The 144,179-nt window shown below is 41.4% G+C and overlaps 5 protein-coding genes across 9 annotated transcripts in view; 3 read left to right on the top strand and 2 right to left on the bottom strand.

Moving 5' to 3' along the window:
- Positions 1-5,323, bottom strand: part of frem2a (FRAS1 related extracellular matrix 2a) — a 45,153-nt gene extending 39,830 nt beyond the window's left edge. Inside the window, exon 1 of the mRNA XM_048237733.1 lies at positions 226-5,323. Coding sequence (XP_048093690.1) covers positions 226-5,206 — 4,981 coding nt within the window. The 5' untranslated portion in view covers positions 5,207-5,323. The remainder of the gene's footprint in view (positions 1-225) is intronic.
- Positions 5,324-22,836: 17,513 nt separating this feature from the next.
- Positions 22,837-73,766, top strand: LOC125288283. 3 transcript variants are annotated; one of them, XM_048234516.1, is made up of 6 exons: positions 22,837-23,091; positions 23,181-23,267; positions 23,382-23,635; positions 23,849-23,977; positions 42,072-42,116; positions 42,227-42,254. In XM_048234516.1, the coding sequence occupies exons 1-6, from the start codon at positions 22,965-22,967 to the stop codon at positions 42,236-42,238; spliced, it is 654 nt and encodes a 217-aa protein (XP_048090473.1). In that variant the 5' UTR covers positions 22,837-22,964; the 3' UTR covers positions 42,239-42,254. The 3 variants fall into 3 exon arrangements, with proteins under 3 accessions (XP_048090473.1, XP_048090466.1, XP_048090483.1); XM_048234526.1 differs by lacking the exons at positions 42,072-42,116; positions 42,227-42,254 and adding an exon at positions 73,696-73,766 and having other exon boundaries at positions 22,839-23,091; XM_048234509.1 differs by lacking the exons at positions 42,072-42,116; positions 42,227-42,254 and having other exon boundaries at positions 23,849-24,139.
- On the bottom strand, positions 28,790-35,930 carry ufm1 (ubiquitin-fold modifier 1). Its single transcript, XM_048234537.1, has 6 exons — positions 35,831-35,930; positions 35,689-35,745; positions 34,403-34,460; positions 31,272-31,311; positions 30,930-30,962; positions 28,790-29,639 (listed from the first exon to the last, which is right to left on the bottom strand). Coding segments are annotated over exons 1-6 (276 nt in total). The 5' UTR covers positions 35,833-35,930; the 3' UTR covers positions 28,790-29,553.
- Positions 73,767-79,259: 5,493 nt separating the features above from the next.
- Positions 79,260-95,504, top strand: trpc4a (transient receptor potential cation channel, subfamily C, member 4a). The gene is made up of 11 exons (XM_048234495.1): positions 79,260-79,977; positions 80,534-80,933; positions 85,034-85,552; positions 89,386-89,734; positions 90,159-90,298; positions 91,159-91,484; positions 91,898-92,093; positions 92,390-92,584; positions 93,318-93,359; positions 93,635-93,724; positions 94,111-95,504. The coding sequence occupies exons 2-11, from the start codon at positions 80,556-80,558 to the stop codon at positions 94,720-94,722; spliced, it is 2,847 nt and encodes a 948-aa protein (XP_048090452.1). The 5' UTR covers positions 79,260-79,977; positions 80,534-80,555; the 3' UTR covers positions 94,723-95,504.
- A 7,588-nt stretch (positions 95,505-103,092) lies between these two features.
- On the top strand, positions 103,093-128,165 carry postna (periostin, osteoblast specific factor a). Of its 3 annotated transcripts, XM_048237936.1 has the most exons (25): positions 103,093-103,238; positions 103,915-104,013; positions 111,695-111,759; positions 112,566-112,723; positions 113,029-113,193; positions 113,306-113,452; positions 113,584-113,725; positions 117,486-117,698; positions 118,086-118,214; positions 118,433-118,581; positions 119,069-119,205; positions 119,433-119,563; positions 119,987-120,117; positions 121,736-121,838; positions 122,185-122,252; positions 122,401-122,446; positions 122,990-123,037; positions 124,630-124,791; positions 124,831-125,064; positions 125,173-125,235; positions 125,505-125,585; positions 126,778-126,837; positions 126,945-127,031; positions 127,149-127,187; positions 127,328-128,165. In XM_048237936.1, the coding sequence occupies exons 1-25, from the start codon at positions 103,120-103,122 to the stop codon at positions 127,390-127,392; spliced, it is 2,841 nt and encodes a 946-aa protein (XP_048093893.1). In that variant the 5' UTR covers positions 103,093-103,119; the 3' UTR covers positions 127,393-128,165. The 3 variants fall into 3 exon arrangements, with proteins under 3 accessions (XP_048093893.1, XP_048093892.1, XP_048093894.1); XM_048237935.1 differs by having other exon boundaries at positions 124,630-125,064; XM_048237937.1 differs by lacking the exon at positions 125,505-125,585 and having other exon boundaries at positions 124,630-125,064.
- Positions 128,166-144,179: the final 16,014 nt, after the last annotated feature.

The raw sequence follows: 144,179 nt of genomic DNA, 5'->3' as shown, positions 1-144,179 counted from the left end.
TTAGGAAGCCTAAGATTAAAGACTTTCAGACAGAGTGGAGATTGCAGGCTTTAATAATTGAAATGGCGTCCAACCTTCTCGATGACGAAGCATTAAGCTGGAAAAGCAATTTCTCTAGGAAAAAAGCATTTGTTACACCCTCCCATGACAATAAAGCATCGATTTCACTTGGCAAAAAAAGCATCTTTAAAAAAACACATAAAATTTGAGGTAGTTTTGTATTACCTTGAGTGAAGGTGTCGATGGAGTCGTTCCCCTTGGCCAGGTTGATGAGGTGGCCGTGCTCGGGCTGGCCGGTCACACGAAACACCAGGGAGGGTGCAGGACTGTCTGTGTCCTCGGCCCTCAGGGCCTTGCTGGTGATCGGGAAGCCCAGGTGACCCATGGACAACATCTTCAAAGTTGTGGCACCTTTATTCAACACAATCTGAGGAACGCCGTTGTCCACTGACACAAGTGTGATCTTCATGGTCTGAGGCTTGCGCGTCTCAAACACTGTGTCTGGGAAGACGAAGAAGTCAGTGTGTGTGCCGTCTGTGATGGTGAAGGAGAAGCTGTCCTCATTGGTTTCTGTGCCATCATGCTTGTAGCTGATCATGTTCTCATTCAGGTCCTGTTTGGTGAAGGACGTGACGGGCTTGCTGTTGTTGAAGAGCAGCTTGCCATGAACAGGGAATTGGGTGATGGTGAATTTCAGGAGACGTTCAGATGTGTCCTGATCCTCCACAGTCAGCTCAAACGGTGTGATAAGCTTGCTCTGGCCTTCTGCTGCCAACAAATCATGGACAGTCAGCACAGGCTTCTTGTTGTCCACGTCCACAATTGCCACGCGGAAGGTGCGGAACACAGGATTGTAACCGTCTGTGACTTCAAACTCGAAGCTGTCCATCTTGACCTCGTCGTCAGCGGTGTGGATGTAGTAGACCTTGCTTCCGGCCATCTGAAGCTGAGTGAAGGAAGCGATGGGGATGCCCGGGGTGTCGGTGCACTCCAAGTGCCCCCTGACCGGAGCTCGGGTGATGGTGAAGACCAGGTTTTCATCCGGGCTGTTCAGGTCGCTGGTGCTGAGCAGGTCAGTGGTAAGCGTCACTCGGCCTCCCTCCTTCAAAGACACGCCTTTGCTGACCACGTCGGGGAAGACCATGTCAATGTTGCTGACTGTGATGTAGAAGTATCTGTCGATCAGTGCGTTGGAGCCATCTGTCACATCAAACTTGAGGAGGTCACGGACACCCTCTTGACCATTGTGTTCGTACAAGATTACTCCCTGATCTATTTCTGCCTGCGTGAAGTTCATGCCAACTGTGATGTTCTGCAGACCTCCCTGTGGAGTCGTCCGCTGCAGGAGTCCCTGGCTTGGTCCATATCGCACAATGAATGTAAGCATGCTGTCTTCTGAATCCAGATCGGTGGCCTTCAATACCTTGTTACTGATTTCCTTGGTCTCTCCCACCTCCACCTCCAGGCCATCGTTTATGAGCATTCTGGGTGTCTCATCATCCAGAGCGACGATCACAACCTTGATGGTTTCCTCCACTCTATGTTTCCCGTCGGTGAGGATAACATCAAAGCTGTCCTCGGTGCTCTCTGAGTCATCATGCTCATAAATGATGCTTGATGCTTCCTTGATCTGCTCCAGCGTAAAGTTTGTGACAGGGACGGAGCCAGTGGCCAACTGATTTAGAATGGCACCGTGTTTAGGAGGTTTCGAGATGATGAAGGTTAAGTCTTCAACTGGAATATCAGCATCTGCTCCATTCAGGATTGGAGTGTCGATAACAATGTTCATGCCCTCCATCACTAAAAACTCTCTGGCGAAGATTTCTGGCTTCTCATCATTGGTTGGGATGATCAGAATGGGGAAGAAATGCCTCTCTGAGAAGTTGACGCCATCTGAACATCTGAACGTGAACCTGTCTTCCACTGGCTCAACTGTTTTGTGAATACTCTGCACGTAATAGATGTTTCCATCCATAACGTCTTTCATAGAGAAGGCACTAATAGCTGTGCCTGATCTAGACTTCTCTGAACCCGGGGCAGGGGCTATGTTCTCAATGTAACCTGAAGTAGGCTGGACAACGATTGTACACATGATGTCCTCAACAGGGGTGTCTGGATCTTCAGCTCGTATGTTGTCACTAATGGAGGATTTCCCACCCTCTAAAACACTGAAGTCAGGATCGATATGAATCTCGGGGGCCTGGTTATCAACAGGGAGGATAGTGACAATGACACGCACTCCATTCACTTTGTTACCGCCCACTGTCCATTCATCAGACATATCTGAGAGGGTCAGGTTGAACGCATCCTGTTTTGTGCTGAGGCCAATCTCTCCCGTTGTATGAGCGTATACTACCAGCCCGTTAATGATGTCAGCCTGGGTGAATTTGCTTGCGGGAGCCCCGTTTACCAGGATCTCCCCCTGAACTGGGGCATCCTCAACGATAAAGGTCAACATGAGGTCATCAGTGTCATCATCTTCACCCTGGATAACACTGGATGTGATCTCTGTAGCGCCATTTTCCAAGACTTCCATGGTGGATCCAATTGTCCCAGCTTGCATGTTGATTTTGGGTGCCTCATCATCGATGAGCTTCACTGCAATTTTCACATTAACTGGGACCAGATGGAAACCATCCGTGACCTCCAACTGCAGCGAATCACTATTGATCTCATCGCCATTGTGTACATATAAGAGTGAGCCCTCCGCAATGTCCATCACTTTGAAAGTATCGCCTTTGCTGACATCGCTACCTTTGAGCTGGAGTTTGCCATGCTGAGGAAGAACATTGACAGTGAAAGTCAGGTCTGCATTGTCTGTGTCAAGGTCACTGGCATCAAGCTCAGCAGTTTTAATTATTTGGGTTCCATGTTCAAACACAGTGAAGCCAGTGTTTACAACTTGCGGGGGTTTGTTGTTCACTGGTTGCACATGTATGGTAAAGACTCCCTCCACACTGTTTCCAGCCGTGTCTTCGACTGTGTAACGGAATTGGACCACGTGTGAAATGATACCAAGTTCTATGTCTGGGGGGCTATATGAAATTTTGTGATGGTTGACTTGTGCCTGTGTGAAGTCCTGCACCTCTGTGTCTGGGCTGTCAGTTAAAACGATAGACCCAAATACGATTGGGTTGTTCTCATCTGTGTCTGTCGGTGGCTGGATGACTGTGTATTTCAGGTCGCGGTCTTCAGAGTCAAGGTCTGTGTAACGAAGGACATTCTTGCTGAAGTGAGTGAGCTGGTACTCGTGCACGGTCATCTGAAGACTGGTTCCTGGGAACAGCACGGGTGGGATGTCATCGATGGGCAGGATTCTGATGACAAAAGCATTTTCTCCAGACTGATTGGGCGGGTCATTGTCATCCTCAACTGTGAACACAAACTGGTCAGTGACTGTCTCGGTGCTGTGGGGACCTGTGTGACGATAGAAAAGCTTTCCGTCTGTGATATCTTTCTGCTGCCACTCAGACACGACCTTTTCATAGACCTCATCCTGTGAGTTAAACTTCCATGAAGAGGGGTCTTCTGGGGCCTCAGACTGCCTCAGCAGCACCTCCCCGATAGTAGAGAATAGAGGCTGAATAGTAAACTTAATGGTTGAGTCTTCAGAGTCAACATCTGCTGCACTTAGCATTAGAGGGGAGATTGGCATCATTTGGTGCTTAAACAACACTAGTCCTGTATTGGCATTGACTATGGGAGCCTCATCATCCATAGGGACAATAGTGATTGGGAACAGAAACTCAACTTCATTTTTGCCGTCGGTCATTCTGAAAATGATGTTATCGCTGTAGGTGTCACTCCCATCATGTTGATAGACTACCACACCTGCATCTAGCTCTTCAGGGGTGAAATGTTTTCTACGGGAACCAAGGACAGTGAGCTCACCATGTCGGAGACCATCAATGACACTTAATTTAACACTGTCCAAATTGTCCTCGTCACTGATTTCTAAGTTGTGCGACGTGACTAGTGATCTGGATTGACCCTCATACAATAGCTGGCCAGTGTTTTTGGTCACGACTGGGGCAAGGCTGTTCATGGGCTTCACCACAATCATGAAAGCAAAGGGGTCAGAAATGCCACCATCAGTGTCCAACACCTCAAACTCAATCTGGAAAATCCTCTCTGTGTCTGAGTCAAGAGAAGGTGGCTTGTAAGCTATTTTTAAATCAAAAAGGTCCCTCTGATAGAAAGCAGTAATTGGCAAATTCCTGTCATCTGTGCTCACAATATAACCTTCCTCAATAGAAAGAGGGGAGGTAATGTTGAAAATAAGTTCTTCAGGACTTGATTCGATATCGTCTGCTGAGAGCATGTCTGGAGTTAAAGCCGTCATAACAAACTGATCAACTTCCATCATCATCATTGACACAAAGCTGGGCTTCGGCGGTATGTTTTCTTTTCCCGGTTGTATGCGAACCATAACATGGAAAAATTCCTGTTTTAACAGATTTCCCTCGTTATTATAGAGTTCAACTACCATGGGGATATAGTCTCTGTTGGGCGACGTGTTACTAAACGTGTGCTGATAATGAATGTCTGATTTGAGGAATTCATCGCAATCCATCATTTTTCCCAGTTTATCTCCATCGTCCACAAGTTTGCCATATCTGGGTAATGCGCTGTTGCTGGCTAAAGAGGTGACCTCGCATTGCTCGGATTCTCTGTCATAGGTAAAGCCCAAAATTTTGCTGTCAATGGGACTACTGATAGCATTAAAACTGTCGACGTTGAGTGGCATGTTTTTGGTGATTACTTCCAACTGTGTGAAAACTACCTCCACCTCCATCATGAACGGTATGATGATCGTGTCGCTCTGCGTGTCATACCTGAGTTGCAGTCTCACCCTGTCTCTCACGGGACTCCTCGAGCCGTAATGAAAGTACCTGACATCATTGGGACCAAATTCACAAGGAAACTTCTTTGGAGAGAGATGTCCGGGTCTTTGGGAGAGGGGATCATTGTCCAGGACTGTTATGCTGCACTTGTCCCCCGGCTGAACGTCAACCACCAGATCATTGATGGGATCAACGTAGACGGATCTCCCAAAAGGCACGCGAATTCCGTTGTTGGCCACAAGAATAGCATCCTCCGACAGTTCAGATCTTAAAGCATACGATAATCCGAAGCTGTCTTGTCCCTCAACAGACAAGCTACAAGTGAGAGAAACTATAACGACGAAAAGTCTATAAAATGCCATTATAAATGTGTCTATCTCCAGCCCGCAACGTGGGAGAAGGCTTTTAAAACTCCACCGATTTTAAAATCCGAGAGACAGGGAGAAGCAAAGGATGAAGTTGGTGAGTCCCATACGTGCGTCAGGATGCTGAAACCGCATTCACTCGATGTGCCTGCGCGCACTGAGTTTTAACTTCGAGCACTTGAGAACCTGTAGTAAAAAGAACACGCCCACCGCACACCACTGGACAAAATTACAATGGAATGCACTCTTCTAATTTTGAATCCAGGTGGGCGATGACATTTATTACTGATGGGAGAGGGACAGAAGCATTTTTCTTGTAAAAATATAATTTTACTTTACACATGTCCGCCAAATTGTGAAGATTATAGCTTTCAGTGTATGCTTCACTCCCATTTGTTCCCCAAAAGTGTATTCCAAAACTATTTGATAGAAAAATCGTAGAAAATTAATTGATCTTCTAGGTTACAGAAACACTTGGAGAAAGAAAGCTGGTTTAGGTTTCGATATATGACACTCCTGGGTACGAGGAGCTACGAAAAGGTCGTTTGGCTCCCTCTTGTGCCACATTAAGAAAGATGTAGCATGTGAATAAAATCTAAATTATTGGAAAAATTCCCATTTAATTGGCTGTGCACACTTGTCAGAATTGGATGGAGTTGAGTTTATATGAACAGAACCCAAGTAGCACAAGTAGAATATAGTAGCCTAGAGTATTGTTTGTTGGGTGTTTGCAACTGTCTCTTTTTAAATAATAAGACATGAAACACTTTTGTTCAACATACAAGTATAAGATGGAGACCTAAAGTATAAGAAGATAAGGTTATGGTGGGGGTTTTGTTTGATCTTCCTACTCTGTTATTTCAGGAGCCCAGCTGTCTGCTCTTTCACCAGTCCAGGGTCTGTGGTTGACAGTCACAGGACCAGTCACATTTCCATCATCCCCGATCCCCACTGCAACATGCATGCACACATGCATGCGTTCTCTTGTGAAAGACAAGAGAATGTAAAAGAGGGGAAAGAGAGGAGAGGGGGGGACAACAAAGAGGTGCACCGAATTCTCTCCCTCAATACAGAGCGAATGGAATGGACTGTTCCTTTTCACCTGGCCAGCTGGACATACCTCCATTTCCCTCGCTACCTCAGATCTTCTGCTCAGGCCATGAAAGCTGCAGGTGCTACCTGATGTCTACATTCTGACACGATTTAAAAAAGATTACTAGGAAAACTAGACAGAACTACTGTAACTGTAAGCTTGTAAAGCATTTTTAAAGCACATTCATGATCGATGAAAATTACATATCATGAAAAATAGAATACTTTTTGGGTTACTAAACACATCATTGGTCTAATCATAAATAATTGTTTGTACATGTCTGCAAACAATGCACTGAATCATAATGCAGGATAGTGTAGTACCATAGCAAATACATAGTCTAAAACTTTTATCAGTATCAGTTGGATAGTAATGCATACATTATTTACTTGTGGGTCAACAACCCAAACATTATTATTTACTTAGCTGAATGTAACACTAAACAATGAAGTGAAAGGATCTCCATGCATAAACGAGGACGACAAAGAACACGCTTCTTCTCATCATAAAATAGCCGTATATTTATTCAGTACTGTCATTTAATCTCTTCTCATTTAAACTCGATCACCTTCTGGTAAATCCATTGTTCGAAATGGCACTGACTGACCAATCTAGTCCTACAGATAGTGTAACTGGGAGGGGTTGCAGGGACAGATGCGCCACTCAAAATAAGTACCATCTTCCAGGTACTAAGGGTGTGTGATGTGGTGCTTCAGAGACCAAATTCAAAGACTTGCCATGTTTAAACATTTAAAAACAGAAACAATACAAAGACTCACTCAGATTTATCAGAGGACTGGCTTTATCAGAGATGCACTAGTGATCAGGGGAAGAGGACGCACAAAGACGCAAAAATGCCCCCATGGTGCAGTTCTGGTGATCTTGAATGTGGTGTGATAAATGGTATGAAGAATGTAATAAAGAATGTCTTACTGAGAGTCTGTTAGATGGAATTAAACTGGTAAGATCTTCATGTTACCATAAGTCTATGGATAATACCACAAACTGTAGCTATAAATGTAAAAACCTCACCCTGGCCCACAGGACACTTCCGGGACCTGCACCTTGCTCTCTTAATGCCATGACCAGGGGCGAAGTGGGGCACTAAAATCCACCGGGAAAATTCTGACGGCACCTGTATCATCATCAGCTTCCCATGTCCTTGGCAGCCCAGTTTCAGCAAAAGTACTAGAATTAACACGCATCTCATTCTCTGTAATTATCAAGACAAAAGCATGGCCAGGCACTTTTTTTGTCAGGCAGAGCAGAGAAACTCCCTCTTTTAAGAGCAGTGTGCAACTGTTGCTGTGCTTCGCCAGCTGAATCACTCTGTATGTGACAGATACCAATTCCCACAGTGTTTTATTACCATAATTTCAGAGGGCCACTATTAGTAGATGGGGGTTTGGGAACGAAAGGCAAAATGCCACGCCACTGAAGCCACAGGTAACACTGACTGCTGACAAAAAGAAAGGATGGAGGGGCATGCTTACTTTATAATGAGCATCCCATCTGTGCGTAATGTCACATCTAAAAGCAGTAAGGAATGTACAAATACATAAAACTATTCAATTCAATTCAATTTATTGTGCTTATGGAGCGCCAAAACATTACACATGTATCATGGCGCTTTACAGAATGTAGGCAATCAGAGAAAAAAGGAAAGAAAGGAAGAAAAGAAAAGAAAGAGAGAGGCCCATGGGTAACAGGGGCGAGGAAAAACTCCTAGAATTGGAGATGCATATAGGAAGAAACCTCGAGCAGATCCACGACTCAAGGGCCTGACCCATCTGCCTAGGGTCAATACAGGACAGTAAGGTCTGTATACATGACAAATGCATATGATACTCAGGTGTAGAGAATAGGACATGGTGTTAAAAGCACTTGAGCTGAAAGTTACAAGAGGTGGGGTGATTACGTATCCGGTTTGATAATTCATTAATCCTGATTTAGTGACAGAAAGTTCAAATAGTCCAGCGTTGGAATTGTCCAGGGGAAGGGAGTTGTCAAGGGGCATGTGGTGGGTCGGCAGACGGGCCAGGAATCCGGGCAGAGTTGTCATAGGCAGGTGATGGGTCGCTAGGCTGTACGGGCCAGGAATCCAGATAGGGGGACAGTAATAGGGCAGTCGTGGATGGGACTTCAGGTGAGATGGGTGAGAGGAGGGCCAACACATGGATGGTTGATGACTGGTGATGATATACCTCACAAGTGAGGTACAGTAAGGGGGAAGAAAGACAGATGTAGAGTGGGTTAGTATTACTGAAAATCAAAATGGTTAATGTCAATAAGTAATTAGTGGTACTATATATTGTTACAGTATACCATAGTGAGAATAGGCAAGAGAAGAGAGAGAAGGGGAGGGGGGGGGGGTGTATGCAGTGACACATGAAAAGTCCATGACAGCACTATGCTATAGCAGCATAACTAAGGCATGGTGAGGGGTAAATGACACCAGCGCCAGGTATGGTCAGTGACCACCATCATGCGCGCCACTGGGGTGCCAGTCACACAAGGACTCAGCAGGGTGGTCCATTCCAAAAATCTCTGGGTGGGTGAAGTTCCACACCGCACCATACCCTAACTATGGGAGGCAGTAAAAGGTATGTTTTAGTCTAGGTCTAGACTTAAAATAGGGAGGGGTGTCTGCTAGTCGAATTGAGGAAGGGAGATTATTCCAGAGGAGGGGTCTTGATAGCTGAAAGCTCTGCCTCCTACTGTAGTTTTGAGATTCTTGGAATTACAAGAAGGCCAGTATTCTGTGATCAGAAGGGTCTGGGTGGGTTATATGGGACTAGGAGATCTTTAATATATTCTGGTGCCTGGCCATTAATGGCTTTGTATGTTAGAAGTAATATTTTGAAGTCAATGCGACTTTTAACAGGCAGCCAGTGTAGAGATGCCAGGATAGGGGAAATATGTTCATATTTTTTAGTTCTAGTGAGTGTGCGAGCAGCTGCATTTTGTATAAGCTGTAGGCTCTTTAGACAGGTGTTATTGCAGCCAGCGTATAGAGCATTGCAAAAATCAATCCTTGAGGTTACAAAAGCATGGATTAATTTCTCAGCATCTGGTAAGGATAAAGACTTCCTTATCTTTGAAATGTTTCTTAAATGATAGAATGAAGTTTTGGTAATCTGTTTTATGTGATTACTTAGTGATAGGTCTTGGTCAATTGTAACTCCTAGATTTTTAACACTTGTGGATGAGGATAGTCGAAGATCAGTAAATGTAGCCTGTGATGAGGATAGGATATCCCTCATCTTTTTAGGACCTAAAACCATGACTTCTGTTTTATCGGAGTTCAAAAGCAGGAAATTATTTGTCATCCATGTCTTTATGTCTCTTATACATGTGTCAAGTTTGGCTAACGGAGTTAATTCGTCAGGTTTTATGGAAAGTAAGTATAAGTATATATACTTTTTTGATCCCGTGAGGGAAATTTGGTCTCTGCATTTAACCCAATCGGTGAATTAGTGAAACACAAACAGCACACAGTGAACACACAGTGAGGTGAAGCACACACTAATCCCGGCGCAGTGAGCTGCCTGCTTCAACGGCGGCGCTCGGGGAGCAGTGAGGGGTTAGGTGCCTTGCTCAAGGGCACTTCAGCCGCAGCCCACTGGTCGGGGCTCGAACCGGCAACAAGTCCAGAGTGCTAACCAGTGAGCCACGGCTGCCCCAGGAAAGGTATAGTTGTGTATCGTCTGCATAAGAATGAAATTTAATGCCATGTTTCCTAATTTCTGAGCCTAGGTGGAAGCATATAGAGAGAAAATAACAGGGGCCCTAGTACTGAGGCACCCCATATTTTACCATAGTCTGGGTAGACGGTTTATTGTGAACCTGTACAAACTGTCTGGAATTGTTCTAAAACTAGCATCTTGTGTGTCATTCCTAGGCAAAGAACTTACAGTACTATCAGAAACAAAATCACCAACAAAGAAACAAAACATATGCGCGCAAAAAACATCAACAACAGAACAGCCTTTGGGAGCATTTCACCGGGGTTATCCAGTAGACACCTTCCTTTATCTTTTGTGTTTCATTGAATTAGGTCCACAGAAGGGTCAACAGTCAACATCTGGCCTCTCAGACCCTCCACAATCATGATGGGTTCTCTGCCAACAATTACCAACAAATTCTTTGGTCATTCCTCCACACCTCTGGAATAGGACTCAGTAAAACAAATTCCAGGAAACATTTTGAGTATAACATCATTTGATGTGGAAATCTGAATGTTTTAACTTTTCCACCTCTGTCTCCATCAACATAAAATATGACTGTAAACATAAACAAAGCAACAACCAGGGAAAGCAGAGGTCAAAAGGACGAGCCAGGCAACAGACACCGAACATACATGTTTGACGAGGGGAATTGGTTGGATGTCCACATTCTTGACCCTGAACTGTTTAGTCCTTCTTAAATGCAAATAACTCATGTAAGGCATAACTTGCCAGGTGCTACGATGTGGATAATCTCTCATGTGTGACATTCAGTCATCTGTTCAGTACAGGTAGCCTGCCATTCTTAATATTTTAAAATGTTTTATAAAACCTATATGCTACACTTGAACAAAGCTACTCTCATTTATTGTGATTTGGGTGTACAAGATGAAGAAAAGTTTGTTCAGAAATAAAACAGCATCCACATATGCAGGAATGAGGAAGTGGATTATTTCACTGCTGTCACAATTACCCTACGACTCTCCTGTTTAGCAGACTGAGTGTCTGTATAAAGGACTTGACATACCAACATATAAAACTGAATAAGTGTTCAACAGGTTAAAGTGACTCTGCTTGTGTGAGTGATTCCTGTGATTAATATAATGTTATGGCCATTAGTCAGGGCATGTAACTAACATTCACACTGAAGTGAAGTATGACAAATGAATTTTTAAATTATAAACAAAATATAAAACAGACCATAACCAAAATCCTTAATTTAGAATTTCTGACCGGAATGCAGATGCTTACTTTCCCACATGCTCCACATCAGTGTGAGAACATGCCATTGACCATGGGGCAACAAATGAGTTAATGACAGCAGGCCTGAGAGGCTCGACTGCAAACACACTATAATCAGCACAGGATCCAAGCAGCTGGTCAAGGCCCCGTCCAGATGAGTCAAACCATAGTTTACATGACCTCTGGACCTAACAAGACCTTGTCATTAACAGAGATTTTTAAGAGATTGTTACAACCACTTCATTTGATTTTGAAGGAGTTGTGTACATGTGGATGCCAATGTGGATGCCTATCTACAAGTAAATTAGTTGATATTTAACAATGCCTATATGAGAAACACTGCAACAGACAGGTTTTGTGTCAGTGGTGATGTCAAACTAAAACTAAAAAAACTGTCACTGAAACCAGGATGTGATTGCAAATGTCTTTTTAATGAAGCCAAATCTGAATTTAACTCTCTGGACAATATATTCCCTTCGGCCAACACCTTTCCACCGTTTTCAAATGCCCCCATGGACCCAATTAGTGGCTTGTTGGCATGTAGCTTGTTGCTGTACATTTCCGAAGTGCCAGTGGAATCTCTGGGCTCAAATTATCAATGCTCAGAGGAGGAAACTCAAATCCACTTTCTGTTTGTGAAGACAAAACTTTTATCCATGTGCCTAAAGCCTAGGACTGGTGACATTTTAATAATTGTGGCTTTTACAATTCTACAGCAGGGCAAATCTCTGGGAAATACATTTTTAAACAATTTTTTTGACATAAAAGCTAATACTTTTTTATAAATGCATAATATAAAGTTTGTCTCATCATTTCAAACACCATTGTTCTTTCTGTGTTTGCCCATTTAGCAATTGGTGACAATCTAAACAAACACACATTTTTGATAGTGATTACTTTAATCACACGCTGTGTAATTATAATGGAGGAGTGACAGGGGAAATACACAAAGCTAATGAGCTCCTCGTCTACGCTCATCTGGAGACTGTTTATCACCTGCAGCTTGTTATTCACCAACTGAAAAAGAATGGTTGGGTGTAATTACTCCATTCTTGATTAAATGCATTGGCTATCTCCAGTGGCTAAAACCCAATGTTGTGTTACAACAAACCCTGACAAGTTGTCTGTGAGATTCCTTACGGCACACCTAGGCAGCAGTTGCATGGACATGGAAAGCATCAGACTCTGTGGACATTTTCTTTGGGTTCACTCCATGGTCAGTGTCTTCCTAATTTCAGACCAGACTCTTGACTTTCAAAATGACCATCCAACAACTCTTCCTGAGTGGAAAACACCTTAAAATGATGGATTTTGTTTTCTGGGCCTATGTGTACAGAATCTGATGTGGTAGGCTTGTCCTCCTGAAGATGAAACGGTCAAAAGGTGCCAAGCATTAACCATGGACCCATAACAACGTATTCAATTCAAAGCCACTGTACGGAGTTTTGATTTCAAAAGGCATGCAAAAAATGTTCCAACCTCTACTAACAGCTCAGGTAGCACTGATAAAGTCTAGATAAGATAGGCTACTAACTGGTGTGCTTTAGTCATTTAGCTGGCAGTGCCGTGCTGTGAAGGTTTTCATTATGTTCCCCAGGTGTCTCGCCCCTGGACTACAGAACTCAGAGGCTTATCTTGCTTGTCTCTATTACCTTAACTGTCAGGTAAAATCTGCTCTAACTGTACTACTCATTCACTCCCAAAACTGCACATAATGCACATTCTTCTTGTCTCGCTCCTCCAATTCTCTCGTCTTCCATGATTTTAGTCAATATTTGAATATCTACTCTTTACGTCAGACCAAACCAGAAGGTATCTCCCGTTAGAGTAGGCTAATGTGTCAGCATTTTACCCTTTTATCAGCGACGGTCTCCAAGCTACTATTAGCATAAGCTTCTGCGTTGGGAATGCAGGGTCAGGATCTTAGTATCCCACTGACTGTACTGTGACAGCGGCTGTAATTGACTGTAACAGCTTTGTTCAAACTTTCACCCTAATGGTAGCCTATGTGGTTCTCTACCTTTTTTCAGTGATGTAGGCTACCCCGTGAAATATTTTTTTCAGCCAAGTAGGCCTAGGCCTATACCCCCTAACCAGCGCAAAGCATTTTTAGTTGAGAAAAAATACTTAAAACAGAGCACAGACTTTTGCCCGCTCTGGTTTGGCCTTCTTTGCCACTTGTCCCTCCGTGTTTTCACAAGAATTAGCCTACCATAGGCCTACGCTTCACCCACGAATTCATCGTTTGAGTTTTGACAGTGATTGACAGGTGATGGCGGGTGGCATGTGACAGGTTGGGTCAAACCATCCTGTTATAGGGGGGACTCTAGGTTTTTAGTAGCCTGGCCTCTGCCCGCCTACCTACGTACTACGTACCGCTCGATGTCTTTTCCCTACAGTACTCCGTCTGGAATAGGTTGATTCACCTTCGTTTACAGAGGCTGGGCAGCCAAACCAACCAGCGAACAGAGGGGTCCCTGAGGATTACTTTACTCAGGCATGGTGTGGCAAAACCTCTCACCCAATCAGCAAAACATTGTAGTTCTCTTGCAAAAGCTAACACACCTTGCTTAACTCTTCACACCTTCGTAAAAATGGTGTTTTCGTATCTAACAGTAAACACAAGCCATCACAATAGTAAGCACACAATGTGCCAACAACACACTGATGGTATGAATAAAAAACACATCTGGCTTTTGCTTTCTCTCAACTTCAAGTATTAGTGTTTATTTACACACATCAAAACAAACACAAGTGTGTTTTTCCAAGTCAAAACACAAAATAGCATTTCACTGAGACAAAACAAATCAGTCTACATCGGGTCGTCTCTCTCAAAATTCTGTCTACATCACATGCAATGTCCTAGTCCAAGGCACCGGGAGAAAAATATATTCTGGAATGACGTATCCAGGCCTGACATGACAATATCCCCACATGTAGACTGTTTTTTTGTCTGTTTTTTTCTCTTCTCACTCTTCCTGCTCACTCCATCGTACCCATTGTACATTACCTGTGGCTTATTTATAGTGCTTAGGCTGATTGCAAAGTGAACTAATTATCTAAAACAGTTTTCACATGAGAAAGTGTGCCAGAGAGTTAGCAAAATAGTGTAAATAATAGCCATTGTGCCTACAGTTGTGCAAAGTGTGTGTTACAAAATTGCAAACTGAGTGCAAAGCAGTGTTTGTGCTTTTAGTTTTGTGAACTCAGTGAGTGGTTTTGCCATTTGTGTGTAGAGTTTTGCAAAAAAAGCCATAGTTACAAAAAATGTGTTTAAGCATTCAGAAAAAACTGTAAAAAAAAGGCAGCATCGAACTCATATGCATATTAATTCAACACTTGTGATGTGTTTGCATCCTGTGCATTAGACATCATAAGATATTAACCCATATTAATAAGCATTGGTTAATGCATCATTAATCTACCTTAGCATATAACAACCTATTTCAATTTCATAGACCCCCTGGAAAGTGGTCTAATTTGCTATTTCATAAGCTGATAAAACATATAAAAGATAAAGATAAAACTTGCTAGGCAGTAATTCTCCACTGCATTCAGATGTGGTCAATTCATGTCTAACGTTTGGCACATCACAATGCTGCATCACAAGTTGTTACTGTAAGAAATGAGGAAATACATCACGCAGTACTCCAACTTCATTATTGTACTGGTCCAATCTGCAAATCCATTAGGATGATCCATAGGCCTCAGGATGCAGTTAAGGATGTGTGCTGTTTCATTCAAAATCAGGAGGTGCAATGGTGTTATCAGAATGTACTGTTTGCATATCCAGTAGTTGGCAAGTCATTGAATAAACTGTAACTGATTTAGGGTGTGTTCTGGAGATTGTGGATGATTGCTTTTCTATTTCAAGCAGGTAGTGGGCTATATAAAAAAAAGCAGAATGTCATACATCAATATGTATATGTCCAGAGGGTGGCAGCATTGTAACATTTCTATCAGAGCAATTGGCAGTAAAGATAAAAATCTGTTCGGGTATACTGAGAGAAAATTTGCATAACCATACAAGGAATCAGAGAATGACAGAAAAACACAAAACAAAAAGAATCACATAAAATAAGCTGGTTGGATTTATTCTGTCAGACTCTAATGTTATGCTGGAGCATGAGAATAACTGGAGAACTGGGCAAATGTCTCTAAAATCTTTAAGATTTTGATCATTTTTGTTTCTGTATAAAGGAAACTTTCAAAAAAGATCATAGCTTCAGTTTAAAGACTTGGTGTCTTTGCATAAGCTAACAAGCACTGTTAACATTGCCTACACATTTAAAACTATGAACAGTGTGCCTTCCACGGCACACCTAACCCACCTCCTTGTACACCATTTGAAAGCTTTGACTTTTGGGAATCCATATATGACAACCTTTTTCATGTACAATCTGTATAGTGCTTTACATTATCAGATTAATCTCACTATGTCTTAATTAAATTTGATCAAAAATGCCCCCCTCCCCCTATTCTGCTTTTGGTGCTTCCCTACTTTCTAGCTGTAGTGCAGCTGCAATGCAATGCAATGCAATAACAGGAAAATAGAAATTGAATATTCATGTTGTTTTATCCCAATATTAGTTGTGCAGATGTATAGTCCATCTTATACACATTTTGTAATTATTCCATATTTTGTGTAGTCATTCTATATCACAACCCCTGATATACAATCCAAATAGTCTAGAAGAAGCCTCAAAGTGTTGCCTTTCATTTGAGACCAGGATCATGCTTCTACACAAAGAGGTTGCCACACTGTAAGGCTTTTATTGCCAGTATACATTTTGGGAACCCAAAAGTCCTTTGGGGAGTTTCGATAGGGCACTTTACAAAACGCATGAGCATACCTTGGCAAATAATGGTCTAAAGTACTAATTTTTCATTTTATATTGATCTACTTTTGCGCACAGGTTTGCAAGACCTGGTGATAGGGCTCAGTTGTGTTTCTAAGGCATCTCAAGTTACCTAGAGGGCTGAAATGTGGTCAGTTCAGAGATGCTTGTTATCTGGCAGAAAAAAATAAATTCTAGCCTCTGTAACTCTGTGCCAATACTTCCCACAGCTATTCTGATTGTTCCCGACGAAAGTTCATGTGGGATGTGTTACACCAGTGGTGGTAGCAGTCACAGGGGAGAACCTTGGTCCAAGTGAAAAACTAGCAAACACACTAAAAGTCTTAGTCCTATACCTTTTATGAGGCAAATTAGTTTTTCTGATGTTTCTAGATATTTGAATGCTGGAAATAGAGGAAGAATATGATATTATTATTATATAATTTTTTTTAATGTTTTTGTTATAATAATTTGACAAAAATGAATAAATGGTCTGAAGAAAGATTTTTATGTGTGAACAGATCTGAACAGATCTCTCTAGGAGTCCCTATACATTGATTGGTTTGACTTACAGCTGTTCCTGGGTGCTATGACTTGGTGTGGGAAAACAATTATCTCTCTCTCTCTCTCTCTTTGTTCCTCTCTCATACCCATCCTCTTTCCCTGCAGTGACATCAGCCAATTAAGACAACCCCAGTCAGTCCCCAGCAAAAGTCATTCCTGAATCCAGGTCTGTGAGACATGGTGACCATCTACCTTGAATGAAAACATTAAATAAATTGTACCACACACACACACACACACACACACACACACACACGCAAACACACACACACACACCAACCCAGTCTCACAGCAGTTTGTGATGGCATCATGTAAATTAATCTATTAGATCGTGATACCATCACGATATTTCATAGATTTTCATAGATTTTCTTTATTGCGTCTCGCCGACTAATGTATCTCAATTGGTAGCCTCGCAACACAACCCACAAACACACACACAATTTATTTGATGGTTCTAAAGACGTTCTTTTAGTGAGCAATGCAACATTGTGAAAATTAGACAGTGACATAATTCAAAATAACATGTACAGCAGTGTCACTTTGGCAGCTTAGAAGATGACATGTACAGTAGTGTCACTTTGGCAGCTTTTTCCCTCATCCTTTGTGCAGCCTTTACGTTCATGCTGTTGTCATCAAAAAAAGATGAATCATCTTATTTTTTCTGAATGCTTAAACACAACTGTGATTCTTATAGCACAATTTCTAAAACTATTACAGTTTTTTCTGAATGCTTAAACACATTTTTTGTAACTATGGCTTTTTTTGCAAAACTCTACACACAAATGGCAAAACCACTCACTGAGTTCGCAAAACTAAAAGCACAAACACTGCTTTGCACTGAGTTTGCAATTTTGTAACACACACTTTGCACAACTGTAGGCACAATGGCTATTATTTACACTATTTTGCCAACTCTCTGGCACACTTCTCATGTGAAAACTGTTTTAGATAATTAGTTCACTTTGCAATCAGCCTAGGCACTATAAATAAGCCACAGGTAATGTACAATGGGTACAATGGAGGGAGCAGGAAGAGTGAGAAGAGAAAGAAATAGACCTTTTACAGACAAAAAAACAAAAAACAGTCTACATGTGGGGATATTGTCATGTCAGGCCTGGATACGTCATTCCAGAATATATTTTTCCCGGTGCCTTAGACTAGGACATTGCATGTGATGTAGACAGAATTTTGAGAGAGACGACCCGATGTAGACTGATTTGTTTTGTCTCAGTGAAATTGCTATTTTGTGTTTTGACTTGGAAAAACACACTTGTGTTTGTTTTGATGTGTGTAAATAAAGACTAATACTTGAAGTTGGGATCCCTGTATGTTTACAGAACTATGACAAAAGTATGACCTCAAACTGACATAGTCTACCTTGTGCACAGAGAAAGCAAAAGCCAGATGTGTTTTTTATATATACCATTAGTGTGTAGTTGGCACGATGTGTGCTTATTATTGTGATGGCTTGTGTTTACTGTTTGATACGAAAACACAATTTTTACGATGGTGTGAAGAGTTAAGCAAGGTGTGTTAGCTTTTTCAAGAGAATTACAATGTTTTGCTGATTGGGTGAGAGGTTTTGCCATTTGTGTGTAGAGTTTTGCAAAAAAAAAGCCATAGTTACAAAAAATGTGCTTAAACAATCAGAAAAAAACTGTAACCTTATTTTCTGCAGGAAATGCACCAGTAATGCATATAAATTAGAAAAGGCCTTAGATGGATGTCATTCAAAACTATCATTGGCTTCATTTGACCCTAATGATGGCCATTATTGCTGTCAGCTAAATAACCATGATCATTGGCAACAATAAATGTGGGTGTCCCATTACTTGAGAGTGGAGGAAATGATCTGGAAGTCGTGATATTCCCTTTGCAGCCGCGGTTTTCTGAAGAGCTCCGTCATGGCTTTGAAGTGGAAACTTCGATCTCAAGCCCCAGCACTCAAGGAGTTATTTTTTAAATCCTACTTTTCTTACTGTGGGCCCTGCAGTAAGAGTCAAGACAGCAATACAGCAAAATAATTGTAATGTCCTCTGGTAGGCACTGCAGGTTTCAGAGCCACTGTGTAAAAGCACTTAGGAGTTCTTCTGAAGTATAGGATGTCAAAGGTGTGGTACGTTCAGCAGGAGTGAGGGGTGACCATACCGCCTGATTTTGAGTGGACAGTCAAATTTTCCTCAACAGTGACCAATGTCAATATTAATGCATATTAATTCATTTCTGCAAGCTCTGTTGCATCGGCATCAACATCAGCTCAAAGGGAAAAGAGGGACTTTGGAGTGGTACGCAAACACTCTCTCAGCAGCACTCAACAACATGATATGTATACTGTGTCTTTTTTGTTCTGGCCTCCCTAAACCTGGGTAAGAGCCCAGCTCAAGAAGGAAGGCCTCATCTGCCCATGGGTGACAAGGAGAGAGGGAGAGGGAGGAAGGGGAAGTGATGGGGCCATGGAGGACATAATCGACAGGTCTGCATCATGGAAGTACTATAGTTCAGCTATACATCAATATATATATGGTGAGTGCAAGAGTAACATATGCACTTTGCAGTATACATAGTATGTACTTTTTATTGTGGTGATTGATAAAAAAAAAAAAAAAAGAACATATTTCCCCTATCCTGGCATCTCTACACTGGCTGCCTGTTAAAAGTCGCATTGACTTCAAAATATTACTTCTAACATACAAAGCCATTAATGGCCAGGCACCAGAATATATTAAAGATCTCCTAGTCCCATATAACCCACCCAGACCGCTACGATCACAGAATACTGGCATTCTTGTAATTCCAAGAATCTCAAAAACTACAGTAGGAGGCAGAGCTGGATGAATGCTGAATGGACCACCCTGCTAAGTCCTTGTGTGACTGGCACCCCAGTCGCGCGTGCGATGGTGGTCACTGACCATACCTGCGCTGGTGTCGACTACCCCTCACCATGCCTTAGTGATGCTGCTATAGCATAGTGCTGTCATGGACTTTTCATGTGTCACGCCGTACAACCCCCGCCCCCCCTCCCCTTCTCTCTCTCTTGCCTATTCTCACTATGGTATACTGTAACAATATATAGTACCACTGATAACTTATTGACATTAACCATTTTGATTTTCAGTAACACTAACCCACTCTACATCTGTCTTTCTTCCCCCTTACTGTACCTCACTTGTGAGGTATATCATCACCAGTCATCAACCATCCATGTGTTGGCCCTCCTCTCACCCATCTCACCTGAAGTCCCATCCACGACTGCCCTATTACTGTCCCCCTATCTGGATTCCTGGCCCATGCAGCCTAGCGACCCATCACCTGCCTATGACAACTCTGCCCGGATTCCTGGCCCGTCTGCCGACCCACCACATGCCCCTTGACAACTCCCTTCCCCTGGACAATTCCAACGCTGGACTATTTGAACTTTCTGTCACTAAATCAGGATTAATGAATTATCAAACCGGATAAGTAATCACCCCACCTCTTGTAACTTTCAGCTCAAGTGCTTTTAACACCATGTCTTATTCTCTACACCTGAGTATCATATGCATTTGTCATGTATACAGACCTTACTGTCCTGTATTGACCCTAGGCAGATGGGTCAGGCCCTTGAGTCGTGGATCTGCTCGAGGTTTCTTCCTATATGTATCTCCAATTCTAGGGAGTTTTTCCTCACCGCTGTTACCCATGGGCCTCTCTCTTTCTTTTCTTTTCTTCCTTTCTTTCCTTTTTTCTCTGATTGCCTACATTCTGTGTAATGTTTTGGCGCTCTATAAGCACAATAAATTGAATTGAAACTGATAAAAAAAGACATGAGTTATTAATATAGGCATACAAGACTCAGCAACGCCAACACTCATAGCAGCATCTTCAGAGCTGAATGATGGGTGAGGAGCTCTGATTGCAATTTTACAACTCCCTGGGTCGCACCAATTGGTGGACATTATGGTGCCAAACGTGATATACAATTCTGAACAGGAACATCTGGGTTTTGTCTGCAAATATTGCCCTTATAGTCTGACTCCTGGGGAAAGAAAGCAAAGACCGATAGATTGATAACAAACAAAGTACATCAGGGAAGAGAGGGGGAGAAATAGATGGAGCATGACTAAGGATAATGCACAGAGTCAGTATTCAGTACCTTACTATTCAAAAGGGCAAACCAATCTCAAGGGTGCCAAAAAAACAGTGTTTACTCTCTAAAAACTGGCGTCTTTCAATATACAACAGGCCGCTCCACTTTTAACATAGATCTCCACAACTGCTCAAGTGACTATTGAAAAACACAGGCCCCATTACTCCACAGGATGGAGATCTTTTACACAAGGGAAATATGTGTCAGGATGTCCACCTAATTACATCTATTTCTAGAGGCATCAGCTGTTTTTTTTTTATTGTGAATATTCAATAATCCTAGACTGGAAAGGCTGGAAAATAAAAAATAAACGTATCATTCAATCACTGGTGCACCCCCCACCCCCAGATGATTGAGTTATCCTCTGTCCTTTGCGATTTAACATGAATTGAAGAAACACGTCTTAGCATGTGATGCTGAATTGAATAACCAGCGTTACATAACACTGACTGCACCCCAAGAACCCCAATTACTCCAACAAAACAGCCAGTTCCACACAAACTCTGCACCGGCGAAGGTTGCTGCAAATCTGTCCCCACATCCATGGAGTAATTCCAGTGGCATCAAGTGTAAAATTGAGTTACAGTTCTAAAAGGGTCAGCACCTTGACAATTTGCTGTTTCATTTAGCAGAATAAAGGTCAAAAATGTGTTCTGAATGCATAATGGCAGACCAAAAAGTCTTCTCACGAACAGAAACATCCAGTATTTCCTTGTGAAACTTTTGTGCTGTTCTTGCCCAATTCACTCTTTCCAAATTTCCAATTCAGGGACTGCCTGGGACAAAGATGCCATAAGTTTTCAAAACAAAACTTCATGTTGAATTAAAAATAAATGAATATTGAGTAATTGAAATCAAATAATTATATTTCAACCGCACAAATTCGGGTTGGAAAAATTCAGATTGAAAAAATTCAGATAAAAAAAATTCAGATTGAAAAAATTCAGATCGACAAAATTCATATTCTCCACAAAGATTCAAGATTCTAGGTGCGTGCAGTGGATTGAATCAGTTGCCAGTTGGAACTTATAAAGTTACAGTCAAGAAACAGCCTTTACTTCACACTGCAAAACCCTCTAGTGCTGCTGGTTCTACCAAAATGGATCCCACTGAGGTAAGCAACTTAATGTTTTGATTCACTTCTGTGTCAGAGGTCTGAGTTATTTACATATGGTTAGCTAGCAAGTGCTTGTAAGATAGCCAGCTGGTGCGTTTGATGTTGTCAAGTGAAGGAACTGGCGGTGGTAGCACTAACGTTAGAAGCTAGCACTACTGTAACGTTACACAGATAAGCCTAACTCGGCTAACTTTTTATTAGGCTAAAAAAAGATCCTTTAGAACTCTGTTCATCAACCATCTCTGACTAGTCCTAGCTAGAAACCAACTGTCAAAGGTGAACTTTAAAACGAGACGAACTGTTGACAAGTGCTCTATGTAGGCTAGCGTAGCAGCTAGCTGCTAGCACTACCTTTATTTAGCACTAGGGGTAGAAGCTAGATGTTAGTTGGCCGCAAGGACAATAGTGCTAACCCCCAACATTAATTCATGTATATATATATATATATATATATATATATATATATATATATATATATAACTTATTAACTTATCAACAGTTGCGCTAAAATTGCTCAACATACACGACCAGAATCATGATTTGATTACTAGCCATCTCCAGTAACAGTTACTGTCAGAAGTGACACAAAAGCTAGCTACTGTAACCGCCTGAGCTATTTTCAGACGTTGGTCTCATAAACTTTAGGTTAGGTTGTCTGTCTGTTGTGATGGTAACCAGACTTAAACACAAATTAGCACAACCTGGAAAATCATTGTGTGGTGGTCAATGTTGATATTGTGGTGGGCCACCACAAATAAGTCAATGTATGGGAAACACTGCGATACTGCCCTTTAGTCCTAGGATTCCATTCATTCTTTACAATTGCTGCTGTTTAAAGCTTTGCTCCTTTGTTTAGCACACCACCTCCAATTGTGTCCCTGGAAGACATGCCATCAACTTCCGGGACTATTTTCTGCTAAAGCCATTATTTTGCGCTAAAGTAGCTGCAAAATATGTTTTTTTCCATTGGATCTAGACTGGTTAACCATCAATGAACCCTCAGAGGCTATAACCAGAAGTGCGGAGAGCTTTCTCCGCAGCAATGCAATGAAGTCCCCTTTGCTCCTTTCAATGGACATAAGGCAAAGCCCTATTGAGCAGGACATGGCCATCATCTCCTTTTACAAGCGGCCTCGTGTGGAATGGGCACGGCCACTGAACTGCTTTCTTGGAGGTAACTGGCATTCTAAGGAACAATGGTGCATTTCTGGTCCAGGAAAAAGTATTTTCTTCACACTGACCCTAACATTTCTTGTTTTATAGGAGATGCTGCTATTGGACTGGGTGTAACTCACCATTTTTTCTCCATATGCATGGAAAAACTAAAGTCTGGATTTTCTTTGAGTTTCGGTATGTAATACGTATTTAGTACAATACTCTTACGTCAATAGTGTAGTAGCAACCTATACGTATATGTTATTCTTACTTCTCTGTTTTTGTCTCTCTTTTTTGTCTGGCAAACAGCAAAAACCAATGTAACACCCCTTTTTGAAGGAGAACCTGGTCATTTGATCCCTTCAGCCTCTCCGTTTCTAATGAACAGTGACATGTTCATTGTAGCAGGGAGAATTGTGGGGCATTCTTATCTTCATGGAGGACCCTGTTTGTCTGGACTCAGTGATGCGGTTGTCCATGTGCTGCTTGGTGGGAGCTTAGAAACAGCCACAGTAAACCTGGAAGACTGTCCAGACTTTGACATTCGCGAAACTATCATGCTTGTATGTCTATATCGAACATATTAATGTCTGTTTGTTGTTATGTAGGGATTTTGTTTTGATCTGTTGTTGTAGATGTGTTGTCGTCAATGGCCATAAGGATGACATAATTTGAGAGACACTAGCTGTTGCTGTTGTAGTTTATGTCTATAAACTTCTAACATATTGTCTAATCATTACAATGTATTTCATTGTCTTTTTCTCTCTATCTTCAAGCTGGAAGGGGAGTTAAGCCTATCAGAAGAAGAAACAGAAAGGGTCCAGAACTTGGTCTCTTCCTGGGACCTCCCGCCACTAAACTCAACCAACCGGGCATTGGTTTTTGAATCACTTTTGTTCCATGCTGTGAGTGAAAGAAATTTGTATTTCATGTATTTCCAACAGTTGGTCCAGCCAAATGCATTGCATTTATCAACGATTTCTGACATTCCTACATTCGCCCTGTTCGCTAGTTTGCCCGGGATTGTTATGCTTACATGGCTGGTAGAGCTACAATACATTTCATGAGTCAGCAGTTTGATGAATTAGCCTACAGTGGGTCCCATTTAGAAGTGGCCACTTCATTCGCGCCTCCCGGTGATTCACAGAGCTGCGTGAAATATAGGCCTATTACAACCTTTTGCCACGAGGTGGCAGCTTAAGTCCGCTGTAGAATTGCGAGATGCATTGCCAGTAAACAGGGCAGCTGACTGGAGAAACTTTGCAACGGCAATACTTTTGTGGACGAAATTGAAATAGGATGCACATATCGGATGCGTGTAGGTGCATTCTGGATTTCCACGAAAGGAAAAGGCCACCAGTCAATTTGGTCCACGAAACGATGTGCTCTCTTCAGTGTTTGGTGGACACAATGCAAACCAATTTGTGGATTCCGTGGACAAAAGGCGTTACAATGTAATGAATGTAGCCTATTTCGTCATACAAAAGTCATTCTGTCCACGAAATAAGGCACGTTACATTTAGCGCCCCACACGCAGAGGATGTAGCCTAGGCTATACATTTCTTATGAAAAGTCTTGACTATGAGTTTTTAGGTCTGCATACCTTTCTTGAAAATCCATCAATGCCTCCAAAGATGACTATGTTATATCTGAAAATACGTTAAACACATTTATAACAGCAAAACTATTACTATTATTACTATAACTATTATAATAAGCAATGATTAAGGATAGCATACAAGCCTACCGTATCAGTTTATGGTTTGTGTCTATATGCATTAGGGATCTTGGGCCAGGGACGGAGTAGGTTCTTCTGACCACACAGCCGAGCTGTGACAGGCGAGCAATCACCCCCACCGTATCAACTCGGTGCATTGCCGCTCGGACTCTACCGTACTGTACTCGAATTCCCTCAGTCACTAACGCTGATCTTACACCGCGATATCCCCAGTGAGGCATACTTGCTTTCACCGCTCTTACAGCAGCGTCCAACTCCTCATCAGTCAATTGGCTGTATCTGCCACGAACCGACAGTTCAAATTCAGCCATCCGTCTGAACAGTGTTCTTCTGCTCACCCCAAGCAGACCGGTGTTGCACCAAATTCTGTGACCTGTCGAATTTTGTGACTCTAGAGGGCGCTGTTTTATTGGAGTCTATGAAAGTACTGAGCTGTACTGACACACTGATGAGGCAATTCTGTTATGTGTATAATTCTTCTACTAAACTTTGTACATTTTTGAAACATGGAACATTGACTGGGTGTGGGTGTATTACTCCACAGGCCTGCATGTGTATCTTCCTCTCTATACTATCTCTATAGAGTACAGCTAAGGCCTACCCCACCACTCCAGCGAAGAGGTGGACTTCAGCTGGACAGGTCACATATGATGATAAGCCTACTGTCAAATTATGTTTGACAGTAGCCCACTATATTTACTATTACCCCACTATAACTCTGCAGAAATGGACTGATGTTGTACATTGTCATTGACATCAGCAAACACTTTATTTACATTATTGACAAACTTCTTGTCATTGTCCGTTAATTTACTTTTTGGCACCTCAAACTGATATACAAAGTTAAGGAGGCAGTTAGTGACCTCCACAGCATTTTTTTTCTGCAGTTACAGTGACATAATTTGACAGTAGCCTATCAAAATATGTGATCTGTCCTGCTGAAGTCCATCTGTTCACAGGAGTGGTGAGGGGTAGGCTTTAGCTCTACTCTAGAATAATACACCCACACCCAGTCAATGTTCCATGTTTCAAAAATGTACAAAGTTTATTAGAAGAATTATACACATAACAGAATTGCCTCATCAGTGTGTCAGTACAGCTCAGTACATTCATAGACTCTAATAAAACAGCGCCCTCTAGAGTCACAAAATTCGACAGGTCACAGAATTTGGTGCAACACCGGGAAATCTCCCTTATTTTCATTGTTCAATGTTGACAGAGCTATGGAACGAAAGAGAACGTTATGGCGACAGAAATCAACAATCAAACAAGCCACTTTGATTTTTTGCTGTTTTCATTAATACAAAAGATGGGTGACACCCCCTCCTAGACAAAAAAAAGTTAGGTGACCCTCCCCTCAACAAAGAATAAAAAGACATGACCCTCCACTATTTTCCTCCAGTGACCCTGTTTATAAATAACGAACGGTCCCTAATTCTCCAGTCCTGACCACATACCCCACACCAATTATAAATCAGTTATGAATCAGTCTGTTTGCGGAGCACAATGTTTTTGGCATCACATAATTCCAATTCCAATTAGCTTTTATTTATCATTTACAGCAGCAATTTAAAATGTCTCAAGACATGTCTTAGAGCAAACACTTCAGCGATGATCAAAATGGTGATGGCCTTCATCTTTCTCATGGTGACCATATTTGGGTTTTAAAAACAGGTGAGGTAGCATGAAGGAGATGGAGATCTGCAATTGGACGAAGGTTGTCGAATGGGCTGGTAATAGGTGTAATCTGACAATGTGTGTGGGTGGGCGGGTGGGGTTGTTGTTTATAAAGAACACAGAAGGAACAGAACATTGTTTACCTGTCACCTATCCAATGATAACAGTAAGACATACTTTTCTACAACTAGACCTACTGTGTTATGTGTAGGCCTACCACCTTGAGTGGAGAACTTGCACGCTTAGTTCATGAAGGTCTTTGGGTACAGAGCCAGTTGCCGATTTAAATTGTCAAAATTTGTTGATTCATAGCTCCTGGGCAGATGTGCCCCTCACTAGTTGTGTCCTGTGGTGCTGAACTGAGGCGCCTGATGCTCTTACCAAGGGGTGTGTCGTCTCTCGCTGCGGTGAGGCTGGGAGTCAAGCGTGGTGATGAGAGCAAATGAGGGGCTCAGCTCTAAGGGCACATGGCCATGACTGTTCACTGTGTCCATGGTCTCCACACCATTAAACATGGCCGAGGTTGCCAGGCAATGGAAGGAGTAAACCCTGCTAAAAAATGCTAGGGGTAAAAGCAGTAGCCTACATTCATCCATTTCAACAATGTCAAAAGAAGCCTGCAACACCCAGACATTCACAATTGTACAATTGGGAGTGGGTCTGGAAAGGTTAATTGACTTACGACTTCTAGCAGGGGCGTAACTAGCGGTGAAATGAAACTTAAATTGGTACATTAAAGCTGCAGTTGGCAAGTCTGACAGATTGAGGGGACTTAGCCAAAATGTTTAATGTTTACAACCACTGTCATGCCCCTCCCCCACTACCACCGAGCACCCTCTCATCGAGTTTGTGCTCGTCAGTGCGTACCAGATTGCACCACACTGCACCAGACTGTGATTGACAGTCAGATCTCACACAGCTCTGCTCTGATTGGACCAGAAGAACTGGGAGCTGTGGATTTTTGCAAATCAAATAACGCGAGCGCCCTCACGTGGAACAAGAGCAGGAACTGCAACCACTTCAGAAACCGGAAGTTTCCGGAGAGTGGAAGTCCTCCCCTTATTCCCCCAGCGGCCACAATGAGGCTACAGGGTACACTTGCCATTACACTTCAGTCCAGCAGATGGAGGCTAATGCACTCCTGTTTGCAAAAAAAACTCATTGAAGAAGGTTACTCTGGCCAGCCAGCAAACTCTTCTATTTCTATGAGCTTTTTTTCCTGTAGCCTCGTTCTAGCCGCCGGGTAAATAAGGCGAATTAGACATTCTCTGGTCTGACTAAAATGTTGCATGACGCAAATGTTGCAGGACTGTGGCTAGGCCTACCCAAGCACAGCAGACCCAGTTAACCTTGTGTGCCTTACTGCTTAGAATAAATGCCGTAATTAGCAAACTCTCTAGACTAGCTCAAGAACTGTTCGTTTTTCAGGTTAAACAATTATGACCCTGTAGTCTAGGCTAAATAAGTGTACAGTTAGTTTATTCTGTCACAGGCTATTATCTTGTGCTTTTTTCTGCGTTCGGCCAGGTTAAAAAGCCAACCTAATTTAGGTGTGTGATGAATTTACCACCTCTTTCCCTCTTCCACTTTCCAGTCTGGCCTGCTAAACAGAACGGTCTCATTTACTAGCCCAAGCCCAAGCCCTATCCTGGCAGGAAGGAGTGAGGGACAGATGGGAGCAGCAGAGGTTGTGTGCGCCTTCCACATTACTGTAATGACTCCTCTGCTGCATCCATTTAGGACCCCTCCCTCCCCTTCCCATGTAGAAAATGTGCAGCGCGAGCCCCTTTGATTAAAACAAATGAAAGATCCATTATAACTGGCAAATGAATGCCACGTCCCTCCCCTCCTGTCTCGGCTCGGGCTTAATGGTGGGGTGAGGAGGCGTATGGTGAGACTCTGCCTTTTACCAGCACTTCTTATGCCTTCTTCCTCGGTGGACTTACTTATAACATTTCACTTCTAAATGCACTGAAATAACAGAGGGATGAAAAAGCTTTGGCGCCCACAGTATTGTTAGAATACAAATACTGTAATGACTTTTCAAAATTTCCACACAAAAAAAAGAAAACAAGTAGTCTATCCATTATGAATGAGTCACAACAAATATTTTGTATACCCGAATAATTAATAAAATGAAGTTTATGTATTGGGTGTACCTAACTGTAAACCAAATGCATATATCTATACAGTATGCATACCAAATATTTAAAATAACTGGATTCCCCCAAGCAGACTTTGTGATATTTGTAATTTCTCTACACACCACCACTGAGTTCATAAAGATAACAGAACAGTTATGTGCAGTTTAAGACAATATTATTTATACATAATGGTCAAAACATGTTTATTTCTACACATAAACCATAAACATCTCCTTCTGTAACACATTTGCTATGTAAATGTAAGACTCCAGAGACTTAAAATGGCTACTGAATGAAAGCACTTCCGTGAACAGGTTATTGACCATAGTGTTGCATCAATATCAGTGTCTACAGAAGGTTATGTCAACCTTTGCTTTGTGTCCACCCTGAAAGGATGAGGAAAATGAGAGAACCTATATTTTTGATTGAAAGACCTGAAAATGTACAAAACCTGAATGATAATGTTTTTTGTGTTTGTGGGTGCACTTGGCGTTGTGTTTGGAATCGTGATGGGGTTATGAAATGTTGTCTACAAGCAAAAACAAAACTGATCAAACAAAATCATCAAAAAAGGAAAATTAATTTGATGTGAATTCTGTCCATTTTCTTCTGTATTTTTATTGGACATTTATCCACTTTATCCATCATGAGGTGTTAACGTGGCACTGCAATATTCTACTTGTTGCTGAAAGAAAATTTGTTATGTGATTTATGGAATATTTCACCATTTCTCAAAGGCTTGTATGCAGTTGCATTTCCACTGGGTCACATCAAGTGAATAACATAGCAGAACTGAAAGGGTCCACAGGGCAGCCCTTGCCTTCTGTGCGTCATGACAACAGACGACAGAGTGTGTTCAGTGGGGGGTTTCATTTAGCAACAGAGAGGAAATAAATACACTTTTTTTTATGTCCCGGTGATGTCATTTCCAGTCTGGACGAGAACTGGCTCCCACCCTGTCTCGGGGAATGATTCGGAGTTCTGAGCCATGCTTCAAGAAGACGTTTCCTGAAAAAGTACCAAAAAAAGGGAGATCTTTTAGCAAATCCAAAACATATCACAAATACCAGTAGGTCTAATGTGCTAAACAAATACACTGAAATCTACAGCCTGAGGGGTACAATTAGCAGTAAATAAAGAATTAGAAGTTTATTCTCATCTGTGAAAACAAATAAACAACAACAAAACCTCAAGCTTGCTTGGGGCAGAGGTGGAAGTGGTATTTTTGTACCGCGGTAGGCTGAAAGACTGCTTTGTCTTTTCAGTGAAGTTACATTATGTAAGAAGAAAACATCACCTTCACTGCCCTGTGTGTGTGTGAGAGAGAGAGAGAGAGAGAGAGAGAGAGACACAGAGAGAGAGAGTGTGTGTGTGTGTTAAGCATTGAGAGCTTTACAAAAGGGGAATAACCATCCATTGCACAATATATTGCTTTTGGACCAAGCGTTTGTGTACGTTAGGGAACTGCCTGCGTTATGAACTCAACCTTGCGCAAGCACTATAGGGCCACTACACATGTTACTGGAGGATTCCACTTAAGTGCTCATAAATACATCACTTGCATGCTCATGTACGATCACATACTGCCCCTATACCATCGTCCCTACGTTCGTAAATATTCGCAGACGTGTTGCTTTAATTTTTGATGACGTGCACAAAAGGTGCAGGATATGCAAGGCGGCCATGGTGCGTGCGAGAAAAGTATTATCCGTGGGCTTAAACAGTACAAATGTGTACCATTAGGTTACCAAACAAAAACAGCTCATCATGAAGTAGACGTATAATCATGTATCATTTCAAATATGTAGCAGCATATGGAATACCCTCACCAGCCTGAGTCACAATCTGGACCAGTACAACATCCGCACATACAGTAGATGAGATATTTGATGAGACCCCTTGAGCATTATAGACTAATAACACCCTTTCATTCAGTAAAACTACTTTAGGCATTATCAACATCAATATTCATGACCTAGTAAGTACATGCAAGCCTTCTAAGTCTCTACATCTCGTCTCGAAAAAGGCGTGTAGATAATACACACTGCTACGCCCGTAGGATAAACCGATAGACCTTGTATTATTAGGATTTTCTTTTTAAGCCTCAGCTGGTTGCACTTCTAAATTACTTTTTGAAGTATTAATGAAATAAGTTCTGATGATGGGTTCTGAAGAAGGTTCTCATCATAAATTACGATAAATTAGCGATAAAGGTCAGACAAATGAATCTATAATGGCAAGGCTCGATATAACAAAACTTTGATTTATTATTGGGGAAATGCTGTTGAACACACTAACCTGCTGTTTGTGCTGGGTTGATTCCAATACCATCTGCAGAGAACAACAGAAACAAATGACAACATGAGTAAATCTATCCATCTAACAGTTAGATTAAACATCTAACAGGTTACTACTACTAACCAACACACAGGGGAAGCAGCAGGAGAAGTACTCCATTAGAATTACAGCATGTGAAAAAAATGCATTAGTTTATTTTAAACAAATTTGTTTGTAGTATGTAAGATACCAAAGTTACAAATCATGTTATGTTACTGAAAGCAGAGTAGTGATTTACGAATCTGCAGAAACATTTGTGTGCTTGGAGGTTGGTGGTTATTAAGTGACACTCTCTCTACTCACCATTGGTAATGATGGCGCTGGTGGCTGCTGGAACTTTAAACTAAAAGAGGAGAGAGAATGGAGAAGGAAATGAGCCAGACTCCATCTATTAGCATTTCAGTCAAATAAACAAATGCACTTTGCTGCTGTGAAGGCAGAGAGTCTGTCTTCAGTCACTCTCCTAGGCTCCCTGTTTGTGTCTACAGTATGCTTCACTACTGAGGAGGAGGGAATGAGGTAAAAAAGGACAGGGCAATCTGTTCCACCCAAACACACAAGCACAACCCTGCCAGTGGTAATGACTAGGGCATCCTGCTGAGAGAAGGCTGGGAGATGGCAAGTGAGGGAAATAGCCAGGCTCATGATTTGATTTCAATTGAATGTCAAACGTCAACTGGCTGAATCGAAACATCTTCAAGTCAACCGGTCATTGTGATTGATGATCGTTCCTTTAAATCATTTATGTCGGCGACAACATGTGGTTTTCAGTTGGAAATCACACCACTTTTGTGGTTCGTCTAAGTTTAATTTGGAAGAAGTAAGATGCATCATGGAACAACCAGTAACACCCAGATAGAATGTTGTTGTTGTTTTTATATATATATATTGGTCTCGACCCCTGACTAAACACTCAATGCACTTTAGTGATGCTTTTCCCTGCTGTCATAGTTACCACATCTCACAAATGCATTCATCTACCAATTGTGCTGGCTGTTGTGAGCAGCCATCGCTGTGGTAGAGCTGACCTAATCGGGCTGAGTGGCATAGAGAAACAATGGGGGGCAAAGCATATTTTGGCTTTTTTGCCTTCATGGAATTAGGATGGTGAAGAGTGACAGGAAGCGAGTGGCGCACAGCTCCCCCAGGTTTGTACTCTTATACCACAACACTAAGAGGAGTACACTGACAAATAAACAACACAATGTGACCGCAAAGCTGAAGTAAAAGAAAAACAATCCCGGAATTTGTTCTCCTGCTTTCACCTCTACTGGACCATGCCACAGACTGCAACTTGCAGTGTGACAAAGGCCAATTGATTTTGTTATTCTATGAGAAAATGTCATAAAGTACAAGTAAGTCAAGGAAAAGTGGTACCACCTCAAAAATACACTCATTTCCTATTGGGTCATTCCACGTCAGTTCAACCAAGGCCCACGCACTTAGGTCTCAAAATTCTGAAAAAATTACCAGGTGTACCTATGTTACCCAGGAGACACACTGCAAAATTACTCTTATGTAAGATCAATACTTTCCAAGAGACAGCCAGTTTTACAGGGGGAGGGGGGTGTTGATTTTGTTCGGCCTCTTTTTTTGTCAAAGTTCACAAGCCCACAGCGCAAGAACTAAACCATGTAGGAGGCTCAAATTTTGCATGCTGGTACATAAATAGGAATAGTATGTAGCAAAATTGTCACGTTTGGTCTGGATAATCCTGCATCGTCATAGCTGTCCCTCAAAGTTGATACAAATTTTATTGGAGTTTTTGGCTGGGCTCTGTTTAAGCCTTCAGAAGACATATTTGTACTCAACATAGGCTCTTGATTTATTTATTTATTTATTTCCACGTAGAGCTGTGACATTCTTTATTAGGCAATTCCTTGGGAGAAATGCCAATCATTCAACCACTATAAAGTGATCACTGAGAATTCAAGTACATCACAACCCCCAAAACAAAAACACACTACCACCACCACCACCATCACTCCCCCAGAACCACCTGTGAGCACTCAAAACAGCAAGCTGGGACAGAAATATCACAGAATGTGCCAAGTAGTACAAATCAATAAGAGAGGAAAAGGATGGAAGTGGAAAATGGATTTTTCAACCAAGATGCAAAACAAAGCTTATTATTCAAAAGTCTACCCCCTCTCTCTGAAGCCCTACCACCATTAGACACTAGTTTAGCAGATAAACCGATACGCCTGCAGTTTGACCTTGTATGAAGAACAGACTCTGACAGCATGATATCCATACTGTACGTAACCAAGTGAATGAAAGATTGACTATAGACAGAGCCGGACAGTAACGGAGTACATTTACTTGAGTACAATTTTGAGGGATCTGTACTTTACTTGAGTATCATTTTTGGGGAGTACTTATGACTTTACTCAAGTACATTTGAGAGGCAAATATTGTACTCTTTACTCCACTACATTTCTATCCATAACCGTGAGTACCCATTGCTTTCTAAAAAAAAAAAAAAAAAGAAAAATCTCGGAAACCCTCAATTTGTTGTTTCCCTCTCAAACGTGATTGGATTGTGCAGGCGCCACTGATTGGGACAGCCTATCAGAAATCACCTTCAGCTTTCCGCCAAAGTCAACTCCATGGTCAGATTTAGATAAGAGACGAAACCATAGACGAAACAATGGATGAAGACGCAGCAGGTCCATCCCGGGAATGTGCCAACCTGTGGCCCCACCTCACCGACTATTTCAATTTTCTGAACAAGTTAATGATAGTTTTTGCTTCTAGTGTTTCAATTACAAAATAGTATTTTGTATTTGAAATGCGTATTTTAAATACATGTGTTAGAAATACTGCCTATCCCTGGCATGGTAAAAAGATGAAAATGACTTGATTTTACTTTCAATTCCTTTTACATTCTCCAAGGTATTAACATTAACATTTTTCGTAACTCCATGTAGGACGTATCTGTACATAAATGTAAGCACTGTGGCAGTAATAATGCAATATTTAGAAAATGTAGGCTACTCTTGTACTCTTGATGCTCAAGTACTTTTAAAAACAAGTACTTCAGTACTTTTACTTAAGTAGACATCTGTTGTACTTTTACTTGTACTTGAGTAAAATTTAGCAAAGGGTATCTGTACTTTTACTCAAGTAATGAAGCTGTGTACTCTGTCTGCTTCTGACTATAGATAATAAAGCTAAATCGATTCTTTGGTGTTCTTTTTTTTTCTTGGGCAAACTACAGCCAGCCTAACTTCTCATCAATGAATAAAACACTTTGTCTGTGGTTCAGAACGGAGTGTTAGGCTAGTGTTAATTGGAATAAACACCAAGTGTTAGGCTAATGATCAACTGTTGTTGTTGTTGTGGTGACACGTTTTTCCATAAACATGTAAAGAACTTTCACCTTTCAAATAAACATTTAATCACTGTGGCTGAATGTGAACGGCTAAACTCACCTCTTCTGCTGCAAATTTTAACACTGCCGTGAAAGGGGTGGCTTCAGGGACACTTAACCTGAAAGACAATCAGGCAAAGCGTTAATGCTCCTCCCTCCCCCAGGAATTCAAGAACAAAACAGAGTTAATTAGTTTAGACTTGATTAGCTATAAAAAACATTATTTTCCCTGTCAATTGTCCAATCAGAAAGAATGGTTGATGCACTAGAGGCAGCATACCAAGGATTTTCTTCTAGAACGACTGAATAACAATTCTGAAAATGCAGGTGCCTACTAACTGATTATGGTCATAATAAGGCAGTGTGAAATTCACATAGCATTCTGGTGAGATTGCTGTAATGACTCATTCAGTGTTGAACAAGGCTTTGAAGGTTTGGCTATATGCATTTGTCAAAGACACCATGATTGAATGAGAAAATCAACTGTTTTTCTTGGCTTAAGTGAAATCAACAAAATGACACGAGATTCAAGATCGAGGAGTTGAAGCATTTCAAGGCTGACAGATTATTTCCAAAACTCCTTCAAATGCAGGCTATCAGAGGTGGGTAGACTGGAGGGCACACATTTCATTTCTAACCTAGGCATTCAAACCTATAAATATCAAAATTTTACCAAAAAGTACATACAAACATAGCAATGCGTTCTCAATGTACTGAAATAATGTTTCAGGTTCACAGATGGTGCTTCCAAATCCCAAATCTATGCATCTCGTTTGTCAGAGCTTTAAAACATGAAAACCTTATACAAACATCAAAACCTACTCGATATGTCAATACTTACACATCATTCCATAATTGACGGAATCACTGGACATGGACATACTGCACAACTAACTAGGGGAGGCTGGCTGACCAAAAAATATGGCTCACTCAGTGACTAATTTCTATGTTCGCTAGCCCAACGTTGCAGTTCATGCAGGGTGTAGCCTCTCTGTTAGACAGACATCTTACCGCTTAATGAAAACATTAGTATGAATCGCGATCTTCTACAAAATTAACTCTTCAAATGACGATATCGTTAATAACTGTAAACTTGTTCACAAATCGGTTCACTGATGAATAGTTCGCGATATGATTAAATGCTGCAGTTGTATTATTTACCAAAGATACAGGCCATATGTTTTGTCACATGTGTTTTGCCTCTTAAACAACACATTGACAGTACATTAAACAATAGTTTGCTAGAGCAGAGGTTCATACAACCGCTTTTAGATAACTAGTCTAGCTAGTTAACGGTGGTGTGCAGAATGCAGGTTGCAGAAGGCACTGTGATGATCTGTCACTTACACTTTGTAAGGTAGCCTCGGATCCGAAGTCAGCGTGATTTTAAAGGTGACTTTCGACCTGTTGAAGGCAGCATTAGCATTGTCAACATATTTAACCCAAAAAAACAGACAGAAGAGAGTTATATCCCTACTTATTTACTTACATCTTTCACGATTTACAGTGAATCACCACTCCAACATAAACCAGGAAGCAAGGACCCTACGGACACGTCATATGCCAGATATTGCAGCGATATTACACCACCGCATGTCATTGTTTTGGTTTCAGAATATGTTTTAATTAAGAGTAATACTATATTTTGTTAAATGTTGTAAGGAAATTTATTTCCTAAGTAATGCACATCAAAGTATCCATAATTATGGTGAGGCATTTCTTTGGCTACCTGATCAGTGCTTACCGTACTCTATGTAATACGTGAGCCACAAAGCATTTACCGGTAATTGTAGCCTATGTTACCAGAGAATGTCTCTAGATAGATATACTTTATTGATCCCCAGGGGAAATTCTCTGAAGGGCTCTGAGATAAAAATAAATAAATAAAAAAGCCCCATATTTTGATTTTCACTGAATGTGATCAGTAGCCTGACGGTTTCATCAAATTTGTTGGGAGAGAAACAACAAGTTGCTCATTTAAAGTTTCACTATAGCCTGCAGAAGAAGAAAAACATGTTTTGTAATTATTCAGGTGTTTTCACTGCTGTTATATTAGCCTATGTCCTTTGGCACTAGGCCTAGGCTACAGCATGTTTTACACCATAGACTGTATATAGAACAGTCTATGTTTCACACAGAATAAGTTTGAAAGCGATACATAAATTAGCCAGTTGTCATTACTAGAGTGTGTGGAAACCGATTGCCTTAAAACATTCTAGTTTTTACAAAACATAAAACTAAACATGTTTAGTTGTGTCAACTAACAACCTAATGTTGATGCTGTAGACAAATTAAGCTTACATTAGTAGTCTTTACTAAAAATCTTTAGTTCACTTAACTTATTGTTTCAGAAGTTGCAGTTGTATAAAATAACTAGGTTAAAATGCATGTTAACAAATTCATTAAAATATGAACTAAGTTCTGTAGATAGGCCTATTGTTTTTTTATTTTAAGATTAGGGTACTGTATTAATTTAATTGTTTTATTAAAAATTGAAAAGAAATTCATCACAATGTATAGGAATGCCTTTTATTATTGATAAAACATGAACAAACAACATGTAAACTCATAAATATTCCACATCCACTGTAGATGAAGAACCTATAAAAAAAAGTCGAAGAACCTATAAAAAAGAACATAAGACAACAATGTTCATTTACACAGTTGAAATAAAAGTTTGTTATATCACCTATGAATGCAACAAATAAGTGAATGGACATCGGCTAACATTAGCCAAAAGCTAACCAACATGTGCTGCTATGGTTAGCTAAAACTGTCTACAGACAGAAACATCTATTTCAATGATAAAGTCTGAATTAAACTTAGTAGCACCAAGACAAGTATATTTACACGAAAACATATGTGATATTGTTATAATCTGGCATACACACCCATTGGAAGGTAGCTACCATGAGCTAACTGTCCGAAAGACTACTAGCATGCTAACAACGGAGCTAATGTTACCTTACTTTTCTCAGGTTACTGTAAGTTAATCACGTAAACAAACATTTAGCTAACTATTGGTCAAACTGAACATAATTTTCGGTTATTTCATAAGAATTTTAATTTTTCAACAAGTTCATCAGAAAGTTCACCCACCATTTGATGTAGTAGCCTATTTGTCACAGCAGCATGCGGCATGGAGTCATTTATCTGGACTGAGAAGGAGGAACGGTTGATGGGCAGAATTTTTTTAGACCCCTCCTCTAGCTGCCTTCCAAAAACATAACATTTATCGTTGTCTCTGCTTAACATGATCAGGGCACTGTATATTTCACTTAAATAGTACAATCAACTCATTTATTTTAGTTATGACAGAGTTTTCACAAAACACACAAACATTAGTAGTGACCACCTAACATATTTATTACAACTAAATCTGGGTTTAGAGTGTAGCCTAATGCATCAAGTTTGTAATGATACTCCTCTTCCTGCAAACTCCACATTCACACTCTAAATATCTTTGAGATTATTTTAGTGACCACTATCGAACATATTTGTGCTATCACTTGTAGCCTAACATAGCCTACAGAGAGAGAGAGAGAGAGAGAGAGAGATGCTCATGACTTATATGTGCTTCCAGTGTGTTCCAGACTGCCAGCAAATCCACCAGGTTGGTCAAAGACATTTTGCTGTGCGCTGTAAATAAACCAATACCAAATTTTTGTTACCAACTTTTTATTAGGAATTAATTTGTTTTCTTGATATCTGTGCTAGGTCACAGTTATGCTGGTGAGTCATCTGGCATCTTGTTTTTGATTTCCCTTTTTTAAAATTATTTGTTAATTTGCTTGTTTTGTCTTGTGAGTGGAGCGCTATGGGTTGCACTCTGTGCATAAAAATTTTCTATAATAAAAGACTTGACATGTAACACACACACACACACACACATCTTGTGACGTGGAATATGGCAACTCCAAATGGACTGTTGCAGTATGCTTTAAATTATGAACGGCTTAGAAAGGTGAAAATGAGACCAGAGGTCAACAGAGTTTTGGGGGACGTGAAGGAAGGAGAGCAGGATTTAAGTGGACTGAGGAGAAGTGGTTGTTGGAATTGTGGAGACATGTACACATGGCGAGAGATTGTCCGAAGCAGGGTGATTGGAGACAAGAAGAGGGTAAATTATCACAGCAAAGGCCAAGAAAATTGGATTGATTTAGAGCTGTTTGTGAAAGCGTGTGTGAATGCTAAAGATTGGACAGTGGTCCAAGAAACACCAAAAATTGTTTTATTCACCATCGCAAGAGGCGTATTTTTTTTTACAACAATGGTGTTCTTTGAAAGTTACTCCTGTGCTGAAAGAGCTCTCTGCATGTCCAATACCCTCATTAACCCAACCAGATGAATGGAGGGTTCTCCCTTTAAAAGAGAAAGCAGATTTGTTAGCTGCTGTTCCAGATAATCTCAGCTGATAGGATTTTGGGACTCTACATGTATCTACTGCTCAACCATTAAAAACATATGTGAAAAAACATACACGCGCACACACATGCACACACTCACACACACACACACACACACACACACACAGCAGCCTCTGCTGGCTATGCCAATGGGCCCTTGCAGAATATCAAAGATAAGCCCACTGTGACTGTGACATTGCCAGGAGTAGGCTGCTGTCTGCACTCTTGTCTGTAGGCTTCTACTTGCTAAGAGACAACCTGAGGAAGATGATGGTGGAACTTCCTTATAATATTGTTAAGTCAAAGGACATTTATACAATGAAAATAGGGGAGCAACCACACCACAACATGCTTACAGTTTTTCTCAGTCGCTTTGGTGCTTTTTTCAGATCAGAATGAAAATTCTCATAACTATTAGTTCAACCTCCACAACATTTAGTCATTTGTGCACATCATAGTAGCAATTTCTCCTTCCTCTGAACAAATTGCAAATGCTTTTGGACATGTATCAGTTGCTTTCATACAATTCTCTGCTGTTTTTTAACATTATCATTTGCTTATGTCATGTCAGTCAAAATGAACTATACTTATTGATGTCTTCATTTCATTGCTTGAGTCATTACATACAAAATTGTTGAACTAGTTATCAAATTCTGTCACAATGCTGTGGAATTGGAAAGAGCATACAGTCCCCTAACCTAACTACAGCAATGTGTAACTTTACTGTAGTTTTCAAATATGTTCAAGTACTGTATAGTGCTGTCTTGAGCATGTCCAGGTAGTGTCACCGAGTTCTGACCTTTTTTTGCATTGGAAAACACTGAGAGAACTGTCATAATGAAAACATGACAAAGCCATTTGACTATCTTGTTCATAAACGATGGTGTCAAGACTTCTCATTTTGATGACACTGACAGTTTCATTGACATTAATACCTGCTTTTGAGGAATGGACTATCCATTTTGAGCAAGTGACGTGCTTTTGCAGGTCATCCACTAGGTTTTGCAGTTTGCACTAATTGTTTTGAGAAATGCGCTAACTGCTGTGCAAATGTTAATAGTGATGTGAGAATAGCACCAAAGCGACTGAGAAAAACTGTAACTTCATCATTAAATGTGATGACATTTTGTTTTCTTTATTCACCGTTATGTGCCAAACCCTTTAGAAAGGTGCATTACATGACAGTTTAGAGAATACTGTATAAAACATAATTAATGCTTTACTTCTAGTTACCCATGAGAATAAATCATGAGCATCACACCAAGTTCAGTGTGGACATTCTTACATTATTTTAGACTCTTCTAGACACGAAGGGATTAGACAGTGCTGTGACTCAAACGCTTGGACAACAAGACACTTATGAGAGATAGCCCCAATCTAAAAATAAGAACTCTTACGCCTACATTACATTTCTCCAGCAAACAGCCGCTGTGGACATGCAAGTTTATTGCTCGGTTTTATGAGAGCTTTAAAATCCACTGAGCCTCAGGAGGTGGAGAAAATATGGGGGGGATAGCAAGACAGAGCTCTTTCTTGTTAATACAGTTTCTGTCTTTGCCACCTTCTCTATGAGGGGTTGTTTATTTAAACATACCAGACATTTATGTGGTGGTCAAAATGGTTCCCAGACGTGCTGCTCTGCTCTACTGTGCAGGCCAAAGTTTCAGTCATCCCCACTGCAGCCCTACATCTGGCCAGGCTTAGACAGCAGCTGGTCTGTCTTGATAAGGACACACCAATCCTGCGGGGCAGCAGAGCATTCTGGAGCCCTTTTGTGGAGGGAAGGCTGTGATATCTGCGCTTTTTTTTCTTTTCTTGTCAAACTAGTTTTGCTCAATGTCATGGTGTGTTAAAAATGTGGTTTGAAACTGACCAAAAGATTTAGCGTGTGAAATGGCATGATCAAATTATAGGGTGCTTCACCTTGCATGAAGACTGATCCTGCATAAAGAGAGATAAGAGTTGTGATTCTTGTGAGGGCAGTTGTATCACACATATAGGGTGTGATGGTCAAATCCAGCTCTGGTCCTTCAATTGATGTCCAAAGCCCAGTCTCTTCCTTTGTTATCCGAGGCCAAGGCACCTGATCCAGTGACCTTTCTCCAGTATGCACTGGACATCCCACACAGAGGAAATACCTACACTACCGGTCAAAAGTTTGGGGTCACCTAGACATTAAATGGGACACAAATTGAGCACGTTTCTCAATACAAATATCTAGGCATTTGGCTAGATAACAAACTATCATTTAAAACACATGTGCTTGATCTCACAAAAAATTTAAAAATTAAATTAGATGTACTTTACAGGATTAGGTCTTGCTTCTCTTTAGAAAGCAGAATGACCATTATTCAAGCAACTATAATATCAGTCCCAGCCCCTACCACTCTGAAATCACTTGATGCAGTTTACCACAGTTCACTACGTTTTATAACTGGAGATGGGTTTAAAACTCATCACTGTAAATTATACCAAAACGTAGGATGGTCTTTCCCTCTATGATAGGAGGGAAAGGCATTGCCTCCTTTTTGTTTATAAGGCATTACTGGGAAAGTTCTCTTCTGAACATGAAATCAATCTGCCACAATACACGCTTACAGGGTTCTATATCTCTTCAAACTCCTCAAATTAAATCTGAATTTGGTAAATTAGCTTTTGAATTTTTTGAATCCAATAAATTGCAAGAGTTATTGAAATTAGATAGGTTTGTGTCACTAGACCAATTCAAGGGTATGATTGATGATATGGCTGTTGCACAATGTTCTTGCTTTGACTAATATTTAGACCTTTTATATCATTATTATTATTTATACATTTCCCTTCTTTTTATTTTATTATTATTATTATTATTATTATTATTATTATTATTATTATTATTATTTGCCTTTTGTATCTTTTTATTGTTCTTGTTTTGTTATTTTGATTATTGTTGTTGAATGTTTTGTAACTCAGGGCATTGCTGTAAAAGAGCTTGATGCTCAGTCAATTTCTCCCTGAAAAAAAAAAAAAACGGGTTTATGATGATTTCCATTCCATTGTTTGTTTGTTTTAATCAGGGCAGCAGTTTTATTAATTATGTGATTACATAATTGCAAAATGGTCCTCCAATGTTTTCTCAGTTAGCCTTTTAAAATATATAATATATCAGATTAGTGAACAGAATGTGCATTTGGAACATTGAATGGGCAATGTATTGCATTAAAGATCAGCCATTTCTTTGGCAATTATGTAAGCACATAATGTACTGAAACTGAAAACTGCTGCCATGATTAAAAAAACATATCTGCACTGCTAACCTAAACATGACTTTTATTCTGCCATAAGGTCACGTGGAACTCACAAGATGTATCCGTGTGGGTGAAAGCGCAGGTAAATTCATATGCTTGGATACACACTTGTGCATCAGCAAAACTAAACATGGTCCAAATCTGTGAATGGAACAAACACACATCAGTTCCTTCTTTTATTTTACCCGCAAGGTTTTTTTCTAGTCCCAGTAAGGAGCCCTGATGCCAGACTGCTGGATCAGCTGCTTTGGTGTGGGGGGATGGGCGGGAGCTGTCCAGTCTCTAGGTGCTGGAGTTGCCTTACCCTGTAGGCATGGTGTGAAGGGTTTTACAAACAACAACAACAACAACAACAACAGCAATAATAATAATAATAATAATAATAATAATAATAATAATAATAAAAACAGCAGTCTCCATGGATAAATGCCAAGCGAAAAGCACATATCATCTTCTGTGACTGTCGATTCTGTACTGTCAGTATAGGAAAATAATAAATAAAAAAATAGGTGCTACACAGATCTAGTTGTCATGCTAGTGGCGAGCACAACCAGGGAGCAACAAAGCTTTGCTATTTGCTTTTCTAGGAAACCGTAAACAAATGTTATGATATGACAGCATTTTAAGGAAGAGGGAATCATTCTTTACAATCTGTGGAAAGGTGTAGCACATGGCAAATGTGGTAAAAACTATATGTGTAAAAATATAAGTTTTTGCTCTCCAAGTGGATTCCATTAATGTTCAGAGTTAGGGTGATTTAGAAAAATTGTTAGCAGAACAACATTCAGATGCATTACACCTCAATTGGTGCTCTTTTAAGCTATATGTGAGGGCTAAATAAAATCATGAATGTTACCATGGCTTGTTGTGAGAAACATTTTCTTTCAAAATGGTGGTTGTGTGGGGTAAGATGAGCCACCAGGGCTGGGGTAAGTTGGGCCAGCTAACTAGTACTTGTATTGCATCTGTAACATTAATTGAATTGAATTAATTCATGTCCAATAGCCCGGTTAGTTAGAATGTAGATATACTGTATGACAAATATGTCAATACATCAATACAGTGTCAATACACATGTGACACTGATTTAAGCCAACAGCTCTTTGTAAATGTCATGCTATAGCTGATAATTATGCACAGCCATGTCTTCTCACACGAGCACTGTGGAAATAATCTTTCATGAACGCATGCCCCTGTAGGTCTTCAATGTTCAGGCCAGAAGCAAGAAATGGAATCGTTTCATTTTAAATGAAGATTTTAATATTCATTAGGCCCTTCCTTTCCCACACTCTGTGTGTCTGTTGAGTGAGAAAAATAGATGGTCCTCGGTTTTGGAACTTATTATTTCAGCAGCAGTGCAACATTTACTAGATTGTCACAAATACAGCAGATGGTAATGTCCACATCTTCATGAAATTTTTTCATCTACTTGGCATATCATGGATTCAATTCTAGTCTGTGAATAAATTGTGCAGGTTGTATCAGCAGAAGGCCAGATCATCCGACTATCAGGTATAAATAAATTACAGCATTGCGCTGAGGTGATGAGAGTCACTATGCTGCACAAAGCTTGGTTGAATTACAACGTACAATACAATGTCCATTCAAAAAAGACCAATGATATCATGCCCTTTACACCTGGGCTGTTGAACCCTTAAAACAACACAGTTCAGTAAATAAAAGCTGCAAACGCATTTTGATATTACAATGAATAAAATCCCTCATATTGCCAGTGCATGCCCAAGTCATCTGATATTGCACTATGCAATGTTGTTGGTTGGGTAGGATCATGGCCCATTTTATTTATTTATGTTTATTTGACGAACTGGCCTGGGTACTATCTTAGCACTAAATTGCATTATACTGACACTAAAGGGCATAAATATCAATTCTTCCATGGTGCTGCTTTACTGTAATATTAATCACAAGAGTTACTGGCTATAATGCATATAACAGTGACTAATGTTTAAGTATTTTAAGTTTTTGTAAAATCTGTAAACAATGCCACTTGAAAACCACTCAACTTCTGATATATTGAACACCCCAATGTCAGAGTTGAAACTCAAAGTAACTGTGGATATTCAAAGAGGAAGTAGCATAAATGGCACTTTATCTAGCTACAGTATAAACAGGTTGGGAACAGTCCACAGACCATAGACACACACACAAACTGCTGATTAAGAGCAGAAAGCTTGCATGTTAGATAGATAGATAGATAGATAGATAGATACTTTATTGATCCCCATGGGGAAATAATTCAGGGGGTCTCAGTAGCATACAGACATCACACACAACATGCACTTACAGCAGAAATGGTAAATATAAGTATAAACATATAACTAAACTCCACTGTACAACAGAGACAGTAGGAGATAAGAAAAACTAACAAAACTAAATACTAAATAGACTATATAAATTAAATGTAAAAAATCCAGTGTGCTTGAGGGTGATCAAGCATGAGACACTTGTAGTGACAGGGCCTGTAGTTCTGTGTGCATGGTGAGGTGCTCAAGAGAGTGAGTGCCATGGTGAAGGTGCAAAAGTAGTCCAACAGTACTCCTGTAGTTCTGTATGTATGGTAAGGTGCTCAAGAGAGTGAGTGTCATGGTGAAGGTGCAAAAAGTAGTCCAACAGTAGTCCTTTAGTTATGTGTGCATGGTAAGGTGCTCAAGAGAGTGAGTGTCATGGTGAAGGTGCAAAAAGTAGTCCAACATTAGTCCAACAGTGCAACAGTGCTATAATAAGGTCTAGAGACCAGCATCAAAATAATATGGACAAATAGGAGAGTAAAGTATAATGTAGACAAGGTAATATAAAAAAACTATAAAAAAAAACTATGTCAGTGCAAGAACAGGTTGAGGGTTACAGCCATTCAGTATTGTAGCAGAAGCCATTGATCATGTGTGCTAATATAGCATGAAAAACAGTAGTAAAAACATTAGGCTGTGGGAATTATAAAAACAGTAGTAAAACAGTAGTAAAGCAGTAGTGGGCAGTCAGTACTCAAACATGGAGAGGGTGGAGAGACAGACAGACTAAGCAGAAAAGTCTATCTCTCCTCTTCCCTTTAGTGAAGCATTAAACAGTTCAATGGCCCTGGGGACAAATGACTTCCTCAGCCTTTCAGTTGTGCATGGCAGTGAGCGAAGTCTCCAGCTGATCAAGCTCTTTTGCTTTTTAATAGTGCTGTAGAGTGGATGGCATTCATTGTCCAAGATGTTGATCAGTTTGTTCAGGGTCCTTTTGTCAGATATTGAAGTGATGCACTCCAGTTCAGCTCCTACTACAGAGCCAGCTTTCCTTACCAGCCTGTCAAGTCACCCAGCATCCTTCTTCTTTGTGCTTCCTCCCCAGCATCCACTGCATAGAAGAGGACGCTGGCCACAACAGACTGGTAGAACATCCTGAGGAGCTTGCTGCACACATTGAAGGACCGCAGCCTCCTCAGGAAGTACAGCCTGCTCTGCCCTTTCTTGTAGAGTGCGTCAGTGTTGGCTGACCAGTCCAGTTTATTGTCCAGGTGGCGACCCAGATACTTGTAGGTGCTTACCACCTCCACATTGACCCCATCAATGGAGAGCGGGCTTAGACCTGCGGAAATCCACCACCATATCCTTGGTCTTTGAAGTGTTGAGTTGAAGGTGATTGAGTTTGCACCATTGCACAAAGTCCTCCACCAGGCTCCTGTACTCCTCCTCTTGCTCGTCCCTGATACACCCCACAATTGCAGTATCGTCAGAAAACTTCTGCATGTGGCATGACTCGGTGTTGTAGCAGAAGTCAGATGTGTACAGGGTGAACAGGACTGGAGAGAGCACAGTTCCTGTGTGGCTCCCGTGCTGCTGATCACAGTGTCAGAGAGACAGTTCTTCAGTCTGACGAACTGTGGTCGCTCGGTCAGGTAGTCTGTAATCCAGGTTACCAGGTGAGCGTCCACACCCATCTGCAAGAGCTTGTCTCCCAGTCTGTTAAATTCATGTTCTACTAATGCTGATCCGCATGCTGATAGAATTGATTGTTTGTGCATCATTAATGTCCTTCCATGCCAGTTGGTGAGCTGTTTCTTTGCCCTGGTCCACCAGCTTTATTGCCTCATTGTATTCCTGTCAGTGCAGCAGTAAGTGTCGCCTGATTCTGAAATGTGATATCTGACTATAGCAGAATTAAACCAATTAGTTTGTGTGTGAAAGTTGATAGTTGTGTTAAAGATATATCCTGCATGTATTCAGCGCTTGTCACAGGCACAGATTCTTTGCCTGCTTTGACCAAAACATCCAGTCCTGTCAATATAAAAGTAGCCATTTCAGTTCTATCACAAATAACATCTGTAAGAGATCTGTAAGAGATTTCTAGAAATAATTACCTGCCACTTAATAAGTACTTCTCTGATAATACTACAGAGAAAACATCGATATCTGCAGACTGTAGGCTATCTGGCTACTTTCCATCAGGGATGGGATGAGGAATGGCTTCCCCCCTGGGATAGACAGCTGAATTAAAAGGTTTTTAAAAGGGCAAGTTAGACAGGCATGAGCTGAAGAGAAGCCATCAGCCGAGCAATATTAAGGAGTCTCCCCTGACAGTGAAGTGAATCATACCTAATGATTGCTTCTAAAAAGAAGCTATAATGCCCGCTGGCTTTAGATTCTCCTCTTATGTGGTTTGGGTCCTAACATGCCTATCTTCTATCAATTCCTTTAAAAAAACATAACCAGTGAACCATAAGAACATCAAGCCCTGTTAAAGCAACACAATGTAGTTCTTTTAACTTAAAATAACAACTCCAAACATTTTGGAGAATGGAGTTTCTGACATTGCTCATTCATGCCTGAAATGGCTGTTATTGCACTGTGTAATGTTGTTGTGGCGAGTAGGAGTGACCCTTTTCATGTTTTTGACGAATTGGGTACTCCCTTAGCACTCATTTGGTACCAAGTATGTTGAAAATTGGCGCAAAGGGAATCCCTACATTGTGTTACTTCAAATGGTGGTTCAGCAATGTCTTTACTGTAACATGCTAACATGTTAACTTTTGTAGAAACGCACCCCTTCAGCCCATTTAAATGATACAAATTGTTAATATAAGATGCTTGATTTAGTAATCATATAATCATCAATCATCAACTATACAAACAAAAGTCAATAAAACGTTATATATTCAACATGTACATCAATATAATTGTTAACAGCTGAGAAAAATGTGATAATTATGTATGTCCCTCTGAAAAAACAAACCAAACTATGATTGTGTGGTGTTGTGTATATTGTGAAGTGAACTTTCCTGGCAGTATACACAGGCTCTCTCTTTCTCTCTCTCTGTTTCTTACTCTCTCTCTCTCTCTCATCTCCCTCTTTTCTTCTGTTTGTTTTGGAGTATGTCTGAGTTTTAGCCAAACATCAAACTTTGACCATCTGCAGGATTAGCCTGGTGTTTACATGGCAGCCTGCTTATATGCAACCATGACAACCCCACACAATTGAGTTTAGTTTAGCTTTATTTGCAAGAAAATATTAAGCAAATTCAACTCAATGTAGTTTATCTTTATTTGCAAGAAACTATTAAGCAAATTCAACTAAATCTATGTCTGGATGTAGCTAAATTAAATTGAGTGCAAATGGTTACCTAAATAAAATTAAGTAATTCTTGCATGTCACATTTTACTCAAAATATTTACAACTAGTTACAACTAAATCAAGCCAAGCAAACTCCAATCAAATATTTTGAATAAAATGTAATATTATTTTCTTGGTACAAATTAAGGTTAGATTTTAAGGTTAAATTTAATTAATACTCAAAAGGTATGATTATAACTTTGCCTTTATTAATGCACATACAAATTCCAACAAGGAAAACACAATTCCGCATGAGAGACAGATGAACACAGAAGCGATATGCATGTATGAACATTGGTTGCTCACTGGTCTTGTGTGCCTAAAATTTCAAGATTGATAAAAATATTAAAATATAACAATAACCCTGCTCTCAATCAAAACTGCAATGAGGACAATGTATTTATAAATAAGGGAGCAACAGCAGTAGGGAATGAGAGAGAGGTAGAGTGTGATAGAGAGAAAGAAAGAGAGAATGAAAGAAAAAGGGAAAGAAATAAATAAAAACAGAGCCCAAAAACACAGATACTTTGGCTTGAATTTAAATGTCACTTGGTTCTTAAGGTAGAAACACTTGGGTGAGAGCTTCTCACCATCCATCTGCATGACCACTTTTTGCACGAATTTGTGCCTGATACAAAGCCAAACACCATACAGCAACATATTGTGTGTGTGTGTAAAAGTGTGCCGAGAGAGAGAGAGAGGACGAACGATAGAAAGACAGACAGAGAGAGAGAGAGAGAGAGAGAGAGAAGGGAAGAGAAAGAAGAGGTCCACTTGCCCATCTAATGATTTGGTTCTTAAGATTACGAACCTTGGGTATAGCTTATCACCATCCATCTGAATGACAACTTTTTGCATGAATTTGTAATAGTATTGAAGAGTTCAACATTGATTCAATGTGTATATGACTCCTAGCTTCACCAAAGTCCTTTTAGGCAAGTCCCTCCACTCGGCAGCCATAATGCAACGCTTTTTTGCCACTCATCGGGCATCCTATTTGGCAGAAATGCACGTGCGCAAGGCTTCACGACACCAACCTTACTCCAGCGCCGAGTTCACAACACATGATTGGCACGATGTCTGCACAACACATCATATGATTGGCTCAATGTATTCACATGTCAACGTTTTGCCGAGGAAGGGGTGGGATATGTGTATACAACGGCGTTACAAACTAACCCCATGCATTTCTATGGAGGATTTTTTGAGTGCTGTGTCTCCTCATTAGAAAGTCTCTGGCTTCACTGCACAGACTTGTGCAACAGACCAGGTTCCTCCAAAATGATGCCTCCATCCACAACGATGCCGATGTCCTCATGTTCCAAGGGGTGGTTTTCTCTTGACACCTCCTTACCATGGATATCCTGTACAAAATTTAAAAAGCTGCTTTAGGTTGACGCTTGAAAAAAGGTACGAGCTGGGAGCTGGCTTAAAGGTTTTTGGCTTAAAAATAGGCATAAAAATAAATGTGACCATTGATGAGTTAACACCCTTTATTGCAATTTCATCATGCACTTTATTAGTGTTACTTACCATGTACATGTATGAGAGAATCATCATCTTCACCAAAATAAAGGCACAGGGTCTTGATGGCTGCCTCCCTCCTCAGATGTACAGTCTCTGTTCAGATACAGGGATATTAATTATTTTGTGAAAATACAATCAATACTCTAAATAATAATAACCTCTATTTCTAAAGCACTTTTAACACGGAAGATTCAGTTCAGAGTGCTTTACAACAGATAACAGGCATTTGGCAAGCATTTCTTTGGTTGAAACACACCCCATAATCACGTCCCAACTAAGCAGCGTCAGACTTAAATTCTGACAGGAATTGAGTATGACGACATCAGGCTAATAAGTGAGTGTACCAGTTGGGGAAGGAACAATGTAAGCAAAGGGAAAATGAGTGAGTGGGTGAATGTATGACGACTCATGTAGTCGTATCAATCCTGAGGAGTCCAGTTATAGTTAGACACAAAATTATAATGCCTCTATATGTCCTTTAAACCTTCTTCTGGAACTTATGACCTTCTTCTTCTGGAAAACAGCGGTCACTGGACATCCAAGGTTACGCATCTTTGACCTGTAGCTTGCCTGAATACCGAAGCATCACAGGCATTTCCTGATCCAGTCATCAAGCAAGGACATTTCTCAATACCTGTAACTAAAGAGGATAGAAACACATTTATAATATAAATTAGGGCTGTCAATCGATTAAAAAAATTAATCTAATTAATTACATACTCTGTGATTAATTAATCTAAATTAATCGGATGTATAATTTTTGCTGTGAAAGTATTTTAAATATTTAAATTCAAATGAATCATTGAATAATCAGCATTAGTGACATTAAAGTTAAAAGACTCTTTTATTATGCTTTTTATTGTGTTTCGGGAAGAAGTTTTTTTTTCAGGCCACAGATATAACCTAGGGGACACAATGAAAATAAATTAACACTCCCCTCAATGTCAACACTTATTTCTTTGCATTGATGTGCGACTATAGAGTTGATGAACTCCAGTGATATGGTAATTCCTTGCTGCAGACATTGCAGAGGACTTTATTTTCAACACTTTATTTTTTTATCAACACCATCAGGCTGTTTTTTAAAAGTAAATGTTCCAATCAATGATTCAGGCAGCACGTTTTCTTCTCTCTCCTTCATTTTACATTCTAATTTTTGCTGACTAGAACGGCTCGGGGTCAAAGGTCGTACGGAATCATTAATCTGCACTAATTTTTTTAATCAGTTATTTTTTCTGAAATTAATTAATCGAAATTAATCAGTTATTTTGACAGCCCTAATATAAATATAAAGTATACATTTATGATATATACTTATTTAATACATACACAAATGGTACTAGTTAATCAAACGATTTTGACACTTAATTTAATTGCCATTTGACATTTGATTATCTTACAATCTACCAACAATTAACGTTTTTCATGTGAGGTATTCTAGGTTCTATAGCTTTGTTTACATCCAGCTGGTAGGCAAAGGACAAGTTGAACCCATTGAACATCGTTGTCTGCAGCTGCCTCTCAGTAGGCTACATCTCTGTATTTCAGCAATGTCAACATTTCAGGCATCAATAAAGGTGATGATGAAACGTTATCCCATTGTTCAATATTTGATAGCCTGTCACAGGAACGTTGTTTCGCTAAAATCGCCCTGATTTGGTGCATTGATCTGTATCGGAGAACCTGCATGTAGCCTAATGGTAGCCTAACTTTTTTTCTCTGTTCAAAACTCGGTTTACACGAAGACGATAGCCTTTCTTAGAAGCTGCGAAATTTGACCAGAAAGGAACATGTCTTCCTTCTAAAAGCTGACACAAAATGACATTAATGGCGTTAGTCATGAATCCTGTAACATATTATATCATATAACAGCGATGGCTTATTCCAAGACGATCTGCATGGATATATAACCACCCAGAAAAACTCAGAATGTGAGTGATAAAGTTCATTAATTGTGTGAAACTTTTTATTAGTTATCCATTGCAGCATCGCCTATATTAGGCTGTTATGCTAGCTCAGCCTTTAAATATGTTGTTATTTTGGTCATGTGGACTTGATTAAACGGGTAAAGATAATTCATAAACTGCTTATTTCTTACATGACTGAAGCAGTAGCCTAGGTTCAACAGTGGTGTTTGAGGTTGCTGTGTTAAGTTGTTGTGTGTGATCGCTAAACTATTAGGATCAAATCAGTTTATTTTGACATCACGGGGAGTTAGCCTAAGTGACCTGTAACGTTAGCCTATAGCACAAAAGCCTATTCTGTTTTCATTTATTAGCATTTGTTGTGATTATATAATCAAATGACACACATGATAACTTGAAATAGAAGGACAGGAGATAGGTGATTGATGTCCACAAGCACGAATTTCACGAGACAAATTAGAACAAACTGTTCCGGTAAAAATAATCTTGCCATGTTTAAAATGCTGCACTTTTTCCCTTCATAGCCTGTCTCTGGCAATTCATTTTTGGATGACTGTAGATAGTTGTATTTTAGCCTACGTCTTCGTAGACAGTAGGCTACACCATTAGGCTATCTTGAGAATAAAAGACTTCACAGTTGCTAACGATCATCCTCCACAACCATGAGGATAGGTAGGCTAAACGGTCGTTTGTCGCCTTTTTGCTTCTTATTGTAAAACCAACTGTTAGGGCCTACACAAGTGGTCGGCATCCCGGTCAATATTTGATATTAAAATTTCAATTTTGAAGCTGTTTGTAACTATGTGTAGCCTATGCAACCCGACTGTTGTAGGCTTGCCTACCACTCTCTGCAGTGCCTTGCCTACCATTCTTGCCTACCACTCTAGTTGTAAACAAACGGTCACATGACATTATGACATAGGTGCAAAACCTTAATAGCCACACAGCCCTGCTTGATGGTCTGACTGTCCCCTTGGAGGGAACACATTTCGAATTTCAACACCATGGAACAAATAAAATGTTCAACCAAGACCTGCTTAACAGGTGCGTAGCATCAGCCTGTCCAGATCTTGCACTGCTGTTGAGTTTGAGAAATGCCGCCACCACCACCACACATATTCAGCGCTGGCAATGACATTATTGAGAAAATAGTGGTACTCCATTACTGACAGAATAAATCAACACGTTTCTAAACCTAGCGTAAATGTGGCTTTTGCCCAACAATGTCCGAAAGTTATGACCTGACCTAATCACTCCCGCATACATCGTCCAATTTCTTTCCTTTTTACATGTACCTTGGCTTATATTCTGAGTCTCCAAACAAACGTATTTTTGCAAACTCGGCATTGCTAAAGTTAAGTGTCAGTTGACTCCACAGGGGTCGGTGAAAACGTGTTTGGTCTGCTGCATAACGTGTTCGGTTAGCTAACTAGCTAACGTTAAGGTGAACCATATTTCAGGCAAGATCTATGTTCCAATTCAGTTAGCAGCTAATGTTAATTGTACAAACTTTAATGGGTCCACTGAGTTTCAACAACTATTGTCTAACATTAAGGTCTATATTTATTTTGAAGTTATTCAATCAATTACGTCGAGGAGGTAATAAAAGTAAACTTTAAGATGAACTTGTTAGCCAAACCCTTTTTTTCTTGCAAATATTACTTATCTGAAATGAGTTTTTGCAAAACACAAACAAATTGAGTATATAAATACAGTTTAATTTAGGGAAAAATTACTACATGTCAAAATCATTTTTTTCAGTGCACAAGCTGAAGGACCACTGACACATGTTCATGATGTTCAGCTGTTCATTCTTCCCCTTCCAACAAATTAGATGAGTCGTCAATAATCCTCTGTCATATTTTGTTTGGAGAGTGATTTATCACTATCACAGTTGATATCTGCGATGTGAAATTATCAGGATTTTTATTCTGTATTGTATGGCAAGCAGATAGCGACACATTCCGAATGATTTGTCTATGATGAATCAAATTAGAAACACTTGCCTCACATTATTATGGTTGAAGAGGCTGTTATTCTCACTCAAGAATGAAATTCTTATGTCTTTGGTTCAGACCTTGTACATGTGTATCTATGCAAATATCCACCATGTATTCTATTAATTCCCATAAGCTTAATTGTATATGAGGATAACCTTTTCACCCTCTGTTCATATATGAGTACTTGTTCCCTTGCCAACAGTTGCAATCCTACAAAGCTATTATCTAACATATGGATGAAAGTTTCTGTATAAATATTTGAACATGTGCATTACCCTGATTACTGTAACTGTGGCCTATAGAGGCCATGACGAATGACCACACACTTCTGTGATGGTCTTCTGTGGGCACTGTAGAGCACGCTAATGGACAACCGCCTCAGCCTTAGCAGAAATGCGAAAAACCCACAATTACCGCTTTGGTCACAATGACTAATGGTGCTGAATATCTAAGGTAATTAGTATTGATGGAGAACACTCAGTCGTCAGTGTTGCATAATACTATAGGTCCAGAAGCGATCAGGGAGGAAGATGATGATTTATGGGTTTAGGAGGAAAAGTGTTCTGTGTCTGCCACTCTCACAGAGAAGTATTTATTTAACTAGCTTCAAATGGCCATGAGTCATATAGAAACAATGTGAGTGCCCACTGTCAGACAATGGCCTCTTGATATTAATTTTGAGGTGGAATAAGCATACTATAACGTACCCTGATCTCATGTAATACTATTATTCCGTGGGTGAAATAATGTACCCTGGGTTCACTTACTGTAAAACTATCTATTTCTAGGGATGTATAGAATGCAGGCCCAAGTAATGAGGACCAGGAGGACTACAGAGCCTCATTCCAAACAAATAAGCTAATTAACACCATCAGCTTGGCAGTGCGTGTTGGCAGTAGACACGCACTCAGAAAATAAAGCTGTGAAAGCAGACCTCTCGTCGGACAGACTGGGAGCCTATGGGCCTTCTTAACGAAGCAGCCAAAAATGAAATGAGTCATGCTAAATGGTGCTTATTTTAGATCTCCCATCCGAAGTACATTTTGGTCCGCAGGTTCATGATTTCACATTGCATGTTTGTGTACTGTATAAACTCTATTGCAACCCTATACACAGCCAGAAAATAGACCACTGATATCAAATTAATTGCTGGACTTTTATGAAACATGATGGGAATATTGCATTGCAACATATTTTCATATAGATTAAAATGGATAATGTAATGTAATACTACAGAGAAATGTCCTTGTATGCCACATTAGCTAATCAGTATGTTGTTAGCCATGACCTTTTATGAATTTTCAAATTGTGAGTTATTCATATGAGCGTATATTATATATGAGAGAATATGTCCTCCATGTGTGTGTGTGTGTGTGTGCGTGCGTGTGTGTCAGGACCACACATAGGAAGAAACACTGTAAACCCCCCTGCTGTTTGCTGTATCTGAAACATGCTGAACACTGAAAGATAATGAAAGCAACCCCGTCAATAACTAACACCTGCACCCACCCCCCCCCCACACACACACACACATACACACACTACCCCCACCCTTCCCCCCTCACTCTCCCCCTTTCACCTCCACCTTCCACTCCACCTTCCCCTTCACTCCCCATTCCCCTTCACTCCACCTTCCCCTTCCACTCCCATTCCCCTTCACCTCCACCTTCCCCTTCACTCCCCATTCCCCTTCACCTTCCCCTTCACTCCACCTTCCCCTTCACTCCACCTTCCCCTTCCCTCCCCATTCCCCTTCACCTCCACCTTCCCCTTCACTCCCCATTCCCCTTCACCTCCACCTTCCCCTTCACTCCCCATTCCCCTTCACTCCCCATTCCCCTTCCCCTTCACTCCACCTTCCCCTTCACTCCCCATTCCCCTTCACTCCCTCTCTTTCTCTCCGCTTTTGTTTCCCTCCACACGTCACCCAGACTGAAACGTCAGTCCTGTGAGTGACCTGTCTGCCAGTACATCCTGATTTCTCTCCCACCCTGCAGGCTTTATTCCTGGCTCTCCTCCTCTCAGTGTGCCCATTAGAGCCAGTGGGGCTGCGCTTAAACTCTCCCTGACTGACCGCCTGTCACAAACGAGCTTGGTGCTCTTCTACTTCTTTGCTCTCCTCCATTTTTTACACTTTATTTGCCACATCAATTCCATGGAAGGGGCAATGTAACCGTAGTAACCTACCATAAGGCATGCTGAAGCTATAGTATTTATATCAAGTATGTCTGTCTCAAAACTCACCAATAGCTGGACTTGTAGTTCAGTTGGACCTGACCCAACAGTCAGGCTTATAGAAACTCGGACCAGAGAAAACGGACCAAAATACTTTTACTGTAATGCAATTCTGAGGGTTTCATGACATTTGATTTGTTAACAACAGTCATGCAAATGAGGCATGATATATTGAACTGAATTGTGTGTGTGTGTGTGTGTGTGTGTGTGTGTGTGTGTGTGTGTGTGTGTGTGTGTGTACATACATGTGCGTGTCTGTGTTTCTGTGTGTCTCTCTGTGTGTCTCTATGTGTGTGAGAGAGAGAGAGAGAGAGAGAGAGAGAGAGAGAGAGAGAGAGAAGGCCAGAGTGTTTGATCAGCACAGAATGAATCATGCTGCTATTTTTGGTCATGGTGCAGGTGTGTATTTATGAGGACAGATGCCACAAATCAAGTTGCACATAACTCATAAACACAGAGCATGCTTCAAACTTCTGGTCAGCACTCTGAATCAAATGTCTGAAATTGGTAAGCAACAACCTTCTCCTTTAGGTAAGAGATCTCCCCTAGGAAATCCTTGCCATCTGAAATACATTAGAAACAATAACATCTAATCTTCACGAAAACCACATAAATGGACTGACAAGCATGTGAGGATAATAAAATATACAAAATTTTACTACATTGTCCTGTGTTTGTATATTAACCGTATGGTATTTGCACACCTATGAAGTAGAAGCAGATCCATTTTTGTTGGCCGTATCACACTTTATTAATTCTTCAAACTCATTGTGAAGTTTAAACAAACTGTCATGTTGTATCCGAGCTGTAAATGCAGATGTTCAGAACATAGCAACATTGTAGCATATGACAGACGTGGCTTTTAGCTAGTTGGATGGCAGTAGGCTAAGTGAAATAGTGATGTTTCAAAGATAAGGTTCATCAGAATCCTGGTATATGCCAGCTTGACAACGGGAAAGATGGAACTAACTAACGACTGGCCTTTGGCCATAGCAACCATCCATTTACTGTAGAACTAGTTAATGCTGTGTCGTCCATTATCCCTTACTTATGAGACACTGAAAAGTACTGACTGTAGACAAAACAAAGCAGAATTAACGTATCAACATAATAGCCTACAGCATTTCACATGGTGGTGGGGTGGAAAGTGACTAATGACAAGTAGGGATGTAACGGTATGAAAATTTAACCTCACGGTTATAGTGACCAAAATTATCACGGTTTTCGGTATTATCACGGTGTTTTTAAAAGTGTGTTCAATATGTTCAGAAAGCACTGATAGGCCTACAAAAGCTGAAATAGTTTCAAAATGTGTCCCGTTCACTTTTTCATATTAAATTGGCTATGTGCTTATAGCTTACCCTACCATGACTTGGAGTTTGCTATTTCTGTTATTTGGATCCAATGAGTGAGACCAAAGTAAGTGTTCAAAATAAAACTTTAGGCTACGGCGTTCTCCTGATAACATGAGTGGAATGGATTTCATGTGGACGCGAACATAAAAAGACGCAGAGTGGCTAAATGATACAGTGCACGTTTTGCGGTGAAAATGTTCCACCTTTTAAAATCAGGTGGAGCCTAATCCGAATCGCAGTTAAAACCATCAATAAGACAACAGAATCAGTAGTACAAGTTTTGTTTCATTTGCTAGGCCAGGGGTGGGCAAACTTTTTGGCTCAAGGGCCACATTGGGTTTTGAAAACTGGCCGGCGGGCCACGCAGCAAAGCTGCGAAGGCACCCATTGTGTTTCTACGTTTTCTTCCCTATTATTATTATTCCGCCATTGAAGTCAATGGCAGCCCATAGAACCGTCTGGTGAAAAGTTGTGAAATTTGGCACACTGAGAAGGGACAGTCCCATGATTCATGTCACCACGTTTCATGTCGGCACCTCCCGCGCTCTAGCGCCACCAACAGGGCAAAGTTGGACTTGCGTTCACGCACGTAACTTCTGACCTGTTGACCCGATTGTCAAAAATGAGGTATCATTGGAATCCTTGGACCAAGCCGAATTTTTCGCCATGATGGATTTTCCGCCATTTTGGATTTCATCAAAATCACTTCACAAAATCACAAATTTTGTCCGATCGACACCACACTTCACAGATATCATCTACAGACCATGCCTTATTAATGCATTGCTTTTTGTCTTCGGAACTAAAACCGTTCGCGCGTAACAGCAAATCGAAATTTGCAGCGAAGCCGCCAAACAGGAAGTGAGCTCATATCTCAGCAACCCATTCATCTATCATAACCAATCTTAGTCCATGGACTCAGGACCCAATCAGGGGGACACTCAATAATTCTGGTGACCTTTGACCTCTAGGGGGCGCTGTAATTAAGAAACATGCCTTTTGGCCTGTAGCTGGTGTTGTGTTTGGAATTAAAATGTACTAGTGGTGTCTGGTAATACTGTTGGAGGTCCTTAGGCCGACCCAGGCCAACTTGTGATGTCATTGTAATTGATTCGGCCGCCATGTTAGATTTAATCAAAAACATCAAAACGTTTTCACAGGTCGCAAATTTCATCTGATCTTCACCAACAGTGGCACAGACCATCTTCAGACCATATCCTATCAATATATTGCTCTCTGGAACAATTGACAAAAGCATTCGCCCGTAACAGCCAATCGAAATTGGTGGCAAAGCCGCCAAACAAAAAGTCAAAGTCAAAGTCAAAGTCAGCTTTATTGTCAATTTCTTCACATGTTCCAGACATACAAAGAGATCGAAATTACGTTTCTCACTATCCCACGGTGAAGACAAGACATATTTTACCAATTTAGGTCCACAGACAAACATAACATTCAAGTAAACAAAAAAAGGAAGTAAATAAGAGGGCACATATAATAATGAAAAAATAAGAGCAGCAAAATTTGGTTGAAATTGTGCAGACAGTCAATAAAATGCTAGTGCAAAGTCAGGCCAATAAAAGGCTTGGGTAGTTCTGTTTGACCTAAGTAAGAAAGAAAGTGGCATAGTGGTGCAAGTTATGTAAGAGCAGCAGAAGTGTTGTGTTTTCAGGACAACAACACCAAGTTGTAAAGTGTACAACAGGAAGTGAGCTCATATCTCAGCAACCCTGCCATGTATCATAACAAAACTTACTACATAGATTCATGACCCCATTAGGAGGACGCTCAAAAAAATTGGTTGTAGGGGGTTGTTGGCTGTAGGGGGTGCTGCAATTAGCAATATTGCATTTTGATGTGTAGTTACTGATGTGTTTTATCAATCTTTTATTTTTTGATGTGAAACTGATGACAACATGTTCCATCCAGTTAATTCTAACGCGTGCGTGCAAGGGCAGGCAGGGCAGGAAGGGGTGGGACGGGCTGGGGTGATTAGGAAGGGGGGGGGCTGGCTGGCGGAGGCGGTGGCAATACTCAGCCCTGTTGATCCCGGGTGTCTGCTGAGTTCTATCTTGTCACCGTGGCTACTCCGGCCTATTCTGCTTGGCCCCCTCATTGCTGCTTGCAGCTATATTTTCTCAATGATCTTCTGCCTGCTCCGCTATGGCTAGTGCTGTACCTACGGCTGGGCCCTCTCACAGTTTTTTAATGGTCAGTAGTGGGAACTACTGTTGCCTTCATGATTTCCTTTTAAAAAGTTCTTTTAAGAAGGAGATATCAATTATCAACAATGACAAGCCAGCTGGAACCTGCGGCTCTCTCTCCCTCTGAGTGCAGACGCGTTCCCAATTAAATGGATCGCATAATGTTCACGTTAGATCTGCTGCAAAGGAGATAACTAAGAGTTAACTTAATTTAACATGATGTTATCTCTATTTAACATGATGTTTTGACATTGACATAATGTTCTCTAAGGAGAGTGAAAAGTAGTTTGCAGTAAAGCTAACCAATGTCGTCTCTATCGCAGGAAAAAAATAACGTGCAGCCTGATAACCAAATGAAATGCTCGGCGGGCCGGATGAAAGTGCTTGGTGGGCCGGATCCGGCCCACGGGCCGCAGTTTGCCCACCCCTGTACTAGGCCTACTGTATGTCAAAAGCAGGCTCGGATGAAGCTGGGAAGGATTAAACACACGGTTTCAACACAATTATCAACCGTGATAATTATGATATTTCAAAAGAAAACGATAATTGTTATCGTCAACATTTTTATTGCGGTTTACCATTATACCGGTAATCGTTACATCCCTAATGACAATGTTTCTGCCACAATGTCTGCAACAAAGACAGGACAGCATAGTAGAGGTCAAAGTTCATTGTAAAATTGAAATAATCGCAAACCCACTGACAACCAGAGCACTTTCTCTATTTGTCACCTTCTGCACTTTACGTAATCAGCTTTTGCTCAAAAGCACCGGTCCTTTGTGAACCACGTGAGGTGTGGCAAAACTGTGACAGATTTATAAAATCACATCACAAATCTGTCTCGAATGCTGTTTCCTCATTACAATGCATTACAACACTTACTTATGATCTGGTTGATATCAGTAATTTCCTTTCTCCTCAGGACAAATTCATTCAGGATTTAATCAAAATGAGCTTCTACCAGTGACCACTCATGATTGTAATCTCTGTGATTATGAAGTTAATCACCAGACTGGTACATTTCCATATTAGCCACTCATTTCTCAGTGTATGTCAGCCAGATGTTTTAATGGCCATGGCTCATTGCTGCTTTCCAAGTATGTAGAAATATCAATCTGCTTGTTTCTGCAGTATATCAGAGGCATGAAGGTCAGGCATTCAGATAGAAGTCAGGTGAAGTCTGTCATGCGGTATCGATTTGTACTCCTATAGATCACTTAACTTGCACAAGCCTGGAGTCTATCTGCAGCTCATTGTGTGCAGTCTTCCATAAATGGAAACTTGGTAGGTCTTGCACATGTACAGCTTCTCTCTCTCTCTCTCTCTCTCTCTCTCTCTGTCTGTGTGTGTGTGTGTGTGCATGCGCACATGTCTGTATTCCTGTGTGTGTGTGTTCCGGTGAATTCATGTGTAGGTGGTTGGTGTATACTTAGTGGGAGGATGGTATAAAAAGAGATAAGGCATTACAAATGTCTGTGTGTAAGTGCTTTCACTCCACACAAAGCATAGTAGCCAAATGGCTGACAGCAACCATCCAATATGCCTCAGAATCTTACTTTTCTTCAGCTGGTACATCTGTTAATCAGCCTGGCCACATTTTCTGTTTCCCAAACATGACTCCCACTGCTAGGCATAATGGAAAGTTAATCACCTTCAATTTTGAATTTCATGCTCATCCATTTTCTGACAACTGAACTTCATTAGATTGGGAAATAAGGGACAAAGATTAATGCCAAAACACCTTGTTCTTTTATTGAGAAAGAAGAAAGTGATCCCTCCGGGAGAGGTTCAATGACATCCAATCTCTGAGGTCCTCTGAAGTCCTGCCATGTAACGGTTGTACCTTTGCGCTTAGCACAGGTGATTTCACTAACTAGCTGATCTACCTGTCTTAAGAGTTGTGCTAATTATAATCAGCTAATTAAGTGAATGGTTGGAACAAAAATGTGGCAGGACTTTTACTTTCTGATGCCGGACTTTTATATCTCTGCCCTCAACTACCCATCATTCCTTGGACAGAGTACTGCAGTTGTGTTCTATTGTTTGCGAGTGCGACAACGGATGACACTGGAAGTACATACTGTAACACAACAAGAATATTTACAGGACTACACAGAAGAAAGAGAGTGGTTGCTAGGGCCTCTCCTGTGCAGCTAGTCCTCTTTAATCTACGGTTCTGGTGGGATCAGTTTCTTACTGCCTCTCTCTGTACCAGATGGGCTTTCAGTCACGCTTTATCAGTCTTCTAAGGATGAGCAGTGTCCTTTTTTACATTTTAATTGTGTTTTGCTGCTCATTGCATTATGCCAATGCAGGGAGGGGCAACAGCTTACAAATGTTTGTGTCACAGCTGCTGGAAGGGGCTATTGCTCCTCACGATTCAGTGGACAAACAGAAAGGTTAGAAAAGGGCTTTTAAGTGTAACTTTCCATTCCGAGTGGAGAATATTTGCTTGAGCCATAGAATGAGTACCACTGTGCTGTTCGTCGTCTGATGAATACAAACAGTTCAACAGAATTTCTGTCGAAGAGTTCAGAGTCAGACAGCAATGCCATGGTGAAGCATCTCAAGTTAGAATAAAATATCATCTCTGTGCTCCTGAGAGAGGGCTGTGAAGACCTCTATGTATGTGGAAGAGCGATTCACTGTTGTATCTATTTAGTAATCCATCTGAGCACTCGACAAAGCTGAGGTAAACTGAACTGTGCAGTCTTGCCTCCTGCTACCGTCTCTAATCTGGCCTCTCGTGTTCCTGCAGGGCAGGATGGAGTCCGGTGAGCGCTGGAGTGAGTGTCCGCCTCCTCCAGGATCCAGCTCAGTGGGGACGGAGCCGTTACCCCGTCTGACAGCTGAACAACATGTCCCCTCTTTTTCACCCTTTGTCCAATCTGTCCAAAGCAAAGACAGACCATTTATGAAATATTTGATGCTGATTATCTCAACCTGTCTTTGACGAATATATATACACTTTATCACCCGGAGAGAAGAAATACTCTTTTCTGATTGGCTGGTGGGGTGGCTATTAATTCTGAATAACAGGACATCTATGAAGTAGATCTGGTAAAAAAAGGTTTAATCACCGTTCCATATCAATGCTTATGAATGGTAGCTATAACAACCATAGTAGGACGACGGTTGAGCCTGAAAGCAGGCTTCGCAACAATGGAATCAACTGTAAAGTATAAGTATACTTTTTTGATCCTGTGAGGGAAATTTGGTCTCTGCATCAATCAGTGAAACACAAACTAATCCCAGCGCAGTGAGCTGCCTGCTACAACTGCGGCGCTCGGGGAGCAGTGAGGGATTAGGTGCCTTGCTCAAGGGCACTTCAGCCACGGCCCACTGGTCGGGGCTCGAACCGGCAACCCTCTGGTTACAAGTCCAGAGTGCTAACCAGTGGGCCACGGCTGTCCCATGGACTTGGGCGGAGGCAACTCACCAAACTCTGTCATCCATGTATTTATGGACCTTGCTTTGTGTTGGAACAGGAAGGGGCCATCCCCAAACTGTTCCCACAAAGTTGGAGCATGGAATTGTCCAAAATCTCTTGGTATGCTGATGCATTCAGAATTCCTTTCACTGGAACTAAGGGGCCAAGCCCAGCTCCTGAAAAACCACCCCACACCATAATTCCCCCTTCACTAAACTTTACACTGGTACAATGCAGTCAGACATGGTTTGGTGTGGGGCAATTCCACGGAAAATGGACTTTTTGTCACATCCATAACGCCAGTGAAATGCCTTGGCAGTTGTATAATGTGAATGATAATTCATTTTTTGTGCATTTTTTCTCATTTGCATTCTTCAGCCCAAAATAGCAAATGCTCAAATTTCATGTAATCATTCACATCATACCATACCATCACATTTTATTGGCGTTATGGATTATACAAAAAATGTAATTTTCCATGGAATTGCCCTGTGGATGAACTTGACTGGCCTGCACAAAGTCCTGACCTCAACCCGATAGAACACCTTTGGGATTAATTAGAGCGGAGACTGAGAGCCAGGCCTTCTTGTCCAACATCAGTGTGTGACCTCACAAATGCGCTTCTGGAAGAAAGGTCAAAATTCCCATAAACACGCTCCTAAACCTTGTGGAAAGCCTTCCCAGAAGAGTTGAAGCTGCTATAACTGCAAAGGGTGGACCCACATTATATTAAACCTATGGATTAAGGATGGGATGTCACTTAAGTTTATATGCAAGTCAAGACAGGTGACCCAATACCTTTGGCAATATAGTGTATATAGGCATTTGTACTGCTCACCACTGTTTCAGCATTCACACATATCAATTATGTGTGTCAATTTACAAGCTTGCAAACATAGATATTCCTATTAAGGCATGATGAGTTCTAGATGCAAAGTTCAAGCAAAGATGTCAATAATTTCAATATCGCTTTGATTTTTGTACGGTACAGCCTACATGCATTTGTCTTGCACATTCCCACTGCCTGTTTAACTCTTTTATTGAACTTTTTTCTTTTAGAAAGTGGAAAACTCATGTTCCTGAAATAAATCATTAGGCCCTTTCACACTGGCAAAATCGCCGCGATTTTATGTACCAGAATCGCGGAACGACTGTCCCTTTCACATAGACCGAGGTGGAAAGGCGGGACAAAGTGTCTCGCCAAATTTACTACCAAGCCCCCTAGACATTTTGCCGAGTTTTTTCGTTCCGCCACCAGTGTGAATGGGAGAGGGAGTTAAGTAATTTAGAGACGATTGACCGCGTCACGTGGACAGTCAGTCGCAATCGATTATTTAATAAATACATGTGAATTACGAATAATAATAAAAAGCTTCTACCTAATGTGACTATTTTTTCCATGAACTGTAAAAGAAAACACGTTTTTTCACACTGTATTTCTCCATAAAGAGTAAAGTAACGGAACGCAGAACGGAAAGCAACAAATTCCATCGATGGATCAAAGAGGCGGTTGAAATCAGGAAGCGGGCCCCAAAGACTGTGAACCGGGATGAAGAAGCCTACCAGCTATCCCACACCTGGGACAAAGTCCTGCAGGGCCGCCCCCGGCTGTATGAAAAACCACCAGACAGCAGAGGGCCCCCCCCGGAGCACCCCAGGGGACACGGCCAGACGACGTCACACCAACATCACGTGACACCTCTGATGAAGGCTACAGAGGCAAGGTAGCCGAAACTTGTCAGGTACACAATTTTACCTTATTGGCTTGTACAGAGAAACAGTAAGAATTAGTAAAGTAAATGATGTACTTATTTCCGGAATTGACGTCACTTCCTGGACTCGTCTGAGGCTGGTCTAATGGGTCTGAGGTCTCTCAATAGGCTTGTTCGACTTCGGCTGAGTCTGACTTGGTCTGGCTTTCTACGTAAACGTGATCTTCAGAGGCTAGCCGGGAGGAGCTCATGAGGGCAGCTCATCCCGGACAGGCAGGCTACAGTCTGCCTCACGTTACTCGCGTGAGACATCGCGGGAGATATCGCGGAATTTTGTTTGCAATAAACACAGCAGAACTTTCATTCTTACTCATTAAAATGAGCATGATTGACGAAATAAATTCTTATAATGTAGTTTAAATAAACCACTGCTGTCATACAGTTAACAGGCCTGCATTGTAGCACATAAATTCAATATCAAGTGTTTCCCCTATTTGTGTGTCTATCTATTTAGCCAACAGCAGAAAATAACAGAATATCCAAACGTTTTCAGTAGGCTAGCCTACCATTGTTGCAGAAATCACATATAAAAAGGTATCCCTTCGATTTCTGTTTATTTTTCGCATATTCCAACATAAGGAAGCAGCATGAGCCTCCCGTCATAATCGTCATGAGGACATTCCTCCCAAATGGCCCTATCACGTCTTTGAACTGACGTCATGAGGGCGTGTTTCAGCTCGTGCAGCTCGTGGAAGGCAACTGCAAGATCTGTCTGCAGGCTAAGACTCCCACGATATTTTAAGGCCATGTGACATGGTGTCACGGTGGTAAGTCCCATAGACATAATATACATAGACGCCGCATTGGCTGCTGGAAACAAGAAATGCGGCCGCCATCTTGGACCGGTCATACTCCTCGTTGCGTTGCAGCAGAAACACAAGATGACAGCACTGTGCAGCATGTTCCTGCTCAAATCGGGCGACCATACTCGGGGATTTACTTTTCACAAGTAAGATTTAACATTACCGTACTATTGGTTGTATTTTGTATTTTCGAACAATGTGGCCTGTATCATAGCTACATATATGACCTTTGCAGCAAAAAAAAACGCGTGAAAATCTGTTCGGTATTCAGTGAGGTATGATTAATTTAATGTGCTGACAGCTCATTGCACCAGCCAAAGAGTGGAGTGGATGACCGATCCAAGATGGCGGCCCCACGTCTCATCAGCGCTAGTACGGAGTAGCGGTCGATGCGGCGTCTATGTATATTATGTCTATGGTAAGTCCCTCCCCGGCTGACAGAAGTAGGACAGAATTTCTAACCAGCAAGCATTGCGTCCATCCCAGTATGCATTGTGTTCAACCCAGCATGCATCACATCAAGTCAGATCTGCACAGATCTGCCGCAAGTCGAACTCGCCTAATGACCTAACCCCTACTGGTGAATGGGTCAAGGCGGAAAGGGGAATCTGGGCGGGCATTTCAATGCTATGTCCAGCCCACCACAGGAGATTGCAAATAAATCTAACTGATCAAAAGCAGCAATCGCAGAGACAGCATATTATGTCAATCTATAAATTCACAAAGTCTCCAGTCATTCAATGCCTGCTAGAGTTGACTGTATTGGAATGCAATCAGTTGCCATAGGCTATCTTAAAATCCAGCGATAAAACAAAGCATGAACTCATGAGCGTCTGTCTGCCCTATATGTATATCCTCTGATTGTAATGCCATAACATTTATTTTGTATTTGGCCTGTTATAAAATCATGTAGACTTATTGAACAATTGAAACACATTAGGAACCGCAAAGTTGCATAAAGACATTGCTGCAAATTTAAAACCTGATTACTCTGGAATGGCTAACTGTGCAGGGGAATGCTTTACACCTTTATGTTCGGTAAGGTCTGCTGTTTATTGTGATATATTGTTTGTCATGTGTTGAGGGAAAGTTAGCGAAGTATTCCACCAAGATGAATGGGTAGGGAGACAGGTGCACAAACATATGATTAAATTAAAGTTACTTTTCTCACGAACCGTTTACCACAACAACTAACCACTAACATTGTTTAAAGGTGCCATGTGTAAAAATTGAGGTATTAGCATGCTAAATTACTAGCCACAGCCCGACAGGTGTCATAATACCAGTTTCTGCCATGGGAGGCGGTATGCAGGCAACATAACCGCCAATGAAACTACAATACACGAATAACTCGCACGGCTTTTGGCTTGAACCAAAGAGTATACACCTGTCGGGCTGTGGCTAGTAATTTAGCATGCTAATTCAGGTTGATATCTCTGCAGCACTAAAGCTTGTCATTTTTTTAATTACATCATCACCCTTATTTCTTCTCATTCTTTTGATGCGTGTAGCTCATTTTTTTGGATATTTTTACCTCAATTCTTACACATGGCACCTTTAAAGGCTGAGAAAAAGCTCTTTCGTGTGATACATGTGATGTCTGTGATGAATAGGCTACTTCGCAAGTAGTTCAGCAAATTTGGGTGGGATAGAAATACCTTTACAGAGCAGCAGTTCTGGCCATATCGGCTCTGGCTCACATGATGTACTGCTTTAAATGCATTATCGCTTCACTACCCAACACGCGAACAAGAAAGAAAAGAAAAAAGAAACCAATGTGCTTCCCAGCTAACAATTTATGGTTCCCAGAACGTTCTGGGAACCATAGTTTTTGGTTTCGGGAACGTTAGTTAGTTTGGTTCCCAAACGTTCCCCGAAGGTTAGTTTTTGAGTAAGTTTTGGTTCCCATGGAAAGTTTGCTGAATGTTCCGGGAACGTTAGTTCTTGGTTATATAAAACGTTCCATGAACGTTCCCCTAACGTTATCTAAAGGTTGCAACCTTTAGAGAACCTTCCCCTAACGTTCCCTAACCGTTGCAACCTTCATAAACCTTCCCCTAACGTTCCCTAACCGTTGCAACCTTTAGGGAACGTTCCCATAACGTTCCCTAAACGTTGCAACCTTTAGGGAACCTTCCCAATACCTTTGGCAATAAATTGGTAGTAAATTTGGTAGTAAATTTGGCGAGACACTTTGTCCCGCCTTTCCACCTCGGTCTATGTGAAAGGGACAGTCGTTCCGCGATTCTGGTACATAAAATCGCGGCGATTTTGCCAGTGTGAAAGGGCCTAATGATTTATTTCAGGAACATGAGTTTTCCACTTTCTAAAAGAAAAAAGTTCAATAAAAGAGTTAAACAGGCAATGGGAATGTGCAAGACAAATGCATGTAGGCTGTACCGTACAAAAATCAAAGCGATATTGAAATTATTGACATCTTTGCTTGAACTTTGCATCTAGAACTCATCATGCCTTAATAGGAATATCTATGTTTGCAAGCTTGTAAATTGACACACATAATTGATATGTGTGAATGCTGAAACAGTGGTGAGCAGTACAAATGCCTATATACACTATATTGCCAAAGGTATTGGGTCACCTGCCTTGACTTGCATATAAACTTGGTTTATATATATGTCCAGCCCACCACAGGAGATTGCAAATAAATCTAACTGATCAAAAGCAGCAATCGCAGAGACAGCATATTATGTCAATCTATAAATTCACAAAGTCTCCAGTCATTCAATGCCTGCTAGAGTTGACTGTATTGGAATGCAATCAGTTGCCATAGGCTATCTTAAAATCCAGCGATAAAACAAAGCATGAACTCATGAGCGTCTGTCTGCCCTATATGTATATCCTCTGATTGTAATGCCATAACATTTATTTTGTATTTGGCCTGTTATAAAATCATGTAGACTTATTGAACAATTGAAACACATTAGGAACCGCAAAGTTGCATAAAGACATTGCTGCAAATTTAAAACCTGATTACTCTGGAATGGCTAACTGTGCAGGGGAATGCTTTACACCTTTATGTTCGGTAAGGTCTGCTGTTTATTGTGATATATTGTTTGTCATGTGTTGAGGGAAAGTTAGCGAAGTATTCCACCAAGATGAATGGGTAGGGAGACAGGTGCACAAACATATGATTAAATTAAAGTTACTTTTCTCACGAACCGTTTACCACAACAACTAACCACTAACATTGTTTAAAGGTGCCATGTGTAAAAATTGAGGTATTAGCATGCTAAATTACTAGCCACAGCCCGACAGGTGTCATAATACCAGTTTCTGCCATGGGAGGCGGTATGCAGGCAACATAACCGCCAGCCAAACTACAATACACGAATAACTCGCACGGCTTTTGGCTTGAACCAAAGAGTATACACCTGTCGGGCTGTGGCTAGTAATTTAGCATGCTAATTCAGGTTGATATCTCTGCAGCACTAAAGCTTGTCATTTTTTTAATTACATCATCACCCTTATTTCTTCTCATTCTTTTGATACGTGTAGCTCATTTTTTTGGATATTTTTACCTCAATTCTTACACATGGCACCTTTAAAGGCTGAGAAAAAGCTCTTTCGTGTGATACATGTGATGTCTGTGATGAATAGGCTACTTCGCAAGTAGTTCAGCAAATTTGGGTGGGACAGAAATACCTTTACAGAGCAGCAGTTCTGGCCATATCGGCTCTTGCTCACATGATGTACTGCTTTAAATGCATTATCGCTTCACTACCCAACACGCGAACAAGAAAGAAAAGAAAAAAGAAACCAATGTGCTTCCCAGCTAACAATTTATGGTTCCCAGAACGTTCTGGGAACCATAGTTTTTGGTTTCGGGAACGTTAGTTAGTTTGGTTCCCAAACGTTCCCCGAAGGTTAGTTTTTGAGTAAGTTTTGGTTCCCATGGAAAGTTTGCTGAATGTTCCGGGAACGTTAGTTCTTGGTTATATAAAACGTTCCATGAACGTTCCCCTAACGTTATCTAAAGGTTGCAACCTTTAGAGAACCTTCCCCTAACGTTCCCTAACCGTTGCAACCTTCATAAACCTTCCCCTAACGTTCCCTAAACGTTGCAACCTTTAGGGAACCTTCCCCTTATGTCGCGATTTCCGATAGGCCCAGGCCTAGAGAAAAGACAGCTATGGTAACCTAACAATTAGGATTTGCTTTGCCTACAGTGCTGTTTGGTTGTCCCAAACTTTGAGACGATCCATACTCGCATTAACTGAATCTTATCAACCCGAACTGCGATGTTGAGTGACAGGATGCAATGCCTAATAATCTCACTGCCTTCGGCATAACTCCTAACAGTGCACCTAGGCCTACTGTTAAAACACCTGAAAAATATTAAGCTGCTGTTTTCTTTTCATGACGAGCACTAGGCCTACGCTTGAATAATGTATGGCTGAATGGGTACGTTGCGTTTTTTAAGAACTGCTTTATCACGTCGTGTGACAAAGTTTAGGCCTACACTAATCGTCATCTTCTAATGTATCCTTATGTTGAGATGTCCATTCTCTTTGCCCTAGGCTATCATTTGTGCGCGAAGCATGTTTCAATTAAGACAATACACAAGCTATGTTTATTGTTGTAATATTGAACGATTTCATGAATAAATTGTACGCACAGTACATTGTACGGCCAAGGCAAGGGGCAACTCTTCTCTTCAATTTCCCTTCCAAATTACGTTTTATTGTCTGAAGACATCTATCGCAAGAATTTAACATTCTAACAGCAACAGCAAAGGAAATGCAAGCTAACCAAAGTGCAGTTGGTTCTCCCGCCATGGTTTTTGAAATCACACACCTGCTGTATCTAAAGGCCCACGCACATAAGGCCTACGACTATCCCTGGACTATCACTCTACACGCCCCCTGTTGCACGTCACAATTTAATTTACTATCGCTGATCCTGCCTCCTGGCTCCCCAAAATGACGCATCATGTGAACAGATCAGCAGGCCGGCAAATTTTTGCTTTCAGACACAAAAAGACGGCAAAAAGACGTCCCCTCTTCCCGCAAATTTAGCGTGATCTCTGTGTGAAAAGGCCTATTAACTGACTACATTAAGGTGGCTACAGTGATGGAAGATTGGTCCTTTAAATTGCTATTATTGGATGTCATTGCAAACCAGAATAATAGATAAGAGAACTTCTTTATCTGACTACCCTAAGAGAAATGCTTAGGGGCCCATGAGAAAAGCCTAAATAGACTGTAAGTCTTCCACAACAGAATAAAATACCACCAAGGAAGAGGATGCTTCTCTGTTCAAACTTGATTTATTTCCTACAGTTTTAGTCTAACACACTTGGTCGGCTCAGCTGTTGTTTGGCATCATCTTTTAAACCTGAGATCGTTGTCTTTAAAGTAATGAGATATTGAGCGGTGAATCAGTCAAGTGATAATATTATTGATTCAGCCTCATCATGCTGGAGACCTTTAAGCAACAGAAAAGCTTCAGCAGCACTCTCAAAACAGCATCAAGAAGAATAGGCCTGCAGAGTGTGAAATCTGACAAGACTATCAAATAACAGACCTGATTGAGTAATCAATATGGTCTACTGTCTGTCTTATCTCTCTCTAAACTAATCTAGTAATTGTATTACACAGATATAATGGCAAATACTGTATATTTGCTAAGACATTAGAACTGTTATGCCATTTTCATGGAAGTATCATTATTTTATGGAAACAAATTAAATCACATAAAGCTAAATTGTAGTGAAATTCAATTTAGCTATGGAAATATATACAGCAATTTTCATACATTTACTTAAAATAATAAAGCAATGTAACGTCCTCTGTAATTTATTGCAATTCTTTTTAAATGTAATATCAGGATCACAACTCCCACAATGTCCAGCTGCACATCCTCTGGGAAAACAACTTCCTCACTCCTCTCTCTCTCTCTTTCTCTCTTCCTCTCTGTCTCTTCTCTTTGTGCTTTGTAGGCTCATATCAGTGCCTATTAGGGGTGTAAAGATTAACCAATACGTATCGGTATCCGTTTTTGACGTGTAAGATACGGCTACATCGATACGTGAAGCCCCGTATGTATATAAAACTGAAATGAATCGGTCGCTATATCGATTTACTTGTTACGAATCGGTTCACAACCTTTTCTGCTCGCTCAGACTCTCATTTACGTTGCAAGCAGCGTTCATCCCACTTCCTGTTTTGAAGCTACACGTGGCACGGATTTGTGGGTAATGCAGTTCGTTTTTGGCAAAAGTTGTCAAAGGACCTCATTACCCATACATCTACTGCAACTTAAGAACGTGACAACTCGCACTCGGTCGTTTGTTTGACAATTTTTACTCTTTTGTAAAAATTAAACACTTACTATAGCATTCCTAATATAGCAATGATAGTCTGTAGAGTAGCCTTACGTTTGATGAAGGGATTTCCTTAATGTTAAAGAATAATTTGGCCCTTGCTGCTAAAACGATGCACAAATTATTATTATTTTGTTCATATTCACTCAGATTTGTGGCATTATAGGTTTCTGCATATTAGGTCTACCATTGGAACAAAATAAGCCCAGAGAGTTCATTGACATGTAGGCCTATTTTATTCTTGTAGGCTATATGAGAAAAGGCCAAGAGTGTCTTAAGCACTGTTTTATTTTATTTCGGTATTGTCTTACCTCAACAATAGGCTACAGCTCCTTGAAAGCAATCAGATATAACTCTATAAAATCTATAAAGTCTATAAAAATGTATTTTTATGTTGTATTTGGCTGCTGTGTTTGACTGAAATGTAGACTATTCTTTTTTCATTTCAATACAGTATATGATACAAACCTCAGTTTAGATAATCATATTCACACATTTTTTTTGCCTAATTGACAACCATGACCATGATAATTGATAATACAAAATGAATGTGCACCTTGAGCAAATGATAAAAAAATCTTTCAGAATGCTTTTCATTCTTGAACTGCACCGAATTGCATCGAATCGCATCGCATCGAATCGTACTGAATCGTTTTTTATGAACATGTATCTTTTCTTGTATCGAATCGTGCCCATGTATCTAGATGTGAATCGTATCGTCTTTTACATGAGAGATTCACACCCCTAGTGCCTATATGACAGGCATCCCTTTCCCAATAGAAAATGTTGGGAAAGGCCAAGGTGAGAGTCCTTGTTGTACTATTAAAGGGACACCAGGCAACGTTTTCGTGTTAATTAATCATCTTCGTAAGTTGGTATATGGTTAAATGACTCATTACGGGGCGAATGAAGGCTCTCTCGCCCGCCCCTACTGCCTGTAGGAAGAATATCCCACTTGCAAGTTCGGTGTATCCTACCACGCCCGACCCGAAGCAGGATCAGTTTACAGAGGCAGGCTAACGAAACGCTAGAGATTTTTGCAAACGTGTGTATAATGGCAGAGCCAGCGAAGAAGCAGCGAAAACCCTTGACGGAAGATGCAAATAAAAGGAAAAGAGCTTCAGACCGAGCGAGGGGGAGTTTCGTAGAGAAAAAGCATCAGGCTTGCCTGGTGTCCCTTTAACATTAGCAGAATGCCAGCAGAATGTTTTATTCCCAACTCTACGTCCTCAGTATGTTTTCCCCTGCTGTCCATGATGTTTGTGTTCAGAAGTTCTCTGGGAATACCAGATATTTTCTAATGAGAAGTCACAGCACTCAAACAATCCTCAGAAAGGCATGGGATTAGTTTGTCTACACATATCCCACCCCTTCCACGGCCAAAAGTTGACATGTGAATATATCGTGCCAATCCTGTGGTAATGTGAATACATCGTAACAATCATGTGTGGTCTCACTGCTGGAGCGAGGTTGGTGCCATGAAACAGTTCTGCCTGAATAGATTGTGCCCGAAGTGCATTGCAATATGTCCGCTGAGTGGAGGGACTTGCCTAAAAGGGCGTTGATTATACAGCCTCCCTCCATATTTGTGGAGACCCAGAAAAACCAAGAGCAGTTTTCTATTACTGATTGTGGCAATACTGAGTGGGGTGACCTGGTAGTCCTTGCCCCAATCTAGCCAACCTCATTTACTTGAAGGGCATTCTGTGGAGGGTGTTAAAGGAAGAATAGAGCTCTTCAAGTGCTTCCAACAAACCTATCTACAGTACACCACGGGGAGCACTTAACTGTGACCCCCTTACCAAAATTGGGTCTCCGGGGAAGAAAAGTGTCAACATTATCAGAGTGGGCATTAAAGGAAAATTAGAATATGGAATTATTAGAAATATAACCAGAACCAGAAGAAATGTACACCATTTGGGTTGCTTTTTCCTTTTTCTCTATCATATACCCTCATGGTGACCTATCAAAGTCAATATGGCTATTCTTTCTGTGTACAAATGAATATGAATGTACGTATGTATATGACTTTAATTGACTAACCAGAAATGCCACTGAATTATGTTTTGTCCGTGATTTGGTGTGCCTTGCACTCAGTGCTCTCCATCTTATAGCAATAAAGCTGCATTATTGCATCAGTGTGCTCCCATCCTTTGCCCAGTCATTAGAATGGGCTTGGATTTCCTGTCTTCTCAGGGTTAATATAGGGTTTCAAACAATGATAGCAATTATCCCTATCTCTTAATGTGTGTGTGTGTGTGTGTGTCTGTGTGTTTGTCTGTCTGTGTGTGTGTGCATGTGCTCTAGGTGTAAACGTGTGTGTGGAGTCCGTGTGTGACTGACTGACTGATTTAGATATGGACGCCAGCTCTCTGTGTGTGTTTATCTCTCTCATGCCGTTGGCATTACTCCTCTTTGACTCCTTATTTCTGTCTCTCCATCCCTCATACCTTCCAGGGCTGCACTGCATGATCGGCAGACTTGATCTGAAGAGACGGTTGAGGCAGCAGAACTGGCATGACAGAGGGTGAAGTGTTTCACTCTCTAAGGTGTTATGGTGTGTCCTGGACTACTGTCGATACCACTGTGCAGCTTAAAGGCTTTAAGCTGCACAGTGGTTCAATGAATGTGCTGTGTTTCAATGAATACACAGCTGCATGCTTGACCAGCCAAAGCATGCAATGGTTCGTGCAGCTTCCTTTGGGTAATGGTGTGTGGTATACTTTCAGCTACAGGCTTTCCATCAGTTCCATTGATTCCAGGGAAAGCAAATATTAACTGAGCTCTCATTGTCACTTTGGGTAATGGCTTTTATTAAAACGTAAATGTATACACAGTTTCAGCTCATTTATTCAACAATTGTTTCAACGTACAGTACTAATCACTCAGGGGTAATAGCAAAATATAGTGCCTTTATTCTGACAATTAAATATATACTTTATGAGCTACAAATCCTGCAGAGCCAGAGTGTGTCAGATTTGTTTGCTTTGACTACTCAGCACATGTGCATCATTTTTATGATGGAAGTACAAGCTCCATACAGATCTCCTACAGATCTACAGAGTGCCTTCCAACAGAGTTTAGTCAGAACTGTATTCTCATGCATATGATTCACCCCTCTTGAGCCCTCTTCTGCATGTAAATAGAAGCACCAAGTGTGCTTAAACAGGGTGGCTGGCCAATTATATGGCATATGACACACTCACACAGACACAAAGGAGTCACAGTGTGGTATTAATGTGACAACGCTTCCCTGGCATGTCCAAATACTAATTATTGAGTTGCAGGGGACAGTTTAGCCACAAGCCAGTGTGTCTTTGTTCCCTTGAATGCATGAAATCAATGCAAATTAATGATTCTATGCAGGCAGTAGTCTACATTAACTTTAAGGAATATCAATTTGGGCAGAATTGGCAGTCTTTGTACCAAAATATATGGCACCTTCAGCACCTTGGACAGAGGCAATTTGTAACCATTTAGTTAAAACCTCATGCGAGCTCTTGTCATCTCATCTCATCCACTATTCAACTTATATTCTCACAATCACTCATAATTTGTTTTTGTCCAGAGACTGAATCCCAGAAAGCCTCCGAATGATCAGAGTGACCTGAGACATCGTCCTTCTTTTTCTTCATTCCCTCAACTCTGCTCCATATGGTTACAGGGCCGGCTGCCAGCACACACCACTCCGTACACAATTAGGACTTTATTACAGAAGCTGATTGCTGGGGTTCAGTTCCAAACCCACCAAATACACTGCAGAGAGACAGGGATGTCTTCCATTACAGCAAACATATACCAATCCATAGTGTGTGTGTGTGTGTGTGTCTGTGTCTGTGTGTGTGTTTTATATTGAGGAGTGTTTGAAACACTTCAGTTCACAGCTGACACGCTAGGTAGGTCACACTGCCCACCCTGTTGCATGTGGCAGGTACATTACACAAAATAAAGTTGTTCCAATGTTCAAATCCACTTGAGTACCTGGATCTGGAAACCTTCTTTTTTATTTTTACATTTTTAGACTTTTTTCCAGATTGAAGTTAGTGTTTGGCTTGTAAATAGACTGTATTATTTATGGGCTCTGGTAGCATGACCAGGGAAATGAAGTGATTCCATTCAGTTCACGCATGCACATGATCACATATGCCGCACACCCATTCCATGGCCATGGCAGGAGAGCACACTGCTGAGGTGCACCACAAGCATATCAATGTGTGTCGCGCTCACAAGTGCTTTTCAGAGAACAGTCCAGCTCTCAAGCTGAGTCTAGACTCCAGCCGAGTGGGCTGTGGTCATCAACAAGATCAATCACTGTGCGTTAATTATAGTCCCTTGTTTTGTTTGTTTTGTTCACTGATAAGGTCATCAGGGTTATATAAAGTGAACAACACCAAGCTAGCTGTCGCTTACTGCATGGTTTGTTTTCACGTAGAAATCAATTAAAGTAATTATGATGTATTCCTGGGCAGGTCTTTATAAAAAATATGAAGTGAAGCATACAGGCACAAAGAGGGCCAGATGTCAGAAGGGTTTGCTCAAATTTTAAAAAGAAATGTAACAGAGAAACGTCTCATTCACCCAGACACGCCTCATTAACTCCTGGTCCACACACCCTGACAGATCAACGCTTCTTATAGTACTTATTGTATTTAAGACTTAAAGTGTAACTCGGGAATAAAAACAACCTAGGGTCTATTCACGGTAGTTAACAAGTTCACACATTTGATTAAGAGCAAAATTATGTTAATTAGTGTTGTTTTGAGCAAGGCCGGTTTTTGCATTAACACTGAGAGGTTATAAAAAGACCTGTATCTGAAGGAAGGAAATTGCCTGGCTTCGTGTTGCGGTAGCGTCAAATCAGGGGGCGCATTCAACTTCTTCCAGCGCTGTGCAGATCTGGCTGAACGCAAGGCATGTTTCTTGTAAGATTACAGAAACAGTTTAGATTAACAGTTAACAGAAGAGCTATCGTCCTGTAGGCATTTCTGAAATGAAGTGATAGTTGTGGACAGTGAATCATGACACAACAGGAGTCCAGTGCACCCCTCAGGCCAGGCCTCCTTCACATGTGCTTTAACAGGCTGAAAGGGTGAGGGGTGCTGTTCTGTCTGCATTAGGGACCTGTAGCTAAGGCAACCGGAGGTGTTACCAGATGTCACTATTATTTATCTGCTTTCTTCATCCTGTCTTACTGACCACTTTCTTTCATCCCGTTTCTTCACCCTGTTTTACCCACCCCCTTTCTCCTCTTTCTTCACCCTGTCTTGCTCCTCCCTCCCCCACCTGTCTCTCTTCCCTAACTGTCTTTCTCATCCTCCTTATCCACTGGTTCACTCTGCAGCTGGATATTACTGCTCATCTTTTGAGTGACAGCTTGCCATCAGGCTCATCAGCAACCCAATTAAATGAGGGAAAAGGGGAGACTGTTACCTCCCTGCAGTTTGCTGTTGGTTGTTATCACTGAGACATCTCCCTTTGAGAAGAGCCATCAAAATTTTGTTTGTTTGTTGTCAACAATGTAGTACTGAAATTGATACATTTTGTAAATAGGTTTACAAATAGTTATTTTTTAAGTTATTTTTCATCCAATCCACCATTTGTCATTCTACCAAAAATAATTCAGTGGAAATGCATGGATTCCAGTTTCTTCCAGTAGCAGCAACTGGAATCCATGCATTTCCACTGAATTATTTTTGGAATCTGATCCCTTATCATACCTGTTCATTCTTAATCGTTGCTCGACTTATCGTGACTAAATTCAAGATGGCTGCAAACGCTAAACTTCGTGAAGGTACTGTCTAAATCGTAACTGTATAAATCGTCTTGTAAGTAAACTACCAGTGCTTTTTCAAAGTTCTCAATGTCTCGTTTTAAATGTCAGGGCCCTCGGAAGTCTACCAATGAAGTGTGGAAGTCGCGAGAGCCTAAATAAATGGGTGTAAAACAGTGATTTATTTGCATGGCTAGCCCGATGCGAAGCACCACTATTGAAAAAAAGCTGTTGGTAGCATCGGCTAACTAGCCCAGATTTTGGAGTGCAGGGGACAAGCCGAGATGGGCTATGAGACATACGTTCACACTCGGTATCATGTTTCAATACACTTTAGGTCAATATCACACCGGAATTCTCCTTTAAGCAGTTTTCAGTCCACGCAAAGTCAAACCTTTCTGGTCAGACATCAGAGAAAACCCTTGTCTATTTGTCAAAAGACTTCAATAGAGTCTGACTCTCTCAGTACTGGAGATTGTTAACAGTGAGTTTAGTGTTCATGAACTGTCACTCCAGCTCTTAATGTCTTTGAAATTGTTTAAGGTGCGCTTTGAAATGTAATAAATATTCAGGCAAGAAAGGAAGCTGTTGTTTATGCCGTGACATTCTTCAGCACTGCATGCTACTGGGTTGCTTACATTAACCGTCTCCAGCACTCACCCCGTTTGCAAACAGGTCTTACTCACCTAATGGATGTTTACATGTATGTCCTGTTTCCGTTTGGCCACCACTTTTCATGTTAGTATGCATATAACAACTCCTAAAGGCCACATAGCAATCCCAGACGCTGAGTCAATAACTAATTTACACTATATGACATGTAAACCTTCTCTGCTCCCTTCCACAAATGTTAGCTGCAGTGAGGCGAACTCTCCTCCAGTCTCTGGCTCTTGCCCAGTGTCTATAGGGATAATAGCAAATCAATTTTAATAAGTGAGGTTCCTCGGAGGCAGATAGCAATGGCGATTTAAACAGCTGCACTGGACAGAGTGTCCTCAGGATATCTCTCCAAAGGACTGCTATCAGGATGAGCTTTCAAAAAGGCCTGTCAAGCCTGACATTAAGAGGAATTGACCATTTCGGTTCGGAGCCCAGTTTTCTCTCATTATATGAAAGCATGGTCTGCCTTTAAGTTAAAGAGCTATTTCGATATGCAATTTGGATGTGATATAGAGCCATACTGGGACCCCCTCCCCTTTCCCTTTCATGTTCATGTTCAACGATTCTACATGTTCATAATTAATAAGTTAAATTCAGTCAGTTTCTTAGTCATCCTATATTATTGTGCATTGTATGATCAGTTACATTATCTGATATTAGCATACATATCTGTGAATATGGACACAGCAGCACTTTTCTTTATTTATTTTTGTAAGATGTGGTAATAGGCCTCTCTTTGAAAGATGACTTCCAAATGCCTTGGAAATATTTGCCTAGGTCCCCATCTCCAGCACTACCCACATTTGCATTTGATTCGGTCTAGGAATAATTGTCAACTGGGTAATCCTCAGGAGGCAATATTAACACATATAGGCAATGATTAGAGCAGCTACACAGTTTAACTTTGTTTGGAAATGAGAAAGATATGATGCTACCATACCCCGACAGCTGCATTGTCCATGACCGCCAGCTCACCCTTGCTATTGAGAGGTTGTTGTCATAATCACCGCAACAGTTAAGACAATATCATCTCCACTTGACCATTTCCTGTGTGTTCAATTCTCCCCTGATGTCAATATAATTACTGGCCTCTTCGGTGATTTCCTTCTCCTTGTGAATTCGTAACTGCAAAGCCAATTTTTCTGACTACTTTATAGTCTCCAATCTGTGTAGCCTATAGGGCCATATATACTCACTTTGTTTTGCCAGCCCCAAAAATTGGTTCACTCCTCTGACATCTCCAAACCTCGTCCTCCTCTTCAGAGTTGTCATTGGCCCTAAGCCACCGTCCGCATCCGTAGGCTAATCTTAATGAAAATGGTGACAAGCAAATTTTGAGCCTATCATTATCAGGGTTCAGTGCATGTGTGAAGGTAGCCTCCTATGCTTTAATTAATTGATTTGTTTACGCGTGTCATTCGTATTTTTTGTTCAGTATTCATCTTGAATACTACTCAATCTGAGAAAAAGACAATCTGCTTGGTTTTAATGTGAATCGAAACAATAGCATGCAGCATAATATGCATGTTGTTTATGATTTGTTTGTGTTGAAGAGAACGTAGGCTAATCAAAACATGAACATGCAGCATTCGTAAACTTTCTGAAATGGTGCTAAAATACATTTAGGGTACTTTCTCTTCTACCTCATTGCGGGAGGTGAGCATGGGAGAGAGTGCAACTGCCACTGAGAGAGAGAGAGAGAGATTGGCTAGCGTTTTTCTTGTTCGATGAGCGAACTGTCATCAAGTAGGCTGTCTAAGCTCCAAAGATAGGCGAAAGGAGATCTGCATGCTGGATGCTCATTCATTATGGGCAAAGAGGCGATAATCACACGTGAAAGCGCGAAACGCAGCAACAGCTGGGCTGAAGTGCGGACCGACAACAGAAGCCTACGACACTGCCTCATGAATCTATGCGCAAAATGTGTGAACGACTGCGTAATTGCATTGGCTTTTCAAACTGTTCTGTTGGGTATTTCAATTTAGGTACGCCTATTTCTTTTTCATTTTGACAAGTATCCACACTGAGTTTTTCTGTCATCACAAGAAAACCAATGGGTGGAAGTGATACAGGGAGAGCCTTTGGAGTCAAAGAAATATTTTACCGGTTTAGTATCGGTTGACTGGTGACATTGAACTTCAGATGTTATGTGTCGGAATTGATTACTGCGTGTTTGACTTAGGATTCCTGAGTCGAATGATTTATGGTCAGTTCTGCGAAATGTGGATTGCTGTCCTCAGACCACCTGTTGTGCACATGGTTCTGAATCGCAAAAGAATATACTGTGTGAGAACATCTTCAGTTTAAAGGTGAGTAGCATGCCTGCATAATGCAATATATGAGTGCAACTGTTTTATTTCAGTTAGCTGCATCTCATAGCCTGTTTTTTTAACAAATAACCTGTGACAAAAAACCGCATAGCACTGACATTCAGGTACAGACAGGGTAAAGTTGACGCATGATGTTAGTTATGTGAACTACTTTGTGTCCGGTGATATCCGGTTTGTTTCTGCATAGCCTCATTAATTGTTGTAAAAAAGTAGACCAATCTGTGAAAACAGAATTGACGGTCGTATTAAATACTTATGAATTGTATTGCTTCCTCATCCTACAAATCTCAAATTGTGCCCTCGGAAGGGTCCATATTTACCCATAATGGAAGTAGGGAAGGACCCTAGGTTAGGTTAGGCCAGGCCTATATTTCTTTTCTTGAAACTATAATCGGCCTGCAGCCATGGAGTCGTCAGAAACCATACAAAAATCAAGCTAAAGGTCAAACGAGAGTAATCGACTATTTTCTTTATATTCCACTTTAAAGCGCAGGAAATTTGAGCACTGCTTCTCTGCACCCCTTCTTTTCTACAGCATCAGTGATGGCTTAGCAACGATGTCACAGCTGTACTTCGGTCGAACGGACAACTCTTCGTACAGGGACCGCATCCCTTTACGAATAGTGCGGGCTGAGTCTGAACTGTCTCCTCAGGAAAAGGCCTATCTGACTGCAATAGAGAAAGGAGATTATGCCAGTGTGAAGCAAGCGCTGGATGAGGCTGAGATCTACTTTAAAATAAACATCAACTGTATCGATCCGCTTGGACGCACGGCGTTGCTCATCGCCATCGATAATGAAAACTTGGAGATCATAGAACTCCTTCTCACTTTTAATGTTTATGTTGGAGATGCCTTGCTCCACGCCATTCGCAAGGAGGTGGTCGGCGCCGTGGAGCTCCTGCTCAATCACAAGAAGCCTAGCGGGGGGATGCAGGTAATGGTCTTCACAAGCACCACCTTGCATCAAAGAGAAAAACGTGCATTTATACTCTCTCATACAGAGAAACACTAACCATGAACTAGCTGCCCTGCTCAATCATCAAAGAATGATTGGTTCTCTCTCAGCTCTTCCTTGTTATTGCTCAGGCACATGTTTCCTTTCTGTCTTTCTTTTTTTCTTTCATTCATTCATTCATTCATTCATTCTTTCTTTCACATGTCCATGCATCTCAATTTGAACATATGTAGTTTGCACATTTTGTGCAGTGCATTTCTCACTGAATTAGGCTAAACTGAATCTGGCTGCTTTTATATAATTTCTCACACACCACACATTTTAAAGCTATACTGATTTCACCAGGACTTTATGTCAGGTGAGCTGTGTGAAGCTGTGTGTGTTCTTTTGAAAGGATTTTTAAAATGTGAAGATATTACTCCATTGGATGAAATGCTTCTGCCATTGAATGTTTGTGTAATTGGCTCTTTAGCCCTTGAGAGGTAGATTATTTATGACACACCCACTGTTCGAGACACTGATGCTGTAACATGCACTTTGCATCCCTACCCACATGTACCATGATGCATGATCCCCCGATTTGAACAAGCAGGTTCTTTATGAGTGCATAGTCCTCACTAATATACAGTGCAGTGCATTGCACTGTATATCCAACTCCTCTTACAACAATATAGCAATAAGCACTTGCTGTGTGCGGTGACAGTTTGGAACTCAGTAACTTTGCCTGTTGACTGAGATTGGATGAAGGGCAGAGGATGAGTAGCTCATGGTGTGTCAGACCAGCCTGGCAGCCCCTTCACACCGTTGGCCATCACAACTGTCAGTGCAGCTGAGGCATTACTTTTCCACATGATTAACTGAGAAAAGCATGATTTGCACAGAGAGGTAAATTTGTTCCATATCATCCCCTCTATGCATCACACTTCACTTGTTACCTCACCTACTGTAGAACACTCTCTGATATTTTTTTTTTTTTTACAAAATTCTAATTACCGGTACTCTGATGTTCTAGTACATACTTTTCTTTCTCAGGATTTTTTTTGTCTCTCCTTGTCTGCTAGCCCCAAAATCACTCGCTCTCTGTTTTTCTCATTTCTTTTAACTCAGTCATTTGTGGTCTTCCGCTCGGTGCCTTCAAGATTGCTCTGAATTGATGAAAGCCCTGGCTGTGGTACAGGCAAGGAAATTAAAAACCACAGGCTCTGAAAGCAAGTAGCTTTTGAAAACATGTACAGAGCAGGTCAGTGGGTACCGTAACTGGAAGCATTAAGCTGCGGTAGAAGACATCAGATTTAGCCAGACCTCAGTGTTTGAGTGGCTACAAAACAAGGCAAACAAGGCACTCCACTCCAGAGCGTTAGCCTTTTTATGAGTTTATCACAAGATTGGCGAAGCAGGAATTATGTAATTCTCTATGCGCTAATAGACTTTTAGATGTTAAAAGTCTCTCTATTGTTAAAAGGCCTGCTCTCCTTGGTTATTTGCAAGGGCGGACATTACTTGAGGACATTTAATCAATTACTGTACTTAAGTAATTTTACATATATCTGTACTTTACTTGAGTATTTAAATTATGTTAAACTTTTTACTTTTACTCCAGTACATTTCTAAGCTAAATATCTTATTTTTTACTCCACTACATTTTGTGACAGCTGAAGTACAGCTGAAGTTCCTTTTGGAAAAAAGACTGTCCAAATACATGTGTACTTACATGTGTATTTTCTATGAAGCGAGCTAGGCTTTAAATAATGGTGTTGCCTAACCTATGTTATTGTTATATCCACTATTTACTGTACCTTGTTGACCCCTTTTCACAATATTGATGTTACCATAACTAGCCTCATGACGCCATCGAGCAAATGATGATAGACAGTAATAGCCAATGATAGAGAGTAGGGATGTAACGGTATGAAATTTAACCTCACTGTTATAGTGACCAAAATTATCACGGTTTTCGGTATTATCACAGTGTTTTTAAAAGTGTGTTCAATATGTTCAGAAAGCACTGATAGGCCTACAAAAGCTGAAATAGTTTCAAAATGTGTCCCGTTCACTTTTTCATATTAAATTGGCTATGTGCTTATAGCTTAACTTACCCTACCATGACTTGGAGTTTGCTATTTTTGTTCTTTGGATCCAATGAGTGAGACCAAAGTAAGTGTTCAAAATAAAACTTTTGGCTACGCCGTTCTCCTGATAACGTGAGTGGAATGGATCTCATGTGGGCCTTGAACATAAAAAAGGCATAGAGTGGCTAAATGATACAGTGCACGTTTTTTGCGGTGAAAATGTTCCACCTTTTAAAATCAGGTGTAGCCTAATCCGAATCACAGTTAAAACCATCAATAAGACAACAGAATCAGTAGGGTACCAGTTTTGTTTCATTGTACTAGGCCAGGGGTGGGCAAACTTTTTGGCTCAGGGGCCATATTGGGTTTTGAACACCCCCCCCCACGACACACACATTAAAAAAAAATATTTTATAGCCTATAATTTAGTATGAAACGTATTTGTTTTAAAATATGAATTGCTTAAACATGCTGCTAATTTTATGCTGTTTAACAAATGTATAAATTGTGCACTGTCGCTTTAAGACAGTCGCTTTAATTCACGTTTATTTCTCAATGATCTTCTGCCTGCTCCGCTATGGCTAGTGCTGTACCTACGGCTGGGCCCTCTCACAGTTTTTTAATGGTCAGTAGTGGGAACTACTGTTGCCTTCATGATTTTCTTTTAAAAGTTTCTTATAAGAAGGAGATATCAATTATCAACAATGACAAGCCACCTGGAACCTGCGGCTCTCTCTCCCTCTTGTGAGTGCAGACGCGTTCCCAATTAAATGGATCGCATAATGTTCACGTTAGATCTGCTGCAAAGGAGATAACTAAGAGTTAATTTAATTTAACATGATGTTATCTCTATTTAACATGATGTTTTGACATTGACATAATGTTCTCTAAGGAGAGTGAAAAGCAGTTTGCAGTAAAAGCTAACCAACGTCGTCTCTATCGCAGGAAAAAAAAAAGCAAAACCCTGATAACCAAATGAAATGCTCGGCGGGCCGGATGAAAGTGCTTGGCGGGCCGGATCCGGCCCGCGGGGCTCAGTTTGCCCACCCCTGTACGTCAAAAGCAGGCTCGGATGAAGCTGGGAAGGATTAAACACACGGTTTCAACACCGCGGTAATCAACCGTGATAATTATGATATTTCAAAAGAAAACGATAATTATTATCGTCAACATTTTTATCGCGGTTTACCATTATACCGGTAATCGTTACATCCCTAATTGAGAGATGTACAATGATAGGCAATGATAGACAATCTGACACTATCAAACACAAAAGGGAACGTCTTGATTTGGTCCGAAAGTGTAAAGCATTCAACAAAGCAAAAAGCGGTTACTTTAGAGATCTTTAAGATATCTATTGGGGCAGCCGTGGCCTACTGGTTAGGGCTTTGGACTTGTAACCGGAGGATTGCCGGTTCGAACCCTGACCAGTAGGCACGGCTGAAGTGCCCTTGAGCAAGGCACCTAACCCCGCACTGCTCCCCGAGCACCGCTGTAGTAGTGTGTGCTTCACCTCACTGTGTGTTTACTGTGTGCTGAGTGTGTTTCACTAATTCACGGATTGGGAGAAATGCAGAGACCAAATTTCCCTCACGGGATCAAAAGAGTATATATACTTAGTTCTTTCTACATACAACAATTCTTAGTTGATTTTGTCCTTGAATGAAGGAGAAAGGCTCAATGCATACGTCTGTGCCGAATCATTTCAACAATAGTAAATGCAACTGTATTAGTCATAATACACTCAAGTGGAAATGTAAAAGGAGGATTTCTACTTTTACTGGAGTAACATTTAACCATGTGTATCTCTACTTTCACTCAAGTACAGGATTTGTGTACTTCGTCCACCACTGGTTATTTGATGAATTAATGACCCTCAAATTAAGTAGCTGCTAGGGCCAGTACTTTAAAGCCTATTATAAGACTAAAACCTTTTCTTTCCGTTAAGGTCTCCATTGAAGTTGTTTGGGAAACCGGCCCTAAAAATGTTGCAATCTCTTATTTTGCCAGGTTCCGCCCATCTTACTTGACAAGCAGTTCTCGGACTTCACTCCAGACATAACTCCCATCATCCTGGCGGCGCACACCAACAACTATGAGATCATTAAGCTGTTGGTCCAGAAGGGCGTGTCGGTGCCCCAGCCGCACGAGGTGCGCTGCAACTGCGTGGAGTGCGTGTCCAGCTCGGACGTGGACAGCCTACGGCACTCACGCTCGCGCCTCAACATTTACCGGGCGTTGTCCAGCCCCTCGCTCATCGCCCTGTCCAGCGAGGACCCCTTTCTCACGGCCTTCCGCCTCAGCTGGGAACTGCAGGAGCTCAGCAAGGTGGAGAACGAGTTCAAGTATGAGTACGAGGAGCTGTCGCACCAGTGCAAGCAGTTCGCCAAGGACCTGCTGGACCAGACGCGCAGCTCCAGGGAGTTGGAGATGATCCTCAACTTCAGGGACGACATGGAGCCGCTGGAGGAGGAGGCGAACAACGACTTGGCACGTCTAAAACTCGCCATCAAGTACCACCAGAAGGAGGTAGGGAGACAAACCAAGGTGTCACTGCAGTATCTAATCAAGTGATATGGAGGAAACATATCGTGGGTTTGGAGTAGTAGGCCATGGATATTGGGGTTTGTTTTTGGTAAGCATGAAAGGGACAGGAGAGCTCTGCAGTGTTAGTATGGTCATCACAGTGAATGAGAGTGGTCTGAACTGATTTTGGCTATCAAAGCCCAGTCAGCCCCTAGTTGCGCACTATCTGGAACCCAACATGTATAGAACCGGACCAACCCGAACCCAACACCATCATAACACACCCCGCCAAACCAAACCAAAACAGACCAAACCAAGTAAAAACAGAACTGGAAAAGTAAGGGTGGCTCTGTTGTGAATTAACCCTTAGAGTCTAATCATATGAGGGTTTACTTTGAGGCTATTCACCCCAGTCAGTCAAGGCCTTTTAGCAGGATGTAGTGTCTGTAGATTATGCTTGAGGCTGGTTAAATCTGGTGTATTAATACAAGCTCTCACACAGGCATATTTTGCCCTCTTCTGTACATTTGGAGCATTGCAGCAGGGAGAAAGCTTCATGCTTGCCAAAAAGTTTTTTAGTCAGACGTTGATGCACAAAAATAAAGAAGCTTAACTCAATCATTAACTATTAAAAACAATTTACTCCTTTTAACTTGTATTATACATAGGTAGGAATTACATTATGCACGGTAATCTTAAAAATAAGGTAGCCTCATGTGTTGTGAATCTAACTCCACACGTTTGATGAGTTGGGGCCCAGCTTGCCTGAGGGAGCAAGAGCAGCACCTTAAGTCACTCTAAGGAATTGATGCCATTGCCGTCTCATCATTGACCGTGGGATAAGCATCAGCCTCATCAGAGTGCTCTGAGCCGAGACAGGCAAAGCAAATATTAATGTCCTCTCTCTCTCGGACTAACTTTGATATGGATCTGTGGAAGTCTTTGTTCCCATGGCAACGTGGGAGTGGAGTGGCCCCACTTTGCCGCAGTCTCTGGTGTGCGACTGTGGCGGTGGAGGCTGAGTCGCTCTGGTGGTGGATCCTGAGTCGCTATGAACTTTAGCGAGTGTTAGGATCAGCATTAGCCGGCTGCATCAAGTCAAATTGCATGTCACACAGGGGTAAGTCATACATGCATAACGGGGGCTGCCTCATTAGCGCGTTGATAGAGGGAATAATCAGTGTTGGAGAGGCTGCGTAGGGCTGATTGGGCCAATGATGGTTTTTCTCATTCTCTTATACTATACTATAGTATAAGAGAATGAGATACTATATTTCTCTTATACAAACAAATGGAGTTTGTATAATACTGCCAGCAGTCAGGCCTAATGGTCTGTTTGTTAGTGGTCAGAGTCAGGGTCAGCATTTGTCAGTCATTTGACCTACACGTGTGACTGTAATATCTAGCACATTCTTAGGGTTGGCAGGGTACAAATGGATGCAGTTTTGAGATACTCCTGAAGTTGATGAAATTAATCTTCCAAATGTATTACCTGCTCAAAGATCTTTAGTTTCCAGCAGATTACTCATGCTACCCTTGAAAAATTGCATCATTAGTGTTGCCCCAGTTTTTCAAGTGGATGACAAAAGAACTGTGGCAAACGCATTGCTGCTGCTTGTGGGGTATTTCTGTTTCAGCTTTTGTGAAACCAGAGCACACAAAACAAAGAACATCTAATAACCACCATATGATATGGCTTTTCTCAATCATATCTATGATAATCATATTCATGCATGTAATGCAAGCGTACTGTTCAGTGGTTTGCCTTGTTGTGGATGACAGAGTAGTCTGTCACTATTTTACATCTTATGACCTCACAAATACAGGTACAGCACAGTGTACTCTAAATGTGCCAAGATTGCCCATAATGTCTTGATATTTTGAAGCTCTTCTCACAAGAAAACTGCATTGCATTATGCCTATTACAACAGTTCTTAGTTTTCCTGGAACTTGTGTCATCACTATTCTAACTGACACTCACTCTCATTACTAGCCAAGGCACTTCGGCACAGCATGAGATTTATTCTGACAAGTGAGAGCCACTGCTGTGAAAACCAGGGGTGTCCTCTTGGTTACGCCCTCTGAGATGCTGAAGGTCCATAGACACTGTCAACCATGCTGTTTCAATCCCTGTCACGTGTGAACAACATTATTGAATCGCATTTCATTGATTTTTGGAGATCATCTCCTGTGTTGCCATTCTGTACGCATGTGGCTCTGTCCTTTGGAGAATACTAGAAAGATGACAGTGCCTGTTTCCAAGGCCTTCTGTCCTCCAGCACGTCAGTGCAACTGCATTCATCACTGTGTAATCATGTTTGGTTGATGCGGGCCCAAGTCATATGTTCTTGCCCAAGTCATATTTGCGTGTGCAAAGCAGATGTTCTGGGGGACATGTTTCTTTCTTGTGATTCCTCACAGGGGGCTGTGTGATTTTGCGGAATTGAAGCCAGGTGGTGAGAGCTGGAAGCAGACACATTTGTTCTTCTGCGTTCCTCCACAACGCCTCTTGTTCTTAATTAAAGCATGTCATTGTCATTTGGTTGGGTTCGCAAAAGAGCCCCATTCTGCAGGGCTATCGTTTATGGCTCCACCGAGGGGGACGGACCTGATCCCATGTTGTCATATTGTCAAGGGCTCCTTTGTCCTCTTGTCAGTTAGCTAAGTGAACCCAGATGAGCGCTGTTTTTTCTACTACTGTTTCTGCATTGTCTGTTTGTTAGTCTTTGTTCACAGCGCATTGTCTCTGTGTCTTTATGGATGCATTTGCACGCATTTGACATTAAGCTGGATAAGAGGGTTAGTCCCCCAGGTCCATCTTGGAAGAGGGAAATGAGGTTAGACGGAGATGGGATTGGTTTCGTGCTGTTATGCCTCACGATTAACTTTATTTATCCACTATGAGCTTTTACATTCTCTTCTGGGAAGGATTGGTGCATTATTATAAATATAATTATGGTTACAGGCACTTAACAGACATTTAACAGACATTTTGTACATCTGCGCACCTAAACACTCGGCTCTCCTGAACTTGGAGAATGTCTGACTCTCCATGCTGTTTCAATCAGGACAATCTGCTCCATGGCTTGCATGCTGTTACACTGAAGGTCTGATAATCAGATATCCAGATATAAACGCTGTTATATACCGGTAATATTTAAATTAGGGCTGTCAATCGATTAAAACAATTAATCGAATTAATTACATACTGTGTGATTAATTAATCTAAATTAATCGCATATATCATTTTTGCTGTGAAAGTATTTTAAATATTTAAATTCAAATGAATCATTGAATAATCAGCATTACTGACATTACTGAGTTCAAAAACTCTTTTATTATTATTCTCACTGTTCAAATAATGGCCATAATAATCTATTTCAGGCCACAGATATAACCTAGAGGACACAATGAAAAAAATGAACACTCCCCTCAATGTCAACACTATTTCTTTGCATTGATGTGCGACTTTAGAGTTGACGGACTCGGGTGATATGCAAATTCCTTGCTGCAGAGATTGCAGAGGACTTTATTTTAATCAACACTTTATTTTTATCAACACCATCAGGCCATTTTTTAAAAGTAAATGTTCAAATCAATGATCTAGGCAGCACATTTTCTTCTCTCTCCTTCATTTTACAGTCTAATGGTTACTGACTACAACGGCTCGGGGTCAAAGGTCATACGGAATCGATTAATCGCGCTATTTTTTTTCATCAGTTATTTTTTATCAAATTAATTAATCGTAATTAATCAGTTATTTTGACAGCCCTAATTTAAATATATAATTCTGATATAATATATCATATTAATCTGTCCTCCGTGTGTGTGTTCAGTTTGTGGCCCAGCCCAACTGTCAGCAGCTGCTGGCATCGCGCTGGTATGACCAGGTCCCTGGCTGGAGGAAGCTCCACTGGATGGGCAAGTCGGTCACCTGCATCATCGTCGGCCTGCTCTTCCCGCTCTTCTCCCTCTGCTACCTGATGGCGCCCAAGAGCCCGCTGGGGCTTCTCATCCGCAAGCCCTTCATCAAGTTCATCTGCCACACGGCATCCTACCTCACCTTCCTCTTCCTCCTCCTGCTGGCCTCACAGCACATCGTCTCGCAGGATGACGACACGCTGGCCGACAGGCAGGGGCCGGCGCCCACCATTGTGGAGTGGATGATCCTGCCCTGGGTTTTAGGTATCAGGATCCGTGTACCTTTGACCCTGTTCATTCAGCAGACACTTTCATCACAGCATACTTTAGTACAGATACTCAGTTCTGCAGCATTACATAGTGCACATGTGCATATTTCCCCAGCCTTATTAGATTAGGTACTTTTATAAGTAGGGAGTATTGTTATCTTAGTTTAAGAACAGCCACTATCTGTGGTCAAATCGTCTAGAAGTGACGGGTGAAAATAAGAGCTGGAGAACAGTAAAATGTCCAGTTTTAGAGAGAGGTTATTGTACACACACACACACACACAAACACACACACACACACACACACACACACACACACACTCTTACACACACGCAAACTCACACACAAACACACACACATATGTGTGTGTGTATAATATGTGTAATGCAGTAATGTGGATTCATTTGTAAATGTGCAGGTTTCATCTGGGCCGAGATTAAACAGATGTGGGATGGGGGCTTTCAAGATTACATCCATGACTGGTGGAATCTCATGGACTTTGTCATGAACTCCCTTTATCTGGCCACCATCTCTCTGAAGATCGTTGCATACCAAAGGGTAAGGAGGCAGGAGGCAAATGATCACTATCTCTCAGGATCATAGGTACTATACATCATATACCGTGCAATAGCCTGCATCTCATGTGTACATATGAACCTTATTTTGTGATCTTCAACTAGAGGTTAAAATAATGATACAGTTATAGGCTTTATTGGGCTAAGATGTTAGATTAATGAATTTTGATAGTTGATAATTTATCACAGTACTCCAGGCATGTATGTATGTATATGTGACTTATTTGGAACAATTTTGTATAAACATAGAGAAAGCAAACTTTTCAGTCAGTGTTTTAAAACTCCCAGATCTCAAGAAAACAAGGCCTTTATTAAACATGATATCTGTGTTTGCAAACAAATTCCAGTGACGCAGAACAAGAAAGCAAGCAACTGCCACGGCTGTAATTGAATCCAAAGTTGCATTCTGTTTGGCTCTTACAACATCATTGGAAAATAATGTGCTTTTGTTTGTGCTACAGACAGAGGCACTCTACACAGTCTTAGGAGTACACAGCACTTTACCGTACACATTTGTTTCACTTCTCTGCTCTTTGGGTAAAACTAAGTTACAATGTGTGCATTCCCTGTCCAGCCAAATGATACATTAGTTTCATCTGATAACCCTTCCAAAAGTCCTTGTCATTTTCTGCCGTCTTCCTTGTCCATGAGGATGTCCTCTGTTTGTGAGGTACTGCAAGGACATTTTTAGCCAGTGGATACTTATTATGATATTCATAATTTCATGAAAAGAATGCAAGGAGTCATGACTGATGGTAGATGCTCTCCTGGCTACTTCAGTAGAGCAGATCAGATCACATCTGCTCTCTCTCTCTCTCTCTCTCTCTCTCTCTCTCTGGTCAGTATGGTGGTACCAAGGTGGAGAGGTGTGAATGGGACATGTGGCACCCCACGCTGGTGGCTGAGGCGCTCTTCTCCATCGCCAACATCTTCAGCTCGCTGCGCCTCATCTCGCTCTTCACGGCCAACTCGCACCTGGGCCCGCTGCAGATCTCGCTCGGCCGCATGCTGCTGGACATCCTCAAGTTCCTCTTCATCTACTGCCTGGTCCTGCTGGCCTTCGCCAACGGCCTCAACCAGCTCTACTTCTACTACGAGACGGACGCCAAGGACGAGAAGGACAAATGCAAGGGCATCCGCTGTAAGGAGCAGAATAATGCTTTCTCCACGTGAGTAACCGCTTCAGAGACCACCACCCTGATGCTGCATGTGTCATTAAAGGAGAATTCCGGCGATTTTTCACATACATATCTGTTTCTCGAGGTCACTAAGTATTGTCGGTATAAAAAAAAAAAAAAAAAAATCAGTTCTATCTAGCTTGATTTACTGCAGCCAACAGCTAGAGCATGTTCATGAGCCCCCATTCGCCAGAATTCTCCTTTAATCAATACCAAGGAAGTTACTGTAAGTGAGATGCTGGAAATGACATCACACTGAACAATATTCACTGACCACATACCGGTAGTAGGTTACAATGAGTAGCACATACTTTATGGTGAAATGTCTACCTATAATACTTTCCTGTACTAATCTTACTCTACTAGTCTCCTGTGATTAAACTTTGTGTCTTGTTGCGGAGCAGGTTGTTTGAGACTCTGCAGTCTCTCTTCTGGTCTGTGTTTGGCCTCATCAGCTTGTATGTCACCAATGTCAAGCCAGAGCATGAGTTCACCGAGTTTGTTGGCGCGACCATGTTTGGAACTTACAACATCATCTCCCTGGTGGTTCTTCTGAACATGCTCATTGCCATGATGAACAATTCCTACCAGCACATCGCTGTGAGTTGCCGTTCCATTCCGCCCCGACCCTGCTTGCATTTATGTTATTGCTTTCATCTGTCTTCGATTCTCTCCATTGTTTCGGTTTATTAGGCACATTTTCTCGCTACCAATGATTGGAGAACTGTGGGACTGAAATCGATGAATCATTTGATGGGTTTTTTTCTTTCTTTCTCTCTTTCTTTCTTTCTTGGTCTTTCTTTTTTTTCAATCACACATCAAAGCACAATCACAGCCAATCACAAATAACAAAAGTAAAATGATAAGTCCAAACCGACGCTGGGTGTGTATTTCAGGATCATGCTGACATTGAGTGGAAGTTTGCCAGGACTAAGCTATGGATGAGTTACTTTGAAGAAGGGGGGACCCTTCCTCCTCCGTTCAATATCATCCCCAGCCCAAAGTCCCTCTGGTACCTCTTTAAGTGGTTCAAGAGGCACCTCTGCAGTAAGAAACATAAAGAAAGGACAGAGACTTTTCAGTCAATTGGGGTAAGGCCACACAAACATTAGAATGTTAGTACTGTGGTATAGTATTAGGTAGCCATTACAAATTGTATGGACCACAAATATACAGATACACACAGGAAAAGTGAGTAAACAAGTAGAATGTATAGCAGTAGTCCATATAGGATAGGAATAATGTATGCAACGGTCCGTTAATTCCATATAACGACACCTTGAAGGCCGTTATTCCTCTTATCACTTGGTTGCCAGTATAGGCAGTCATCATGCCTTTATATAAAGTAAAAAGCGGTTCGGTTTAAAAAGAAGCTGACTTGTTCAGTTTGTTGTACAACATTCTTTGGCCCTAACATTGATAACGGTGGACAGTTTGTTTACAGTTGATTAAATTGCTTTCAGGCTCAACCGTCATCCTACTATGGCTGTTATATAGTTATCATTCATAAGCATTGATATGGAACAGTGATTAAACTTTTTTACCAGATCTACTTCATAAGTGTCCCGTTATTCAGAATTAATAGCCACCCACCAGCCAATAAGAAAAGAGTATTTCTTCCGGGTGATACGTGTATAATATTTGGAAGCTTTACTGCTGTGCACTATTTTTATGCTGGGCCAGCTTTCCATATATTATTCACTCTTCCTGTAGGAGTTCATGCAGAGAAGCATACTGTCTGTGTAATAGAATAAAAAAGGAAAACGGTTGCCTCTCTGTCATAGCGTAAAGTCAATGGAGTCTAATCGCCTCCATCTTTTTCAGAGACGTGCTGCTGAGAACCTGCGAATCAATCACCAGTACCAGGTAATGATGTCTCCTCCAGAGCACGACGCCCATTAGTCTATTGTCTGTTAGAGTGTGTTACTGCAGCTGTTCAAAGGCAGCGCTGCTTTGAGCCCCACGCTGCTACTTTTAGCCCTTTCATACTAGGGTTTATGCGGTCTCTGCCATTGCTAAGGCACAGCGCATTAGCATTATTACAAAGTCATGGAGGCTACTAAAACAGAGTTGCCTGCTAAACAACTTGCAGCTTGACGAATAAGTAACATTCACTTTGGGGTTTTGTCTTTGTCTTAAAGGAAGTTCTCAGGAATTTGGTGAAGAGATATGTGGCTGCAATGATCAGGAATGCAAAGACCGAGCAAGGACTGACAGAAGAGAATTTTAAGGTACACAGTACACAGGTACACATTACATATAGTGCAGTGACTAATCCTGATATATAAATCTATAGTGTTTGCAGTATTATGTGTAAGAGGAAACTAAAATGAACATTATGTATGTAAAGATTTGAGTATGCGGTTGAAGTATAGACCCTTTCAACAGCATAAACAAACATGTGCGTTTCCAAGGCATTTCCGGTGGCACAGCTAATAGGGACAATGATGTTTTAAAAAAAACATGTTTTAAAGTCCATATTTTGCACAGCATTAAGCTAAAGCCTGATTAATTTTAATTTCCATGTATCTATGAAACAGATTGAAATGGTCTATACAAATATATTTGCACCTAAAATGAAATTGAATATAATAAGAAAGGATTTTTGTTGAAACAGGAGCTGAAGCAGGACATATCCAGCTTCCGATATGAGGTTCTTGGTATGCTGAAAGGTGTCAAACCTGGCATGCAGGCAGTCAAAGGAGGCGTTGGGTCCTCGAGCCTGCCATTTCCCGAGCAGCCTCGTAGGTGTTCCGTGGTGGCGGCTTCCTCTGGGCAGCTGAAGAGCAAACTCAACCTGCTGACCGCCACCTCTGTGCTGCAGCAGCAGGGAGGTGCCAGAGCTGCTCCCCGGCCGCCAGAGACCCTCGGCAGCCTGGCCAACGGCTCGGTCCCCCGCCTGGCAGCGGCCTCCTCTGCGGCCACCGTGGAGGAAGAGGAGGAGGAACCACGTGGGAACGCAGCGGGTGCCTCTGACCGCAACCCAGGCGTAGTGCTGCAGCTGCGCCACCGAGGCGCGGGCCAGTCACGGATCTACTCCGTGTCCGAGGAGGTAAGCGAGTGGCACGACGACGGAGAGCCGTCATCGTCGTCGAGGAGCAGGGACGGTGACGAAGATGGGGATGCGGGTGCCGTGGAGACCGCGCGGCCTTCCAGCCTGAAAAAGAAAGATGAAAGGAAAGACTTGCAGGAGGGAGAGCCGGAGGAAGATAAAGAAGGAGCCAAATAGCTGAAGGGGACAGAGAGGCTGAGCAGAGACAAGTGTTCCGTGCAGGAAGGAAGGAACACAAAGGGAGGAGAGATGAAAGGCAGTGCACACATACAGAGAGACAGAGAGCTGGGAAGAAACGGTGACAATCAAATGCTTTCAGGATGCTCAAGAGGTAACCTCAGAGCCCGACTTCCTCCTGGATGACTAGAGCACAGTGAAGCAGAGCAAACTTGAACTTGTGCTGAGTCTTTTCACTATGTGACTTATGAAGCTCCAGATGGTATCTTAACCACACTTAATCCTCCAAAACTTATTTAGAAGCATTTAGACTGTTTGACCAGCTAGGATGCCCGATAGTTGGAAACACCAGTACTTTTTGTATGGCTGAATTTGTTAGTAAAGGTGTGTCTGTAGCACCTGTAGAAATCACCTCTTTGAGATAGATGACAAGTGCAGGATGATATGAAATGCACAAAGATTCATGATGCTGGATATTAGTAAACCTTTTATGAATGTTTAGACTGAAAAGAGGGTGGCAAATTGATTGTGAGGTAATCACTAACCTGAATTGTCTGACATGCTAGTGATTGTACCAAGAAGTTTGGTGATCATGATGACTATGGTTTCTGAATGAAACATAAAATGCCAGTGAAATGTTCTAGGTGTTTTACTTAAATCTTCTGGAAAAAGACTTACATAACCATGTCAAATATACCATGGTAGATGGATGGTAGATAGATACAATGCATACAGGAAGTATTTGCAGCGCTTCACTTGTTCCAAGTTTTGTTGTTTCAGACTCATCTTAAAATGGATTCAATTCTTTATTTTTTCTCATCAATCTATGGACAATTCGGTAACACTTTACTTGAAGGGTGAGTTCATAACACATTCATAGCAGCTGTCATAAACTGCACATAAAGCATTCATGACTGTTTCATGAGACATGACTCAACATTCGTACCAAACCTTTCATGAATGTGGAAGACAGAACGATGACAACTTGTCAAAATAAAAGTCTGACAATCGCAAAGCAGCATTGCCATTTTTCTCTCCAGCCTTTGTAAATATTTCATGAATATCTTATGAGGTCTACATCGAATGTCACTTTACTATACAAGTTGTGAAGTATTCGTAATCACTGAGTTTAATATTGGGAGGTAAACTAGCCTACATTCAGCTGACCCGTATTTGTGTAACCTGGAATGGTTGGACATTCCCAGTAACAAAAGATGAGAAATCATCTGCAAAGGTTACATCATAAAAACAATACATTTTTATGAAACAAAAATTATTTGCTTGACCGTGTTCTGTCACTTTGGCACTGGAGTAGCTGGTGATCAGGTAAGAGATTTGGAACAAAAACGGCAATGCTGCTTTGCAATTGTTGGACTTTTATTTTGACAAGTTGTCATCGTTCTGTCTTCCATATTCATGAAATGTTTGGTAGGAATGTTGAGTCATGTCTCATGAAACAGTCATGAATGCTTTATGTGCAGTTTATGACAGCTGCTATGAATGTGTTATGAACTCACCCGTCAAGTAAAGTGTTACCGACAATTCTCTCGACCTTGTGACTTGGTTTTCACTCTGACATACGTCATCAACTGTGAGACCTTATATAAAGAGATGTGTGCCTCTCCTAATAATGTCCAGTAAATGCATTTAGGCACAGGTGGACTCTCAAGGACCATTGATAGAAGTAGGATGCACCAGAGCTCAATGGCAAGTTACTTATTTAAATGGTATATTTCAGTCTTTTATTTTTTTATACATTTACAAAACAGTCCAAACACTTGCTTTTTTGTGGGGTGTTGAAGTATTGTGTGTAGGTTGATGAGAAAAGATAAATAATTTAATCCATTTTAAGATGAGTCTGAAACATAACAAAATGTGGAAAAAGTGAAGCGTGAATACTTTCCGCATGTACTGTAGATGCTATGATGCCCCTACTGTATGTATGTCCCTTTATCTGTTGTTTTCTTGGCAGCTCTCATTATTTTTGTCAAGTTAACATGATTTATTACATGGCTCTTCATAATGCTTAAGAATACTCCATTCACTTGAATGGGCCTTCCCAACGTTCGGTGGTCTGCTAATTCTCAATAACAGACCGTTGCTAAGTATAACAGACCGCTGTCAAGGAAAATGGGTTTTGTGCTTCTATTTCACGTCTTTCATATCACTACGCAAAGACTGGAACTTCATTCAAAAGTGAAAGCAGACGGTTGATCAGCTGTGTTCTAAAGAATGTTTGATTCAAGTTCAGCGTTGCTGTTGCAAACTATTTGTTTCTCTGCAAAAGCCACGATGAAACGGTAACAAATAGGCTATAGCCTAGGCTATGTAGGCTAAAGAGTCATATTGTGGGGGAGTTTATTGTTTCGGTTTGGCAAGTAAGCGTGTAATAAAAGCGGGATAATGTATAGAAACGCCCGGTCATTATTGGGAAAATAAGTCCCTTCAGGGCGGAACAAGACCCCTCCGCTCCGGTTCGCCCTGTCGGGACTTATTTTCCCAATAATGACCGGCGTTCTATAGACCCTTTCAAGAGAGTTCCATTATCAGCATCATAGTTGGCCCCACAAGACTTCCTTTTTAACATTCCATATGTTATCTTAATGCAGAGGAAGTAGATTGGGACCAAATAGAACATTCAAGCATTGTTTTTGTTTTTATTGTAGGCTGTTATAGCATGATGTAACATTCTGAGAGCTGCCATGGTAACTACCGTACACAGTGACAAGACCCTATAATGTCATTAGTCAGTACTGCCATAAGAAGTAATGACAGGATATGCAATCTGCAGACATTTTAAAGATATGGTTGTGTTAATCCTGACAGCAGAAGGTTCAAGTGAGGCACTGCTGTTGAATGTTGGTCATTTTTTCTTCATCTAGACACCACATGATTTTGGCCCGACAACTCTCGTCTCAACTCGTATCACTTTCTGTGGAAAGAGCAATATCTGCATCCCACTCATGACTCATTCCACACTGCCTTATTCTGTTCATTTTAGCACTTTATACTAAATGGTTGTACATGATGTCAGATAGCAAAATATATTATCTTGCTAATTATACCAATAATTTATTTATTTTCTATGCAAACATATCATAAACATCTCTAAAACAGTTTATCATGTTACATTCACGTTTTACATTCAGTTATTCTGAACTACCCTTGGTCCATTACTATTTACCATTACAACTTAAGACAATGTAGCCTGTCATTTTCAGTGTCATGTACAAGTAGTTTCATATAATCTACAAAAGCATATCTGACATCCATGCATGTCATGAATCTTATTTATTTGATTCATTCACTCTCTGTTATATGCATTGCTAAATCACTATAAGGCATTTGACAAATACAGGCAGACAATTTTGTTTTCTGCCTTGTGCTGCAACCTGGTTAGATAATAGTATAATACATAGATATAAGATATTGATGTCTGAGAAATAAAAATCTGAAACAAAAATATATATTTAATGGGTCACTTGGTTTTTCATGTAGAATAAGGATACATTTTGAACAGTTCAGTTTGTGGGTCTAATAATTTTGAACTCTTTCTGATGAACAGTAGAGTTCTTGACAGAGCTTTCATGTCAGGGGTTTTTCCAGATAATCTTGGATATTGGATCTGGAAAACTGAGTGAGTCAGCAAAGGCCTTAAACGTGCAGCCTGGGATTCTGGTGAAATCCTGTTACTTGAGCTCAACAGCCAATCAAATGACATGCTATGTATTTATTGGCTGGAATTGTTGATGGTTTGATCCGTGCCACAGTGTTTGTTCACCATTTACAGAGCCAGAACTGTTTATGAACACAGAGTTTTCCCTGTACACACACATACTGGACAGCTAGTGGCCTCTAAGAAGCAATTCACTGACAAAAAGTGAATTGGAATCATAGAAACTGGAAATACAGAATGTTCCTTTAACACAGTGTTGCAACTTGACACTGGATTTTGGTTGATTGAATTTACCATCTCTGATTAGATAGCCATGATCTCAGCATCCGTGGCATGCCATACTGATTTAGTTATGTCTAAATAGAATTCATATGGGCTCTTACTAATCATACCCTAGCCAAGGTTAAATCCAAAAGACCAGCTCCAAACCAGAGAAAACACAGAGAATGTGAGTTTGGAGAAGTCCTAAAATAGATAGTAGAGCATCATTTCCACAGAAATCTTTACACTACATTAACCCCCTCCATGGCATGATTATATGAGCCGTGGTGGTAAGAATTGTGGAGAGACATCAAAGAGCCTTTGGAATATATTTAGCTCTTTTTCAGTATCAGGCAATACAGTGATGCTGTATGCCAGTGTTTTTCAAAGTGTGGTCCGGAGACCACTGGTGGTCCGCAAGCTATCCCAAGTGGTCCGCGAGAAGACGTGGTAAAATATAATATAGATGAGTTGTTTGCAATATTGAACCAACTTGTACTGTATGTGAATCCAAACAGTTCTGCAACACTGTCTATGTAAGATATGCCAGTTTAAATCATATGAATCCTCTGACACAATAAGCAAAGACAATAAGCAAGGTGGTTCAGTGAGTTGGCCGATTGTGTAATATACTGTTGAAGTAGGTCTACTCTCTTTTTTTTAGCTAGGTGGTCCGTGAGTTTTTGTTTAATTGGTTAAGTGGTCCTTGGTCTGAAAAAGTTTGAGAAACACTGCTGTATGCCCTCACAGCTGTACAGCAGTCCCATGTGTTCACACAAAACAGAACCCTCATTACGTATTCTGATTATTTGTGAGGGCATATCGACTGGAATACGGACTGCATACTGGTGTCCTATATTAATATGTAGCATTTCTATGAAATTCCATTACGCAATTTTCATATCAGGGAAGCAAATTGCATCTAAACAATAAACATGTTTCATTTCACGGGTATGGCCTCTTTTCAACATGTAACATAAGTTCACCACTTATCTCCGAGGCATCAAATAAACTATGGTGAATGTACTGTATGGAATGTTATTTGTTTACAAAGATATTATCACTGTTAATGCAAGATTAGCTTTCCATCTAAATTAATTTTATGAAGAGTGCACTGTCATGTTCATATGTAGGTGACATCATAGCTCATCACAGACCTTGGCAGCCTATTTTCTATCCGAGATTATGTTTGTTTGTGTGGCTTATGTTTACTATCTGCATAATACTCGGTTATACAATTTTAACGGAAACACTTTGTGTGTGTGTGTGCACACTTGTGCTTTGTGTCTGAGTCTAACTGTGCCTGCAAAAAAAGAGGGAATGAGAGAGAGAGAGAGAGCCAGGGCACCTTTCTTTATTCCACTGTGCAAAGCTGTATGGAAGCCATTATTTTCTCCCCCCTGCTGCAGACCCCCACTGCAGACATGATGTCCAAACACATCTCTGTGTTGGCCAGGAGGAAGGACCTCGAGCAGTGTCCTGTCCACTCCACCACTTCATGTCTGGCCTGTGATGTGTAGCTAGACACAGACTGCACGCCCCTCTGCTGGTACATGTGTAGTCTTCCACAGAGTGACAAGAAGAGCTGAAAGGGCCTTTGTTTATGCAACAGGCAGAGCTGAATACTATATATAACGTCACTTTTGAATATCAGATATTTTCACTGCAGAGATTAATATCAGACTCAAGCAAAGCTCTGACAAAGATGACAGTCCCAGTTACAGTCACCGTTGCCTGTTATACTGTATAGCGTTCTGAATTGTGTAATGTAAGATTTGATGACTGTGATATGGGGGACACATGACATGCCATGTTTATTTTGTACAATAAAGGGTTTGACTGTGTCAAAAAGATGAGACATTAAATATTCACTAGGACACATTATTGATGGGATTTGTGACAGGCTGTTCATGGTGGGGTATTCATGTGGAGATGGAGCTCAAATGGAGCTCTTCGTATGTCAAATAACAAGAGACAACAAGGAAATTGTAGCTGAAAAACATTATTTTTGTTCTAGTCTCAGAATATATCCAAATAACGCAGATGGAGATTTTGTCCTCCAAGAACAACATTATCCTTTCATTCTCTGGCTGAAAAAAAATACTTGAATAATCAACAAAGCTGACCTCTGTTTTATGTCCTGTGTCCATGGCATCAGCAGTCATTGCCAAGGTTGGCTAAAATGTTCAACCAGTTCAGGGAATTATGAAACAGTGAATGGTTTGACAGTTTCTCTTATATTTTTCATTTTGGAGTTGAAACAGAATTAGTGTATTTTCTCTGTCATCACAGAATATAGACAGAGTGAGTTTCTTGGACACAAAAGGATGTCTGTGGTCTTTGATCTCATTCTCTCTCACTCTCTCTCTCTCAAACACACACACACAGCAACACTCTCTCTCCCACTCTCTTTCTCTCTCTCTTACTGCTTCTCTCTCTCCCCCTCTCTTTTGACAGTCCCTGGCCAGTCTCTCCACCGTGCAAAACTGCCATTTGAGCTGACACATTTTTCTGTCTTCATGTCAAATTCTTAAAAAAAAACCCTCAGGTTTTGTGAAACTCACTTGTCGTCTGCGGAGCATCATATTTGACACCCCAACCCACCCACCCCATCAGAGCCTCTCACCGCGGGCATCAGACAGTCCATCAGCCAGAGCTTTCCCCTCTCGGCCCTCCGACGCTATCCGATCCACCGTCTAATTTGACTCCGACCCTCTCCAGGCCCCAGCAGGGCTCCATGTGTTGCTCTCTCTGCCACCCTGGATTAGCGTCAGCTGGCCACCGATGACTGGCCCCAGCGGCCCCTTGCAGAGGTCATCCGGAGTAGCAAAACCTGAGATGCCTTTAATGGGATTACAGGGAGTCTGATGTTTAAAGCCAAATACATCAGAACTCAAAAGACACTTTTAACCTTTTTACGTAACTTTTTTTGTGAGATTAGCTGTCTGGTGTCAAAATGCATTGTTTTCACGATAAATTGGATGGCCACAAAGACTGGCTATAGGCTAGTCTTGCCTGCTTCCTGGAATTTTGTTAATGTGGTGTAGCGAGACAATTGTTGTACCGATGTAAAGTCATTGACACGAGTTGACTTGTTGGACTCTCAATTTCCTTCTGCCCTGTCCTAAGGTCACACACATATCACAGCTTGGATGAATGCCGACTCTTGGCCTGAACTGGTACCTGAACTGCACTGGCTTCCCTCCACCACTAGAGGGAGTGCTCATCACAGAGCTCTCCAGCGCTTCCCAAGAAACAGTCTCACCAGCATCCTCATCAGCTGCTGGTTCCCTCACACACACATGCTCTCTCTCACACACACACACACATGCTCTCTCACACACACACACACACACACATAAACCCTCCTTCCTCCTATCACAAGTCTCCATTTGTTCTCCCATTCATCTGAGTTGCCAAAGCGAATGAGATAAGTGGAGATTAGCTGCCTAGGAATCTTTCCCTTTTTCCAGAGCGCTCCCATCTGGCTTGGGCTTGTCCATCAGGAACCCTCGGGCCGCATCTCGCTCACCTCCAGTCTGTCACCGCGCGGCGTCCAGAAGCCCGGTGATGAGGGAGTTGGGGATTGCCATGGGGATAAGCGGCGGTGACAATTGCCCGTCTGATGGCACACCATCATTTTAATCAGCCCACTGCAGACAGACAGTTTTTTTTAGGGGAGCGTGACAAAAGCCTGGTTTCCTCCAGGCGCAGCAGACAGACAGACAGACAGACAGTGCTGGACTGGAGGGAGAGGATCTTCGAGGGGAGGTGAGTTGACAAGGGTGTGCAAGGATGTGTGCAGAGGATGATGTGTATGTGTGTGTGTCTCTCTCTCTCTCTGTGTGTTTGTCTGTGTGTGTGTGTGTGTGTCTCTCTCTCTCTCTCTCTCTCTTCTCTCTCTGTGTTTGTCTGTGTGTGTGTGTGTGTGTGTGTGTGTGTGTGTGTGTGTGTGTGTGAAGTAGAGGGGGGATGAAAGCAAGATCTGTCACACATCATTCAAACCGTAAACCAACAGACAAAAATGTCCTCCAAGGTTTTGGATCATTGTAGTTACTGATACAAATAATGGATGGACTGCAGCCACCACAACAGATGAGTTCAGCTCTCTCAGGGAATAAAATGGCCCCCTCCAGACTGCCTTTGACCGAGCAGAAGGCATAAATGAAGGAAGCCCTGCCCTTGATCAGGGCAAAAGGCAAGCGGTATTGTAGGCGTTCAGGGTGCACAGGGAGGGGATTGATACTGGAAACAGGTTTTGTCCCTCAGTTTAAGAGAGAGAGAGAGAGAGAGAGAGAGACCTATAGAGAGAGGGAGAGAGAGAGAGAGCGGGAGAAGGAGAGGGAGGAAAAGCTTTGGGTGGGGGGTGGGTGTAACTGTATATAAGTGGCCTCTCTATCGTGGGCTCCCATTATTGCAGTGTTTTTTTAAAAGTGTGTAGATCAGCAGAGGTTGTCGGGATGAAACTTGTGTTTGCAGCCTCCTTTGCCCTGCTGGTGCTGTCCTCCCTAGACCTGGTGGACTCATCTGCCTATGACAAGATAGTGTCACACAGCCGCATCCGGGCCAAGAAACAGGGGTAAGAGAGAGAGAAAGAGAGAGAGAGAGAGAGAGAGAGAAAGAGAAACTTGTGATAGTTGTTAAAGCCTATGTATGTGTGTGTGTGTGTGTGTGTGTGTGTGAGTGTGTGTGTGTACAGTATGTGTGTGTGTGTGCGTGTGTGAGAGAGAGAGAGTGAGAGATGTGCATGTGTGTGTTTGTGATGTGATGTGTGTGTGTGTGTGCATGTGTGTGTGTGTTTTGTCAATATAAAGATTCTTTGATAGGTTCTTTGTTTTGGTTTTGGTAATATCACAAATTACAATGCTGCAAGGGGCAAAGGTTTTAAGATGAGAATTACTGTAATAATGAGAAGTAATGACAGGAAAATGACTTAACTTTATCAACAAGTCTGAATCCCTGCTCATTTCAGTGATATAACTTTCATGTGGTTTAAGTTTAATTAACACCATCGTTCTGGAAAGCAGTGCTTATAGCCTGATAATTACCTATTAAGTGCCATACATCTGTAAGCCTTCAGAATCATATTTACAAGACTGTTTGAAGCACTCTGAGCACATTTCTGGGTCTAATTACAAAATTAGGTGTCAATTAGTGGTAGATCTCTGTTGCATACTCAGCACTCTGATGGTCAAAGATTGAGTTATCTGCCTTGATTATCCCCCCCCCCCCCTTCCACACCCCTCCTCCCACAGGCCCAATGTGTGTGCTCTCCAGCAGGTCATGGGGACCAATAAGAAGTATTTCAGCACATGCAGGAACTGGTACAAGGGATCCATCTGTGGCAAGAAAACGTGAGTGCAAGTGTTCTGTTCATTTACACTTCCCATTGTTCACTTTCTCCCTCCCTCCCTCCCTCCCACCGATGGGATGCGCTTTCCGGAGGAGCGAGAGCAAAAGACGCGTGGGAGGGAAAAAATGGAAAAGTGAGATTAGACTTTTATGGGGCACCTAAGGGAATGAGTCCAATTTAGACATCCCATAAATCAAGGTAGAGTTAAAAAGGCATTCCAATCAAACAATCACGATTTAAAAAAATGCCAGTGTCAGATAAGTCTGGACAAGGTCATAAATAGGAAATCCTATTACTCTCTGTCACGTTGTGACATGACATGTTTATGGTCTGTGGGCTATGTAACCAGATGTGGACAGGTAGAAGGGCCAGTGATGTTATGATGGGGGGCTCTGATAACCTGACATCTGCCCGGGGCTCATTCCATGATTCCCCTATAGACTGACACTGACCATAACCAATTAGCCATGGAGATGGGCTGGGTGTCACAACCACAAATCCATGGCCCCCGGGAGCTGGTCATTTGTATGTAATGACTTTTTAGTGGCCAGTGTGTGTGTGTATGCGTGCATGCATGTGTGTGTGTGTATGCTCATGAACAGTAGTTTGTGACTGTGCAACTGTGTGTGTGTGTGTGTGTGTTTATGGTCATGAACAGTTGTTTGTGACTGTGTGTGTGAGCGTTACTTATGCCAATTTGCCTTTTACTACCTGTGTGTGTGTGTATGTGTATGTGTTTGTGCGCACGGCGCACATATGTATGAGCCTATACTTAGATGCATCAAAAAGGCTCATTGCTTCAGCTGAGAGGTAATTAAGGTTTGACATGTTTATGACCTCATAGCCAGTGCCTGGTTGCCCTGACAAGACGTAGCCAGACATATCCAGAACTTGGTTGGCCTGACAGCCTCTGTGCCGTGCCAGCACACATGAGACTTATGGAATGTTGTGAAGTGCTGGCAGAGTCGCAGGCAGTGTGCAATGACTTGTCATGTGTCAGATTACGTTCACATGATGGAATAATGGCCCCAGTGCATTGGGGACGTAGAAGAGGTCCATGACTTTGCCATACTGCATGCATTGTTTAGTGCGTTGAGGAGGGTCTGGACCTGCGAATGGGACTCTTTGAACCTCTAGGACGCCCATAGCCCAAACTCACCATTCACCAGAGGGGATTTGTTGTCATCGTTCGTTGTTTGCCTTGTCTGTTTTTTAACGACATTCCCTTCACATCTTGTTCCTGTTGTCTTTATGCATAAACTACAATATTGTGCATTGTGTTTGTGCTGCTGTGATTTCATTGTTGTCGTGGTAGTTGTTTTCGCCGTGGCATATGTGTTGCACGATGATAGTGGTTGTCTCATGGAGTATGGAGAGGAGGCGGCGTTAGTGGTGTGTGTGTGTGTGTGTGAGGGGAGGGTGTGTGTATTGGGATGCAGGCTTGGCTGAGAGCAGGGTTCTCAAGGAGAGAGAGGAGTCTCCAGAGGGGCTCATTGCTGCACATGGGTTCTGCTCCCTCTACTCAGCACAGCCTGGCAACCAGTCAAACACAGACAGGGCCTCCCTCATCCAAACTACACACAGCCTGGGGCTGTTATCACCTTTTGTGTGGCTTTTGCTGGTGTGTGTGTGTGTGTGTGTGTGAATATATATATATATATGTGTGTGTGTGTGTGTGTGACATTGTATATACATCTTTGTGCGTGTCGGCATGTATGTCTTGCTCTAACATGTTCAGGGTTACATTCTGACTCTTGCAACATTACATCTCTGTCATGTAATCTCTGTCTATCTATCTGTCTGTCTCTGTCTGTCCCTCATCACTTGAAAGGTAGACTGAAATAACAATACCTGTGACAGCTCCCTGATCCGTCTCACTGTGGACAAGAATCAGCAGATACCACGTATCATTCTGTCAGCCCTGTGCTATGATGCTGAGGTGAAGATACATAGCTGCTGATGGATTAACAAAACAGTCCCCTACCGAGGACCTCAGCACGCCTGACAAACCCCTCTAGTGATATTATTTGTGTGTGTGTGTGTATGTGTGTATGTATATGTATGTGTGTGTGTATGTATGTGTGTGTGAGTGCCTGTGTTCATCTCCTAAGGCCTGTAAGTAACTGTGTGTGTGTGTGTGTGTGTCTAGATGTGGGAAAGCGGGAAAAGGGTAGAGCCCACTAGCTCGCTCCTTCTCTGCGTACAGAGCTCCAAGGGGCAGAGTCATTAGCTCGTCCACATTCCTTCCTCCGCTTCCCCTCTCCACCAGGACGATAATAATGGCCACCAGGGCCAACATGGACACATGGACACACAAAGAGGAGTCCCGTCCACATCGATCCCCCCGGCTACTTTACGCAACAGTGACAAACACGCCTGGCTTTGGATACACTACACAGATGTGTTTACCCCCCCGAGTTGCTGCCCTGTGGGAACACCTCCTGGCCACTGCTAGACATGTGGGCCCTGGCGGCTGTCCATGTGGGCCCATTTCCAAAGTGTTCCTAGCGATTGCTAGGCTGGTAGTACCAAGCTCACGCACAGTTCCAGAGCTAAAACATCTGGAAGGAGTCAAGTCAGTGTGATTCTGTGTGCTCTTTTGTGCGTATGAGCAATTGTGTAAACGTTTGCGCTCAATCTGTATGTGTATCCCAGACACACATACAGAGACACACACAGAGAGAGACACGCTCACACAAACACACACATACACACACAGAGAGAGAGAGACTCACACAAACACAGAGAGAGAGAGAGACACACACTCACACACACGCACACACACACACACACACACACACACACACACACACACACACACACACACACACACACACACAGACTCACACACTCACACACAGACTTACACACACACACTCTCACACAAAAGGCTCTGAGCCCTGGCTTGCTGCAGAGGCTGCTGCAGGGCAGGGAAAAGTTGAGTCAGCCCTGTCAGGGCCGTGGAGGGACTCTGGCTCTCTCCCTGCGCTCCGGCTCCGTCTCTACGCTCCATGTCACACTGAGAACATTGTTCAGAGGCACTGGAGGAAAGCTGCGCAGCTGCCATGTCTGCTCCGCTCTGCATGACTTTGCGTCGTGACAAAAAAAAGGTGCAGAAGCACAGACACAGACACAGTGCCCGGGCTCAAGGTGAACCTTGACAGTGTTTGGTTTATGTTTCGTTTTCATACCTTCCTTTCATTCCCTTTCATTTTTCTTAGTCTTCTTTTTTTTTTTTTTGAGCTGTAGGATTCCAATGCTACAACAACATTCGATAAACTGCGGAACTAAATGGATGCTGAGTGATAATCGCAAAATGTCTCCTAATTCACTGAATGAACAAATGGTACTAAGCCCTAAGCGTACAAATGGCACCAGTGAATCTGGAGATGGAAGGGAAGAGCCATCTGAGTGCAGTGCAGCTGTTAGTCGTCCTCTTTGTCTCCCTGGGAGCTACGCTGTTGTTTTTTTGTTGTTTTTTTTTGCAGGGCCCCAGAGAGACTGGATGCTGGTAATTAGGCACAGTCTCCCCGGATCATAGCATATAATCTCATCCTGCTGAGCCGAGCTGCCTCTCCTCTCTGCTCACGAGGCAGAACACCCCCAACCACCCCCAGTTGGAGCGCTTTCTGACCTGCTTCTGTGCCAAGTGTCATTGGCGCTCATGTGGTAGTTGTTAGTTGTGAGCGGCTGTGTTAAACGGTTCCCATGTGAGCGACCACAGAAGGGGACTGGTGTTTTGTTGTGGGGTGAGGGGCGGGCGAGTGGCGTGGACCCTTCATTCGAGGAGGGTGTGCTGGTGGTTGGGCTTGTTCTGAAGGGCGGGAGGTTTTTGCTGTGCTCTTGTGTTGTTTTCACAGCTTTGTTTTTCTTGTGATTGGTGTTCAGATGTCACTCTCTGCACTGATCAGAGACAGCAAACAGCCTTGTGGGTCGCGATTTTGTGGTTTAAAGATACACTTTCAGTGTTGTCAGTGTCTTGTGTGGGTGAATACTATACTGTACATAATACTATACATAATGGGAGTATCCATGTTGGTGTGTGTGTGTGCGTGTGTGCGTACTGTGTGCACGTGCATGACTGAACATGCCTGTGTGCTTTCACACCTTTTCTCACCATTACCAATGTGTGCATGTGTATGTGTGTGTGTGTGTGTGTCTGTCTATATGCACCAGTCCTCATGTGAAGCATATCGCTTGCACACATGACCATCTGGTCAGCATACCGCTCTTCCTCAGTGCCACAGCACAGCCCCTGTGACCGTGTGGGCCCTGACGGAGTTAAACACCATCCATTATGCTGTCGGAGGAGGACGGCAAGGCCGGTGACTTCATGCCTACAGCACAATGTATGGTCTGTCTGAACCACTCGGTTGGGACGAGACAGCTCTACCTGTCACCCCCCCACCCCCACCCCCACCCCCACACAAACACACTGGTGTTCCCCTATAGATTTAGTCTGGTCTTAAATGGGGCTTACTGGACACACTGTAAAACTAGTTTCTCTCAAGCCATGTATCCTAATTTGATTAATTGTCAGGGGAATTGGATCATTCACCATGGCCAGTTTTCCACTGCCACTTCTTAGGACCCCCTCTGCTTCCTCTACGGCAGACTGATGTCTGGAAGGCGGCTCTATTGGACTGAAATTACACACAGAAAAGAACAAACAAAACATTTAACATTACATTATATTTGATATGACTTATGACTTATGAGAGTATGAGAGCATGTTGTGCCATGATCCACATTTTCTTTTGTTAAGAATATTTGTTTTTTTGTTGTTTTTGTTTACTAATGTTGGGGTAGAGTCTGCCCCCTCTTTTTCAACCTTTGGCTAAAACAGGAAATCTCACACCTGTTTTTTCACACATAATGGCATCTAATATTCCCTGTTCCAGAGCCATTTAGAACCTGGCAGCTGAATGAGTGTTTGTCAGAGCCAGCATTGATTCAAAGTTGGAACAGAACTGCTCTCATCCTTGGTATATGCAGATGGCTCTAATCAGATCAAAATGTTGCACAGGCACCTTGAGCTAAAATTCTCTCAGCTGTTTATCTTTTGAGTGTGTCTTTTGGGACAAATCATATCTCTTTATTTACACATCAAAACATTTTGGATTGCAAACACCAAAGGAGATGAGCTTAAAAGAGCTTTCTCTTTCAAGACCGATGGTTGTTTTCTTTGTTCTTGCTGTGGCTGGCACAGATTATGTCATTTATTGTTTAACATTTATTTTTTGTTTAATAGTTTTTTCATGTTTGTCATCCCCTGTGATGCAATGGCACACATATCTTTAGAAATCTCATGAATTTGCTGCAATGCTTTTAGTATTGCTTTGAAAATGGACTAGCCCCCATCACAATTTGTTTCCTTTAACTGCCTGCTCAACCGTTTGGTAGAGCACACTTTAAGACACCATATCTTACCAAAACATCCAACTGTTTTGCATTTAAACATATGGAGCCACATCTACCACTTGAGTACTACATGTTAAGCACAAAATATTTGCTCAGTACCTCTGTAATGTCAAAGGCCACACCTTCTCATCATACGCGATTTAAGAAATGAATTTACGTGATTTCGGCCATATTTTTTGGAGTCACATCTACCAAGTTTTGAAAAGTAAGCCTTTTTTTCTTCATTATTATGACCGCCGCGCAGCGACCCAAATTTCCGTCAATGATTCCCGGGACACGTCATTTTTCGTTTTGATCTGTAGCCCCCCCGCTGGACTGGACCCCCCGAAAGGAGGGTAGGGCAGACACAGTTCTCTGTGAATATCTTGAGAACTGTAGGGCCTAGGATGACCATTTTTTTTTTCAGATGTTTGCCTCCAGGGTCATGTTAACCCATTTCATGTGCACACATGTGCACAAACAGATACACACACACATACATTCACAGTAATCATACGTATGACACATACTCACACAGTAGACATATGTATGCTTGCATGCACAGGCACATACGCAGGCACACACACAAGCACACAAGCACGCACGCACACACACACACACACACACACACATAACATAAACATAACACAAACAATCAAGAATTTTACATGTGAAATCTATGAACTAATCATGTTTTGGTACTTGTTGTCTAGCAGATACCAGTGAGAATTGAGTGTGGATAATGCAATTTAGTGAGAGTTAGAATCATATAGGCCTTTCAGCGTGATTTCTTTTTGTGGAAAAAATGTGCTGGACTGGGCGGCGGTCATATTTTGTACCGCTCTGTGGTACATCTAGTTATGTTAAAATTAAGTAATAACACATGTATTAACTTCAATACATTTTGGTCTGTACCATGAAGGGAAAACTGATTCAACTATATAAACTATATATTTTCTGAAAGCTTAGACCATCAGGATGTAATCTAAAATGACATGAGACATGTCCCATTATGCTGCCCATGCATAATACATTGGGTATTGATAAATAGTGTATATGGCTAATACCGTTTTGGGCTGTCATGTCATGAGGAGGGTGACAAATGTCAAAACCCATTTCAGTTCACATCTTGAGGGTATAATAACCCATTTCATTATAATATAATAACCCATTTATAATAACCCATTTCAGTTCACATCTTGAGGGTTTCAGACAATATATGGTTTAGGTGGTTTAATTAGTTTTTCCTATATGGCACAGACCAAAAAGTATCAGCCATATATCCGATTTACCAATACCCAATGTATTATGCATGGGCAGCATACTAATGAGGAGGGTGGGACATGTCTCATGTCATGTTAGATCACATCCTGAGGATCTAAGCTTTCAGAAAATATATGGTTTATATAGTTGAATCAGTTTTCTCTTCATGGTACAGACCAAAATATATTATGTGTACACTTTCTTCACCTAAATCCATAAAATCCCATTCATTTCAATGGGAAATGTACTTAAGTGGTCTGCAGGTACAGTGTGAATGAGGTTTTTCTTGTTAACATGATTTTTCTTAAACTCTGGGACCAGGGTTACAAGATAATACCACTTTTTTCGGGGGGAAAACTTTTTTCTTTCATGCCAAAGGCAGATAACTGACTTTTACCATAAACTGGCGCCTCAACCGTTTGGTAGAGGTTCATAGAAATTGAATGGGAGGGTCCTTTGAAAAAAAAAAAAATCACAGATTTTTCATACTACAGCCTATAGAGCAAGCTAAAATAAACAAATATTTTTTTCATCACTTTTATCATGGTGTGCCAGTTAAAGGGGTCATCATAATGCTTTGTTCAACAGTTCAAACAAAAATAACTGCATCTTAATACTCATTCAGTCATTTAATTTAATATTTATTCTTTGAAAACACTGGTGTTAAAATGTCAACCCCTGTGCCTGTTTTGTTTATGAGGAAATAGGAAATGCTGACTTGTGCGAGTGTCTGTATACATTGCCAAGCAGCTGGAATAAAGCAACGGTTCAGTAGGACCATTTCAATATTACTGATCTGCATAACTTGTCTAATAACGTTCCAAAACCTTAGCTTACACAGCATGAGAAAGCTCATTAGCCCCCAAAGCCCCAAAGGTCTTCAGTTTATCCACAGTTCATGTCATAGCTGGTCATTTTCAGGTAAACACTTCAAAAGGCTTATAAATGATACCAGATTTGCAGCCATTTTAACAGCATTTGGGGGGTTGCTTCTGTCCTTTTTGTTCCCATGTTTGCAGAATGGTGCTTTACGAGTGCTGCCCGGGCTACATGAAGTTGGACGGCATGCTTGGCTGCCCTGCAGGTTGGTCTCGGGTGACTCGGTTGGGCAATAGGAATTTTAATGACAGTTGAAACAATGCACTCTATCGATAGCTCCTTAGCATTATGGGAAGGTACAGCAGCGTGGGCTTGCCAAGCTAAATTAAAGTGCTCATCTGTGACACTTTTAGGCTCAAGCCAAAGGTTATGATCATTCAGCCGCGACCAGACTTACCTATTCTCTTTTAGCTCTTGTTTGCAGTTAAATTGTAAACCAACTGTTGGTGTCAGACAGAGGAGTAGACTGAAAGGAGTAATGCCTTTGTTATTCATTACCAGCATTACTGAAGTGCACTTTAAGAGTTTGGTAATATGGTCTTATCCTTGTGCACTCTTGCATGGCAAAGTCATAAGGAGGCTGTTGAAAGGCTCTAAACTAGGTGATGATGTTTCATAGACATTATACTGTACAACTAGCCTGGGTGTTCCCATGCTGCCTTGCGCGTGATTTGATTCACGCTGCTAAGGCAGCCTGGAGACCATGGAGCAAATTTTCGCCTGAGATAGGGGACCAATCACAGAACAAGGGGGAAAGCCAGACGATGATGAGCTATGCACAGACGCATTTGATAGACATCCGTGGCACCCAATAAACGGATCTGGGCATTTTTTTCAAATACGAGAAAATTAACGTTTGGTTCCCAGACCACGTCTCATTGAGAAGTGGTGGCGCTAGCCAGGCTACTGTACAACCGCTGACAGACACTACTCAAGAGTTCTCTAATAAACTTTTGTGAGACAAAAGAAAATGCATGTTGATGATATGTGTACTCTTTCGTTCATCACCAGTGGCTCCCATTGACCATGTTTATGGTACCCTGGGTCTTGTGGGGGCAACAACCACACAAAGGTATGCAGATATCTCCTCCCTCCGTGCGGAGATCGAAGGCCGTGGCTCCTTCACCATGTTTGCTCCCAGTAACGATGCCTGGGACCTTCTGGATGCAGTGAGTTGTTTCGCACATTATTACACATCTCATGGGACAGAGCGAAATTATGTGCGCTAACCACACAATGCCTGGCAGGTCAACACACTGTCTTTGATCTAACTCAAAATCTCTATGATGATGATGATGATGATGCAAGCCAATGTCATATCTTTGATTTAGGATGAGCATTGCCCCAGCATTGCAATACAAAAACCCTCTAACCCTTTGAAATTTAATTGAATTGAAATGTGAAGCATTAATGTTTTGAGTTTGGGTGTTTGCTATATCTCTGATGCATTGCCTCTGTACTATTCCAAAACCAGAGTGTGAAGGCCAAACTGGAGGGCAGTCCGGACGTGGAACTGAACAACGCCCTTCACTACCACATGATCAACAAACGCCTCGTCACCAAAGACCTGAAGAATGACTTGACCTTGAAGTCCATGCACAACAGCCATGGGCTGCGTATCAACCACTACTCAAATGGAGTATGTGTTGTCTGTGTGGCTATATTCCCATTCAAACCCATTATCCTAACACTAACAACACAAACTGTAACAACACTGACTGCCCATTACACTGTTATGTGTTAATTATCAGGTGGTCACAGTGAACTGCGCCAGAATCATTCATGGGAACCAAGTGTCGACCAACGGAGTGGTGCACATCATTGACCGGGTCCTCACACTTGTGGAAGATACCATTCACAATGTCCTGGACAAAGACGAAGACCTGTCTAGTCTCAGAGTAGGGTTTTTAAACTCCTAATGTTAATAATAACCTAAAAAGAATGATAGCTGAAATATAGTGTATCAAACAATATAGCTGTTTTTCTGTTTTGAGAATAACTCAAGTCATGATCTAATATTACACTGCAGACAGTGGCAGAGGTTTCAGGCTTGATGGACACACTGAAGAAGCCTGGCCAGTACACTCTATTTGCCCCCACTAACACTGCATTTGACAAAATCGAGGGAGACGTCATGGAGCGTCTCATGAGTGACACGACCATTCTCCAAGGTAAGGCTCGTCACTGATAATCAAGGCCATCTGGTCTTCGAATAGACCCTTTCAACGGCATGAACAAACATGTGTGTTCCCAAGGCATTTCCGGGTGGCACCTGTTTTAATGTCGAGAATTTGAAGAGCATTAAGCTAAAGTTCGATTAATTTAAATTTCGAAGTATCTGCGTTGGTTTTGCACATTTCAACCAGAAACCCTCTAGGAACAGATTGAAAGGGTCTGCAGATACTCTCTGTGTCATATCCATTTGCGCAAACCATCAGGCTCGTTACTGGTCAGTCTGAATGAATTGCCCATTCATGATCACTGGATGCTACTCAAATACTCAATTAAATTGAATTAATTTTGCTTGATTGAGTATAAAAAGATATAGAAGTCAAATGTTCATTTGACATGGGTCATAGTCATGCTAGTTAAAGGACAAGTTCGGTGTTTTACACTTAAAGCCCTGTTTTCAGATAGTTTATGATTAAATAGAACGTTTAAGATTGAAATTTGGACACATGCTGTCCTGAGAATTTTAGGTTTCTGTGGTAGCGCCCCCCTCCTCCACAATGCTGCATAGGTGCACTGAAACAATCCTTCCTAAAACGCATTAAACTTTCGTTTACAAAGACGTGAAACTCACCGAGTGGTCAGGGGTGTTCACTGATATGCTCACACAAAAATCGCTGCAAAAGATTCTTTCCAACAGGTTTTATCGTAGTTTTTGTCCAACTCTATTGACTTGTATTGGATTTGCTGTGAGATACGGTATTACTCCGCTGCCGGAAACGGATATGGGGTTGTTTGATATTCTTTCTGTAGTCTTATGCAGTCGTGGTACCGTAGGCTACTACGCTATACAAATTATTGTCATGTCCAACCATGGCTAATGCTAAAATGTCTTGGAACTTGCACGATGTGAATGATAGCCTACGTGAATCATTACGTTTTCATCATGAAAGTTCCACAGCCAAAAAAATAGTAAACGTACAAAATCATGTAGCCAAATTATTCATGTAGGCTAGGGTTAGTGTTAGGCTTATGATGTGAACATAATAGGTTATGGCCATAAAAAATAAGTTCATTTTCTGCCTGTTACAAACGTTACGTTACAAAATGTCAACCTTACCCCAAGTTCTTCCAACTCCCAGGAGGTAATGTGGGAACCGCTGTATTTCTCAGCCGAAAGAGCTTTTTGGGCAATTTCTTTCGACCTCCAGCGAAGTTCAGTAAAATGCAGACCGCAGAGACACGATGATCAGCTTTCCGCAGATTCTCAACAGGTGTGCTCACATCCAACCCCAGAAATTCCAGCCACAACTTTAGCCTTTCTGGATTGTTGAAAGGAAGTCTGTGACAACTTTTTTTGCTACAAATTTTCCACTTCAATTGAACTGCACAAAATCGTCTCATTTTTAGCTGTCTGTTGCAAAATACTTCAAGACAGCTTATCTTCTGCTTCTTCTGTGTATTCAATGAAATGCCAGTGGTTTGTTTGTAATTGGCAAGACGGTGTAAGGGTGCATTATCGCCACCAACTGGGCTGGAGTGTCTATTATTCAAGCTCTCAACGGAAGAATGTAACGGGTGTGAGGCGTTTGGAAAAATAGCTCCACAGTCTTACAACGCATGGTAAAACACCTGTTGGAAAGCTTCTTTTGCAGCGATTTTTGTGTGAGCATATCAGCGAACACCCCTGACCACTCGGTGAGTTTCACGTCTTTGTAAACGAAAGTTTAATGCATTTTAGGAAGGATTGTTCCAGTGCACCTATGTAGCGTTGTGGAGCGCTACCACAGAAACCGAAAAATTCTCAGAACAGCAGCATGTGTCCAAATTGCAATCTTAAACGTTCTATTTAATCATAAACATCTGAAAACAGGGCTTTAAGTGTAAAATACCGAACTTGTCCTTTAAGACCATCTGAAGGTGATAATGACATAGAAATACATTATTTTTAGAAATTTGAAAAATGTTGTGGTAATTATCCCTCCTCCACAAATGAATTCTTTGTAGGGATGCATAATCGTGAATTCATTAAATGGAGGCATCCAGTACCCAGAGTAAGAGGAGAGAGCCCATGCTTTGTCGGCCAGAGCTAAGATCAAGTGACGGACGTCTGGTAAACATCTCTCCATCCTTCAGAGCAAAGCTGCTCTGTGGGCCCACGGCTTGCCTCACCTCTGTGGAATGCTCATGGCAAACAGAAGAGGGCTGAGCGCGACCCATTTCAAGAGTCAATCTGCTGCGCTTTTCAGTCCGGCTACTATTGTTAGTGGTTTAGCAATCCTCAAACAGACCCGACTGAGTGTAAGTCTGTTATACGCCGCTGCCCGTGTGAGATTCTCAGACAGTCCGCAAACAGCATCACCGACCACAGGCGCATGGGCATCCAAAGTCAAGACAAGTTGTGTCCCTTCTCTGTTTCTGCAAGGAAATGCTTGGATGTTGAATAATGTTACATATGTTCAGAATGCATCTCCTGATTTCTTTTGCGGTTCAGCGGTTGCATGGGTTGAAAGAGAATTGGATGTATATCATATTTATCTAATGTCTGAAAGGTCTATTCCAAGAGAGATGACTGGTAAAGTAAAAGAGACTCATGGCTATTAAGTTACATTGAATAATTAAGGACACAATCTCATTTTTTCTCTCTGTATGGTATCCGGCATTGTTGTTTTCTTCTTTCCTTCAGCATCGTCATAAAAAGTGCGCTTTCAAGTCTGAACCCATTAAAAGCAAAAGAGTTGAGGATATCTGGCTCTGCTCAGACTGACACGTGCCCTTTTCTCCTCTGAAGCATGTGTGTCTCATGAGCGCTCCAATGCTAAAAACGAGATCAATCAAGAGTCCAGACACCGACAACTCGTCCATTCCAAAACGAGCGGAGAGGAGAGAGCCAGAACCCCAGGGCAGTGGTGATCTGGGTCACCGTCCAAGCCTCCTCTAGTAGATAATAGGGTTCCGATGTCGACCCCCACCCTCGCTGCTCTGTTCAAGTCAGAGTCTGAGCTCTGGCCTTTGAGATAAGACCACACAATTGGAAAGCATTTTTTATGATAACATCTTTTTACCTCGACTCTTTTGGGGTGATGGATTTGAGGGAGAAATTACTTGACAGTAACTTGGTGCTTCCCAATTTAAAAACTGCCACAAGCGATGCTACACTGTAGCAATTCTTAATAACTTCCAGATCCTTCCCTATCCTGTCACTGAAGTATGTGAAGAATAATTGTCAGGAAGGGATGGCACAGTTGGAGTATATATTCACACCAAAGACTTTTTCTTCTGATCACAGAGCCCAGGAGAGAATGAGAGATATTTTTTATACACATCATATATGAAAACAGCTATCATAAGATGTTTAAATTATATGACTTATAACAGTTTAACAAAGACCCGACAAGACAACATAGACAACATTAACAGACCCTGCGGTTTAGCAGCTTTAAAAGAGCTTTTGAGCCAATCACAGACAAATGACTGCTGCCACAGGAGACTGTGGGCGGGTGACTACAGATTGCCCGTCTGCTCAGGAAGGATAGGGTGGATTAGACTCTCCCACGCTGCTCAGATAAAGTGTCAGACTAACCCAAATGAATAAAACAAATGTTTTAAACTCTTTCTTTAAAATATACAGTATATAGTATTGTCTTAGCGCTCCTGACACATCCGATTTCACAGAATCTATGTCGACTAATATGGAAAGTGTTTCTATTGAGAGATTATTGATGTTATTTGACCCGTTATTCGCTCTCTTGTCTTCACCAGCTCTGTTGCAGTACCACCTCCTCAACTCAGTGCAGTGTTCTGAGGCCATCATGGCAGGCGCCGTTTACGAAACAATGGAGGGAAGCACAATTGAAATTGGCTGTGATGGTAACAGCCTCACGGTGAATGGCATCAAAATGGTGTTGAAGAAGGACATTGTGACCACTAACGGTGTTATTCACCTGATTGACCAGGTCCTCATTCCCAATGCAGGTGAAGTTTGTCATATGCGCCATCCTATCATGGCTGAATGGCTCAGCTGCACAATGTTCCTTTCACCTCTTGCTCTGTTTTCTGCCAGCTTTACTGCATATGTGGTGAATGTGACCCTGAGACCTAGACATACATCCTCCATGCAAAGTCACTTTCTCATATTACTTACATTGACTTTATGAGAGATTGAACATAAACAAGTTCATGCACGCAGACATACTACAGACATACAGTACAGGTGTGCATGCACGCTCAGGTGTGAACTATGTGTGTACATGTGGACACTGGCTCTGTAATAAGAAACCTATAGCTAAAGAACCCAAATACAGGGAAGTGTTGCCAGGTGTTCTTTGAGTGACCCTTTGTGCTTGTTATTCTGCCCTCCAGCCAAGCTGGTGATGGAGCTGGTGAGTGAGAGCACCTTCAAAGACATGGTGTCTGAGCTTGGCCTCGCAGCCGCCATGCAGCCAGAGACGGAGTACACCCTCCTGGCCCCCCTCAACGGAGCCTTCACAGGTGAGTGAGTTCACCTGACCAGAGATTAGCTTCAGGGAGCAAAAACACCCTCGTCGTTTGGCTCCTGTAGCCAACTCCCTTATATTTGCTAAAAGCACTGTTAGACTCTAACTGTCTAACTTAAACAGGACAGGACATTATCTTATTTCTTTGAAAAGTATTTTCATCCAAGGCTGACCGATTCTGTCTGGTTGTGGCATCTTGACTTGGTTCTACAGAGGAGGTGATGTCCATGGATCAGCGTCTCCTGAAGATCATCCTGGAAAACCACATCCTGAAGCTGAAGGTCTCCCTGAGTGAGCTCTACAACGGGCAGGAGCTGGAGACTCTCGGTGGAAAGCTGCTGAGAGTGTTCATCTACCGAACAGTTGAGTTAGCTTTTGTTTGCCTCAGGTTTGTGGTTGTGCTGAAGACCGTTGCTGAGAGTCATTAAGATTAATGGTGGACCCCGCAGCTTGCGGAGGTGAAAACATCTGTCTTGTTATAGGTGATTGCCGCTGTACCTGGCAGGACGTGTATGTGCTAAATGTTGTTTTTTACTACCAAGGCTTTGCCTGTCTAGATTTTACTAGGTGTTCATGTTGTAAGACACATCTTTAAATTGGGCACAGACATACCTGATGGAAGAACATTCAAATGTTATAAATATGACCTAGGCCTGTACTTTTGGTTCTGGGTATTCTTGGACCATTATTATCAAAGAACCATTTGTTTCAGATATAATGAAAAACACTTGGTTTTAATCATTTGCTTAATAGCTGAGTCCAAAATACACCATGTCCACATACACACCATTATCCTCTATTGCTTCAGTTTGGGTCTCCATTCATTTGTACTTGTCTGGTCCATGCTAGGCTGTTTGCATCGAGAATGCCTGTATGGTTCGGGGCAGTAAGGAGGGAAGCAATGGTGCTCTACATCTTATGAGATCAATCATCAAACCTCCTGAGAGCACCATGTTTGATCTCTTAATAGCTGATGGACGTTTCAAGTAAGTGCTGACTATGTTAGCCTATGCCAACATTGTCATTTAGTATCATACTCAAAAAATGGCAAGCTTCGTTTCATTTTCCAACCACTAGTATACAGTAGTTTCATGTTGACTAATGGTTAATAACCCTACTCCACGTCTAGTTCTTCCTAGACAATCTGAGACACAACAGCTCAATTACATTTCACTTCCCTGGGGTCTGGTGTTAATTTGTTTCTTGCTTGTAGGATATTCTTATCGTTGATGGACACAGCAGGTTTGATAGATCTGCTGAAACAGACTGGAGCCTACACTCTCTTTGCCCCCACAGACGATGCTTTTGAGGTTCTGTCTGAGGAGGACATGGCTCTCCTTACAAGTGAGTTAAGTTCTAAGTGCTAGCCTGATTAGCTTTCCCATCATCCTTATCCCCCAACTCCATTTTGGTTATTTTGCAGTTTTGAAGGTAGCACTGAGTTTTTAATACAATTTTATGGTAGGTTTAATTTTAGCTAGTTTTAAGACAATCAAATTAATTTTGATGGCAGCCTTTGGCAAAGAGAATAGATAAACAATAGATCCTATCTATGTTGTTCTGTGCTGCTGGTTGAAAAATAAGAACAGTTTTGATAGCGTGTTCCAGATAGTTAGATAGCACACTTTCATGTTAGCTACAGTAGTCTTTACTTTGGAATTTTACAATCCCTCCTTTAAGGATCAAGTTTAACTCTATCTCCTCATATGCTTCCAAATAATAATAACTCTTGATCTGAAAGTCCTCTACTTTGGATACTCCTCCCAGGTGATCCCAATGCGCTCAGGACAATCCTGCTGTATCACTTCAGCAAAGGGGTCTTCATCAATGGAGGACTTGAGGGAGGGGTCACAAATCTTCTCAAGACCATTCAAGGAAACAACCTTCAGCTACTCTCTGTATGTTCTACTCCACATCTTTGTTTGCCAGGCATACACATTTCAAATAGACTTATATATAAAAATAGACATATATATAAAGTTCTGTGTCAATGAAGAGACAGTTTACCATTAACCGGGTTTAATGTTGACTATCGTCGGCCACAGCCACGCCACAAGAACACACTTTTACACTCACGAATAGGAGCTCCAACTCACACACACCTCCTCGTAATCTCTACTACCCCCAAAAAAAAAAAAGCTCCACTCATAACCCTACCCTGGCCCAGGTAACAGAGCCTATCAGAACCATATAACACAGTAACCATGCTCACATACTTTTAGGAACTTAAGACACGCTACAATAGGATATAAAGAATGTGCCTGCTATTTTTGGAAAGACAAAATAAAAACACATCCTCCATTTACTTCTTCTGCCCCGTTAATAATCCAGATAGACTAGACTATCCCCTTGGACCTGTTGAAGTTTATAAAATGATCCATTTGTATACATCAACTTTAAGTATTTTGAAGGATTTTTTTTTTATCTCGCCAAACATTCAAAAAACATTTATCCTGTCAGAGGAAATTGGTGGAATTTAACTTCTTTAAGTTCTTAGCACCAGACAAAGCAATAAGGCAATGGCCACATTTCCTGTTGGATCCTGTTTCTAAAACTTCATTGGGCCACATGGCTAATCTCCTCCAAAGGTCTATGCACACTGTTTAAAAGGCTATTTCTATGGCCAGCCAAATGATTTATTATAATGGAATCACAGTGTCTTTACACTGTAAACATTTTTTCAGTGATGTTTTCCCAAAATATATGACCTTGTATATGACTTTATTTACAGTGTATTATATGAAAACATAAGAAGAGAGATTGTGCTCTTAGTGTTTCCCCATTTGGAAACAATGCTTCTTCTATGTAACCCCTGTGACTAATATAGAGGACCTGTCTTTCCAGTACAGAGTCATGGTCTGTTCTGAGAGACCTCCATGCCCCTAGAAAAGCCTATCAGGAGTCCTGCCAAAGTGATAAACATCTGAATTCCGGTCAATTAGCTGCCTTCTCCAACCTCTCCCTCTCTCTCTCCCTCTCTCCCTCTCTCTCTCTCTCTCTCTCTCTCTCTCTCCACACCCTTGCCCTCTTCTCTCCCCAAGGTCTTGGGGCAATGGGTTGTTATGGCCATGTGGAACTTGGAAAGAAGGAAAGAGAAGGGTGGATCGTGATTATTCTGACAGATAGGGAGACTAAAGAACACAGAGAGAGAGAGAGAGAGAGAGAGAGAGAGAGAGAGGAGGTTGGAGTGAACATCCTTTTCGGCTTTATTCCTTTTTGCCAGACCCCAAAATGAGTAAATGTGTGAGGCTCACAAAAAATGGTGAATGGAAATACTGTAATGCATTTACAAATCTTTCTCAATCTCTGAGTTAATTTCCAGAAGAAAAGAACAATAGAACCATCTGGAATCTATTTTGTGAGGGCATTGGTGCGGCTTTCTGTCCATGATGTCTCAATTGCTCCTTTTACTTTAACTTGTCAAGACTGTTAGCATTGTCACCGACAACATTACAAGCAATTATTTTTAATTGTGCCTATTACCATAATTATGGCCATCTCTGTCTGTCTGGTCAGGTGAACAACTCAATCCACGTGAACTCCATCGACGTCCCTGACAATGACATAATGGCTTCTAATGGAGTAGTCCATGTGGTCAAGACCTTGCTGTATCCTGGAGGTGAGGAAGGAACTGTAATCTGGACTGAATAGAAAACATATGCTCAGGCCATTGTAGGCATAACTTGGGCCAAGGTGCATCCAGTCACATTTTAAGATGAACTTTCTAGGTCTCTTGTTCTCTTTTTTAGGGGATAATTTGACTCTCTTAGAAGTGAATGCCATGCAAAATCCACTCAGACGTTTTCCTTCATGTCTTGCTATGTCTTGAAAAAACACATGATATTAATATCACTCATTGCGTCACCCATGGTTGATGCCAGATTAAGGTCTCGGCTGTGGATTATGGTTAGTTAGATGAATGAGAGAATGAAAAGCTCATGACTTGTTTCGTCCTTGTTTCTCAGACCTGCCCGTGGGACGTCAGGATCTGTATCTCCTGCTCCAGAAACTCATCAAGTACATCCAGATCAAGGTGAAGCAGACATAATCTAATGCAGTGGCCATACAGATTAGTACATATGCATGGGAACGCACATATTGGTGTTTTACACCATTCAAACGTAAAAAAATATTATGTTTATGTGTCATCTACACTGCATTCCATCTAATTTCTTCCATAGTTTGTGTCTGGATTCACATACCATGAGATTCCTCTTACTTTCCTCAGTAAGTTGCTCAACACATCATCAACAATGACCCTTCCATTAACATATGACAGTGGGGGAATTGCTACAGGATATGCATTCCCATTTCAGTACATGCCGTCTATATTTAGATTGTGTTTGTGTGTGTGTGTGTAAATGTGCGTGTGTGTGTGAGAGAGAGAGAAAAGAGAGAGAGAGAGAGATGGTTGGCTCATTACTGCAACTTGGATTCAAAGGATATTATTTATTGAAAACTGTCAATATAATACAGTTACCAAGTAAGGCTAATAGAGTGAAGTGGATAAGATATAAATGTAAGTATAAAAGTGCCAGCAGTGTAGAAGAAAATGTCCTGAGAGAGAGAGAGAGAGAGAGAGAGAGAGAGAGAGAGAGCTGCAACTTGGTAGAGAGATGATAAGACAATTTATTTGTATCATAGGGAAATAGTTTCATTGTAACTCATTGTATTTATGCTATTTGCTTATTTCTTTGAATGAAATTATTACAATATTACACATACATTTCAAAGTATGTACATGGCCTATGCCTTTGTTCCCTTCCACAGCAAGAACCATCACTAAAACCACCACTACCACCAGGATTGTTGAAACAGGTAAAGTTTACATGGCGGAAAATAAATCTCTCTTTGTGAATGGGTGTTGCAGTTGTGAAATTAAGCTACTTCCTGAGAACAAGTATTTCCTGAGAGGCTACAAAATCAAAGCAATGGTGATGTGCTCCAGATAGTGATCGGCCTAATTTTACTGACAAATCCATATTAAAAATGTTGAGGAAAATTGCATGTATTTGCCCGAGGCTGATATTTCAGACATTCTTATCTGTCCTATCCATTATACATTAATTAAGTTGCACAGTCTGGACTTCGGCAGTGGTGATTTTTACCTGGCGCAGGTTACCATGGTGAATCTCCTGCCAGGACTGTTCAGAAAAAAAAAGAGCTTTCGTCAGACATTATGAATGACTGCTGATGACACAGCAGCTCTTCATCTTTACGTGCCTGCTACCTGCTGGAGCTGGCCTGCATTCAGAAGGCTTTAATATCCAACACTACTTTTCATGCCAGCAGATGAGGACATTTCTGGCAACTTTTAATGTGAATCTGCACAAGTGGTCCAGAAAGTGAAGAGCTTTTAAAACTGGATATATCACCTCAAGCACCAAGTAAATACAACTCTGGCTCTGAGCAATCAGTCTGAGCACATCACAGCACAGACGAAAAATATATTTAAAGCAAAACTCAAGCAAGGACTTCATAAGTAAAAAAAAAGTTCATGATAAAACAGATGATAAACAAACACTCCACTGTCCATTTCCTACAGAAGTATTTAATTTGGTGTTTGGTTTATGAACAGTTACTATATGCAGTATGTGTGAGCAATTGCCGTAATTGGTGAACTATTAGAATGCAGTGTTTGCTGCATTTTAAATATTGTCCAGTGGATCAGGGTTGATCTGTATGACTGAGATTAAAAAGATATGCAGGCTACTTGAAGACAAACACATCAGTTCAGTGTACACTTATGTTATGATAAAATATATAGCATTCATCAGTAAGTTATTCATCTAAAAAGGCAGTAAGAAAGACATGCGAATACATTTATACTTCTGAACTGACGCAGCACGTTCCTGGACCTCATTAGACATTACAGGCAGTGAGCCGCAATCTGTTGAATAACTGGTTTAAGTGCCAATCCCTGCTTTTGGCATTGGTTAGACTTATGATTAATTTTGTATTGGAAAGACTGTTCTAATTCCATGCACTGCAATTGAAGCCATAACTGTAGATTTATACTTCACCCACATGCCAAAAAAGGATCTTAAGAGATTAAAAGTAAGAAATTCTGCATCCATAGAGACAATAGTGAACTGAATTATGTTGGCAGGCCTGTGACACTGGGGTATATGGATAATTATTTTGTCCCCTTTTTTGTAACTGCATGTAGTTACACATTAATTACATTAAAAGATATGCAGGCTACTTGAAGACAAACACATTAATTACATTAATGTGTGTATGCTTTTCACAAAAAAAATATTTGTTTTCATGAGTTATTTACTATATGACCATTTACAGGCATACCATCTCACTTTTCTTTGGATATCACAGTAGCTGTTATTATACCGAAATACCTTTTTGGATTGAAGCACCATCTCTCTCTCTCTCTCTCCCCTCTCCCTCCTTAGCTCCTGAAATCACTAAAGTCACTCGAGTCATCACCAAGACTGAGACTGACCCGACCACAGTGGTCACTCGGGTGATTGAGTCAGGTGAACCAACAATCACCAAGGTAACAAGAGTCATTGAAGGTGAACCAACATTCACCAAAGTGACCAGGGTTCTTGAAGGTGAACCAACAATCACCAAAGTGACCAGGGTTGTTGAAGGTGAACCAACAATCACCAAAGTGACCAGGGTTGTTGAAGGTGAACCAACTATTACCAAAGTCACCAGAGTTGTTGAGGCAGAAGCACCTTTGACCACTGTGACCAGAGTGATTACGGGCGAATCAGAACCAACAGTTACCAGGGTAGTTGTTGAGGGTGAGCCAACAATCACCAAAGTCACCAGAGTGGTCGAGGGTGATCCATCACTCACCAAGGTCACCAGAGTCATCGAGAGTAAGTCACAAATAAAGGTCTCATTACATTCAAAATGCTAAATGACCAAGTTATAGCCTACAATCAACTGACCCATGCTGTAATACATTTCTTTCTTTTTGTCTTTAGCTCACACTTCTTCTGATGGGGAACTGGACACTGACGGTGAAATCAGGAGAATCATTGAAGAAGGTTAGTCGTCATTGCAAACTGTGCAATCATTCAGGAATCACGCCACAATGTTATTTGCTGACCTTATAATTAAGACAATGAAAATCCACAATCATTTTGTCATCGTCACATAGTTATAAATATAAAAAGCTATATTTAGTTACGAAAAGTACGTCTTTTACCCTTGTATTACAGGTACATAGCTGTTTTAAACTTTTTCTGTAAAATCTCCTTTGAGAAGGGAAAACCAAATCATAGCACAAAATGTTTGAATTTTCAACCCTCATTAGAAGTTTCCAAGGTTAAGAAGGTTCTGGAAAGCGAGGTTCACATCCTCCAGGAGGAGGAGATCAAAAGAATCATAGAGGGAGGTCAGTCGATGAAAGGGTTGCCCGAACCCACGCTGCAAATTGGCATGATCTGGAGGAGCAACCAATCGCTGCGCTCAACATAAACCAGACTGACTGTTGGCATGCTTTGAAAAACACTTTTTTGAAGGTCTAAATAAGAGATCAATTACACTGGTGTATTTTGGCATCCAAAATAGCAAAACTTAATACAAACACTTATTCAGACCTTCAAAGTGCATGGTGGTGCATTAAATATCATTCAAGTAAATGGTAGTTAATAATGGGTGGGTTATAGAAAGATTCTGTGGTCCAGAAGCCACAACCATAAACAAAAATAACCACAACTTCTGTTCCAAATTTTTAGAGAACAAAAGATGGTTGGTGATATTAACTGCACCATAGGCTGTTGCGAAATATGCATGGATTTATGATAGCAGATTTATTTTCTCAGCAGATGACAATACATGTGCGATGGATCAGACTCTCTGTTGACTCAGAGTATATATGCATGCATGCTGAAACCGAGTCCAGCAAACCTGAAACCCTCAGGGCCTATTTAAATCTGACACTGGAGTGCAACTGCCAACATTTGTCACTGAGAAAGCACTCTTGACTGTTTTTACTTGTCATTTACTGTTATCTTTACAATGTTTCCACTTTTATTTGTTCTCTTGCCAAACTTGTTCTTTGCTCCAACCCACGGGAGGTTTGCCTGAAACAAAAGGAGGAATATAAAAGCTAACAAAATGTAACAAACCACCATTGCCTTAGTCTGTCGATCACACTATAGCCCCTGTGGTTCTAACAGAATCCAACCAGACCTATAATGAAAAAGCATCTGATGCAATACCTAGAACTACAGTATATCAGGCAAAGGATGCCATTACACAAATCACCTGCTAAGGGACTAGTACTCTCAAATCTATCATAACTTTTGGGAAGTCCCTTCTACAACAAGTCCTAACACTGAGTTCAAGCTGGATTGTTAGGAAAGACAACACACAGAGCTCAATTTGGAAAATGGATGTTCATCATATGAATAAGAATTCATTAAAAACTGGCCTATAAAGGGGGCAGCAAACGTATGGATAAAAACTGGCCTATAAAGGGGGCAGCAAACGTATGGATAAAAGCATCTGGATCTCTGGAGCTAGGAGCCATGCTTGCCATTTTGTGGATCTTTGTCCGTTAATTCTCTTGTGGCGATCTACAGGTGGCCCTGGACTCACAACTGTCACCAAGGTGATCAGACCAGAACCTCAAATCATTGAAGGTACTGAGAAGCATCCCATCCCTACATCTCTTCATACTTGTGCCTGAAATCCAGTTGTGTGTAAAGGATGCTCACCGTTAGCTTTTCTTAACGCTTTTGTTTTGAAGGGCCTGATTTCTCCAGGATCACATCCTTCCAAGGAAACTCAGACCTGATTGAAGCAGAATCAGAGAAAATCACCAAAATCATCCAAGGTAAAAGTGCTACCACATGATTAATTCATAACCAAACAATATTAGACTGGAGATGAAACTCCACTTTCAACTGCTAATGACTGTGTCTTGTTACTGATGAGTAATTTCGTCTTCCAGAGGGAGGACCAACACGATTGCAGGCCAAAAGAGCACCAGGTAAGTAAACACAGTAGCCCACAGCTCCCCTGCTTCAGTTCACAATCACTGTGCACACAGACGACCATGTAAAAAAACCTTAAACAGAGTGAAAAAGCCAAACCAACAGACTAACGTAACATTTGCTCACCCTCCGCCAGTCAAACAAGCAGGCATCAGGAGAAGAAACCGACTGGTGCGACGGCACCCCAAGCGCACACAGTAGAGTCCACACACAAGACCGGTGACTTCTTTACACACAGACGCGGATGAGGAACAACTGAGATCGTGACATCTAACGGACACTTACCTTGTTCTCTCCTCTCTGAGGGAGTTCAAGATGGAGGAGGAGTGGGATTACACTTGATCTTGTTGACCCCTTGAATGAATTGATCTCAATATGCCTGGAAGCTGAGAGGATATGAACTGAATAGCATCAAGAATGTCAAAAAGAGAAGAAAAAGGGGATATATGCAGTGTCTACAATGTGTATTTAAAATGTTTATATAAGTGGGGTCTTTGAGGGATATGTGAGATATCTTAAATCAGTGATGTTGCTTTGTTTATGTGTTTATTTGTTTGTTTGTTGTTTTGAAAAAAAGATACATTGCTTCTTTTGATATGGGATGTAATAATGTATGACTTACATTAGGTGCTTACATTCACACATTTGAATGTATTTTTATACATCTGAAGCAGAAGTTGCAATTATTTGCTGTAACTTTGGACAATTTGTCAAAATGTTCAAGTTTACTATAGTTTTGTTTTATTACATCTTATCTTTGTGGACTTCAATAATATCTTTTCCATCTTATCTGGTGTTTTTTTCAGCATTTTGATGGTGTATGTTTAACCTGTGTGCTTCCAAACTGAATGGCTGGTTATTTATCATTCATTTTCCATCATTGTTAAAGGCCTGGTTGGTGTCTCAAACAAATCTCCGCCTCTTACCTCTGTTTGAAAACACATAGAGATCTAAATAAAAAATGTATTCTTGAACAGAAATCCAGTCTTCCTTTTGGTGTTGGCATAGGACCCTCTTTAAATGAAAGCTTTATTTAATTGAGGCAGTATTTTGCGGTTATTTGTCCAAATACTCCTGGAGGCTTGTAAGATAACGTAGGTTTATGAGTAGTTTTCATATCAACATTTTCTTAGAAATCATAGAAAACACCTGATTTAATGACACAGGATATGATGTAAAATTCTTTATGTCTACTAAAGGGTTTTATGCAAAACATTTGCTCACCTTTTTTCCCTATTTATATTTTATGTTATCATTTGCCCAAATAAAGAATAATCAATGCTGTAACCTCTGCCCTGAGGTTGTGGTAGTAAGGAAAATATGGCAGTGCTTTTACATTTTAGGTGCTTATAAAATGTAGCTGAAGTTAGCCAAAATGACTCCTTATGTCCAGACAGGAAGCAGGTTGTGCCATAAATGTTAATTCTCTAGAATCCAAGAGGACAAGCCACCCACAGAGTTTTGGGCAGTGACAGTTTGCCGTAAGGTATATCAAAAGCTCCCTACGCCTTTTTATTTTGCTTTCTTTGGGGACGTAGATAATATACAGACAGGATGTTTACACAGATGGGCAGACCCAATGAGTCTTCAGTCTCACTGGAGTCCTGTTGATTTATAGTTTTCAAGTTCTCCTCAGGAGCTACTGCATAGCTTCTTGATAATGTCAGCTCTTGCTATGTATCCAAAGGCATGTAAGGGAGGCCACTGTGGTTAATATGTGTCCATATTGTCACGGACAACTGCAGCTCCGTGATCACTGAAGACCATAGTGCATGGCTTCTGGTCAGCTCTGTATAATTTGGTCTGGTCTGCAGGACTTAAGCTTTCAACACCAAAAGAATTCCTGAAAAGTTGAGTTAGACATACTTCTCTGTAGTCAGCGCCAGTTAACCGTTTAAGTTGTGTAACCTGTCCATCATGAAGACGTCCGATTAATGATGTCACCACAACCTCCTTGAGTCACCTAAAAAAGATTACAACTGTGTTGCTTTCTTAGGGTGGCACATGGTAGGCCCTAACGGTAATCATGATAATGGACACATTGGTTGTTTTCATAGACTTAGTGCAACAACAACTCACTTCACCATTTCCAGATGTTCGCTTCTGACAAAAACTGTAGAAGGCTGGGAAGGGAAGGGAATCAAAGAAGAAGAGTTTTTCAGCTGTAAGCCCTCTCAGGGCAGAATGACTGAGGACTCCAGGATTATGTCAGCAGAAGGCAGGATGATCGACCAATTGCGCATCCAAAAACACTTGGATTCCCCCCCCCCTCACAGTGGGATTCCTCTGGATGTCATTAGGCAAAACTTGCAACAGACTCCGTGAGGCAGACACGGCTGAAGACCTACACCGAAGCCAGTGCACAAGCTAGCTCACATGCTAGTTCTCTGCTTACAGTTTCTATTCTATCTTCTTTTGATTATGCTTTGTAATGAGTCCGAAATGTACACTGTTTTGGGCTTTTGGCAGTTACACAGTCGAGGTGCGCAGAGCGAGTGATGAATGAGTGCGTTGTCATTAACCTTTGACTGCGGGGAACACGCTTGTTTATGACAAGCTCCGTGGTCCTCCACACTCGTCCAGAGAGTAATAGCTTTAGCATGTACGACCGAGGCTCTCGCTAGGCTGTGCCAGTCCTCACGGGGGCTACGTGCTCGCCGTCTCAGGGCCATGTGCAACCCATTAATTTCACAATATTCTCCACGCTTGCTCCGGGAGATGGCTGCTGAGATCATACTCATCTCCCGTGTTCTGGAGAAGTGACAAAAAAGCCCATTGTACCACTTGGGTTCAATGGGCTTCGCTGATTGAGAAAAGATGCTGTGTGGATCAATCAGATGTGCAAGCGAAAAAGTCAAGTCAAGTCAAGTCAAGTCAAGTTTATTTATATAGCACATTTCATACACAGAGGTCATTCAATGTGCTTTACATAAACAAAACCAAACGATAATAACAAATAAAAGCATAGAAGGGCAATATAGTCAAAGAATAGTTAAAAGGTAAAGATCATAATAAAAAGAAAACATAAAACACAAGGTAAAATCATTTAAAAATAAAGAATAATTAGTAGCAAAAACAAAGGCAAAAGTAGTAAAAAAAGTAATAAAAAGACAAAGTAGAATAATTATCGAGGCAGATTCAGAATTTGTAACTCGCACAGTTAGCAGAAAGCATCTGAGAACAGTTTGGTCTTAAGTCTAGATTTAAAACTGGCTACAGTTGGGGCCTTTTAATGTCATCCCTAAAGTTGGTTCCACAGTTGAGTCTCATAGCAGCTAAAAAGCTGCTTCACCATGTTTAGTTCTAACTGTAGGTTTTACTAGGAGGTTTTTCACCTGGGACCTGAGAGTACGAGAAGGTGTGTACTGCTGAAGCATGTCTGACAAGTATTTCGGTCCTGCTCCATTTACTGATTTATAAAACAAGCAATAGTGCTTTAAAGTCAATTCTGTGACTTACTGGAAGCCAGTGCAAGGACTTAAGAATTGGAGTAATGTGGCCAATTCTTTTTTTTTTTTGTTAGAGTCCTAGCTGCTGCATTTTGTATCACCTGAAGCTGTTTAATAGTCTTTTAGGAAGGCCTGTGAACAGTCCATTGCCAGAATCAACCCTGCTGGAGATAAATGCATGAATGAGTTTTTCTAAGTCATGTTTTGACATCAGCCCTCTGAGTTTGACAATATTTTTGAGGTGGTAAAAGCCGATTTAGTTATTGCTTTCATGTGGCTGTTGAAATTTAGATCACTGTCAATTAATACACCAAGGTTTTAACAGTATCCTTTGCCTTCAACCCTTTTTGTGTCAAGGAGAGTGGCAACCCTAAGTCTTTCCCTCATTTTTACCAAATATAATTACTTCAGTTTTTTCTTTGTTCAGCTGAAGAAAATTTTGAGACATCCAGGTGTTGATTTGTTCTATACACTGACACATAGATTCAAGAGGACCATAGTTGTTTGGTGATAGAGCTAAGTAAATTTGTGTGTGTCATCTGCATAGCTATGATATGAAATCAAATTATTTTGAATGATTTGTGGGAGCATATAGAGGTTGAATAATAGTGGCCCCAAGATCGACCCCTGGGGAACACCACAGGTCAAGGACGTTGGTGTTGAGGTACAGTTTCGATGGCAACAAAAGAAGCTCCTTTCTTGTAGATATGATTTTTTAGCCAGCTGATAACTATGCCTGTAAATCCAACCCAGTGTTCTAGTCTGTGTAGTAAAAATATTGTCAAATGCTGCACTAAGGTCCAGTAGCACTAGGACTGATGTTTTACCTGAATCTGTGTTGAGGCGTATGTCATTGGAAACTTTAATGAGAGCTGTTTCAGTGCTGTGATTTGCCCGAAAACCAGACTGAAAGTAATCAAAATACCCATTTGATGTTAGGAAGGTGGTTAATTGATTAAAGACTACTTTTTCAATAATTTTGCCAATAAAAGGTAGATTGGATATGGGCCTGTAATTGTTTAGCATGGAGGCATCCAGGTTATTCTTCTTGAGAAGTGGCTTTACAACAGCTGTTTCAGTGACTTAGGAAAAGTGCCAGACAGCAATGATACATTTACAATTTGAAGGACATCCGGCCGCTATGAGGTGAAAACAGTTTTGAAGAAATTGGTAGGCAGAGTGTCTAAGACACATGAAGGGCTGAGATTCTGTACCGCTTTTTTCAAGTGTTTAAGAAGTCTATCAAGCTGAACTCTGACATCAAGTTTAGTTTCCCTCTGTTTGTTGCTGGAAGTTCAGGTTGTTGAATTTGTAATTGAGCAGATATGTTGAGTCTGATTTTGTCAATTTTACCTTTAAAAAAGATGAAAACTCATTGCATTTATTAGTTGAGAGAAGTTCAGGTGTTAATTGTGAGGGGGGTTAACTTATCAACAGTTGAAAATAGAATACGAGTGTTTATTTGAACTTCTATTGATAATGTTAGAAAAAGAAAGACTGTCTTCGCTGCATATTTCAGAGTTATATGTGCGGAGCATCTCTTTATGGATTTCATAGTGGATCTGAAGTTTGTATTTACGCCATTTTTCTTTCAGTCTTCCTACACTCTCTTTTTTAGAAGTTTAACTGCTGGATTTTGCCTCCGTGGTGCTTTCTGTTTGTCCTTAACTTTCTTGAATTGTAATGGAGCAATGTCATCCATAATGTTTGCCATTTTGCATTAAAGTGATCAAATAAGTCTTCAGAGTCTGACAGTTGACTTGACTTTTAGTGAAAGTGCTTGCTCAAAGAGAGCACTTGTCTGATCATTTATGATTCTCCTTTTTACCATCATAGCTGTGTTTTGAGTGTGTGGGGACATAGACACAAAAAGATGCATGCTCCCCAGATGGACTGAATTATCATCATAGTCCTATTCTGCTAAAGCACATAGTTGGAGGCACAGGCTTTGACTAATGCTTACCGTATGGAAAAACAGTAGGCTATAGAGGAGCCGAACTGATTGGAGTGGTAGATAAATACATCTTATGGCTCACTCTGCCAAAGTGCATTTACATTTATTCATTTAGCAGACGCTTTTATCCAAAGTGACTTACATATGTCAATTATAGTACAGGGCCATTGTTGGGAATTGAACCCACAACTTTTCAGGCTGCATGTTAGCCCTGCTCTTTAGCCACTATGCTACCACTGCCTTCACACTTGTTCAGGAAGATAAAGTAACAGTCAGACTGCGCTGAGCATTTTTCTGCTTAGCCGCTCTTGCACATGCCGCGGTCAAAGTTGAACTATGTTGAACATTGACCGCGGCGCGCTGTAAATCCTAGGTCTTTTGCGCTGAGCCCAGCAGTAACCACAACAAAAATCGTTAGGACATTACCTCAACCAAGAGGCAAAATTATCGCTTTCACAATACAACTTGGGGAGTTGACGTGGCCATTCGAGCAAGAAGTCATTCGTGTCAAGAAGTTGGGCTGTGCTATACGTTATGGTTAAATAGTATTGCTTGTTTATGTGTTAAATACTTGGCTTATTTAGTGTGTGTAAAGAAGCACTAAGCAAGTTTTTTACCTTAATATAACAGCTTCGAAGCCAATTTGATGGTAAATGGACTTGTAATAGGGGAAACGTTCACCTAGCATAGCCATAGAGCATAGCTGATTAGCGACCCTGGGTCTATAGATATAGCTCTTTGGGGATAGTTTTTAGGCGAGACACAAACAATGCAGAAATATGGTGTTGATATTCAGTCGTATTTCGGTCACATTTTAGCAAGAGCTTACAAATGTGGTCTTATTTTTTTTTATTTTCCAAAATTAAAAACGTAATGTGACAATATGAAGGTGTGAAACCGACAAAATATTTTATCAGATGGTTAGTAGATATAGCTCTTTTGTTTTTTAGGCCGGCTTTAGACAACGGGTGAAACCGACAAAATATTTTATCAGTTTTTGGGGCTTAAAAACGAAAAAAAATGAACCCACCCTCCAGAGTGGAAATCTTAAAGACGCCCACCGTTGGATTTTCCCATCTAAAGGGTTGAAAACGCAAAAGTGTGCTCTGAGCTGCTCACCCTGGCTATCCTCGCATAATGCGTTGGCGCCATATCCATGTGCAGTACAGCCAAACAACAACAAACATGTCGGATTATTTCCATCAGTCGGATTGTTGCCTTAGCTGCTTTGATAGCTATTCTTCGCCATGTTTTGGTTTTCGACTGTGGGCTATTTCGCTTACTCACGGAGAGAAGTAGAAGGAAGTTTCAACGCTTGCCGCCGCTTTGGTGTTGTTGTATGGCAGTGCTTCACAGTATCACCAAGCCACCTGGCATGCATACTATATCAAATTTCACACACTTTTTTCGTCACCGTGTGCATGCAGATTTCCACCCAAAGACGCTTCGCCTAAACGCTTAAAAGTGGGAACACAACGCCACTTTTGCGGATTGTGTTCAGATCGTTGTTGTGTAACTAGCCTTAGTCTTTGCCTGTTGCTAGTCCTTCGGCTCCAAAACAAAAGTGAATGCAGTGTGTACAGGGGGAAGGACTCAAGCCATGAGATGAATTTACAACGAGGTAAAATATAAATATAATATAAAAAAGGGAGATCTAGAGTAACCAAAACGACCTATAGATACTGTAGCGTCGGCGCAAAAAGACAGTGTTAGCGTTCTCCCGCGAAAGGCATCCTGGGATACGAGAGCGAACATTTGGGGGTTTATGTCTTTATATCTCCTTAGTTTTGAGTGTAATGTTAGCGCCTTTTATTGTAACATGTTTCCCTTTTAGTTCTCCCTCGTAGGTGATCCTTTTTTGTGTGGGGGGCTGTGTCCTCCCCTGTATGTGTAGTGTGTGTGTCTGCTTGACCTGCCCCATGTGTATTGTGTTCTGTGTCTTGGTTTTGGTCTGTGTGCTCTTGTTCTCAGCTAATAAACCTTTTGATTGGACAACTGTGTGTGTCGCTATCAAATCGTTACATTGGTGTCAGAAGCGACTTTCGAACATGGCCTCCCTCAGCGAAGAAGCTGGGAATGGAAGACCATACCACTGGGGGAGGCCCACGCAAGAGGATCCAGAGAGAGTCCTTGTAAGGGCTACTAAAAAAGCTTGGGGCCTTCTATTGCTACTGCCGGCGGAGGAGAGGAGCTATCGTCTGAGCTGCCCGGCCATGGGAGAAGATCTTGCCGAAGAGGGCCTGAAGAAGTTCCCAAGGAGAAGACGACGACCTGGTTGGCGCTGACTCCACGGCGAGAGCAGCGGCAGCACGTGAGCAGAGCCGAGGGAGTGCAGCGAGGAAGAGGTTCCTATATGGATGGTTGGCGGAGCCAGCTGAGGGCAGCCCAACTCACGACGGTGGGGCAGCTTCACGGCCCTCTGGACTCTGAACTTTAAAACTTTGGGTGCGTGTGAGAGGCACCCGTGTGTGTGGGCGCCCGTTCTAGGTTGGCCTGTTGGCGGGCGCCTTTTAAAAAAAGTTTGTTGTGTGGGAGTTCGTTAGCATGGCCATCTCGGGGAGTGAGCCTTCGCCGAGAGGCCGCCAAGGAGTGGAACGGGTCGGAGCAGAGCAGGACGGCTCTGGCGAGATGGCAACACGAGGAGGGACGCCGAAGACGGTAGCTGCAGCGGGGAGAGCTCAAGCCGTCCGGTTAAGCTCTTGGCTCGGTGCCTGTCTGTCCTGGTCGGCGACTTCGGCCGGAGCCGAGTAGCGTTGGTGCAGCTTCATCTGGCCCCTCTCAAACCCGGTGCTTGGTACAGTGTCGATGGTTGAAAAGGCCATCTAGGGCCCCTGCCAGGGAGAGGAGGAGTGCCGTGGGTGACACGCCTTGAAAGTGCAGCCTGAGGGCGGCTGGTGACCCGGCGGGGTCGTACACGGCTGCTAACACGCCGAACTGGATTGGTAGCAGCGTAAGCGCCCGTTGAGTGAGCTCCTGCGGTGTGCACCCCACGTGATTTGGCGGTATTGTCGCACTGGACTGAGTAGCGGGCGGCCTTGGCGCCCGCTTAGCATGTGGCTACCTTGATCGTTGCCGAGGGCGGCAATGGCTTGTTGGGGAGCTATGTAGGCCGTCAAAAAAAAGACAGTGTTAGCGTTCTCCCTTGAAAGGCATCCTGGGATACGAGCGAACATTTGGGGTTTATGTCTTTATATCTCCTTAGTTTTGAGTGTAATGTTAGCGTCTTTATTGTAACATGTTTCCCTTTTTAGTTCTCCCTCGTGTGTGATCCTTTTTTGTGGGGGCTCGTCCTCCCTGTGCGTGTAGTGTGTGTGTCTGCTTGACCTGCCCCATGTGTATTGTGTTCTGTGTCTTGGTTTTGGTCTGTGTGCTCTCGTTCTCAGCTAATAAACCTTTTGATTGGACAACTGTGTGTGTCGCTATCAAATCGTTACAATACATTGGACACCATAATAGAAACTACATTGGACACCTTTAAGCTGTACCGGAATTGAATATTTTAAACTACACCATAGACTTTAGCCTACTTCAAGCCAAAGTGGCAACTAGGAGAGATCAAAGCGTCTGCAAGCAAATTTTCCCCACTTTATTGGACACCTACCATAAGCTTTGAGCATGCATGTGTAAAGAGTGGAAGAATTATATTGAAATACATTTTAACCCCTTAAAGAAATCTGTGAAGCTGGTGACAGCATTGTTTTAAACTCAGTTTCTTTTTTTAGAACTTTGGCAGTACTCAAGACAATTACTGTCCAATAAGGTAAGTGTCTAGACTTGCAAAGCAAATTGCAGAGAGCTGCCCCAGGCACGGGTGCTGTATCACACAGCTGACACTGATCCTATCTCTGGAGACTGACCTGTGGCATCACTTATTGATCACCAACGGCCATGTAAGGATTTACCACAGCCAGGAGGCTCCCCATTGCCGTGAGTTAGACGTAATTCACAAGATTGAGAAAAGACCTTATGAGTGTCACTCTCACACTTCACCCTAGCAAATCTGTGGTGAGTTTATTTGTTTGAGTGTTTTTAGTGTCTTTAAGGCCAGAGCACAGGGCTTTTGGCATTGGAAATGCAGTGCTTCATTAAGTCTGCCGCATTCCAGACTGAAGGCAGAGTATTTGACAAGAAGACAAATGGCTTGAATTGTTATGTTACCGACTCTTGAAGACTGTTAAAATAGTCATGTCATGGCTGTTTACTAGGTTTATTAGGTTAAAGGGATTCACATGTGCAGACATACACATGAACATATACAAACACACACACACACACACACACACAGAAAGAGAGAGCGAGAGAGAGAGAGAGGCTCAGATGAGAAAGAGAAAAGGAGGGGTACAGTATAATTAAGTGAGTCACTCCTGAGTTCAACTTTGTGCTGTTTAAAACATTTGTTAAGGGGCAACAGAAGGATTTAATACAAATTTGCAAAAATCTCAGATTGGAAGCTTGGAGGGGCCAAATGAAAATAAAATACTTGTCCTATTTTATATATATGTCCATTACGTTACAGGTCAAAAGGATTTACGGGGCAGCCGTGGCCTACTGGTTAGCACTTCGGACTTGTAACTGGAGGGTTGCCTGTTTGAACCCAGACCAGTAGGCACGGCTTACCTTGAGCAAGGCACCTAACCCCTCACTGCTCCCCGAGCGCCGCTGTTGATGCAGGCAGCTCACTGCGCCAGGATCACTGTGTGCTGTTTGTGTTTCACTAATTCACGGATTGGGATAAATGCAGAGACCAAATTTCCCTCACGGGATCAAAAGAGTATATATACTTATACTTATACTGATTCTTCCAGCTAGACTTGTGCATCACATGTGCGTTTGGTTGTAGTCCAATGAAAGTGTTTTGGAGAGATTCATGCTCAATGTTGAATTTGGGTTTAAATTACATTTACACATGAAAGAAGGAGAGAAATTAGGTGACAGAGAATAGAAACAATAAAAGGACAAGAATATTAAAGCCATGCGCTAATATGGGGATCACACAACAAAGTTTCAATTATTTGTTTGTGCTGCTGATAAACAACAGTTCTCTCTAATCATTACCATTTATTCATCAGGTTTGGGAATTTTACAATCTGATGTTAAATCCTCAGACACGTATCTAAATAGCCCACACTTAAAGCAGATCACTACAACACAAATCAGTGTAATGAATAATCCTCAGTCTAACTCATTCTCTCTTCTTCAGCAGTATCCAGATCATGCTGTTGAATTTAGTTGGACAATCCAGTGCACCTACCAATCAACAAACACATAATTATTATGAGATATTAATGTCATGGCATGGTTAACAGCCTTCCAAAGAAAGGTGGAATGCACTTCTAAAGAATACATGACGAAGACATCCGAGTTAGTAGACTAAATAATCACCGCATACAACCTCCACAAAAGATGTTTTATACCATCAGGAATCAATCATAACTTCTAAGGAGGGACCACTGTTTCTTTTCACATGAAAGATACGTGAACAGCAAACACTTTTCATCGTCACCTACTGCCTGTCCCAAAGTCCAACACCACAACAGTAGAGACAAGACTACATTTCAGGAGAACACATGAGAGGGGAACCTGATTATATGTAGACTAAATAATCTTTACTGACAGCTCACCTCATGAAAAGGACTCAAAAAGAACATTGGGAAATACTGTCATGAATCAAATCAAAACATCAAATGCACGGAGAACTGTTTTGTTTCCACATGGAGGACCAGCCACAGAAAACAGATTTCAGCGCACTGCATTGATAAAGTGTTACTCAGTACTCATATTCATACTTTCTATAGACCTTTTCAAGAGAGTTCCATTATCAGCATCATAGTTGGCCCCACAAGACTTCCTTTTTAACATTCCATATGTTATCTTAATGCAGAAGAAGTAGATTGGGAACCAAATAGAACGTTCAAGCATTGTTTTTGTTTTTATTGTTGAAAGGGTCTATAGAACAACTTCTCCTCTGCAGAGCAAGCCTCTTCTGGCACCCTGGCATGCATGTGTGGAGAAGATGATTAATCATATTTCCCTCTATGTGGACAGAATGAGCTCAGTGTATACCATCAAAACCCTGGGGCAGACAGCTCCATACCATGTGACTTGTGCATCATACAGCCCACGGCCACATTTAAATGTCCAGGAGGTGTTAAACTCTCCATGAGGCATATGGTGAAAATGGTTGGATTATGGTCGCAACAAAAATAGTTCCGAACCACAACATATGCTAATGGTTACCATGAGGAAATATTCTGGGTGTTTTAGGGCGGTTTTTGTATGAAACAGAGGAACACTTTTCATGGGCAATAATAGAGTCTGATGCCGTTTAGTATTTGTTTTTAATGTTAGGGAAACTTCACGTAAATGTTAATCAGTTTCCTTTCTTATTAGAGAGACACCTTGTCCTGTCTAGTGCTGCAGGCTAAACGCTGGCAGTGACTCAAGAGAGTCAATTGGTAGTAAACATTTACAGAAAGGGTTCTGATTCACAACACTTTCACAATCAACCTCTAATCAGATTTTTTATATTGAGATCAAGATACCCTTGAGTTGGAAACCTCACATGCTCCCAACACTCACACACACACACACACACACACAGATTGAGCACCTTCCATGCCAACCCATGCCATCAGGGGAAGTGAGTGGGCAAGAGGCATGATTTGGCAAGCACCTGAGTGCTCAGCAAAGTGGAAAAGCTCTGGGTCATTTTCCTGCCCCTCATCATCATTTCCAGCAGGAGTGTTTTGATCCCATGCATCATGTCATGTGAGCCAAGGTGTGTGTGTGTGTGTGTGTGTGTGTGGTGCAGAGCTGGAGATGCACATGAGTCCATTAAACTGGGACCACACTTCACTTCACACATCAATTAGATCACAACTCTCTCTCTCTCGTGTTACTTTTAGAGCACTCACAAGACTATAGGTGTTACATGCATTCCGAAAGAAAGGATGAACAGAGACAAAGTGGATGCAAATATATCTATATCTGCTGTGATCTCATTTTAAAGCCTGCAAATTACACAACAATCGCAACCTTTCACGTATAGATCAGTATTCGCCTTGGGCTCCTAATTTTCCAACTCACTGTGCAACAAGTCAACACCTGTTTCTATTTCACAGTGGTATCACCCCCAGAAACAGATGTCAGAGGGATTTAGCATCACCAAATTCAAGGCCAGCTGTAATATTGTACATACTCTGACCCTGTGATGGCCATAGTTTTCCAGTATGATGTCAGTAGTGGTGATGCTGATATTTTCTTAATTTAGCAGAGGTGAAACCGGCTAGAGAGAACTGTGTTCATTCAATTTTAAGTACTGTTATTTGTAAATTTTCTCTTATGAGTGGCGTCAAAATGTATACATACTTGTTTAATGTTTATAATCTACATTCTTTCCTCAAGTATAATAACATGTCACATAAGACAATGGGATATAAGGTGTATGAACTTTAATGAATCTGAAATGAATTATGCTGCAACCACTGCATGTAAACATCTTTTGATTAATTGTCAGCTAAAAAGCGTTTTACAAATCCAAAGTTTTGCGAGAGGTGATATCCAGGTGTTTCAGGATATACAGTCTGACACTGAGCTCCTCTCACTGAGATGTGAGTGAGGGAATAAATGTTTCCTTGCAGGAAGTAATGGCATAGGGGAGAGATCTTGTAGCTGACAGATTGCCATTCAGCATCCTGGGCCATCTAGAGCGTCGGGACAGGAGCAGTAAATTACATGCTCTCAGTCAGGGCTTCACTGCACAACACAATAACTCAACAGACTTCCTCACATGATGATGATTATCATGTGTTTCTGGGTCAAAATCATTATAGGATTGGATATGAATGCTATTACTTATATGGGCAGAATTAATAAAGATATTATACTTGGAAAATTGTTTGCTTTTGGGTTTTCACATTAACATGCTATAAAAAATAATGCTTGTTTTCCAGTGTGTATAATTCATGGTTAGATTCACTTGGCATTTCTGCCGCCCACATTTTTAGGATGACTCTTTTAAAAGAGAATGGATATTAACTCGGGATTCTAGACGCTAAGATATTTTCTTGGCTCGTTATATTCAGGGTCAAATCTCAGACACTCCAGATGTTTAGGCTGCCTGAAGAGCTCTGTGTTTTCTATTATGACAAAAGCTGTTGAGAGCTGAGAGAGAGAGGAAAAAATCATCATGCAACGCCCAGACAGCAACTAAGCTCTGAGATCTTTAACGTTTACCATTTAAACTTCCAGTAAGATAACTGACAAAAGGCAAATGCTGCCATGCTTTGAGACATTTTGTGTTTATGTGAACTTAATTGGATCATCAGCAGATGCTGTGTACAGATGAATGATATCTCTGGCATCTTTTAAATTAAGTACCAGTTGAAGCAGATGCCAGCCAGGCTTTATATTCATATTTCATTACAGGCAATGCAGCTCATTATGATTTATTGAGCATAACAAATCACTTTAAATGGCTTTTCGGATGATATTTACGTGACTGTTGAAAGCTTGCAGCTGACAACATATACAAGGATGCAAAAGGTAAAAAACAATGACTCACAGTCTTTTTTACATGCCTGAGAGTGCCATAAAATCGATTACAAGGGCATCTACATATGTCAAATAGTAATCTGTGTTCAGTCACTGCACTGGTGTGAATAACTGACACCTGTTAGGAGAGCTAAGGTTTCTGTTGTGGGAGTCCCCCTCTTGTGACTTATAAAAGGAGCCCCCATAAACTGTAAAAGGCAGAGAGAGAGATAGAGAGAGAGATAAAGAGAGATGGAGAGGAAAATGGATATCATCCATTAACCAGGCTATTTTGCAGTGTGTGTAATAGTGTTGGCGTGATATCACCATCATGCGGAAAAAGCACTGCAGAATTAGTCATGCTAAAAGACAGAACTAAAGCATACCACATACAAAATGTGAATCCAAACCTTAAGACATAACAACAAAATATTGTACATTTCAAAAAGACACGCAAATTTTATGCTAACAACATTGACTTCGGCCTCTGTTAAAATATTTATAGTTAATCCTTTGTCCATAAGATCCGGTTGTGCAGATTTTGGAGGGAATCCACAAAAATGTTGGATTTGGCTTGGATGGAAATCAACAGACTTTTACATGTAAACCTCTTTCCTGCCATAGACTGCAGCTGCTTGGACAGCCTGACTTCTCTGAAAGTCTACAAAAGACTGTCGCACTGATTTTAAACACCAGTGGTACTTTCCCCTGTTTTTCTTCACCCCAACTCTCGATATTGCTTCAATGATCTCATTTTCAATCAGGAAAAGCCATGAATCATCTACATACTGATTTACTGCTTGGCCTGTTTCTTTAATGTGCTGACTTGAAGGCACTAAAACGTGCTCCTAGGGGGTTGGGGAATTCGGAAAGGATCCAAAATCCATACGCTTGGAGTAGTAGCATAAAAGAGGCCTAGTATTTGCATGCTACAGTGACAATTTGACCATAGACCATAATATGCCGGAGGTACAGGTAAGACAGGAGTCTGTTTACTACGATAATACCTGAGATGATGAAAATAGTGCTGCCAATTAACCATGACTGAATAAAAAAATATACCTTCAGATAATCCAACTCATGTTTTCCCTTGCTTTGAGTGTGCGTGTGTGTGTGTTCTAAACCATATCATTATGACCGCCCGCTCTAGCGAAACCATCATATAGTGATTTTCAAAGTTTTTTTTTTTCCCCGTCATCTACTTCCTGAATTTTTTGGTCAACGATACCGGGACACCCGAACCACGGGGCACATGAAATTTGGTGGGTATGTAGCCCCACTAGACTTTTACTTTAAAAATGTTGTTTGGTCCCCAGGGGGCCTCTCCCCCCCCCCAGCTGGGCCCCTGAAACCCAAAAAAATGCAGTTTTTCCTAAATAACTACTTGAACCGTGGCACCGAGGATGAAGACATTTTTATGGTATGTTGGTCTCAAGGGCCCACATCAACCTAGCCCATAATCACTCATTTGTGATTTGCACCCCCCTCCCCCAGTAAAAAATGAAAATGCAATATCATTCTGCTTTAATCGCCCCTCTCTTCAGTTAAAGGGGAACTTGGCAACTATTTCAACTTAATAAACCCGTTTAGAAATCATTTGGATGGTTAAATGACCTGTTCGGTGAAAATGGTGACTTTCCCCGGCCCTAGTGTCCCCAGGCGGAAAACCAACCTTTGCAACATTGAGACTACCGTCCCAGAAAGAGAAGTGAGAAACAAGAAACTCGCTTTTAAATCGTGTTTCTTACCTTGTAACATCCACATAGTTCTGCCAAACTTATGCTAACAGTTCGCTAGCTTGTAAACAAATCCATGTGCTTTATCATTACCTTTTCACACAGTTTGAAATAGCATAATGTGCAATTTCTCCAGCAGAGGGGGAAATCCTGCCAAGTTTCCCTTTAAGATGTTCAGAACTGCACCAAATTTTATGTTATATGATTAACCTGACATTCTCTGGGGGTATGCCAAGTTTCTAAAAAAATTGTTGTTATGTTGTTTCTAAAAAAAGTTATGTGTACATTTAGTGACTGTACACTCATTGGCCTGTAGATTGTGGTGCACACATATACACACGAACACACACACACACAGGCACGCACATACCATCGGCATCGGCAATTAGAACGGCCAACACATAATTACAAATTCAGTAGGATTAAAGGAAAACCAAATATTCATCATAATAATTTGGCTGCATTTTCAGTATTGGCGTTATGCAGTTCTTTGTCCACCAGATGGCGCATCGTTGCAGTGAGACGTAATTTTGTTGGAAGTTAATCTAAAGTGGGTTGGAAAGACAATAGGCCTACGCTTCCTACAAGGACAAGACTGTAGTTTACCGCAGAGAACGTCTAATAAGGGTAGGATGATTTCTGCATGACATGTAATTCCCATTTCTTCTTGAAGCTGAAATAAATCTGAGAATGTTTATCGGACATGCTTGGTTTTTACTGTAGGTAGACTACGTTAATCTTAAATTATATCAATAGCCTAGGACGTAGGTAAATGTTACCGTTAGCATTGGTTGAGTGATGGAGGACAATTTGATGTATTTGTAGAAAACTATAAACGCAGTTATAGGCTATGAAGCAAATTGATAACAGCACTAATTGAATCTTTCGACTGTCATCTCATTTGCTTATGACCATAACCTAGGCTACCAACAGGAGAAGTGAGTTAGCCACAACACGTTCGCTACGTGATGGTTTTCTAATGGAAAATATAGGCTATCTGAAAGATAACCTGTTTATGATGCATCCTAAACAGCGGGCTGGGACATTTCTGCTCAAAGTCTCAACAAGCATCTGAGTCAACGTTCATTCCCAAACACCCATATAGGCTACTTAAATCCTCTATTTTCAAAGGTGATTCAAGTAAGGAAGAGCATGGCTCAAAGTAAAGTAGCCTAACTAGGACTGAAACTACATAAATTCATCAAAGTGAATAATTTGTGTCAACTCGCCGCAATGTAGATTTATTAACGCACCTGTGATGATCTACATCTCCATTTAAACCAAATGTTTTAGAGGGCACGTTGAGAGATGTATCCA

The sequence above is a fragment of the Alosa alosa genome, chromosome 2 (genome assembly GCF_017589495.1).
Source record: "Alosa alosa isolate M-15738 ecotype Scorff River chromosome 2, AALO_Geno_1.1, whole genome shotgun sequence".
NCBI lineage: Eukaryota > Metazoa > Chordata > Actinopteri > Clupeiformes > Clupeidae > Alosa > Alosa alosa.
This window is presented reverse-complemented; position numbering and strand designations above follow the sequence as displayed.

What these genes read in the sequence shown, in the direction of transcription:
- LOC125288283 (XM_048234509.1), top strand. Translation starts at nt 22,965, where the DNA reads ATGAAGTCCCCTTTGCTCCTTTCAATGGACATAAGGCAAAGCCCTATT. An exon ending in TGGATTTTCTTTGAGTTTCG is followed by an intron (nt 23,268 to 23,381) that starts GTATGTAATACG and finishes TCTGGCAAACAG; the next exon opens with CAAAAACCAATGTAACACCC. An exon ending in TTCGCGAAACTATCATGCTT is followed by an intron (nt 23,636 to 23,848) that starts GTATGTCTATAT and finishes TCTATCTTCAAG; the next exon opens with CTGGAAGGGGAGTTAAGCCT.
- ufm1 (XM_048234537.1), bottom strand. An exon ending in TAAAATTTGCAGCAGAAGAG is followed by an intron (nt 31,312 to 34,402) that starts GTGAGTTTAGCC and finishes CTCCTCTTTTAG; the next exon opens with TTTAAAGTTCCAGCAGCCAC. An exon ending in CAACCCAGCACAAACAGCAG is followed by an intron (nt 29,640 to 30,929) that starts GTTAGTGTGTTC and finishes GTACTTTTTCAG; the next exon opens with GAAACGTCTTCTTGAAGCAT.
- trpc4a (XM_048234495.1), top strand. Translation starts at nt 80,556, where the DNA reads ATGTCACAGCTGTACTTCGGTCGAACGGACAACTCTTCGTACAGGGAC. An exon ending in GAATCAATCACCAGTACCAG is followed by an intron (nt 93,360 to 93,634) that starts GTAATGATGTCT and finishes TTTGTCTTAAAG; the next exon opens with GAAGTTCTCAGGAATTTGGT. An exon ending in TGACAGAAGAGAATTTTAAG is followed by an intron (nt 93,725 to 94,110) that starts GTACACAGTACA and finishes TTGTTGAAACAG; the next exon opens with GAGCTGAAGCAGGACATATC.
- postna (XM_048237935.1), top strand. Translation starts at nt 103,120, where the DNA reads ATGAAACTTGTGTTTGCAGCCTCCTTTGCCCTGCTGGTGCTGTCCTCC. An exon ending in GAGTGTTCATCTACCGAACA is followed by an intron (nt 118,582 to 119,068) that starts GTTGAGTTAGCT and finishes GGTCCATGCTAG; the next exon opens with GCTGTTTGCATCGAGAATGC. An exon ending in GGTCACCAGAGTCATCGAGA is followed by an intron (nt 125,065 to 125,172) that starts GTAAGTCACAAA and finishes TTTTGTCTTTAG; the next exon opens with CTCACACTTCTTCTGATGGG.